The sequence below is a fragment of the Melospiza georgiana genome, chromosome 3 (assembly GCF_028018845.1).
Source record: "Melospiza georgiana isolate bMelGeo1 chromosome 3, bMelGeo1.pri, whole genome shotgun sequence".
NCBI lineage: Eukaryota > Metazoa > Chordata > Aves > Passeriformes > Passerellidae > Melospiza > Melospiza georgiana.
This window is the reverse complement of record NC_080432.1, coordinates 108980171-109124349: the sequence shown is the minus strand read 5'-3', so window position 1 is coordinate 109124349 and position 144179 is coordinate 108980171. Positions and strand designations below refer to the sequence as shown.

The 144179-nt window shown below is 38.7% G+C and overlaps 2 protein-coding genes across 5 annotated transcripts; both read left to right on the top strand.

The window, feature by feature from the left end:
- The first annotated feature begins 37970 nt into the window (after positions 1-37970).
- FAM135A (family with sequence similarity 135 member A) lies at positions 37971-116232 on the top strand. Of its 2 annotated transcripts, XM_058019717.1 has the most exons (22): positions 37971-38100; positions 52707-52786; positions 56392-56512; positions 75095-75174; positions 79322-79464; positions 79580-79650; positions 79965-80138; positions 82426-82552; positions 82909-83062; positions 85846-85923; positions 88085-88134; positions 90282-90437; positions 96055-96128; positions 96419-96573; positions 96817-99121; positions 101536-101696; positions 103340-103431; positions 105463-105560; positions 110761-110912; positions 111830-111940; positions 115111-115224; positions 115974-116232. In XM_058019717.1, exons 3-22 carry the CDS (start codon positions 56436-56438, stop codon positions 116177-116179), a joined length of 4578 nt encoding a protein of 1525 aa, XP_057875700.1. In that variant the 5' UTR covers positions 37971-38100; positions 52707-52786; positions 56392-56435; the 3' UTR covers positions 116180-116232. The 2 variants fall into 2 exon arrangements, with proteins under 2 accessions (XP_057875700.1, XP_057875701.1); XM_058019718.1 differs by lacking the exon at positions 85846-85923.
- Positions 116233-120867: 4635 nt separating this feature from the next.
- On the top strand, positions 120868-130754 carry SDHAF4 (succinate dehydrogenase complex assembly factor 4). 3 transcript variants are annotated; one of them, XM_058020465.1, is made up of 3 exons: positions 120868-120941; positions 123256-123408; positions 130045-130754. In XM_058020465.1, the coding sequence occupies exons 1-3, from the start codon at positions 120902-120904 to the stop codon at positions 130209-130211; spliced, it is 360 nt and encodes a 119-aa protein (XP_057876448.1). In that variant the 5' UTR covers positions 120868-120901; the 3' UTR covers positions 130212-130754. The 3 variants fall into 3 exon arrangements, with proteins under 3 accessions (XP_057876448.1, XP_057876449.1, XP_057876450.1); XM_058020466.1 differs by having other exon boundaries at positions 127030-130754; XM_058020467.1 differs by lacking the exon at positions 130045-130754 and adding an exon at positions 124372-124564.
- The last annotated feature ends 13425 nt before the right edge of the window (positions 130755-144179 follow it).

Below are 144179 nucleotides of genomic sequence, written 5' to 3'. Positions count from 1 at the left end.
AACAAGTAAAAATATGACAGATTTCAGTGCTGAGGTGTTCAGTTAAAACACATACTGATCTTTCTCCTTAAAAATTTTGGTAATCTTGTAATAAAACCTACCTCAAGCAAAACTCGGCCTACAAAATGTTTGTCTCTGAGAAGCAAAACCACTCCTGTCAAGTAGAATAAGGCTGATAAAGTTCAGCTGTGGCTTCTCACAGTGAATAGATGCTGTGGACTGAGACATGAGACAGCAGATTAGATGGATGAAGCAAACACTTTGATTGTTATTGTATGCACAAGGTTTGCCAAAAGACCAGGGCAGCTCCTTTGTAGCAGCTCACAGTTCCTGTAGCCTGTGCACCTGTTAATGAGAAACACTGAGGTGGTAAGAGTAGTCTGTTGCTTCTACAGAAATGATTTCAAACATTTACTGATGTTTCACTTACATCAAAAGCAAGTAAATGGCATACAGAAGAACAGTGAATTATGTCCTCAGAAACTACCTGGGTTTAGATTATCTTTAAACACAGGCTTTTGTTCATGTCCTATTGTCTTGTACTGCAAACTACATTCTCAGCAGCTGTGATGTGTCACAGCCTCACCTGATCATAGATGCTTAAAGAGAAATAGATGTCTCTCAGTTCATATTTTAACTTTAAATTTTTTTCTCTATCTCTTCTACCCAGTCTTACTGCACAGCCTCACTGCCTTGTCCTCATGATTGCCACCTTCCTCCTGTCATGGATTTTGGCCTTCCTGCAGCCTCAATGTTGGACTGACCTGAAAGTCTGGGGACAGCTGGGTGTAGGCAGGAGCAGGCAGTCCCAGCCAGCAGGCACACAGCTCTGGGAGAGGGGGAATGTGCTGCATGGCCATGGGCTTCTACTGCAAAAAAGGCAGTGTCCCCAGACCAGGGAAATTCAACCACGTGTGAGTAAATACAGAGAGCAGCCTCCTTCACAACAGACACTGGGAATGGCATTCAATATTTTTGATTTTTACTGTTTACATTTTAATTTATGCTGGCTGTTAACTATAAAGCTTTCCAGATACTTTATTCACATTTTCCTTAAACCACATCAGTTCAACTATCCTCAGCATTACTTCTTTGTTACCTTCCTCTCCTCTGGCCTATTTACTCTTTTTTTCCCCCTATATTTATCTCTCTGTCCATTAATTTTGTTTTTAAAAAGTCAGCCTCAGGAACCGAAACATCCTTTCATTTACTTCATGGAAAAGGAATTTAAAATTTTGGAACAGCAGGGTATTTTCAGAGTTCCTCTGCTTGTAGGATTTATTCTTTCCTCAAATGATTTCTCTCTCTCTTGACTATTTTGTTTGCAAAAACTTAAGAAAATAGGAGTTTTTCCTAAGGTGTTTTGCATGATGATGGCATTTGGTGATAAAGGCCATTCAGAGTGGCCTATAATGCACTGCAATGTGCTCTTCCCGTTGTTGTTTTTCAACAGTGCAATCCTTAGAATATAAAGATTACATTAGAGATAAATAAAGGTGTGTCATAGGCACCACTCCAGTTAAAAGGTGATGAAGGTGTGAATAGAGTCCAGCTCATTGCTTACCAGAGTGGGATAGAAACTTTTAGGCACCTGATGATCATGGGATGTATTACTCATAAGTACATGGTATGATATAAGGTAATTGTTTAATGCGTGCTGATGGTTGATGCCTTTCATAAAGTGTGATCAAGTAATTTAGAGGAGGAAAGCAGATGTTGAAAAGGGCAAAGAAAATGTGGATACTGACACTGAGCACCTGAACATTTTGTGTTAATTGGTGAAGGTAGAATTTCCAGCAGGTTTCATTAGCAGTGCTGCTCCAAGCATCATTGATGTTTTCCTTTTTATTTCAGTTTCCATGCAGCTTAGAAAGAAAGAATTCTCCATCAATAGCAGCAAATTAAATAAAACAATAAGAGTGGATAAGATCTTTCCTTATGTGAACAGATGACCATCAAATGCTTTAGTGGAAGGGCATCTGATATAAGAATTCTGAATCTGTCCAATTCCTCCAGGGCTGAGCTCGGTGTTGCAAAACAGCCACTTTTTCTCTTCCATCTCCTGCACACTGCCTCACAGATAACACAGCAGCCACGCTCCTGGTGGATTTCAAACTGCTTATTGTGTGCAGATTTATAAGATGAAAAGCAAGAAAAAAAAAAGCACAGTTACCACAGGCTGCAGAATGTGCAGCACAGCTGTAGGTGGGCATTTTAAGGGAAACCATGGAGTAAAAGCCAGCTGCTGCAGGGTGCAGATGGCAAAGCCCAAGCCAGAGTCCAGGTTGCCTTTGTGGCAGCTGTCACACAATACTCTGCAGCTGCTTCCTACTCCAGCTTCTCAGATTACCACTGAACGCATAGCCCAGCTGATAAATATCTTTAGAGGAAAATTAATTATTTGTTTACAAGATAAGACATGCTTGCCAAGTTTGTATTCGGTAAATTATGAAGTCTGTTTTGTCATACTCTGGTTTTGTGGTTACAAAGTAAGTTTTAGTAGCTAAAGAAGAAGTGTTGCAAAACAGTGTCATTAGGCAATCCTGAATTCAGAGCATACAAATACAGACCAATTCCTGTTTAGTTTTAGGTAAGTACATAAAGTGAAGGAATACCATTAGCTGAAGTTTTCATGCTGTTGCAGATGTCATAAGTTCATGGGAAAAATGGGTCACTACTTGTACCATGTCAAGAAAACATGGCAGATAAGGGGTTCAGACAGTGCTCACTCAGTTTATGGAATCATTTCATGCTCAGATCTGCTCTGGAGCCAGAAATCCTGGCCTGTACTGATTGCCGGGCTGGTAGAGCACACAGCCCCAGCACTCTGAGCTGGGATACTCTAACATATTGATGTTCCTTTCAGTACAGGAGCAGCATGTTTCCCCCTCATCTCTTCTTTTGTGCCTGCAGCTCTTGGCGAGGTCATTTTGGGGATCAGGGAGGTAGGAGGTGTACCTCAAGGTGCTGGGTTTTAGTTTGCTCACAACAAGGACTTTATTTGGGAATTCCATTGCTCTCTTCTAGATCTCAGGAAAAACGAGGTTTTCCATGAGTGGAAGAATGGGTGAGAAGAGGGAGATGTGGTGAATAAAGAGATCTCATTCTGACATGGAGGTGACCCATGAGGATCAGATGTGGGTGGAGTTCACGAGGCTGAAAACATCCCCGAGTTCCCCAGGACAGAGAACCCTGACTTGCTCTTAGAGTTTCACTTTATCCCAGGCCTGGGACCATCCTGTTTCCAGAGCTGTAACAGTCCTTTGGATAAAATCCTGGTTTTACTGAAACCTGCTAACTCCTCCAGTCCTCAGCAGGACTAGAGTTTTAACCTTTATTGTTTTTTCTCCTAAATACATATATGTGTGCATACAAAAGAAAGAAATGAGAGATATTGCTGTTCTATGACCATCAAGTCCCTGAACATAAATACAATGAGTTTGCTTTCCTTTACTCAAACCAAGAACTGAGGCCAAGTGTTCTTTTTATGTAAACTGAATACTGCGACTTTCAAAAAAAAAAAAAAGTGGCATTTTTTCATCAATTGGTATTTCATTTTTGAAAAATATATGGTACAATCAAAGTTCTTTATTCAGAGTTACTTACAGCTACTTCTTTCTGAATGTCAGTATTTGTGTCCCAGCTGAGGTAGAGAACCACAGAAGCAAATACAAAATAGAATATGAACAATACATTTGCTGTGCTAGCAATCTTTCAGAGTGAGTAGATGCATAAAAGTGTTTGGAGAAGGATCTCACCACTATATATTGTATATATTCACTAATTATAAATGTCTATTAGCAGATTCCTAAGAATCCATCTGAGATTCACCCCCACACACACTTTTTTCCTACCTCTTCCAGTGTTCTTTGTATTTTACCTGAATGCGAAGGTGAATACATTACCATTTTCACAGATGACAACAGTGAAATATATTTGCTATTCCTCATCTTTTTTCCATAGTCTGCCCCCTTAATTAACCAGATGAATTACACTTAGTTCAAAAATTCTAAAAAGCCCTGATGGTTAGCTTTATTTTCTAAAGTATGAAGCCAAGTCTGTTGTGAAAAATAAATTATGGATCTCTGAAAATAATTTCTTCCCATTTTAAAATAAATATTGAATTAATTTTAAAACCTTGAATATTAAATTATTCTTTAAAATTAAGAAATACGTTGTATTTTAATAGTCCTGATTCTAACTTCTGATTTCCTTCCATTTATTTTAAATCTTATAAAATACATAATTTTTTTCAAAGTCAAATCCTTCATTTACATAGTAAGGAAATAGTGTATCAATATTATAAAATCCATACACTGTATCCTTCTGAAGGCAATATGTCTTTGCAGTGCTGGTTTCACTATGCACACACTTTAATGCCAGAAAATATTAACATGATAATAGCTGCAAGTATGCAATAAAATTTAGGTTATAAAATATGAGTACGTATTACTAAAAAATTAACAAAAAGTATTATACACATATTCCTTGTAAGAAATTAAACAATATTAAGTAACCCTGCAGGTTATTGGGAGACTGCATTTAATGCCTTTGCTGTCTCAAATAGATCTCGATACCTGCTCAATCCAGTCTGCCTTTCAGACATTTCTAGGGATACTTAAAATCTCTGCACATATATAATGCTTTCTGGGTGAAAATGAAACCATTACCATGCTGAGTTTTCAAAACTACTGAAGTTTTAGACATTCATGTGGCCTGCAGTACTTTGAGGAAAAGTCACATTAGTTGTGAAAAGCTCAAGAGGTTTTTTGTGAAATCTGAAATACACAAAATGTACATATCTGCAATACTCAAAGCATGGAAGTACAAGGAAGAAAGACTAGAGTCCATATGCTAGTTCCTCTTTGTTTATATTGCATATAATTGTATTTGTTAGTATTTAGTTATTTGATTATTTGTTAGTAGTTGCTTGTATTTGTTAGTAGCACTGCACTCAATCTATAAAATCTTAAAATCAATGTGATGAGACAGCACAGCTTTATCCTGTGTTGTAACCACACACACACAGACACACTCTGGGCCTCCTAATATCTTCATTTATTGGAGGCATAAAGGAGCTGACCTTTTAAATTCACAATGTAAAAAGATCCTCAGAGTATGTCAGAAATTCTGATTATGTTTTTCTGAAAAACACCCGTCAAACCTTAGAATGTGATGTATATTGCTGTTATAATGTATTCTTTCCATATTACCATAATCATAGTTCTGCTATTAAATTTTTTTTCCTTTAAGTACAATTATTTTTAAAAAACATACCTGAGGGAGTATTAGGTTCAAATCTCCTTTTTACTACTGTTTTTGCACAGTGTAATATTCATACATACAGGATCTGTCCTGAAGGTTGCCAACCAGTCGACTCTTGCTGGATCTTTTTTTTCCTTCTAATTCAGTCACACTCTAAAGCTTTCTTTATTATACCAATATTTGACATGCACAACTCATGGCACTGATATTTTCCTCCTTTCCTTTAAGGTGGGATATCACATGATACTGTTGCTATACCATAGTGGTCATCCATTAGGGCTGTGCTCCTCTTTCCTTTGGTAGAACATTTCTCCCTGTTTCTAGAACTGAGATTTGGTTGGCACTCCAGATCCTACATAATATTTTCCAGGAATGTTTAGAACATTGTGCAACTGGTCAGGGAAAATTCATGCCAAGCACTGCCATGCGTGCTAATTTCTGTCAAACACAACCTTTTATCTGTCAGCTCATTGCAAGCCCTGAGGAGTCACTACAAAGAAGGAGCCCCTGTTGGCTGAAGACTTGAACTTTGGAGCCTGTGCAAAGCGTGAAGGAACATATTTGTTTTCATACTGAGATGGATGCTCATGTAAATCACAAAGCAAACAGGGAAAGACTGAAAAATGGCTGGTTTATTGGAAGAGACTTGGAGTCATTTCCTGCTATTACCAAACTTGTTCTCTGTGAAGCTTGTATTTATAATCTTGATGCTGGCACTCAAAGCAGGCTGTTAAGAGGTTTGAAAGATCTGTTGTCATGTTTGCTCATATTCCATAATATGTTTTGGATGGATGATTCCCACAGGTTTAATACATTTTTCTCACTCAAAGAAAGGATGGGATTACCTGCTTGAGCCAAAAAGGATACTCAGCACAGAGATGTTAGAAAACAAATTATTATTGTGCTGATGATCCTGTTACTGCTGTAATGAAGCTGGCATTACAGTTTTTACCTGAGCCAAGAAGTTGAAATCATTTTCCATAAACTGAGATGAGAAAGTTCACAGCACACTTATGTTCCAAAAAAGATATTTTTTCCCCCCCCAAGTTTGCTTGTTAAGTGTCTAATTTCTAAGTTTACCCATAATAATGAGACATTGATTAATCTCAGTAATAAATTCTGAGACAGTGGGTCTGGGAGATAAGTTTCTTGAAATTGCTGACCAAATTATTACAGAATTTGTAGTTGAAATTTTGAGCATGCCTTATGCAGAGGACAGTTACCATTTTATTTGGCAGTGTATTGAAATAAAACATAGAGAAACTTTTCCTCTCATTTAAATAATTACAGACCTACCTTTTTAATTTTTTAGTGAACCTGATGGCAACAATGCACACTGTCAGTAACACAAGGTTATCTTTCTGCGTAAAGTGATTGGCTGCATTTTAATCAAGAAATTAAAAGAGTTCAGAGGAAATCTGACGAAAAGTTGTGGAAAAGTTACAAAAGTTATTAGACTCAAGAAAATACTTCCATGTGAATAAAAATTGAAAAGTTTGAGTTCTAATGGACATGAATAAGAAGAGACATGAAGTAGACTGTTAAGGATAGGATATTTGCCAACTGCAAGCTGTGGGGATTCTCCCACCCTCCCTGCTCTTGAAGATCTTTGTTAGACCCCAGAAACTGTAAAAAATATTCAGTCAGTTGTCTAACTCTGCTGTGCCACTCCAAAATTTGCCTGAGTCTTTTTAACTTAAAATGCATACACAGTCTGTACCTTTTACCCCACATAATCTGGAAGCACCTTTTTATCCCTTCATAAACACTTTCCATGCTTTAAAAGTTCACAGCTATAGTTAGGGAGAACCACTGAGACCCCTCAGAAGTGTTTGGCAGAGCCTGCAGTTTACATCTAACCTGCCTGAGAAGGGACCACAGCCTTGTAAAAGCTGCTCTCCCCTCCTTCTCCTTTGACTGCACGTGAAAGTGGTGCCATTGAGAAAACAGGAGCAGGAAAGGGAGAAGTGAGTCTCAGCTTACCCAGTGTGGAAGGAGCCCAAGGATCTTTCTTCCTGACACATTGGCATGGGCACTGCTCCCTCTGCCAGGGAAAATCCCCCATTTTAGTCTCCAGTTGCTGCAGAGTTAGTGGCACAGGGCCTGTAGGTATGTGGGTAAGCACATTGACCTTTTTATAGGATTTCATGGTGGATATGGAAAGGGATGACTGATGATGGATGCACCTGAGCTAAGGGTTTCTGCACCACATTTTTCAAGTCTCTTGCTCTCCTTATAATATGGATATAACTATTTTCTATTTTTTACTGTTAGTATAATACTTGCATGCAGTCAGTTGTTATTTTCTGAACTTGCACAAGTCTTCTTTCACTTGGAATATATGAATGACCTTTGAGGAGATATATGCTGTATGAAAAACTGAGGCACTAACACTAGAACACTCTTTTAATGTACTATAAAAGTCAAAAAATAAGCTTTGTTACCCCAAGAGAAAAGACCTTTCTGGCCTGAACTGTTACTGTAGAAACGCCTCAATGTGAATGTTCCACTTCAATCATCATACTGGTGCAAACAAAGTGCAGAAACCTTTTTATATCAGCATTTTTCTTATTTCTTTAAAATACTATGTTCTGTGCAAGACAGTGTTTAAGAAAATACAGCACAGAAAAGCAGGTGTGGAAAGGTACGTGTATGAAGGAGGTGAACGCAGCTCCTCATCCCTACACCACCAGCATTTTTAGTTCTTCCACAATGTCCACACTTCCTCTGTCTCCATCAGGCTACCAAGGAATACCAGGCCACCTCACATCATGCACAAATGCATGCACACAAATAGGTGTGGCTGCATGGGTGAGCGGGAAGCAACCAGGATGAAGTAGTTGTGTTGATAGCAATAGCAGGTTTGTGTGGCTGAAATCAGACACATTTAGAAATCTAGGACAACAAGAAACAATGGCTCATGAAAGCCATAGGTAAGAACAGGCAGCTCATCTATTAAGTCATGATTCATTCATGTGACACAGCCCCATATCAGAACTCAGAGTAATTACTGTTGAGTCATGCAGACAAGGAGACCAGCTTGGAGCTGGCACAGGCATTGCCAAGAAGTGATACAGCAGCAATCACCTGGGTGGGGAGAAGGGAGGTGCCGCTTCAAAATCCTGGGCAAGGCCAAAGGCCACAAAATGAGATCAAACTACCTATGTGTATTTTAAAAGAAAACATTTTAAATTCTGTCTGGATTAAAGAAAACCTCAAAAATATTACAGGCTACCTGCTTTTTGCTGTGCAGCCTGATAGATTAGCTTAATTTGGAATAAGCTGTCCTGCCACATCTCTCTCTGATACTTGCTTCCAGCTAAAGAAGGAACATGTACTGTAGGAATAAGCAGAAGCGAGAAGGTGAGATAGTTTCATGTAAAGTTTGGCCTTTCTCTGGCTCTGGAGAGGCCCTGTCAGTTCTGGGCATGATGATATTCATGCAGAAACCTATCTGCTCACATTTTCTTGCTCTGCTTTGCATGGTAACTTTGCAAAACTATGAGAAGATGATTTATGCATGATGTACAAGAGGGCTGGCTATGAGTCACAGTCAAAATGCACAAGTTCATTCAATGGAATGTTCCACACTACACCAGTTATTATTCACTGCCCTGGTTGAAAACTGCCCCCCCTGCTTTGCACAGCAAACAAATACAGCACAGAGGTAACTAAGCTGCCTAAGTTAGCTGGGAAGGCAGCCACGTGCCTTTGGGAGGCTTGTCCTGACACAGAGAGGGATGAAGTGGAGCTGCTTTGGGGAGCTGGTAGCCCTCAGGAGAGTGCAGGATGTCAAAGTGCTCTGTCAGCACGGATGAATTGAGTGTTTCCAGGCGTGCCCTGCGCAGCAGAGGCTCAAAGCTGATGCAGCCACAAGGCAGGGGAGCCTCATTCCCAGGCTGGAGGGGCTGCCCTTCCTCCTCAGCCTGTTGCTGCTCCTGTGTGCCAGGATGGAGTCTGCCACTGTAGACCAGATTTTTGTGGATTTTCAGCATCTATTCCTTTCTCTATCAGGAGTGAGACATTCCTGTTGGCTATTCAAATCAAGACTGACAGGCAGCCAGGTTCCTCCTATGTATATTTATTGTGAGGGCTCCTCATTTTCCTCTTTAAAATACATGGAATTCATAGAAATGCATATACCTTAACACAATCATTTAAGTAAAAAAAATTAATACTCACTAAATATATAACACATTAGGAATAGAAAAGGTTTAGTAAGATTTTTGTCTTGTTAGTACCTTAATGATTAAATACATTTTTGGGGTAATAGGTTTCCATTATTGTGCTGAAACAAAAATTAGGATTTTCAGTCCTTCGCTAAAATAATACTGGTATTGTTATTTTGCAAGTAACTCTGGCCTCACAATCCTTGCTTAGGGAGTACTGATTCAAGATTTTGAGAATCTGGAAATGAAAAAAATGCAAAATAAAATCATTCATTAAGAAGGCCTTGTGATTAGCTTTCCCTACCCCTCCGTAGAAGGTTCATGCTGCTGCTGGTGGCTTTGCAAATGAGTTTGTTCTTGGAGGAGCCTAAAAAATCTTGATCTCAAATGGAGACAAGGAGTTAAAAGCTATAAAGCTGAGGGTAGGACAGAAATCCATTTATTGGCTACTCTAGACCTCTAATCTATTTTTCCTTTAATAAATAGAAAAGTCTAATTTGAACATATCAGAAATACCTGAAAATATGGTAGAAGGACTGTGGAAAGATAGATTATCTTTGCCATATTACAGACAATTGATGCAGTATATTACCTGTATATTGCTTTTCGTCTGTGCATATTATCTATGAAAGTGGTAGCTAAGAGAAGTTATGAGGATAAATTTTTCAATAAACCCTCTCCATTTAAACTGCATTCAAAACAGTAACTTTTTATATTTTCAGTATTTGAAATGTGTTTCAAATAAACCCGAATAACATTGCTCATGAAAATCTTTCATCTCACTAAATTAATGAAGAGTTTCTGACTTTTAAGTAGCTATTCAAGAATGCATTCTCTTGTTTTCATAATCTTTTTTCTTTTGGAAAAGTGGGTGTCATGTGAGTCATTTCTTTTTGAGTTGCATAAGCCAAAGACTTGTGTATGACAGCTGGCCAAATTTACTTCCCAATTAATATAAATAACACAAATAGCTCCTTTCCTTAGTTAAAAAAACCACCTTGCTACACAGTACACAATATGCACTCAGATAATAAGGGCACCAAAAAATTGCTACCTAGAGTGAGTTAAGATATACAGCATTTCACATGTAATCTGAAAAGAGAAATACTATCTCAAACATTGAAATAAACAAGGTTTTCATCCAAGAAAGAGATGACAAATTATACAAACAACCTTGGCAGAAAATTTAGAGTGGTCAATGCTTGTTTCAAGATGAAAGCCATCAAAATGTTACCAATAGGAAGAAAGTTTCCAGTAAGAAGAAATTTCAACAACCTTTTAAAGAATGGAAAATTCTTGCAATGGAAGAATCATGGTCCTGAGAGGTGCCCACCTCCCTGGATGTCCCTGCCCAGCACCCCCTGTCACCCCCATTCCCCATGCAGTGATGTTGTGGCAGGGCTGCTCTCCAGCCCCCCAGCCCTGCCATGGGCCCTGCTGAGCTGGCTCCTGTTGTATTCTTGTTGCATTCATATTTCTCAAGTCCATTACTGTACCAAGCTGCTCTTCTCAGCAGCACAGCCCTCCCTGGCTTCTCAGGAGCTCCCCGGGGCTCTCGGCCCACCCCTATTTATTCCAGGTACCGTCATGAGCCACAGCTGCTGCCCAACTAAGGACTTTGCAGCTGTAGCTCGTTTGGAGCAACTCGGACCACACAGATCTTACAGGGACTCTCTCCATAAGGACCCACTTATTTAATATATAGATCTTAGAGGGACTCTCTCCATAAGGACCCACTTATTTAATACATAGATCTTAGAGGGACTCTCTCCACAGGGTCCCCCACCCTGCCCTGGGCAAGCCCTTCCCCACGGAGGTGCCCGGGGCTGGGGCTGTCTCACTCCCCGCTGCTCCTGGCTGGGCACTGGGGTGGCCCTGCCTGTCAGACCCTGCCCTGCCACTCCATCCCCAGAGAGCTGCCCCAGCTGCTGGCATAGCATGACAGCACCACAGGGCTGCTTTCAGTCCTGCAAAAACATACACCTACATTCCTCAGCCAGATTTCTTTACAGTGCCTTTGGTTTTTTTTTTTTTAATCAACTAATTTATGTTTAAAACACAAACACATTAGTAAGCCTGCCTTTCTGAGGTGAAGAGCACATACATGCCAGTGCTGGAAAGGCAGAGATTTCCCATCCTTTTTCTCAATCAGAGAGCAGCTGTCAGATTTTTGAGCAGCATCTCAACTGCTGTCAGATTTTGTGGACAATTTCCTGACTATTCCCAATATCAGGCACCTTCACAATCTGTGGTTATTAATGTATTTTTAACTTCCAACAGAAAACTTCCAGTAGGTATGTCAAACGAATCACAATGTTCAAGGCTTGCCTAGTGCTTTTAACAGATTAGAAAGAACTACAGGAAAAAGCTGAAGCAAGTAAAAACTGCAAAACAGAACAACACCTGGTGCCCTTGGGAGTGGAAGGAAGCCCTCCCACATCTGCTCTCCATGCTCTGGCCAGTGTTGCACAGCACATCTTCATCCCATAGGTTAACATTTGACTCCAGCTCAACCTCTTGTCAGTGAGGTTCCCTTCTGCACACCTCTTTTCCACCCAGTCAGCGTCCCAGTTGCAAGACTGTGCAATATTTTCACATCCTGGGTGCAAGACACTGCATTTATTTTTGGTGAGCTCCATGAGGTTTCTCTTGGTGAGGAACATTCCTTTTCAAGGCAACCCTGTACTCCAGCACACAGACTGTTCCTCCCACTTTGGTGCTGTCTGCCAACTTGTTGAGGGTGTGTTCCACCCTATCATCCCAGTCATCAATAGATGTCAAAGTAGAACAATTTTGACCCCAGTATCAGTCCCTGGGAAACACCATTAATAACTAGACACCAACTTGACTACAAACACCATGAGCTCATTTCTGCACCCATGTTACAGTCCACCTGTCTGGAAGAAACCTCCTCAGATTGTCTGTTAAGATGTTATCAGAGAATGTAGCAAAAATCTTGCTCAAGTCAAGGTCAATTACAATCTCCTGCTCTCCAATTGCTCACAAGGCCAGCCATTTCATCACAGAAGATACTCCTGAGTGTCCTGTAGCTGTCCTGTAGGCAGAGCTTCCTTTGTGCACTTCTGAAAGTGCCTTTTCCTTGTCACTGGGAAACTCCCCTAATCATCACTGTTCTCAAAGCTGATGGAGCCTGCTTCTCCAACACAGCTGGCCAGTTCCCTCAGCATGAGACCTGCACCTCTGGATATCTTTACATCCAAAGTGCTTTAGTAGGCCATATTTACATCCTCTTTCAGTATGATAGTGTGCCTCTCCCTCATACTCAGTCAGTCAGCAGAGACCCAGAGATGTCTGGAGAAATACCTTAGTAAAGACTGAGGTGAAGAAGGTTCTTATCTGTGATTTTCATGTTCTTTATCAACCACCACATTCAACAGTCAGTCTTGCTGACAAGATGCCTACAGAAAATGTTTTTTTACATTTCTCACCAGTTTTAAATCCAGCTGAGCTTTGGCTTTTCCCTGCATGCCTGGGCAATGCCTCTGCACTCCTCCCATGTAACCTGGCCCCACTACCACCCTGTGTACACTTTAGCCTCAGTGATGTGCCCTGCTTTCAACCAAGCTGGCTCCTAGTCATGCTGGCTAAATTCCCTGCTTAAATATATTCAGGAGTTTTGGACAAAAACAAACTATTAACTTATTATATACAAGCCTTTTGTTTATAAAACATATAGATATTAGCAGCAGCTATTTGGAATGCTTTGATGTGCACAAGCCAAGAATGTATCTTCTTTGTCTTCCAGATTCATCAATAACAATAATTCTAAAAAAAAAATGAAAATTCCTATCTAGAAATTTTCCTCTTCCTAGATTTCTCATATTTATTTCTTACTGCCAAGTATCTAAGAGTCTTTTCTACTTCCTTTGTGTATAGATGTATAGATAAAGTAACATGCCATCAGCTTGTGTAAGTAAAACACAGTAAATCGTCCAACAAGTAACACACCTCCACAATAGTCATCTCAACTATTTTACTGGCTATTAGAAATTCAAATTGCTTAATTGTTTTATCTTCATCAGTCATCTATTTAATTTTATTTTTGTAAGTCTTTTATTCTAATACATCTTGTATTCTAATACACCTAATGTGTTTTTATATACCTAATATGTTCTAATGCACCATAGTACAGATACAAGAGTTGTGCTCATAAAAGCTATTGAGTCACTGATTGGTAGAATCATGCACACTTTCGTGCTTCATTACAACATCATAAGTCAAACACAAATGACATCCTCTCATTTACTGCTTTGACTGCCATGTAAAATGAAAAAAATCATGAAGAAACTTACCCCAAAAAAAAAATTCCAAAGCATTTTCCTACAAGGATTGGAAAAATCCATAGAAACCAAATCAAATGAGTCATGAGATAGCACATAATTATCTTTCAGCTTTTTTATTGTCTGTATTTATGGCATGAAGGTTTTTCCCCCTATGAACTGTAAATCTCTAACCATGCATTCTGCCTTCCATCACCTCCTCACATCTCACAGACCGAGCAGGAGGAGGATGTGTCCCTGTGAAAGCTACACAGGTAGCATTAAAGTAAGGAAAGCAATTGGGAGAATTAATTTTTCATAAGTGATGTGTGGTGACTCAGTGCTTCTGTTTGGAACTACTCCACCTTTGAGATGGGAGCATGACAGGGAAACTGTCTCTCCCATCCAAGTGCCCATGGCCAGACTTGCATTCTGCTTTTGGCTCTGCTGTGTCACATTGACCCCAACCCCAACAGCCCCAGAGATGTAAAGGAAGCGTTTCAGCCTGACCACCCCACTCCCACGACTGACAGCAATTTATGAATGTGTCAGATGCAATTTCTTTAAAAGATACATAGAATAAGTGGGTTGCAAAATGTTACAAAATGCAGATACTTTCACAATGTAAGCTGTAGTTGCGAGTCAAGTCTGTACCTGAGCTGAAAGACACACGGATGCAGCAGTCCAGGATCCAGTCTCCTCAGTCCCCTGGGCTTGTGTCAAGGCAGGGTCACTGCCAGTCAGCCTGGACCAGTCAGCCTCACTGGGACTCCCATTGCAGGCCTTGAGGCATAAATGTAAACTGTTTAGTAAATTGGTAAATCCAGTCTTTCACCCCTGGATGTGCTTTCATAAAGATCATAAACATGTATAAAATACAGAGGTAGAACTGGATTATCATCAGATGCATTAATGGCTGAGTCTTTGAAATGAAAATCTCAAAAAAGAAAGAAGAAAATGTATATGTTTGTCAGCTGCAGTGGGTATCTGAGACTGACCAACAAGGACAAGATTTTTCCCACGTGCTCTTGAAAAATGTATGGAGCCATTATTTCTGGAGTGTTAGGTACATATTGTATTTATGATTATTGAGGCTACTGAAACTGTAAGGTATGTTCCTCACATCTTCTTCTACTTTCTCACACTGATGCATCCCAGATCTCATCACTCACTACACGCAGAGCTAGGGGACACCAGCCCAAGCTGTGGATTTTCCTGGAGGAGCCAAGGACATGGAGGCTCAATGCTAGCACTATTTTATAGAAATCATGATCCTAAATAACGCCAAAGTCCACATATGCTTTAGGGATCACAGGGTGGACTCATGTTATGAAACTCAGGACAAATGTTCATGTATATATGGTCCAGCAGGAATGTGGATTCCCTGAAAATGCGTGAAGTAGAAGTAAGGTGAATTTCTAGTCTCCTTGTCCTCTTTGCAGGATTCATACTCCACTTCTTCTTCCAGGTGTTGAAGTGGGAGCCCCATATCCATAACTTCCCAGGGCTGGATCAGCAGAGCTTATGCTGGCTGCTCACGGGAGGTTGACAATGGGACATTGGCACCACATGCCTGTCACCTGGTGCAGATGAGAAGCAGATGCCAGGATGTCACACAAAGCCCAGGTGCCTGGACCCTCAACCTGCACCAGCACACGTTGGGTATTTGGTTCTCTCCTGCTACTCCTTGGTTCCTAAAGCCCTCATCTGTTTTTCACCTTGGATTCAGTGTGCTTCACATTGCTCAGAAAGCCAGACATTTCCAGCGAAGGCTGATCCTGCTGTGCCTGTGCAGGACCAAGAACATGCATGAACAGTACAGCTGCTGATCCCAGGAAGTGCCAGAGTGATGATGAGCTCAGTTAGCTCATCCTGCTGAAAGACTGAGGATGGTGTGGAGCATCTTGGCTGGGATGGTGCTGTGCCCTATGAAGGGAGAGCCAAGGGCCAAAATTTACCTTGCAGACTGACTTGCACCCTGACTGAAAGCCCCCAGAGACATAATCTTGATACTCATCAATTATTTATCAGGAAACAAATTTATAAGTTATTCCACAAAATCAATTATTAAACAAAACAAGAAAGTAAGAATAACCCCAGATCTCTGGCTATTGTTGTTAGGGTGCTGCATAGAGCACTTAAAAGTCTGCTGTAGTTTTGGCTCTGGCCATTCACTAACACTGTTGAGGTACAGAGGAGGCAGCAGCCAGTCTGAACCCAATGCTGAGTGTGACTAACAGTATTTTCTATAATTCAGATTTTTAAGCAAGTTATGGACCCAAAACCTGCTCAAAGTCAATTGAAAGGTTTCCTTTGTTAGGATTTTAATTTGCTTTGTTTGGAGAACTAAAATCAAGGTGTAGCTAATCTCCACCAATGCTTTTATTTGTCCTAAAGTCTTTGGGCATGTCTGTTTTTACCAGAACAACTCTTGGGGCACCTAGAATTGTTATTTTTTGTGGACTAAAGTGGGCTTCTCATTACCTAAAACTGTTTGTTTTAGTTAATTGTTGTTGTTGTAAAAGAGTGCTGCTAGTAGTCTTTCCATCCAAGTCCCAGTCCAGTGTGCAGGTACAGAAGATGTTAACTGGAATCATGTATTTATCTTACACCAAATGTTATTAAAAGTTGCACTACAAAGAGTTTTTCTGTGGCTCTGAGCTCTGATTTCTCAGACATCAGTAGTTTTCTTGTCCAGACTATGTTTTTTTAATATTAGAAAAATGTGCTTTTGTCATGTTCTTAGTCTTGATTTTCTTGCATAATTTGGCTTCCAGAGAACAACTGGCAACCAGAAAGCAATGTTTCAAGTATAAACATTTCTCATAAAATGATGTTCTTTCTTCATTGCTTCTTTCTCTTTTACATCCTTCAGATTCATTATTTTCCCCTTTTCTTGATTTTCCTTTAAATACATTTTCCTGAAAACATGGCAGGACTGCCAAGAGAATCTTTGCTTTTCTTGACATTGCATTTTACCTCTGATTTTAGCTATTCTCATAAAAAAGAGAGAATATTTGTGCTGAAGAGCAGAGACCAAAAGAAACATGAATATCAAAACGGGGAATAGAAATATCACCAGAAATCAAATCTTCCTTTAAATGCTCTTGGTATGAGGAACAACACACTGAATGAGGAGAAAAATTCCTATTGTCTAACCATGTATGCAGGCAGAGAAGGTTAAAATCAGATGGGCTGTTTGCTACTTGTCACATGCTGGTTTAGATTGCATCGGCAGCTCCATGCATGCTATGCTATAAAAAGATTAGTCAAAGCCAACGAAAGGAAAACATTGAAATTGTAACACACTGGAAAGGAAAAAGAAAAATAACTGTGTACCATTAACAGTCCAAATATTTACCCTCAAGCATTTTTTTTTAAATCGCTTTATTGGTGTTTTGCCCGCTTTAAAACAATTATGAAGTTACAGTATTTAATCATAGGCCAAAAGAAAAAAAGAAAATAAAATATATTACAGTACAATATATTGTACAATGTATTGAATAATTACAGTACAATGCTTCCACAGAAAGGATAAATAGTTAAAATTAGCATGTGTGATGATCCATGTGATCATCCAAACCTATGTTTGAATCACTGATTCTAGTAAAAGAGCAAGACAAACCACAGTGACACATGGCTACCTTAGACAGACACAGCAAATCTCTCACAGCACCTGTAGTTTATAACTCAGAGAACTGGGAGAGACTGGGGCAGAATCTTAACCTGACAGAATTCCAACTGCTTGATAAGGTTGATTCAGTTAGAAAATAATTCCAAATATTAGGGAGAATATTTCCCATTCCCATTGTATACGTAAAAAATAAAGCAAACAAAAAAGTGTTTTGTGATCATAGCTTTATCTAATTTTCTATCTTCACTGAATTAAAAAGTCTAGCATTACATTGTGAATCTTGCAATACATGGATTTTATTAACATTTGATTAACACATCAAAAAATGAAGAGTAACTTCTTTGATTATTGGATGGTATTTCAGAAATCAAGTCTTAAATTATCTGTGATAGTTACCTATAAGATTTTTAAAATTATTAATTTTCACTTCTGCAGGAAAAAATGGTGGGTCAAATGTTTTAATAAAAAGTTTTTGCCAAAAGAGATGAGTGGTTTTTTGTTGGAAAAAAACCCTAGTAGTTAATTCAGAAATACAGAATCATTTTGCATAAGCATTTTTAAATTATTTAATATCTTGCTAACTCTTAATTTTCAAAACCCTTCTTTCTTTAAGAATGTTTTCTGTATTTTTCTTTCCACAAAGATAAATCAGTTATTTTAAAAAACTATCTTACTACATTTAATAATAAGTTACAAGTAAACTTTATTTATGCATTTAATTCTGCCTTTTTCTAGTAGGTGGAAATAGCCAAATATTTCTATGTAAAGTTCACATTTAATCAAAATCTATAGCCAAAAGAAAGGTCCACTGTACTTAGTGTAGTGAAAATTCAATTTCAAAATTGAATCAGCTCATATTTCAGTAAGTGAGCATAAATAAATTAGTTTCATGTCAAAACAAAACAAAACTAATAAAGCAGGCTGGGAATTCATTACTGGCTGCACCAAATCCCCTTGTAAAGAGTTTTCCATGAATAAAAGTTGTAGGTCTTGTGGACTAAAGTGGGCTTCTCATTACCTAAAACTGTTTGTTTTAGTTAATTGTAAAGAGTTTTCCATGAATAAAAGTTGTAGGTCTTGTCTGAACAGTTAGAAACTTTAAGGACAAGACAGAAAAGGAGTCACAGTGAGAAGAAGAAATTGTAAAAGGTCAGATCAGTATTGTTTTGAATAAAAAGAGTTTAATGAATTTGCATAATTTGACAGAAGAGACATGTTTGTTTTTCTACAATGTTCAGACAGTGCAGGGAAGTGGTAGAGGATATTACAGATTGTTCCCACTACCCTTTTTGGATGCTATGAAGCCAAATCCTTACTCATGGGGACTCTTTGGAGGAGAAAGGTGGGGTCTAAAGATGAATAATATCTAACATAGACTTCAAAGTGAACTTCTTACCTGCTGAGTGGTTACTACTACTTAAATGTACAATGAAAATAGCCTGAAAATATACTTTAAGTCATAAATACATACACCATTTTTTAAATTTGAAAGTAATAAACTGTTAAAGGGATTAGAATAATAAACAGAGGAATAGTTACTCTGTTTACGAGGGTACAGTGTACTCTTTCTAAAACGTCCTGCCTTGAATAGCAAACACTTTCAGAAGCTTCAAAAATATCTAAATAAGAAATGGGAAATCTCCAAGATTTAGAAAGGGGAAATGGTAAGAAATTATTTAAATAGTTATTGACCAACAAACTGATAACACAGTCTTCAAATGCATATATCAGGTTCCCTATTTACAATTCCATTACATAATTTAATCAACAGATCTTAAAATATGTGCATGGTCAAGATTAGCAGATGGCCATCTTTCTCTGCTCAGAAATATCTCCAAAAGCTGGTCTCTGAATAGCAGTTGGCAGGAAAAATATGCAGATGGCTGAAGTAACTTTAATATACATCCATTACTGATACTGAATTAAATAGGTAATTACACATCATAAGCACTGATGATTAATTACAAACAACAGACATAAAATATATATGTTTCATATGTTAGTTCTTCAAGTGGACTGCTGGGCATTGAATGAAAATATTAAAAGCCAAAATAGATATGCTGCTGGCCAAAACAAAACCTAGGAAAAAATCCATAACTAGTCAATACAACAGATATCTCTTGCACTGTAGCCTGAAGGTCAGTCATCTGTGACTCTGATGGCATGTCAAGAAGAGTGATTTGCTTCAGCTGAAAAGAAGTCCGACCATAATTGAAATATAACCAGTCTGCATTAAATTTAGATCCCTTTTTTCCCTCAGAAAACCAGGAGACAATCTGTATTGTGTACCCACAGGCATAATAAAGAACACAAAAATTGAGCATGAATTAGAGAGCTGAAATAGCTTTAGGCTACCTGGTTGGACTACAAAGATATAGCAGTGGTTCCTAAAACCATTCAAAACAGTCATGGACATTATCAAATTACAAGTTGCATTCTGGACTGGTGTATCATCTATAGTACTGCAGAACAAATAGATGTCTATCCTTTACCTTGGCCTACTGGCCTCCACACCAATGCTACTCAGTGCCAACATCACACACGGCTTTTGGGTCCTCTGAATCCTCCTTCAGGCTGCTATTAGTGGTGCCAGAGTTTGTGTGTCCCTTTAATGTAATGGAATTCTTCCCCAAAATTGCTGAATCTACACATAGATCAAACACAGCATCAGCATCGAGATGATGCTTCTGCTAAAATAATTTCCTGTTTTGATGAGAGACTCTTACTGTATTACCTACGTCCTTACTGAAATACATGTTAATAGAGAACAAGGGAAAGCATGGGGATAAAAAACAATGTCTTTCACTCAACTCTTATTAGAGGAAGTTTCAAAAGAATTTGCCATGTTTCCTTTTTCAGTGAAGATGCTCCCCTATCCTTTTAACAAGCAAACATCAATTATGCTCATCAAAAAGGGATCTAATGTGTCTGCACCACCTTGGTTATTGCATCAGTTTGTCTGTGGTGTAGTAATTACTGTAGCATCTGAGCACAGCATCAGCAATGACAGCTTTACCCTAGTGTGATGAACAGCACATTGATCCCTCACATGAACCTCAGCCCAAGTCCATTTCAAATGTTTGCTCACATCTTCCTGGTCACCAGCCTCAATTATTAATTATATTTTTGTGACCTCCTGCAGGCACTGAATATTTTTCAACAAATAACCCTATCCATAGGATTCCTGAGTCTGAGTTTGAGATTCTTTTTTCAGTTAAAACTCTGGAAAGGTAGAGGAGTGGATTAAGATAGTACACACGGGAGCTGCCAGAAGGAAAAGACAGCTGGGTACAAAGAGCCATGGTACTTACCTGTCTACTGACAATATGTTTTTCCTATGGGAAAAATCAAGTTTCAGTAATTGTAACACCATCAAACTGTTCTAAAGAGCATTAAAGATGAAGACTACACCCTGCTTCAGGTTTAATCATGTTTTGGTTTTGTTTAATTGTAGTTTCTAGGCATACCTATTTTGAAATGATGTTTTTAAAGTATTTGGAAAACAGAGAAATATCTTCACTTTCTCAACTTACCATGTTTCACAGCCTTTTTATTTCTATTATTGCTTTCCATTCCCCATCAGTCCACTCAGAATAAAATTTCCTTGGGAAACTTCACTTGTGAAACATCAGGAAGATTGAATGTACCCAGCTACTCAATAGAGTAAGATTAAACCATCTCCACTAAGCTGATACCACTCCAGTTGAGAAGGTCATAATTTTAAAACCAGGTGTCTCATTGAACAATTTTACTCTAAAATGATTGATGAGATTGATATATGATTTCAGTGACTAACTGGACCCATGACTTATACCAATATTGCATAAGAGTACTTGTACACGAATGGCAGATTTTTCTGATGTACTTTTGTAGTGTTCCAATTCAACTGCCAGATGATAGAAAGATAAAACTGGGGGTATGGAGAGAAGAAACTGAAATGGGTATTTAAATCCCTTGGACTGTATTATCATTCTGACATTTTAAGACAATGTATAATTGTGAAATCTTAATTTCATGAATGTTACAAGAGTTTTGCAATTTAATTTAATCTTTACAAGGCATGTTACCAAATATATTTAGTTGTCAGTGATTTATATTATGTGACTTCTCTATATAAAGAAGAGATACAAATTTTGTTTATGGACCTGAAACAAAACTTCCTGTATTTATCTTGAGAACAAAATACACTTGAGGTTATTTAGCATCTATCATTTTTTTAAATGGCTCATTATATTATGTCTTTTGTATTATACCTTTACATAATTTTGCCTCTGAAATTTATAATACATACAAATTTCCATTAAAAATTTTATTAAAAAGATAGGATAACCTTTGTGATGGATAGCCAGTTTCACTAAAAAGTATTAATGATTTTCTGCAGAAACAAAGAGCAGTGATCAAGTGTAATTTAAAAAAATTAATTAATCATTAGGAGTTAGCCTTAGCCGTGCAGAATTTTGAAGCAAGAACTCCATTTGGGAAGTGCATTGATTTAATTGCACTTTTTATACTCTTAGGCAAAATGTCAAAGGTATGCTCTGAATTGTATATTATCTGATGGCTTGATTACTTGCTTGTTAATAATTGCATCACTCATCTGGAAATACTCTTCTGACATTTAGCTTTACTCTGTTTGCTTTTTAAAGTGAGACATGATTCAGCTGAGTCAAGGAAAAGAACATGAAGTAGGGAGCATATGGAATTAATTATTTACTGTGTAAATGTACATTTACATTTGACAGTGTTAGATCAGATCAGCTGGGGTTTTGGAACTCCTACTAGCTATGGATGTGGATGATGCCCTTTTTGGATTCATCTGCCTTCTGCCTGCCCTCTGCACTTGCTCCCACAGCTGCTGATCTACCAAGAGATCTCCTCACATTTAGAAGTTCCAGCTCAGCACTGATGGTTTGGATAGCCAGGCTAACAGTTTTGTCACTGTCATATTTTCTGGAAAAATCCCCTTGCCCAGGATTCTTCTCCTGGGAAGCTGAGAAAGCCTCAGAGAAAAAGGAAAACAACATTATCTCATTTGCTTCTCCTGTGTTTTGCTGCTTTGGAATATGGTTGGAGATTGTTTATGCAACATGTGAATTGTTTTTATGTATTGACCAATGATGGCCAAGCTGTGTCAGACTCTGGAGAGAGAGTCATGAGTTTTTCTTTAGTATCTTTTAGCCTTCTGTCTGTATCCTTTCTCTATTCTTTAGTATGGTTTAGTTTAGTATTTAATTATTATTTAATTAATTGTATTGAATCATTATTTAATTAAATTATAATTTAATATCATATAGATCATAAAATAATAGATTAGCCTTCTAAGAACATGGAGTCAGATTTATCATTCCTCCCAATGACGGGGGATCCAGAAAATACCACACAGTTTTTAGGTCACTGCACTGTCCAGATCAATAAAAAGATGCAGTGCTAATAACATATTACAGAAGCTAGGACATGCCACTGCAGATGAGAAGTCCTCATGGGAGCTATTGCTGCAAAGCATGGCAATGCCTTACACAGAGGCTTTGGAAATGATGCATACCCACAGCTAAACTTTTATGTAGTCTTCAGGATTTAGTGTGGGCAGGTCGTAATCTGGCTGAATTGCACCTTTCAGTGATGATGTTCCCATCCAGACATAAAATGCTTTGGTCATACAAACCCTGACAATGTTGTGCAAGATCTAGGTGGGAGCTAGCTCTCAATAGAAGAGCAGAGCACAAATCCTAACATGCTCTGAGCTCTGCACTGATGGCTAACCATGCTGGATCTAAGCTAGTATCTACTTTGACCTGTCTAGGCTTGGTCAGCAAACAGGAAAACTGGCCTGCAGGCCTGCTGACAGTGCAAAGGAAATTTCAAAGATGGATTTGGTTGCAACAAATACTTTGTTTGGGGTAATATCTTCAACATAATAACCAGTCTGGAGAAGACAAGGTTCTAGGAGATCATATAGAAACCTTCTGGTATCTAAAGAGAGCATAAAAGAGAGCTAGAAAGGGACTTTGCACAAGGACGTGTAATGATAAGACAAGGTGGAATTACTTTAAATTGAAAGACAGTAGGTTTAAATTAGATATTAGGGGGAAATTCTTTACGGCAAGGGTGGTGAGGCACTGGAACATGTTGCCCAGAGAAGTTGTTGATGCTCCTCCCTGGAAGTGTTCACAGCCAGGTCGAATGGGGCTTTGAGCAGCCTGGTCCAGTGGAAGGTATCCCTGCCCATGGTAGGGGGCTTAGAAGTTGATGATCTTTAAGGTCCTTTCCAACCCAAAAAATTCTATGCTTCTATAATAAGGTAGTTTTATTTTGTATTACAGAGTGGACTTTCAGCAGTTATTATTGGGCATGGATAGACCATTTTCCAAAACAATTTCCTATCAGGTTACAAACACACTGCATTCTATTAATTTCACTGTTTAGTGGTTAAGAATAGCAAATAGTTTCTATTTCCAAGGCAACTGGGGGGGGGAAATGATTGTAACATCATATTTCCTGTCACAGCTACTTGTTCCTGCATGGATGGACATGATAGAGGAGAAACATTACACTCATGTCCTTAAAAATATTATGTCTAATATATTATGTCGCAAATTATAAAAATTAATAAATTGTCTCAAGTAAGTGAATTGAGACTCTTCCAACTCTTTAAGTCATACCTCACTTCCCACAAGATCTCAGTGGATCAGGGATTCAAGTTTCACTGTGGTGCATGCCATCCAAGTCCCAGCAGAGAGCTTGGAACTGCCCCTGCAGAGCTCCTCATTACAGCACCATGCCTCAAGATCTGAGAGGTGCAGAGCTAATGAGCTGTTTTCCAGTAATGTTTAGACACATCAGAGCCAATGATTGCAATTTAAATATTTCCTATTGTTATACTGAACAGTATGTAAAGCAGACAACAGATGTGCTGATTCTCCTCCTCCAGCAAGCTGAATTAACATTCATCCATCTCCCGTTGCAAGAGACTGGTGCTGCATTACCGCAGCCTACTCAGATAATTTAAATGCTGTCAGAACCAAGATAAGATAAGAAAATGGGCAGAGTCATGTTTCCAGTTGCTGCTTTACAAATCAGGAAGAAGAATCTCTCATTCAAAAGGAAAAAAAATAGAAAAAAAACCCAAAGTAAAAAACAGCAAAGCAATTAAAATGCAAAGGGATAACTAGAACAGGAACTGGTGCATCCCAGAATTAGTGTGTCTGTCTGAGTTCAAATGTCAAGTTTGCTACTTGAATGGTGTCTCAAAGGTGCTGTATATCACCTAGTAATTTCTGTACTGCTTTCTCCTGCCACCTTCTACCAAGAGGACGTGTCAGAAAATTAGGCACAAGGTTTTATTGAGATAAATACAGGACAATGTATATTAGACCAATGAAAGACATAATTTAATATATTGTTCCATCTTTTCATCTACACTCAATGCACCAAAGTTATTGTTAAAGAACTTGAAATAAACTTATCCAACATGAATAAAATTTGCTGCCAGTACTGTGATGCTTGAGGATTTTAAAATATATTTTAGTTGCTGAAAATGTATGCGCTTTTGGAATGCATAAAATAATTTTTTCCTGTTAATGGACGTTAACCTCCATAGCAGGAATAATTAAAAATACACTGTGATCATGATCCATGAGAAAACAAATACAACAACTAAAATAACCCATGAAAAGTGAGAAATTAAGTGGATATGTTAATTTCTCTATGTTTTATATATGAGTTTAATGTACTGTCCTCCTGTATATCTTTAACATACCCTGTATTTGTAATAATGTAAAACTTTCAGAAGATCTTTATCTATATTTAAAGCAAAAGATATTACTAGAAATGGCATCCTATAAAATATAGAGCCATAGAGTCACAGAATCACATTAGGTTGGAAGAACCTTAAATATTGTCTAGTTCCAACCCCTTGCCTTTCATGATCATTGTAATCAAGTGGTTTGGGCTGGAAGGGACATTTACTTTCTTCTAGTTCCAACTCCCTGCTGAGGACAGGGAAATCTTCCACTGGATCAGGTTGCTCAAAACTCCATCCTACCTGGCCTTGAAGACTTCCAGGGTTGAAGCATCCACAGATGACTGCTGGTTCTTAAGCATGCTAAGAAAAATGTAATTTATAATGGAAAAACCTGTAATTCCCAACAGTTTGTATTTATTATTAGGAGTTGCCAAATGAAAAGTCCAGAAGAGGCAAGGCTGTCTCAGTCCCACATCCATGGGGGCAACAGTGGCACTGAGCACATACACCCACATACTGCTAGGTGTGCATGCACATTTAAATGTAAAAACCAGGCATCAGAGGTGAAGAATTACATATCTGGTACTTGTGTGTGTATTTCACTGACTTGGGTTCACTATGTGAAATGCCAAGGTGCTCTAGCTGGCACTCTAGCCATTTTCACTCTCATCTCTTCTGGTACCTTTTCTGATCCTTTTCTCCTGTCTTACCTGGTGGTTTCACTCATGAAGTCATGACAATGTCACCTTCTACTCGCAGTAGAGTAGGCTGCTTGTGGCTTTGGTGTTACAGATGTAAGCTGGAAGAAGTGACTTCTAAAGATTCCAAACCTGGGGGGAAAGGCTAATATAGCAACAGATTATTTTGGTAAAGCCTCAGCATTTTTTAAAGCTCAGTAATGGTAATTTGGAAAACATGTATTTAAGGAAGAAAACAAAGGGTTTCTGCTTTCCTTCCTCACAATTTCCATATATAACAGGCAGTAAAGAGGCTGAGGTATGGCATATATGAGATATATTTTTCATCGGCATGGAAGAAACCATAGCACTTCGGAGCAGATATCAGAAAATTAATTGAACTGGTGACAGAGGCAGGAGAGAGGGAACACCTTACAGAATAATTAAATCTCTGCTAATGATTGCAGGCCATATATATTTGGGTGTCTGTTCTCCTTTGGTTTGTAAACATTGTGTTCTTGGTCACCTCACTCCAAAGTGAAGAGGACCTTACACAGTAGGACACAGAGAGGGCATCAGCTCTGAAGAGAAAGTAACTGACAATCTTCTCCCATTCCCTCCCTCTCCTTCCCTCCTTTCTCCCTTTCTTCCTCAGAAGACATTTTCATGCTGTCTGAGTGAGGTTCTGATAACAGGCCTCCCCCTCAGAACTTCAATGATAATGCATGCTAAAAGTTTTTTTAATACTAATTGCACATTATTTAAGGCATAGAGGTCTGAACCACTGCAGAAGCATCACATCATTAATGTAAGTGCAGTGATTGATAGCTGCACTCTGTATCTGCATTTGGCTGTAACAAGCAGTTCGGCTAAGAGAATGCCTGTTCTCTAACCCTTGGTGTCATCACTCACTGCTCTGTGGAATGCTCTCAGCCAATGTATAGTGAACATTAAAATATGAAACAGTCTAACACTTAGAAACATTCCCTAGCACAACTCAAGCTGACGTGGCAGAGAAGGCACACAGAAGGTCTGTACTCTTTCCTATTTCACTAATTTCTTTCAGAAATAACACAGTGAAAATGGGATACAAGCAGCAGTGGGGTCATGAAATTTCTGCCATGCTGAGATTTTGGGGGGGGTTTAAACATTGTGTCATCACTGCTCAGAACTGTGCTGCTTTTGCTCTGGAGCTTGGCAAAACAGAATGAAATGAATTGGCCAAGAATTGAGTGTTGGCAATTCAACTGTTGGCCCAGCAGTTACAGATGTTTTCAAGGCAGCTCATGTTGTGCTGTTCACCAGCACAGTAAAAACTAGAAATATTCCCCAAACAGTTGTCTTTAATTGAGTTTAAATGGATGGGTTCTGGACTGAATGCACACGTATCACCAGATATTAAACTAGCAAGCACAATAATAGAAAATCCTTCGGAAACTTGGGGGCTACTGTTCTGTGTGAAGGAATTAATGGAATACATGATGCCTTCAATAGCCAGAGATCTGTTATTAGGTTCATGCCAATACTTTGTTCTCTGCAGCATCATAAATGATGTGTCATGCCAACCCTGCTTTTAGGCAACCCAAAGAACCATCTGCTGCCCTGATTGCAGAAGCCTTGTCCTGACATGTGCCAGCAGGACAAGTGGCAGCATAATGGTGCTCAGAGTACCGTGCTGGAATGTGATCCTGGACAACTGACAACAAACTGGGTCTGTTTGCTTTCTTGTTTGGATACTGAGCATGATTTCCCCTTAACAATACTTTTTTGAACAAAGAAAAAGCTTTGCAGCCACCGAATACTTAAATCTGTCAAAGGTGCATTGTCTGTCTCAGCAAAGATGATAAGGAACACCTGTATTTTAATTCCCCATCTTATAAGTAACATGTTGAAACACATTCAATGATCTTAAAGTTCACTGGTGCACTTGTCTTGTATTTAAATACAGCATTTTTGCAGGCATCCAATGTGAGTGAAATAGCTGTCTGACTGTGGTGAAAAATGAAAACGTTGCATATAACTTTGTCACATCCTGATTTTACATTACTTTGACCTTATTCTTAGAAGAATATCACTAGCATTGAAGGAATAAATCCTGTTGTACATGAACCTGATGGGGGGAAATAGAGTTTTGTAAAGTATAATGTAATTCCCTGCTTGCAGTACACAGCCATAACTGAGAAGTAATGACTTTTATCTAAAAAAGGAATCCATTGTGCTAGCTGAATCTCTGAGACAGTCAACTTCTGCATATAGTAAAATTCTGGAATTGAATTGTTTTCCACTGGAAAGAAACTGGAAAGTTGATTATTAATTATCTGTACATTATCTTTCAAAAATATATACGAATGTAAGGACAGGGTCCCGGCAGGAAGCGCAGTGTTTTAAATCCTTTTCAATAGGCTAAAAATTCATAAATGTGATGAATTTTTGTGATGTTCAGACATAAGCATGGAGAAAAAATCTTCCTGAAGAAAGGAAGCCTTCCACATGTGCAAGCAAAACGTTCCCATCTCTTGTAATATATTGCATTCAACCACTGTCTGCTGCTACGCTGAAAGGCTGAAAGGTTTTCCCATCACTACAAGCAGAATAATAGTATGAGCAAGGAATAAAGGCTGACCAGAATTGGCCTGTAGCATGGGAAAAATATCCTCTGAGCACTGCTGCAGAAGTAAGGAATTGTATGACAAAACTCACCCAGAAATTTTGCATTCTTTGTGCAAAAGAAATACAGGCAAACCAATCATCCTCCATACTAATGATCACTTTCCTCTTCTCTCTCAAACTCAGTTTCATCCTTCCTTGTCCAAAGTGAGGAAAAGGTAATTTGAACTAAGAATGGCCCCCTCAGCCAGTATGGGGGGTTGCACGAAGGGGACTGGCACGTGATGTGCCTTTGCACACAGGCCAGTTTTGAGCAGGTGCCCATCGTTACGTGAGGCTCTTGCTCACAGTGCAGCACAGCCTGTGGCCTGAGCCCCATTGCCAAGGCTCTATGGGTTTCCAAAGGCAGATCTATTGGCAGCAGGTGACACATTCATGTTGACTCAGAGCACTGTGCATTAGTCCCATCAATACTAGCTCACAGCTCACTGCACCACACAGCAGCAAGCAGTACCACTGTACCTTTGATTGTGTCCTACTTTGCATCCTCTTTGCCCAATTCTTGCACTCATATCTAGCTATCTCAACACTGTGATAAGCTCCTCAGTGTGTAGACTGAATACTGGACAATTCAGTGTTGTGCTTTGAAGAATTAAGACGTTTTCTTTCTTGCTGTTGTCCAAAGTTGTATCTCAGGGTCATTTTGCAGCTCAGTAGTTGCATGGTATTGTCCTGGCTCCCCACACCAGCGCATGGGATGGATATACAACAACTTGTGTAAAACATAATTTTGATCTGACTTTAACAACAGTTAATTTGATTTAGCAGCGGCAGGATAAGCTCCTTCAGTGTTTGATTTGTGTACACAATGGTAAAGTATCTTTGCAGGCATTCAGGAAAAGCTCTGTTAAAGCAGACCATTCTCTGAGATGTTAATGGCAGCTTGCTTTGGATTTGTACCAGCTGTAAAGACAGACACCTGCTTCTGCCTCTGTTGCTCTGGACAGGGAGTGGGATGGGAAGAGCCAAGTTATAGTCTGTCACCCTTGAGCCAAGAATGACACAAGAACAGATGAGAGGCCCAATTGCAAGAGGAGAAAAAGAAGCTTTAATGCAAAGGATTTTTTGGGTTATATAGACTGCTACGATACATTCTATTTGATTGGCTAGTTAAGGAAAAACATCTTTCTCACACACTGTCCTTGAGAAGAACAGGAAAACAAAGTGGAAAAACACCACCTGCAGATTGTTTATACCAACAAGTTATCACACACCTACAACTCCCTAAAATTCTCAAGCCACTGTGAGAAATGATTGCTGTTTCTCTCTCCCTGAGCAGGCTGGCATCCACAATTGCCCATTTCAGCTCCACCTGTTATGGTGAAACTATAAAGATTAGCCCCAATGTACAGGCAACCACAAACAGAAAACCAATTACTCTTACTGTCTTGGCCAGATAGTAGTAAAAGCCACTATCTTGACTGGAACTCTTTTGTTTGCCTAAATAAATTTACTGTTTTTCCCATAGCAACACTTCAATAATCCAAAAGATCTGGCAGTTAAAAAAAACTGAATTAATGGATGAATTTCACTGGCTTTGTAACTGGCTCAGCTCCTGGCTCTCCTGTTTTCCAGCCTATTTTATAAGTTCAAGAGCAGCAATGCAGCATTTCAAATCCCAGACAATGTGAGACTTCTGATAAAAAAATATTTTATAGCAGACATGGTAGATGACGAGGATTTTTCTTTCATTTTATTAGTGAGCTGCAAAATTTATTTTGTGCCAGAACTGGCTGAAGTAATACAGTAGCATAAAACTGAACAATAACGTGAAAAACACTTTTTTTTTCTGTAAGTGGCAGTATTTGTATGACTCTTGGTTTTGAGTAGAATGTGTGATGCTTTCGCTCATCCTTCTTCATAAACAGAGTATTACATCTTTCCACTTTGGCAGATACCTGAACCAGCTCATATGTGAGGTGGCTGAAGAGAAAAACAAATAAATGTTCTTCTGTTGGAGATACAAAGTGGCCTGACCTAGACACATCATCTCACTTTTCTCGAGGGCAATCAAAATCTAAAACACTTTCAGATTCAGTGGAGAGGAGATGGCTTTGATGGTTAGTGAAATTTGAAAGCAGACGACTGACCGCAGTAATAATGAAAGTATTTGCCCTCAGATGCAACTTTCTTTTCACCTTGGAATGGCATTTAATACTATGCAAGGGCCAGAAACCTTCAGAATATTATTTCTCATATATTAACTTGGAAACCCATAGTATTTTATTGCAAAAACCCTTTATTTCCACTGACTCTGTACAAGTGCTTGCCTGATATTAGAAAAACAAGATGTCTCTTTGGACTCTGCTGTTTCAGAATGGCATTTCACCTGTATATTTCCATTTTCATACCTTTCAAATTATAATGATCATTAGGATATTAAAATCTCAGCATTTCAGAAGTTCCTATCTAATTAACTTTTTCTATTTCAAGATAGTATTTTTTAATCCAAAATATATGTACAGCTGTGGTATATTTAAACAAATGACCTGACAGTACTGAAATCGTGCAATACCATTTAAATTTAGCAAGGATGCATTGTTTTAACAGTTGAGGTTGTAAACTTAACAGAAGATTTGGTAAGATCAATTAAAAGACCATCAATAAAAGAGCACTCTTAGTGATTTTCATATCCTAACTAAATATTAAATACAATAGTTCAAATAAAAAATAACACACAGTTGTTTGTATTACTACTAACCTCCTACTAATATATTCAAAACCAAAAATATCATAGATTTGAGATTATCTACACTGCATTCTTTTGTACTCCCGTGCTTTAGAAACTTCATTGTTGACTGACACCAAAGATGTACACAAAGCTTTTAAAACATTTCTGCTAACAGATGTGCATTTTCAGGAAATTGAGTAAATAAACGAGACTTATGCTTTAATTCACCTTCAAATCTCAACAAAGTCTTTTTTTTCTCCATTCTTCTTAGGTTTTGCTTGGCTTTTGGGGGGGATATTTCTGCGGGTTTTTGGTTTGTTTTTTTTTTTTTGTTTTTTTTTTTTTTTTTGATTTTGTTTTTTTGGGTTTTTTTCGTGATTGCAATCACAATGGTGGGGATCTCTTGTGGCAGTCCTATAGCAAACCAGTAGAGGACTCACGCTCTTTAAGCTCTGGCCTCGGGGCATACATGACTGTTTATGTCCTTGACAAACACAAAAGAGCAAAGGAGTGAGTAAAACAGGGTTGAATCCCAAAAGGTTTTTCTTGTCTTTCCTTCCATCTTGTCACACCACCCTTCTCTGTCTCTCTCTCTCCTCTTTTCAAGCTTATTATGAGCGCTGAGTGATCATTTGAACCATCAGTCACATGCTGTAGAATAAATCCATATGGATTTATTGTATTGCTGTGCTTCCCAGCTCTCAGAAGGATACGCTCTCATTTTAAAAAGAATGGTAAATCTTATACCACATAATCAAACACAAGGCTGGGAAAGACACTTTACACAAAAGACAATGATAAATAGCAACATAGAAAGTGGAGGGAAAGCATCTAGTTGAATATTTTAACTGTTGTTTTTAGGTTTGGTCTCAAAAAATTTCATTTGTATTTCAGTAGCAAAATCAAACAATACATTAATTAATCTTAGAAATTATATCCAAATTGTGCAAAAAAAAAATCAGCAGAAAGAAAGCATAGCTCCAGAGAAACTCGATAAAATAAACTGCCCCTGACCTCAGAAAAATGCAGCCAAATAACACAAGAGAGAAAATACTCCAAAAGATCAATTGGAGCTGATATTGCATATAAAATTGTTTGCAGAAATATAATTTCATATTGCAAAAACACAAATTAAAAATTTGTGGGGCATTTGACTTGAATATTCAGACTGACCCATCACTACATGCAGTGATCTTGCTCCACCTGGCACCAGCCAGATTATACTTCAAGTACTGTGTTTTCCTCCATATTAATTCTGCAGAATATTAGAATTAATTCAGAAACCAGTTACCAAGTGAAGTTACCTTATGGAAAGAGCTGGTAACCCTAAACTTGTGAAGCTCAACATGCTAAACAGAGATTTCTGGTGGAAACATCAGTGTATGGTGCTGTTCAGGGAAGCAGGTTGCCCTGAGAAGTCATGAAGCCACCATCCCTGGAAGTGTTCAAAAGATGTGTAGATGTGGCACTTGGGGACATGGTTTAGTAGTGAACATGGCAGTCCTGGGTTAACAGATGGACTTGATGATTTTAGAGGCTTTTTCTAACCTTGACAAGTCTATGATTCTATGATCTAGGCTACTCAATGCACAGCATAAGAGAACTGTTTATGTTAAGTGCAACCTAGGATAAAGCAAAATGTGATTTCAGTATAAGAAAACACTTAGCATTAAGGTCTGATCTGCTGGGCTATGGAATATCCTTCCAACAGCCAGGGCAGAAGGCCCCAAGGCAGAAATCCCTTGACACGAGACCAGGCCACTGCTGGGTGTTAGCAGGAGCAACCCTGGGCAGCACTGAGAGGAGGGTGCAACTTCAGTGTGGGTGCAGCTGTGACCAGAGACACAAGGTCCCAGCCCTCCCATGACAGGGCAAGGGAACAACTTGGAGAAAACAGTTTTCAGAGACTCCACAGAAGAGTCCACCCAGTACCCTGCAAACAGGACTATTTCCATCTCTTCCCTGCCTAGGAGAATTGCTCAAACAGTATTGCTGCTGCACGGGGGAAGGTGTAATTACTTTCTATTGCTGCCTTCCCAGAAAGGGTGAGAACTGAAATTGTTAGATGTTGACATGATTATTAAGTATTACTGCATTGAGATATTTAGGTTTGATACATGGGAACTTGCTAAAGAGCAATGACAGTAAATGCAAATTTATTTCCAGTAACTTCTCTTGGCGTTAGAGTTTTTAAACAAACCTTCAAGTAGATTACTTTTTTAAATCCTAGCCAAAGGACTCAGAAATGGTTTTTTTACATCTTCTTCCCTCATTCTCCTTCCCTTCTGCCTTTCATTTGATGAACACTAATATCAAATGAAAGCACATATGCTGTGCCCTTCATGCTTGCAGTTCTTTCTTATGTAAAGAAAAGCAAAACCAAATGCAGTTTTCTCTGCAGAATCTGTCTTTCTCAGCATTTCTGACTGACTATTGGCGCTTTGTTCTAACATCCTATGGACTATATTTCTTCCATATCTTTGTTTCTTCTTTTTTTTTTTTAGAAGGGTAATTAACATGCTGTATTTTAAATCCTGTTTTTTCTGCAAGCCTGCATTGCAGTCTTCTAGTGAGTTCTCCGCTTCCCTTTTTCCTTTTGAATGTGCTTCCACCTTTGGATCATCACCTGTACAACTACAACTTCACAACTGATCAATTGATCTCCTTGCATTAATTCTGTTCCCATCTTTACTTGCACAGTTCCAGCACCTAACCTGTGTCCGTGCATTTCATCCTGCCTCCAGCCACTTTAGAGATCCCTTATTTAAAGTCAGGGCATCTAAACCGAAACTCCTGTGGCTGCGTCTGAAACCACTGACAACAGCAATGGTGAAGGTTTCTCTATATCACTCTTAGCATGCTGTCAAAAAAACCAGTTCCTTATTTTTGCATCAACCTCATAACATGCAAGCTGAAGGTGGCTATAGCACTGAGTTCCCAATCTTGAGCAGCCTTTAGAGAGCCTCTGCAGACAAGAGGAAGCTGACCTTTTAATTTCTATTGCTGTATTTTTATACCTCTTATTTATTCTCCATACACAATTTGTTATTTTTCCCCCATTTGCTTTGAAATTCCCAAACAACCAAAAAATTATCACTATTTGTCATATGAGGAAAAGTAGCTTTTAACCAATCTTCTGTGAATCCTATAAGTATCGCATTTGTTTATTAAGTAATAAAGTTTAAAAGCTACTTTAGATTGTTTTGACCATATTATTCAAAGCAAAAAAAATTGTAAGTAAAATGCTTTCTATTTCAGTAACATGCCAGCTTAATTATGATTTTGTAATTATATATTCTAATTAGAACTTTGCAATCCCTTGCAGTACACAGAAGCATCTTTTCATTCACTGTTTTCAACACACGGTTATCAAAATAGTCTGGAAATGTAATTAGTTTCTATGTTTTCTTATGATTAAAGCCATTGCAGAGAAGTTTCACACAAATCTGTTATCCAAAAATGAACGTGCTTAGTGCTGTGTATCCTATATCTGGATATTTATTTAGGGCACACAGCCAAATCTGGCAGTTGTCTAGAATTGTGTTTTTATTGAGCAATCAGTTGAACGTTCATTCAGCATTTTTCCATATTTTGACAGCTAACAAGCACAATCAACAGCTGCTTCTCTGACAGGAATCATTCCTCCACTCATACTTACCCAGTTTTAAATCCTAGACACAGTAATACATGAACCATCCCTGTGATACAATGTTCACTCCAAATCTGGCAATCTTTATGGTTCTACTCTACACCCTCTATTTTCTCCTCTGACAATTTTTCTGAGATTCAAGCTTTCTCTTTGTCCACCTATATAAACTTCTCAGAAAAACTGTTTATTTACTCCACACTCTTCTTGAATGGCCTCCTGATACACACTTGTGCACAGTTACCAAGCTTTCTTGCCAGAGTATCTATTGTGGTTTTTTTTTTTTCCAGGAATCAGGATTGAGCCTCACAGATTATTCCCAGACTGGTGGTTCCACTTGGCTTCACTAGCCCTTTACCACATTATTTCCACAGTGTGCCTGTCTACACCACACACAGGAGCAGTGCAGGAAGAGCCCCAGGTTATCATGGAGAGGCTGGCTCTGAAACTGGAAGCTGTGCAGTTGATTTCATGTGGCTTTGCATCTGGGTTCCCAATCCTGCTTCTCAGTTCGGCTGCTGGTGGCTCCACAGCTTTGGTTTCTGAGTCTGCATGAATTTGATGCTAGCCAGAGGATACAGACCAGTATTAGTGCTGTATTGAACCTGACAGACAATCCATAAATAAATTATTTATTTTTTAACAAAATCCTGGACTAGAAAAAACGCTCAGCCCAGCCATATGAACTAAGGATTTAAATTCATTTCACATGAAAAAGGCAGCTTCATCAGAACTCAAAATGAAGAAGTGCTTTCTAGTCTCCTACATCATACCTAAGCAAACAATTATTTCCAGGCTTCCCTATGTTAGTTATTAGTGAGAATAATCCATAAATTCATTATATCTCTAATAAGCAATGGTATCTCTAATAAGCAATGCTCATCAGTGCATCCAGGCTGGACAGGATACCCTTTTTGTGGCAGCTCTTATATAAAGCACCCAAACTTTAAAAATGTGCTGAAAACAAAGACAGCTTTGGACTGAGCGAGCTGCTGTTGCCCAAGGTTGTCCTCATTCAGGGCTGTCAGATCATCCCTCTTTACAGGGACAAACAGGGAGGCAGCAGAAAGCACATGGGATATGTGTGGGTTGTCAGTGGTCCCCGTCCCCAGTACTCACTGCCAAAGAGGGACAAGGTTGGCAGCTGGGCTGCTTGATGATACATCTTGGATACAAGTGGATTTTTGTGAAGGATGAAATTAGATTTCTCTAATGGCAGTTCTGCCATTTATAGGAGCAAGCTGCCAGTTTTCTGCTCATATCAGTGGACAATACAGTTACCAAGAAATGCTTCCTCCACCTAACGGGAAAGAAGCCTGCAAGATATATTCTCCTAATAGCAGAAGTCCAGCCAAGGCTAAGGAGAGATAAAATAACAAAAAAATTACGAGCCAGATAAGAATTTATCTGTGCAGGTATATAAAAGCCTATCCAAACTGCCAAGCCAGCTTCTGGCCTATTCAGCAATCAGAACATCTTCAATAACATCTGGCTTTTGAGATCCACAGGCATTATCTGGTGCTGAGCATCTTTTAGTACAAAGCTACTGAATTTCTGAGGCAGGTCTGAGGTGTGTTTAGGCCTGGTGAGAGCTCGTGTCAGCCATGCACAACTACTCCAGTGTTTTTTTGGTTGTTGGAACTGACTCCGTGGGACCACAAAGCAGTTACTAAAGCCTATCCCAAAACAACCAAGGACAAAACCAAAAAATGGCAGCCACTGATAATTTCAAAACTGTCTTTTTTAAAAGCCTTGAGACATTCACATGCTCCTGATAAAACAGATGCAAGTTTCATTTAAATCATTAATCTCCCATGAACTGAAATCTCTTCCACAAAAATTAAATTTCCAAATAGCCATGGGTTCAGCCTGCAGTAAATTTCTGCCAGCAGTACAATCTCAATCATATTTAACAGAAATAAGAGGTGCTGAGAACTCACAAGGATGTCTCACAAAGCTGATTTTGGTACTTCATGACAATCAGCTTCTCATCCCTCTGTCATTTGTCCCAACCCAGCATCAATCTGGCTCCCTGCCTTCACAGTCAATTTCCTGTTTGCATGTCTGCATGCTAAATCAATTGGTGACAAAAATATTAAAAGAATTCTATGCAAACACTAATGTAAAATTTAACATTGCTGCCACCTAACTGGACTGAAAGACCCCTTCAATTAAAAGCAAATTGCCTGCATTCCAATCATTCCAATTCCTCTCTGCAAAACAGCTACAGAGTGAGGTGTTGAGAAAGAAGCACACACTGGAAGTCTGAAAAACTATTTTATATACAAATTCTCTTTACATCCAAGAATTTTTTTTTCAGATAGAAGTGGAAGAAGAATAGGATTTTTCTTCAGACAAACAATCATTCTGTTTGCAATAGGTCTCTGAAACAAACTAATTTTCAAGCTACACGTCGCACTCGTTAATCAGACAGTAGTACCCAGCATCCCTCCTCAACGTTAAAGACTACCAGTTTTATTACTGCCGTTTATAGCCGATTTACTATTTGGGGATCACGTACTGATAAAAAGTCTTACTTCAGAACGAGAACTTTTTCTCAATAAAGGCTCGTTAGCGCCAGTCCAGCACCGGCTGGCAGGTGCCCCACAGCGGGCCCGGCCCGCCGCTGCCCCCAGCACCCGAGGAGCGCTCTCCCCGCGGGCCGCTCTCTGCTCCGTGCCCAGGCCGGGACAGCGGGCACGGGAAGGCAGCGCCGGCGGCAGAGGGCAGGCCTCCCCCGTCACGGCGTGCGCCACGAAGGGCTCTCCGGGGAGCGGGCCGCGGGGGGAAAGCAGCGAGGGCTGAGCCCTGCGTGGGTCGCGCTCCTCCCGCCCCGGGGCTCTCCCGGCCCTTGGGGGCCGCCCCCACCGGCCCCGCGGAGCCGCGGGAGGGGCCCGAGCCGCGGCCCGGCGGCAGGGGGAGCACGAGCGCCAGCCGGGCGCATCGCGGGGACAGCGGGGCTCCCGCTGCCAGCAGCGGCCGCCGCGGGAGCCGCACGGGAGACTCCTCGGAGCCGGAGCGAGGCGGCGCGGAATTCCCGGCGCGGGACCGAGGATGCGGCCGCTACCACCGGCCTCTGCTTAGCCGCCGGCGCAGCCCTCCCAGCGGCGGCTCCGGCACCCGCCGCCCCTCGGCGCCGGGCAGCAGGAAGCGGCGCTCGGCCGGCTCCCAGCGCCCCCCCTCCCTCCCCGCCCAGCGCAGAGCGGGCGCCGGCGGCACGGGCCGTCGCGGGAGCAGCAAGCGCTGGCGTCGGATGCCTGCGTTACGCCATCCCGGTGCTGCCGCGGCCTGGACTCCGCGGGGAGCACGGGCGATCGGCGGGCAGCGGGGGCCGCTCCTTTGTGTCCCAGGTCGGTGCCGGGGAGCGGCGAGGGGGTGCAGGGTGGTCGGGCAGAGCGGCGGGACCGTGTCCGTCCCCTCCCGGAGGGCTGGGGCAGGCGGGCAACCCTCCGTGGCCGGCCTGTCTCCGGGGCCGCGGGCATGGCGGGCAGGGGACTTGTTTGTGTCGGTCTGACCCCCCGCTCCCCGGCAGCAAAACTCGGGGAGCCTTTCCGCAACCCCACCGGGTGGGCGGCGAGGTGGGGCGGGGGCTCGGCCGCCGCCGCCGCGGGCTGGGGACTCTTTCCGAGCCCCCGGTCGGGGGCGGTTCGTGGCCCCCGGGAGCGGCTCGTGGCCGGAGAAGTTTCTGCCCAGGCAGCGTTTGGCCGCCGCTGTTGATTGTTTATCGCTCCGAGGCGGCGCCGAAAATAGGTCAGAAATAATGTCCCGCTCGTCCCCGCCGCGAAGCGTCCGAGGGCCGGCCGTGGTACTACGAACTGCTGGAGGCAATGGTGCTTTCCCCCTCCTTCCTTTCCTGAGACATACGGCACCCTCACAGGGTTTGAAACAGAGCCGAGGGGGCGAGGGAGGGGTGTTAATTTTTTACTTATTTATTTATTTATTTTAAATGTCGGCTTCTGCGTGCGGTGTGGAAAGTTGCTGGCCGAGCGTTAGGAATAACTCCCAGCTATTTCCTGGTGCGCGGAGGGCGGCACTGGCGGCCCCCGCCTCCCGGTGCGAGCGGGAACAGCCCGTGCCCCTCGGAGCGGGCAGGGCTGGGCGGCGGGGCCCTGCCTCCCGCCGGTGCTCCTCACCCCGCTGCCCACCCTGGCATCGCGGCAGCGCTCGGTTAACCTCGGGGCGCGCTCGGCTGGATTTGCACGATCACTAAGCGCTCTGGTGCAAGTAATGTTCGTTTCTTATTTTATTTCACGCAGAAATTCGAACAGAACCAATTTGAAAGCTTTATTTGATATTTATGCGTTGCAAATATACTGCTTGGAAGAGAAGTTGCGCAGTGTAACAGATTTTTCAAAATTGTAATTGGGGGATTTACAGTCATGTTGATACTATACCCAAAGAGATATTTGTGCTGATGTGTTTAAACCCACTTCCCCTTTCTCCTGGTTGCAGAGAATTTTGCTGGCTGAAACATAAATAAGCTACTGTTTGAGATCTTACATTTTATCAAGTAGAGTGGACATAAATGCCTCTTTTGTTTTACTGGGTTTTAATTTATTTTTTTTTAAGTAGTTCTTTCAACTTGCTTAATGTCTTATAAATAGGCAGAGCCTGAGGTAAGTTCCACACACACCACCTTTTGGTTTGCTTGCCTGATAGCAAGTAGCAGATGCTGCAGAATCTGTATTACTCTGGAAGGGAAGGCATTACATTTTCATCCATTAAATAACTCCAACTTAGCAGTTTGACTGTGAAGATAAAATTGCTTGGCCCTTGCTGAAGGATAAATAGCACAGTCCAAACCCAGTTCAATAAATCTCTGGTTTGCTGGAACATTACGGCTTTTTTACAATGAAAGAATTCTGGATTTGTGGAGGAACAAATTAGGTACTCCAGCATAGTTTTTATTATTCTGTTCAACAGTTCATTGCCCATTAGAACTGAATTGTTTTGTAGGAAGTGGACAATAATCTGGGCTCTGGCTGCATCTTTGCAAGTACTTGAAATGAGTGAAGGACAGAGTTGTGATCTTGTTCTGTTTCTTCCATGTGACTGTACCAGTAGTGACAGTCTGAGTACCTGCATTTGGTGTGTCAGAGCACAGCTGTAGATCTTAGTCTGCATTTTCCTTGGATGGACCAATTGTTTTCTTCCCCCCCCTGTAAGTGGCATAAGTAAATTCTTAAATTTTCCTTTGGCAACTGATAAAAGTCAGAGAATACAAATTTGAACTCATTCTTTGGAGTGGTTTAAATATCCCCTGTGTGAAATACAATCCTACACTACTGTTGAGAGTTGACTGATATGTGAAAATACTGGTTTTGGACTTTAATTAGTCCTTTATTAGTAAAACTGATTTGTTACTTTCAATTCAAATTATGGTCAATTTGACTGGCCTGTATAAGGTTTGGCATGAATAGTAATCAGTAATAGTAAAGTGCACACAGCAACCAAATTCTGTCTTCAAAACTGTGATTTTGAAAATGTGCCAGACAAACCAACACAGTTGTTGATTCAATTTGATTCCATTGCGATAGAATTTACTTTTGTTTTGAGCGAAGTAAAACCTCAAAAATAGCACTGGGCTGTGTTCAGATTTCAGAAGAGCTAAGCCCTTGCGTCTCTTCTGAAGCCCCAGTGATGATGTGATGCCGTTACCTGACACTGCAGTATTGTGGTTTTAGCATTTCCCTTGGCAGCCCATGGGGTTCAAAGCTCAGTTCCAGGACTGTCTCTGGTGCTTTTTTCTCACAAATACAGAATTAGTGAATTCAGTTCCTAAGCAGGGGGAGGTGTAAAAACTGAGATCCGTTGTTCACTCCAACATTCCTTGTTGACTTTGCTAGTCGGTTATCTGCTGACAAAGACACTGACAAGTTCTAGTGGACTTGGTTGTGGTTTTGAGATATGATGAGCACTCTTTGACAGGATGTTTCTATCAGTATCTCATTCTCACCAGGTTACAATCTGGCGTTTTGGTGCTCTCTTGCTGGAAGTGATTAGAATGGGATATGAATGCCACAGCCATCTGTTGGCCTGGGGAGGTGCACAGGAAAGCAAATCCTGGCAGAGGAATGAGGCAGATTACTTTGAGTGGCAAGGTTTTGAACTACGGCAGGTAAAGGTAGGGGAGCCCTTCATGAGCTCTGACTCTTGCGCTGTTTTTTCCTTGAAGAGAACCTGGTTGCCTGCACCAGCCTAGGAAGCAGGTACCCAAATGTTAATGTAATGCTGAGAGTGCTGGTGCCTGTGTCTCTCTCTGGGACTGGTTGCTGTCTTGAATAAATTTGAAAGTTAACTCAGTACCAAAGATGGACCTCAGTGTGAGAATCAACAATCAAGGGTTGTGAATTCTTGTTACTGTTGACCTTGTTTCAGTGTTTGAAGTTGTTATTGTGATGAAGACTAATGTTACTCATCCTTGCTTGGTAACTGTTTCATCTTGCACTTTGTGTTTTCTGTCTTGAAGTCTCTTTTGTTCTTTTTCATCTCCCAGTCCCTACACACTATAGGACAGCCTTGGCAGAATATAGTCTCTTGTTAGCCAAGGTGGAAGAGTTGCAGTTTTATTGTGTGGGTTTTCCCCTTCCCCTTTTTCTCTATATGGAAAAATACAGTCTCACTAGTGCTTTGTTTTCATGGCAGGAAAGATGAGTAGCACCTGTGTGCTGACCAGCCTTTGTCCCTGATGGATGTTTGTTTTGACAGCCTGTTGTTGTATGTCAGTTCCCTCTGACAGGCTGTTGCTCAGAGAACCCGTAGCCTAAATGTACTACTGTGTCAAGTACCAGAACATGAATTTATTTTGGTTAACTAAGAGCACAGCTCAGAGTTTCTTGAATTATTAATTATTTAATTTTGCATTCAGTATTCCTCCTAATGAACAAGCATGGAAGGTGTGATTTTTCTTTTTTGTTAATGAAAAGTTTGTTTATTTTGCAATCTTCAAAACTTTTGTAAGTTCCTATATCCTGGTGGTACAGTTCAGTGGTTACAGTGGTAGTGCTGGGTTGCCATTTGGACTTGGTGATCTTTAAAGATCTCTTCGAACTTGGATGATTGTATTCTATGGTTCTAGAAGTCACAATCCTGCTGCTTTAAAACAGGAGTGAGAGATTGGTGAAATCCACTCAAAAGTCACATTTTTGGTCCCTTTGAGCTTGTTACAATTATACAATTATGCATCTGAAAAAATACTAGTTCTATGTTTTTCTGCCACAGCTAGGCAAAGCAGTAAAGTATGTCCTTACATTCTGTTAATATTAGTGTGCCATGTGTTTTCTCCTTGGCAAGACACGTGATTTTATGTTTGCTACACATCTGATGATTTTGGCCTTCTCTAGCATTTTGCTAAGCACCTTTTGAACAAATTAATTTGTTGGATGCGTGTCATTAAGTATTGTGTGTAGAAAAATAAGTTAACTGTTGAAGTAGGAACATAATTAAATATTTATGCTTTCGTTTATAGCAAAAGCAGTTGGTATTTCGTGATGAGGTGTTGCTGATATTTGTAAAAGTCTGTTGTACAAACCGTCTTCCTCGAAGAACAATGTGTGGAACCTTTGTGGTAACAAGAGTATATAACAAAGAGTATACAAGAAAAAAATCTGAAAGGGAGGAAATAAGTTGGCCATAGTTTTGGGTCAGGAAGAAGTCAGGTGAGCAAATTGTGTTTACTTCTAGCAGGAAATTTGTGACAGCATTGTTCTTGGAAAGAACAGACAGAGAAGTAAGAAACAGAATCAAATCTCACAGAGCTCAACTTACAAGTGGAACAAAAGTTGAAAATGCTAATGCAAATTGAAATTGCATCAATTCTGTTTTTTGTTAAATAGTTTCAGTGCTTTTTTTGTAATGCATTTTCTGTAGCGGTTTTGAAATTGGGAACATTTTTGATGCAAAGAATTTTGAACTTTATATTGTGCAAGCAATTTTGTTGGAAACAAGATTAAAAGTTTCACTTACCAGTATTTCTTACCAAAACTAAATAAAACATGTCTGCATTTCTGAATTACAAGTCCTGTATCAGAAAGAAAGGAAAGCATACGTATTTAGCTTTCTAGTGAAAAGTTATATTCTAGTGAAAAGTTATAAATTTGTTAGCTCTAAAACTATAGAATTATACATATATATTCGTACATATGTGTGCATATGGTTTGCTGAATCTTCTTTGTGAAATAAATCACAAACCCATACACATCATACCCCCAAATCAAGAAGAAATCTATAGCATTCAACAGTTAATTTTGCAGGAGGATTTACACTTGACCTCTGACATTTTGAAACAACAAACTGACTTGTTCTCCAGATGCAAGTCTGCTTACTATAATCACAACCTGTTCAGGTGCTGTGACCTCAAGAATTAATCCATGTTACTGACAATGCCATAGGTCACTCATTACCTGTTGCATAAAGGATGTTGAGAGATAATAATGCTTTCTAGTGCTTTCTAGCTATAAAATAAACTGAATTCCCTTTATGCTTTAGATTATTTTTCTGAAGTTAATAAGAAAGGTTTCCCTTTCAATTTTCATATTAGAATGGCCTGCAGTACATTTTCTGTCTTCTTTCCATTGAAATTTACAAGGAAAATGTTGTAGTATTTGTGCTTCTGTAGAAGAAGCTGTACTTTCTCCCCAGGCTGTCAATTCTGTTATCACTTGATTATTTCTCTGCATAATGATTGTGTATTTCCATGTAAAAAATCAGTCCAAACAATGTAATTAATGCTCCTGAGTTTTAGTAGTAGAGGTAGTAGTAGTTGCATATAAGCTTTTAAACTTAATTATGCTTGCTTTTCTGTCTATTTATATGTGGCCCATCTAGCTTTCTATAAATGCTTATATATGTTTTTAAAAGATTTTCTGGGTAAATTCCAAGATTATAGCTATCAGATGATTCTAGAGCTGATGTTTCCTGGTACCTCTGACCTTCAGTCCCTCACTGTGTTGAAAAAATCCAGATTGAAACATGCCAAGGTATTGAAGTTATTTGAAGTACTGAAACAAGAAACCATAGATAGTAGAAGACATGTTTTACTGCTTTACATGTAAAACAGCTTAGAGGAAAAAACCTTTTAATGAGTGAGGTCAATACTTGATCTGAACATGGAAGTCAGGACCTAGATCTCCACATTTGTCGCCATTCTTTCATGCTAGGCTTCTTTTTCTTGTGAAGGCCCTTGTTGCTGGGGCAGAAGCTCTGAGCCATAGGGTTACCTGTTATTAATTTTATTTTGCACGTCCTTAAGAGACAACCTGTGGAAGGTGCATTGTGTACCTGTGAAATTGGTTTGAGTGCCAGCTAATGCTACTAATGTTTGAGCTGAATTTTGAGTCTGTGACTCGAAGCTCTAGCAGATGTTACCCGCCTTTTGATGGAAATGTGTAAAACCTGATGAAGTTTAGCTAGAATTTTCATCGCCAGTCACTTTGCTATTCTCAGGTGGGAAAGGAAGGAACAATAACCTTTTGAAAACCAACTAGCCATGATATCAGCAGGGTAGGGAAAGCCTCTGATGATTTTGTTCCTAGTTGTTTGGCCTTTTTTTCCCTGCATGTTTGTGCTGTATTTAAGGGGTGGTACTTGTTCTAGTTGTAGCAAATTTGAAAGCAGCATGTGAGGGATTTAATGATTACAAAACGTTAGTACGAGAATTTCTAACTAAACATGACAAGTAAATTGTAGGAGAAAATGAGTGAACAAAAACTGTTCCATACAAAACACTGTCAAAAATTGTTTAAGTAGCATTGGTGATGGTTCAAGCTAATTCAGAAAACAGTTTTCTGATTTGTTTTGATGTAACCCTGCAAGTGTACCCATTGAAGTTGCTAAAGGGTGATAATTAGATTTGTTTTGTTTCCAATGTGCTATTTTGGAAACAGAGTCTTGCCATTTTAGGTTTGTGTCAGTGTTTTTAGCAGCTTATAACAAGTCAGCATTGTTCTGTTAGTGAAATGCCATGTGGGGAGCCGAGGTAAGAGGAGCATGAAGCCTTCAAGCTGCAACATAAACAAAAGCAGATCTTGAAACTGAATTTGTTAATGCAGCTCTACTTGCCTGTTTCATAGGGACTCTTCAGTGAGACACTGTGGCAGTGCATTGGGGCAGGAGCAATGCCGGCGCTCTGAGGGAGGGCTGCAGCCTGTGCAGCTCGGGCAGCCCTGTCCCTCTCTTCCTCCGTGACGGGGAGCACAAGAGCCCTTCTTCAGCAAAAATGGTGCCTGTCTCCTGACACCAGATGTGTTGGTTGGTCTCTCTGCAGGCAGAGCATATTTTTGGACCATTTGGGACAAAACTGCTGGAAGCTGCTCAGCTTTCCATCCTTCCGTGCCTCCTTCTGGAAGGAGATGGCCTGGGGTGCCAAGGAGGGTTCCTAGGTGAGACGTTGGGAAACCAGGCCTGTGAGTAGAAAGCAGAACTGCCCTGTGGGGCAGGGGGAGCTTAGACTGAGCTGCTGCTTGGGCTCTGGGGTGGTGTCCATCCATGGAAGAAGTGAGACAGGGGTAGGGCGTTACTGTCCAGCTTTGGGGGTGAATCAAAGAAAGGAATGAAGGGTAAAAATACCACCTCAGGAATGGCTGGGAGAAGGGGCAGTTTCTTTCACCCTGCTACTGAGACCTCTTTGCTTTGCTGTGCCAAGGCTGTGGCTTATGGAGGCTGAGGGACAACTGGCCAGGGAAGCGCTGTGCTGTGCTGCTGCGTGCTTCCCTTCCCCAGGCTCCATGGCACTGCTATTTGTGGAGCTGTGCTTTGAAACCGGATAAGGAAGTGATCTGATCAAGCCTTGCAAAAATAGATTATTCTAAAATGGTAACTAATTAATTTTAAAATGCTGTCCCACGAGCACTGTGTTGGCAGTGTTGAGGGGGCGATTGTATTGCTGCTGTGAAGATGTGAATGAGCACCTGAGGCAGAAACTTCTGAAGCTGTTTCTAGTGTAGGAGACTCAGTGCAGTTTTCTGGACAAAGTTGGCTTAAATTCTTGCTGTGCCCTCACTCACTTCTTCGGGGTTAGATGTTAATATAGCCATACTCTGAGGTAGATCAGTGCAGCTGTTTGTGGAATCATGCTGTATTTAAATGAGTGAAATGTTGCAGTTTAAATTAAAAATGAAAAAAGCTAACCGACTGCCCCCCCCCCCCCCCAACCACCAATATCTTACAGAATAACCTACAAAATATCTGTAAAGGTTTGGTTTGATGCTGTGGGGCTTTTTGCCTCCCACAACTGCTAACACAATTGCAGAGATGGCTGTTTGTGGCGTGGGTGCAAGCAAGTCTGCAAGGGTAGCAAAAGGATTTAATTTAAAGACTTTGCTACTGATATATAATGTGCTGTTTTCTCAGGGTGCTTACTGGCATCCAATCTTCTTATAGTGTGCATGCTAAGATCTGCTCAGTTTGTGCAAGCTTCCATCACAGCTGTCCACCAGTGCTGATCAGTGTTATCTTTACTTGACACTTGTTTCTTTAAAGACTTTTTTGCCTCAGCATTTCTCAGTAAAAAAGCACACACAGTACTCTGCATATTGTTTAGTCCCTTCTCTTCTAAACAGTGGAAAAAAGTAGAAAGTGATTAAATTTTATTGCATTTTTTTTTCTTGGGAGTGGGAAGCGTGGGTTGGTTGGTTTCATTTGTTTGTGGGGGTTTTGTTTGATTTTTGTTGGTTTTGTTTGTTTGCTTGGATGGTTTGTTTGTTTGTTTGTTTTCTGTTAGGTCAGATCTGTTTTGCTCTAGGCTTCAGTGGCAGAAAGAAAGAGTGTGGAACATTAAGCACAGAGCATTAAAATCTTGTGCTTGGCTGGTTTGGGTAATAACTAAGTGAATTTATTAGTTTAGATATGTTTCAGTTTAGTGCTCTTAGATTTGGAAGTGCTCAATTCAACCTGCTGGAAGTGCCACCTGAGGTTGCAGAGAGAAGTATTTCTTCCTTATCTGGTCAGTATGAAGATAAGTGAGCATCAAGAGAGCTTAAAGCCTTGGGCCAAATTGACATATAGGTGTTTGTTTGCCACAATATGTTTTTGAAAAGCTTTGATGCACGCTCTGAAATACTTTTTATGACTTCATTAGGTCATGGCTTGCAGTGACAGTCTGCTAAATTGTCCTTCCACTTTGCACTTGTAGCATTCAACCAGAACTAAATTGCAATTTGTACTAGGATAATATGGATTTGACTGTGAAATTAGTGCATGTTTTGTGTAGCAGAAAGGTTACAGACAGGGTCTTAGAAGAAGGATCAATTGAAGAGAGGGTCTGACACTCTTCATTGTCAGAAAATCATTAACAAAGGAAGAACAAAACAAGAATATATAACTTTTTTCAGGTGAGTATTGAATAAAAACTATGGGCAGATATTATGAGATGTTAAAAACAGTGTTTTATATTTCAAATTTGTAGGTTTGGTTTTTTTGCACTGAAGATCAAAGAGTTAAACTTTTAACCTAAATTTATGTGTTACAATGCTTACCTCAATTTGTTTGTTAAAATGGTAGGAAACTGGAAACCAAACCTGAGGGAAATCAGCAATAGTGTGGCCAGCAGGAGCAGGGCAGTGATTGTGCCTCTGTACTCAGCACTGGTGAGTGCATCTGGAATCCTGTGTCCAGTTCTGGGCCCCTCACTACAAGGCAAACATTGAGGGGCTGGAGCGAGTCCAGAGGAGAGCAGCAGCGCTGGAGCAAAAGTCCTGTGGGGAGCTGGGGGTGTTTATCCTGGAGAAAAGGAGCCTCAGGGAAGACCTTATCACTGTCTACAACTACCTGGAAGGAGGGTGTAGCAAGATGGGAGTTGGTCTCTTTTCCCAAGTAATAAGTGATAGAATGAGAGAAAATGGCTTTAAATTGTGTCAGGGAAAGTTTAGATAGGAAAATTTCTTCATTGAAACAGTTGTCAAACACGGAAAAGAGGTGCCTTAAGGCAGTGGTGAGATCACCATCCCTAAAAGTGTTTAAAGTGTGGAGTTGGCACTTGAGGACATGGTCTTGTGGTGGAGATAGCAGTGTTTGGTTAAAGGTTGAACTTGATGATTTTAGAAGTCTTCTCCAACTTTAATGATTCTGTGAAAAAAGTGAAGTCAAGGATTATGTTTTTAAAGATGTACTAGATATCCCCAAATCAGCTGCCTTTATATTGGGTTATTAACTTTAGGTGTTGAAAAATAAAATAGTTTTTGATACAGTACTCCTGTGTCTTTCTGAAAGCAATTATATTTGTAAGAATGCCCTGTCAGAGTCAGTGTTTTTCTTTGTTGGCTGATCCAGCCTTATCACCCCCAATGCTATTACTGTAGCAACTACCAAGGAAGTGGTTTTGTGACCACTGATCCTGGATCAGATTTACTATCAGATTATCCCCTAATGTAGCTTCGATCAGGCAGCCAAGCTATCACATTTCTTAAGTTAATAAGAGTGTGCAATATATCATTTGTGCTAACTTAATGCCTACTGTGGGAGGAAATACAGTAACTATTTGGCATAAAGCCTTCCAATACAAAATCAACCTGTCAGATCTAAAGTGTATTTACTGTCTTGTCAAAGAATGACCTCAGAGCAGATATTGGAACAATGACTCAACTCTGTAAATTGTGCTGTTTTATTTACAGAGGACAATAATACAGAATTATTACCTATTAAAAATAATTTATTGATCATATAGCATTAGTATTTTTCATTTCTCTTGAAACAAAGGCTTTATTTTTTTGAAAACAAGTTTACTTGTGGTGGGAGAGAAGTTGCAGCTTTCTTTTGGAGACTTTTGATTCATAAAATATGGCAGAGTAATGACGTTAACAGTCATCGGAGACATTTTAATGCCAAATTCATCCATCCATATGAAAGCTATTTTTTATTTAATGACATTGTTGGGACATGGAATTTAAAGAGCTTTCTTCCTTTGTGTAAGTAGGAAAATGAAGTATGTTTTAAGTACACTTAGACCCTTAAGGTTTTATGAAGAACCTATTCCACTGGATGGAATCAAATTATTTCAGTAAGCATCCCTCTCCTGCTTTTTTAATTCTTATCTGATGCATCCTTCATAAACTCAGTAGTTTATAAGATGGTGAATGTATTGGGCTATGCAATTTGGGTATTTTAAAGCCAAAATACTACAGCCTGCAATTTATTGGGTTTTTTTCCCATTTACTGTAAAGTTCTTACATGCTTTTTATGTAAAGTTCCAAAAAACTTTGGTTGATTGTTTAGTATAAGCACTTCATTTTGGTTTTTCCTCTATAATGCTCCTCTGAATAGGTTAGGAAAAGATAGATTGTGAGTTCATTAATGGAAGATGATAAGCAAAGCAAGTAATAAATTTACAGCTGTATTTCTGCATTTGCAGGTGTATTTCTACATAACTACATTACTGCTGCTATAGTCAGAGGTATTTATTTTCACTGCTGTTGTTGAGGTAGCTCAGCTTTACTGCTGATTTTCATGGTCCACTCTCCATGGTTCTTGGCATGAGTATGTGGAAGTTCATTTTTCTCACTCAGCCAATGTGTGGGATCAAAGTGGGACAAGGTGGCTGGCATAATGTAGTAGCACATATCCCGAACTGCTACTGGTTATCATCAAAATGCTCCATTTTAGTTGTTTCCGACTCAAAAGCAGTCACATTTGTGCAAGTTATTTCATACCCCTTTCATAATTTTGAAAATGTGGGTTTTATTTTTATGGGAGGTCTTTGTAAAAGGCGAATAAAGCATTCAGTTTGGTTTGTTCATGTTCTGTTTCCATTTTTCAGTGCAAATTACTGTTGAAAGCATTGCTCAGTTCATTTTAATGAGAAAGAGGAGAAGGCATCTCAGAGATGATGCAGTTTTTGTTCAGCATAAATGGTTGGCTGAAGTGAGAAGAAGTTAGTGTCCATACTGGGAGGAAAAATGCTGACATCTGTAAGCATGGGGTCTGTTTTGCAGCAGGGGTTTTTGTGGTGGAGGGAGAACACATCAATAAGAAAGAGAGCTTTTAACTGTGCTCCCACAGAACTTTTCCTGTTGAAGTTTTTAATGAGGAAGCTTAGAAATAACATGTCATTTGTCAAACAGACAAAGACCAATGCTAGGATAGAAGGGAATAAGCCTAATAAGTGTTCAAGATGAATTATTGTATCACATGTATGATCTATTAATAGGGGAGAAGAAAAGAAATAAATGCAACATCTTAATGACTTCTGTGCTCAGTGGGAATAATCAAGTTGTCAGCTCAAAGTAGTGACTATGTTGTTTTTATCAGTGTGCTGCATAAAGGATGAGATATTGGTGCTAAATTTAAAGCAAAAAGTATGAAAACTTGAATTTTAATGCCTGATTAAGTTGGCTGTTTATCATCTAGCACATTAAAATGTCATCGGTACCTTGCATTATCTTTGTTAGAATCAAACCTTATGGTTGGCTGGGAAGTAGTGTAGTCTTAGAGAACTGGGTGTGAAGAAAATTGTAATAGTTGATTTTTGCCCTGAGCCCATGAAAATCAGGTCGTTGTTTAACTATATGTGTAGTTATTTACTTCACATAATTATGATAGCTGTGAAGCTTTAAAAAAAAAAAAGGTAATTAGGAAATCCTGATGTAAAACAGTCTGTTCTGATGTATTTTTCTAGTGGTGATGACGTTGTCTTTTTAAAATTGGGATAATGAGTTGAATAAGGTATTCTCAATATTTCTGCATAAGGGTTTTGTTTGTTTATTTGCTTGTTTTACGACCTGATGATTATGCAATCCAAAACTCAACTACCATTTCTTTTCTACACCCTCACCTTTTGAATTATGGAGGAGCAGGGTTTATTTCTAGTGCTGGGAAGCTCTAGTCTCAACCAGAACACTGTGATATTGAGTGCTGCACAGCTCTGAAAGGATTTCAAAGGATGCAGGAGTTGTGCTTGCAGTAGTCCAGGCTCTCTGCAGGGAATGCAGAGAGAAAGGTGAAATGATCAAAATAACAGGCTGGTTCTTTGCAGCACCATGCTGAACTGATCCATGCGGGGAATTATGCTTTTTCAGCCTCACAGTAATTAAAATAAAAGGATATTAGCTTGGAAGAGTTTTAGATGTATGGGTAGATGGGACATATTTCTAATTGAATGCAGAAAAACTTGGCACATCTTCTGTATAGTCTTGCCAAAGTCTGTGAGAACCCAGAGAAATTGAAATGAAAAACAGTGTCCAGGTTTGCAGTCAGATTGTGCCAGTGTGCACACTCAGAAAGTAGGCACTGGGAATAGTCTGGTTGGTCAGGTCAAGAACTTGGTTTTCACCACATTGAGTTTCAGCTGAAGGCAGTGTCCAAGAAACAGCTAAAATTGGAATTGAAGGCAGTTCTCAGGTGGGGGGGACAAACCTGTGAGTCATCAGCACAGAGATAGATGGTGGCTGAGTTTGTGGTGGCAGGTGCTGGATCTCTGAGCATGCAGGAAAAGAGGACTGGTAAAAAAGCTCAGGAATGGTGGTGTACAAGGCTTCTACAACAACTTTGAAGAAAAATACTACTTGAATGTTAAATGAACAGACTGGACCAAAATGAATTCTTTGTTCTATTTTAATTAGTAGGTTCTTCAGTTTTACTTTTGATTTCCACTGAATATAAAATACAAAATCCAAGGCTAGAAAAAATTCAGTTCCTCAGAATTTTGCATTTTTTTCTCTCTCTCTTTCAAAAAAAAGAACTCAGTCCTCTTTAAAAGAGAACTGGTATGACACAGGTTGTAATGCATTGGTAAATAAATGTAATATATTTGGTCGGTGCCATATTTATGTGGCATTATGGCTTCAGGATTTTACTAGGTTATTATTGAAAATTTGTGGTATCAAATATGTAATACCAACATGACATGCACAAGTGAAATCTGTTTAGAAAAAAATCCAGATAATGTTTTTTTTTTAATGTTCTACTTTCTCTGTTTTCTTCCCTCTCGAGCTAATGCAAAACCAGTTTAGTTTCACAGCTTGTCTGCACAAGCTGTGATAGATTTTGTCTTTGTAGTTCTCTGAAATATACATACAGAAAGATGCAAAGTTCCTTTAAGAGGGTAGAACTAAGTGTTCTCTTTTCTGTGTCTTTGAAATCTAAAGGTCATCAGATAAAAAAGAGATTTTGCAATTTTTTATTGTATTTTTAAAGTACCCTGATGATTTCAGAGTGCAGGAGAGATGAACTGCTTCTTAATAAATAGTTTAAAGTAGTGGTTTATCAGGAGCTCCAGGGAGAGTTTCAGAATTTTAGGTGGTGTTGACCTACCTGTAGTGTTTGCTCTAAGAAAGTGAGTTCATGGTCTTCTCCTTGTCCCCTGAATTTTGGCTCCTGTGGAGAAGGGACATGAGATTTACCAGGAGAATCTCATCAGACCTGTTCTTGTAAGTTGTCTCCTCCCTGGGGGCTGTGTAAGGCTGTGTGGGGGCTTGAGCTGTATTTGATGACTCAGGCCAGAATATCCTCCTACCTCTTTGGGGCTGTGTTGCTCCTGGAGAGCTGAGAGTCTCTCTGAAGACTGGGGAGGCTGGGGGTGTACCAGAGTCCTCTGGGAGCTTAGGATTCTGTGGTGAAGACAGGGATAGTTTGGCTGGGCATAGCAATGTCAGCTTTGCCATAGTATTGGCTTCATGAGAAGTTATATTTTTTACTTATATATATTATATATATATATATATATATATATAATAAAATATATATATAAAATATAAAATATATATAATAAAATATATATATTTTTTTTACTTTGTAAAAATACGTATCAGGAGATAAGTATTTTTAGGAGAGCTGAAAACTACAGTGCAGGACCCAAGGTCAGACTGGAGAATGCTGGTAGGCAGCTCCTGGGAGATTGTTGGAGAGGACATGACAAAGGTTGTTATTAGAATGCAGGAAAAGAGAACAAAGTGCATAAGTACTGAAACATTCTAGAGATGTTGCTCGTAGTAAAACGTGTTTGTTTGTTTGTTTGTTTGTTTTTCAGTTCAAGCAGTATGTTTTTGACAGCAAAGAACTGGAAGACTGGTTGATTGACATACTAAAATGGAGTATTTACCAGTGCAGGTAAGACATTCTTTGAACATTTTTTTGCAGTTTCATTTCTCATTTTTTTCATTTGCAGAAGTGTTGTTTTGCAGTTCCCAGTGCAAACAGCTAGATTAATGGCAGTGTTACACAATCATTTTTTCTGAAAACAAAGCTGGTTTAGGAGGTTTCTGTGTTTTCAGTTCACTCTCAGGTGCTCTGATGCAACTGCTGTAAAGTAGCACTAAAATGATTGATTAAGGAAAAAAAAAAAACAGAAACAAGAAACAAAAGAAACATCCTTTTTTTCCTTCAGACAAACATTAAAATATGTTATCCTGTGATCCAGTTTGCATTTTGGCCTCAGGAAAGGTTAGTTTGTATAACTAAAGAAAGTGGTGAGATGATGTGGGGACAGCGTGGACCAGCCAGGATATATAGGAGATTTTCCAACTTAGAAAAATAAGTAAACCCTCAGAAGTATGAAGAAAAGGAAAGATTTGGCCCTCAGTTGTAGGATCAAGTAGCTTTAACTGACATTTTAACTATTGGAAATGTGAAATGTCAGTGCTCTGAATACTTTTGAATATAGAAATGCTGTTTGGATTGTAAAAGTTAAGTAGCTACCAAAAGTTTAGAACCCCCCCTTTCTAATTTATGTATTAAGGTACTGTAATTTATTATCAGACCTTCTGGTATGGGTTTATATGCTGCATTAAACTCCATTTCTCATGTAGAGAGCTCCTACTGAAGGATTCTTTTGTTTCTTAATGCAGTTTAATATCTTGGTTTCCAAATGCTAATAATGTGCTTTAAAATACAACAGTAAACTCATGAAATATTAATTTGAAGTTTGTGGAGTGCAGCTGTAAGTTTGACAGGAATCTGTACAAACAAATACCTCTACATGAGTTCAATTTTTTTGTTGGCTTTTGTATGATTAGTGTAGAAGCTTAAGACATTGTCCAAGTTGAGTTTCTCCTTTAAAATATTTATTCACTGCATAACACTTTCTATCACATAGTTCACAGCACTGTAACTGTTTTCCTTTGCACTGGTACGAAAGACTTTGGCAGAAAAGTAGTGACGTGGTTTATGTCAGCCCAGGGCAGTGAATGTTCCCCTTCTTCCAGTTTAAGGTGCACGTGGAACACACGGAAGCTCAACAAAGCAAAAGCTATTCTCAGTGGTCAGCTGGGTACCTGCTTGCTGGATGTGCTGTTCTGTGAACTGTGCCACAGTATTTCTTACTGGTTTTGCAGTTGGTACTGGAGCAAGGCACAGACACTGTTTTTTCCAAATGCAGTTTGTAATTGAGCAAGAGCTGTGTTACTGGATTAAAATGCATGGTCTTGTGTCATGCAGGGCTGTGGTTGCTGGACCCTGTGCTTGGTCTGCAGGGAAAAATTGCATGCCAGGCAGTTTTCAGTGAGCTTACTTAGCTCAATAGAGGAAGAAGGGAGGGAGTGGGCCCAGCTAGAGCCCAATTATAGCCAGTAGGAATACCACAAGTTCACTGGACAGTCCTTTTGGCAGTCGTGCAAGATATGGCTCTCTTAAGTTTTGGGGTTTTGTGTTGAATTAACTCATTCATGAAATGGACCTAATTGGACTGGTTCTGGGTTGTTCTGAGTTTTTCTGCTGGGGACTTCAGGGACCCTGATCAAGGCCCAACAGCAACCTCAGGAACAGTCTTCACTTCATGAAGGCAAACTGCTCAGGGAGTTAGCACCACTCATTGTGCCAGGACACCAGAGCCTTGTCATGTCTTCCTCTCTTTAGAATGTAGTTCCATCAAAATGCAAATTGGATGAGACTGCCCCATGGCATCCTTAAAAAGATAAAGGTTGTTTTACTTTTCCTTGAGTGCTTTGAAGTGGCTTCCTTCTGAGTACTGGACAGTTTCATCCATAGCACACAGGGTCTGTTGCCCAGCAGCCAAAGGTCACAGTGGATCTAGGATCTCTGGATCTCTGCTCTGTGGCAGGTCAGGTTTCATTTGCAGATTATATACTTGCATTTTGGTAGGTGATGCCCATGTGATAATGCAGTGTTGCAGCCCCAGAGAATTGCAGTGCAGAACATTTTGTATCTAGCTTTAAAGACCACAGAGGACATCCCTATACAGTACTACAGACAAAGCAGTGGAAGAGGGAATTGCTGCAAAGCCCTGTAGGCTGTCACTGCCAGTCCTAACACTACAAAACTGTAGCATAACTTATGGCATCATTCAATTAGTCTGTTGAAGGCCTTTGATTGAAATTCAAATGATGACAAGATTATTTTAGACAAGCTGGTTTAATAGCATCATCTAGATGCTGTAATTTTGATCTTGTGGTAAGAGCCCTTGATCCAAGTTCTTCATGTTGTCCTAATGCAGCAAAATTCCTCTTCCCTCATCCCCTGTTACACCAATAATATACTGTTCCTGTGTTTTTGTAAAGTCCATTCAGAGTCCCTGTATTGGCTGTTAAACCAAGATCAGAATTAATGTCTTGTTTAGAGTTTAAAATCTACACTTGTGTTACAGGGCTTGAAGTCTTTCAGCTCCTCTAGAGTGAGTACAGAAAGGGAGGTCTTATCTTGAGTCATATTCTAAGACAATTTAGTTGATAGGCTAGAGATGGTGCCTCTAAAAGTAACTTTGCTTTCAGCTGAGTAATCCCTGCTGCAGTCATGACTTTTTTTGCCACCTGCTCTGTTTAGTCTCAGTACTGCCTGCTACTTCACAAACACCCAAATGCATGTTCAGAATTTTAGAAACAATAAAACCCATAATCCATTCAAGCTCTAGACAATGTTTACTGCTTCTATATCAGAGCCAGAAAAATTGACTAATGTGTATGAAGGACAGCCTGCTCAGTTTTTTTTGTTTGCTTAGTCCTCAAACCAGACAGTGCTTGCAGAAACTAGGAAGTTTAAAGTCAAGTGTTGGTGGAAGGTGTAGTGTGTTTCATTAGTCTAGTGTTGAAGGCAAACCAGCAGAACTTAGTAAAATCTGTAGGATTTAAATGTAGGTATCAGCAGGCAGCTGTAAAGTAGCAGGAACTTGCTACTCTGTGGCTGTGAAGATGACAGTGAGAATTATCACTTTACTATTACACCACAAAAAAAATTACTAAAAATAGGTGTGTTGCCTTGCTTAACTCCTGCCTTCCCCTGGAATCTCTCAGTCTAAAGCCTTACAGGACCTGGTCAGACACTTTCTCTTTACTGTTTGGCTACACTGTAATTGAGCTGTTGCTGTCTTCATGCCAGAGTTGTGGCTCTGCTGCCTGCATGGACATTCTGCACCAGCAAGGGCTGGAAGCAGCCCATGCTCTTTTTCTCCTTGTCAGAGAGTATTTTTCCCTCTCCAGCCAAGAACCTGAGCAGAGCTGCAGTATGCAGGTACCACGAAGTGCCAGGATTGTATTATGCTGACGCTGTGTTGTGATGCTTCTCTGATAACACTTGATTCCTTTGCAAGAAAGGTAGAAGTTACTGTGAGCTGGATTTGGTACATCCTCTATTCTTGTTTACCTCAGGGCCTGCATATTTAGGAAAGCTGTGCAAAACTGTGTGTAAGCATTGTCCTTTTTAGGACCAGATGTTCACTATCCCCAGCTTGTGTTCTAAATAGTTTGTTTTCTCTTTGTTTTCAGTAACTAAGGTGCTGACAAGTTTTGACTTCTTCATCCTCATAAACATGAGTGAAGTTCAGGCTATGGTAGAATTCTCCGTGGAGCTCCACAAATTCTTCAATGTGGATTTGTTTCAAAGAGGGTAGGTAGCATGTTCTTTCACACTTTACTCCGTTGGATGGCTTGTTGGAAAGACCTTAATGGGTACTCTGTCATGCAGTGTTGCTTCATGTGTTACTGACTATTATTATAGGGATTTGATTTTTTAAATTCTGTTTTGGAAAGTCTTATTCTTTCTAGGATTTAATTTTAAATATTAAAATATTTTTTCTTAAAATCTAATTTGTAATACAATATTTTTGTCTAATTGGAGATGAGGGAAAACCTGTAGATATGGAGAGTGCATTATATTCTTACCCAGACCTTTACCCTTGCATATGTTCATTTCTGTAACCCCTTTTGTTTGAAATATGATAGGTGTTTCTCTTCAATATTTAAAAAATGGTCTTGCCCCAATTAACCTACTCGTTTATCAGTTTGGCAGTGGAGAATTTCACCAGCCTCTCTCTTCTCCCTGTGCTGTGCCTCCAGTTACACAGGACTCCAGGCTGCCTCTTTAGACTCCTGACCTCCTCTTACTCCACCTTATCTCTGTAGAAGTCTTTTCCACATTCCTTTCATTTGATATTACGTGATTGTCCTAGATTACTTTCAAAGGTCCTTGTTTCCCATGGCTATGCAGGAAATAATCCTTTGTAGCTTACTTTGGAGCTATTAAAGATTATTGGTCCTTTTGTGTTGTGTTACATTAGCCTTCTGTCAATCCTCAAGTAGACTACAGTAAAAATGCAGGTTAGAGTTTAGGCTGTGTTAGTGTTTGCAGAGATGGAACATGGTGTATCAGTGTTGATTTACGATAGCTGCTTTTTCCAAAACATTGTAGAGTAACTTTCCTCAGAAGTAGTGATAAGAAAATATATTTGTGTTTTTAGCCTTGCCTTAGTTCGAGACTGGGGTGTGGGTGTGTGCATGTGAGTATTGTTTTCAGTACAGTTGGGGGGGTGTTTTGACAGAAGTGATGACCCATTATATTTGGCACTATATGCAGTCAAAGTATATACAACAAACTGACCTCTTTTTAGGGAAAATTGTAATTTCACTCTTCATTGGAAGAGAAGGATTAAGGAAGGCTTAAGAGGTCTGTGAAAACACTGAGAATATTCTAATTACTTCAACAAAAAAGCACAGTCTTTTGAACTGTAGCCTTTTTAAATCTTTGAAATCAGTGAGCAAGGAGAGGGTAGAACATGGCAGCACATTTACTCTAATGGAGAACCTGAAGAGAAGAAAGTGTTTTGGTTGTCTTAAGCTTACAATTCAAATGGTTCCTCAGAAAGGTAGTTGAGAAGCAAAGCACAGCAGTATAATTACCAGTGCCTTACCTGGCGTATTTCTTTTTAGCTTACTCTTGCAGTAAGCTAAAAAGCAGTAAATTCACAGGGCAAGTTCAGAGAGGTGAAATGCTGACAGAAAGAGAAAAGTGACTTGAGGAGATAACTTCTCTGGTTTTGAGCTGAACCTTAAACTGTGGGCACATTCCTGTAGAAATTAATGCCAGGAAGAAGAGAGAACTTCCAGAATAATTTGACAGACCAAGTAATGTGACTATTGCAATTAATTTAATTTGGGTAGGCCCCTGTATTTTTCTAGCAAACTGTTTGAGACCATATGTAATACTTCTGTTGCGGCAGGAGCTTTTGGATAATGGATTGAATGAGCAGAAAAGGAAATCTTTAGTTTCATTGTTAGCCTCCTATTTTTTAGCTATGACTGTGTTTAGCATGGTTTGTCTTGCCAAAATCAAGTACAGAATTGATTGTATTGTGTGCATTTAAGCCTTCTCAGTGTGGCACGCTTGTCTCATGGAGTTAGAAACATCATGACCTTCTAAACTGTATAGAATAAAATGTCACCTATGGCAAGTAATCACATCAAGTTCCTTATTAGAACTTAGAAGATTTTACTCCAAAAGTATTTGTTTGCAGAGTGAGTCCAGATTCTCACTCATTTGATTACTGGAGATGTCATCATTCCCAGCCTAAATTTCCTTCTGATCCATTTTAGCTGTTTTTTTTAACGGCTTTGTCTTGTGAATCACTCTATCAGTCTAAAAGTTCACCCTTATGTATTTTAGATGTCAGTCTTTTGTCCCTTTTATTAAACATGAGCTAACATGAGTTTGGTCATTGGAATTTGTGGCATATTCCCCACCCTCCCCTCCTTTTCTGTAGAGTCCACATACCCTAATATCCAGTCAAACCCATTTTACTGTCTTCCTGCTTTTATAACTATTTGAAGAAATCTGCCAACTCTCGCATCCCAAGTGTCTCATATTTTCTTGCATTTGTATCTGTAGTGGCACTACAGTTGCCAGAAGCACTTGTGACTGTGTTTACACTAACAATTAAGTTTGGTATTTAAGGAACAAATTATGAAAAGCAGTGCTGATGTCCATACATCTGTGTGGTTCCATGGTTACTTCAGACCAGATTTTAACCTCATCTTCTGCTGAGGACCAGACATTTTGTATCATGAGTGTAGTGTGAAGTTGGTTGTATCATAGTTGGTTCAGACTGTTTTGTGCCCCCAGGGGCTGAAGTGCATTTTGTGACAGGTAGATCAGAGTAGTTCAGCTTCCTTTGGAGACATCCGGGTTCTGTGACTGGAAAGCTCTCAGTGAACTGAACCAGCATGCACCAAACTGGGGTTGTTGGGGAAGGCGCCTCAAATCCTCAAAAGATCAAATCTTTTGATCGAAACTCAGTGCAGACTGAGCCCAAATTTCTCATAGTATTTTACTCAAGATCATATTTATATGAAGGGTTATAACTATCTTATCCTCCTAAGTGACCCTCTAAAGCAGACTTTTTTCTTTACTTCAAGATAACCTACTATTCCAAGAAGGGCTAACAGACAGTGCATTGTAATAAAATATTTGTCTTATGTATCCAATACAGCTATTTTGTTATGTTTTCTTATAACTGTGCCATTTGCTTTAGACCCAGCTTGTTACAGATGGCTCCTCTGGTTTATTTTTATCTGTTATTACATTCAAATAAGGCTTCACACAATTTTTGTTTTGAGCTAGTGAGATGTGATGATAGGAGTTGTGTTCAAACAGTGATTGATATGCGAGTATCGTGTAACAAAATGAATTAAAGAAATGGATCTGTTTGGGACCTGTGAGAATGATAGTCTGAGACAGTGAAGTTTCAGGCTGTTTTGTCATCTTAGCTTGTAAAAGTTCACACCAGTAAGGTGGGGGCTTATTACCGCACCTGAGTGGGTGCGGCTGGTGATAGAGAGACGGTGAATCTTGTTTCTTGATCAGAAGGCTTGATTTATTAAGATAATATATATATAATACATTATTACTATACTAAATAGAATATAGAGAGAGGTTTGCAGAGCTGCTAGCTAAGCTAAGAATAGAAAGAAAAAATCCCAAACAAAGTTGTGTCCAGGGACTCAGTCCCCTAGCTTGCACTGGTGATTGGCCCTTAATTATAAACATAGAAAATGAGCCAATCAAGGTGAATCCTATTGCATTCCACAGCAGCTGATAGCAATTGTTTACCTTCCCTTCTGAGGCCTCTGCCTTCCAGAAGACACAGAAATCCGAAAGAAAGGATTTCTGTGGAAAAATGTCTGCGACAGGGGCTCAGTACTGGTCTTCTATAAAGACAAAGGTAGCATAACATAACTTGATTACAGAAGTGGAGAATGAGTTGAGTGGAAAATGGGTTGGATGATTTGGCTAAAAGAGTTGTGATCAGTGGTGCGAAGTCCAACCTAAAGCTGGTGACCAGTGGCCCCTCCCATGGACTCATACTGGGTTGGTAGTCCCAGCAGTCTTTGCACAGAATCATAGAATGACCTGGGTTGGAAGGGGCATTAGAGGTCATCCAGTACCAACCCTCCTGCCATGGGGGAGGCACCTTCCATCAGAACAGTTAGAGCCCCATCCAACCTGGCCTTGAACGCTTCCAGGGATGGGGTGATCACACCTTCTCTGGGCAGCCTGTTGCAGTGCCTCACCACCCTCTGACTGAAAGAATTTCTAATATCTCATCTAACCCTAGCCTCCTTCAGCTTAAAGCTGTTCAATTTCAAAGACTTTGCTGTAAGAACAAGTTGCTTAGCCCCTCATTTACATATGTTTTGTATGTGTCAGGATACATATATATCCTGAACTGAGATATAAATGTGTTCAGAATGTCTCATTCCAAGGAACTGCTTACTGAAAGTGCCTCAGTACTTTGTAGTGCTCAGCTGAAGTTCCCATGTTCCCCATGGGATGATGGGTCCTGATGTCTAACTTGGGACAGTCACACCTTTTCTGTGGGCAGGAAGTTTCCTGGTAACCCTCACTTTTGAGAATGTGAGGTTTGCATTTCCCCAGAGCTGTGTATTGCTTTTTTACCTGTAAATGGCAAATCTAATGAGCTAAAGAGACTTAGCTAGTAGTTTGTAGTTTAGCATAGTGCACACATTGCTGCAAGATCTGCTTGGAAAACAGCTTTCATCTACATTTCCCCCATCTCTGTGCATTTTTATAATCCCAGTGTTAAGTTCTTACTTTCTCACTAATCTTTTGTTACTTTGTCAGTAGTATGCATGCACACACAACTGGCCAAAGCTGGCTTTAGAATCCGTTTTTTTTTTTTTTTGGTACCATTTTAATTTGTAAGGTACAATACTTGCAGTTCCATTGTGGGTTTCAGAAAAAGAACTTCCTAATGGTTTTTTTGACTGTATAAATTTGTTGTTATATAAACTATGAGGAGAGGAGGTAAAATAGAGTAGTAACAGTAGCTCTTTATTGCATATTTACTGTTTAGTGTGTCTTAGTTTTCTTTTATTTGACTTTGTTTTGGGTTAAAAGATTCTTATAAAACCACATAAAGAACTTATATTAGTAATATAAGTCTGCCACACTTTTTTAAAAAAGTCTTTTTGCTTTTAACTGTTGGGTAACAGATGGAAAGAATAATACTAAATACCTTCCACAGGAGAGACTTTGGCAGATTCTAACCTAAAAGGTATTTTTGGAGATGTATCATATCTGAAAGGTTATTGGTAGGATTGCAGCATAAGTTGCTTGTGAACCTAAATCCTATTAAAAGTCAAAGGAATTTAAGCTTCTGAGACTACTGAAAATTTAGCCTTATGATATTCTTCTGTTCCATATATTTATGTTTTTCAATGTGTAGATTCTCACTGATGTGTCTAAGCAGCATTGACATTTTATGCTTTCATGCATGTGGTTGTGTAATGTAGCTTAAAAGAAAATAACACTGAATCAGAGTATGAAATTTAATAAATCTTATTATGATTACTCAGTAATGTCACGAGAAATAATGCAATATATAAAAGGTTGTATTGTTTTCTGGATCCAGTGAGTTGCCTACATTAATTTTAAATTTTTTAGCAAGAAATTAAAATCCAAAATGTACACTTCCAACAGGACCATATTTCTTCCTCCTGTTTATATCAGAAATGAAAAGTCCTTAAATGAAGGACTTTTATCCTTAAATGAAGAAGGAGCCCTTGCTAATGGTTTGTGTTCCTAGCATATGATCAAATAACAAATTCTTGATGGACAAGGAACATTCAGATTCACCTGTTTGGTTTTCTTTTTAATTCATACAGCTCAGACATACTTTTACTTTCAAACTACATTTCTGTATGACATATTTTTCTGGAAATAAGTGTTGTGAACTGCCTTCTGACAGGATAGCTTATCTTTTGAAGTATTGTACTGTGATCTTTACCTAATGTAATGCATTTTTACAAAGAGGGAAGAAAGCTGTCAAATTTGTCCAACAGTTGTAAGATGAGCTCTGTTTTTCAGTTATGGTTTTACAGCAATACTAATAGCAATTATACAGGTTTAAGATTTGGAAGGCTAGGCTGTAAACTCAATGGAATAATCTGTGCATTGTAGCTTGTGCATAGTCTTACAGTTCAGACCTGACACTGTGAGATGGTAGCAAAACCCAGAAAAATCTGTCATTCATGGGTGTTTTGCCTTATTTATGTGTACTTGGTTGATACACATAATAGTTACAGCAGAAATATGATTCCTTAAGTTAGTTTACCATCTATAGCTGAGGAAAGAGAGAGAGAGAGAGAGAGAGAGAAAGATGCTCATCCTGTGTTTCAAAGTCTTGACTGCCTCACAATACAGCAGAAGTTTCTGGTAAGGTATTTTTTTGGGCCTCCTTTGCTGCTCGTACAAACCAATAATATCTTGATGTGTACCTGTATCTGTAATCACAAGCAGCACTTCACTGGATCATCACAAACTGCAGAGAGCATATAGCTTTTTGAAATAGGGAACCAGGCTCAGTCCCACCACCAAACACAGCCTCAGTCAGTGACTCCAGTCAGGTGTTTGCTTCAAAATCTCTTCCTCTTTTACTTTTTATGCCTCCTGCCAATTACTGTACTCCACATAAAGTAACTCATCAGATTTTTGAATATTTTTTACTCTTATTTCACCCCACTCCACTTGTTCAGCCTTTCCCAGATTCTGACTCACATTGGCCATGGGGGAAGAAGCTTTAAATATCTCCAAATACTCAGAGGCCCTCTAAACTGGACCATCATGTTCATGCTTATGTATACATAACTTCCTTTGTTGATCTGCAAAGTTTTAAAATTGCTTTAAAAATTTGTCTCATATTTTCTCAAAAAATATGATGAATACCTTAGATTAAGTGATCAAGACCTGCTGCTAATAATTTTCTGTATTTGTGTATTTTTACTGCAAGAAGTAGCATCCAAGTTATTGGAGGTGATCAGGCTGGGAAGAAAAAAGAGGTGTATTTTTCATTTGTGCATGTTTCTTTGATGTGGATGGTTGTGCCTGAGCTCCAAGGTTTTCTGGTGGAAGGAGAGGGTAAGAGAGTATACCCAGCATGGCCCACTGTTGGTGTCATGAACCCAAATCTGGAGTGAAATAGCATTCTATGGATTTATATTGGGCCTGAGAATGTATCTGCCAAAAGGTGGGATATGCATGGTGTTCTCCTGCTTTGTCTGCTCCTGCAGTCAGGTCAGTCAGATGGGCTTGCTGTTGGCAGCAGTGTAGTCAGAGAGGGGGTTAAGCAGGCAGGAACACAGGGATAATGGTAGAGATCTTACAGGTATGGAGATGGGTTGGATAGCATCTGCCTGAGTAGGGTGATCCTGCTTCTGGTGCTTCCTGTGTGCCTGCAGCCATGCTCTTTCACCTTATGGTTGGTCAGCTCAAAGTGGTAAACCAGCAGGAAAAAACTGGCAAAACCAGAAATATTCTGGGTTATATTTTTTTAAATCTCTCTGGTCCACATCAGCATCAGATATTCTGTCAGTGATGGTGCAGGAGTATAAAGTACCCAGGAGGAATGGGATGCCTACTTCTGTCACCAGCTAGCTTTTGGGTTGGTTTAACTGTAATCCTGGACTACAACTAATCCTGAGAGAAATGTCCATAAAAGTTCCAGCCTGTGTGTTATGAAGACATATCTGGCACAGGAGAGGCCATTATGTCAGTATGATGTGCTCAATGACAGCAGCCCAGAGATCAGTATGTTTTGAAACAAAACCTCTGTTTGAACTTTTGCATTCATCTCAGTTGGCATCCCTGCCCCAAGGATACAGAGTTATGACAGACGTCAGGTATGTCAATTCTAATTTCCCTAAGCCCTCATGTGGAGATACAGAGCTTGCCTGGCAATGCCAGTTTGCAGTTTCCACCTCCCTTGCTGCTGGCAGTTTCGTGCCCCTGCAGTGCCCTGCCCTGTGGGTTGTGCTGGCTGAGCTGCTGGATCTCACCAGTGTCCAGAGCTGCTCTGCAAGTTGTGCATTGGTGTAAGTGAGAAAGGTGGCAAATGTCTTGCAGGGGAAAGAGTTGAGTGCCTGGGAGGACTGGACAGAGGAAAAGGGGTAAACAGAATTCCTTAAACTTAATTTCTTGCAGAAGTCCTTCTATGGTAAAAGCACAGTCTAAATTTCAAGACATTATTCTTGACATTCCCTTGCTATAAGAAAGGATAAGGTTTCCCAGATGCCAGCTTGCTTGACTGGCACAGAGAAGGAATCAGATTATTGCAGAAGTCAGAGAGATCCAGCTCTGGTACTTAGCAGAGAAAGGGCCCCTAATCACGCCCAGAATGCACAGCCCCTTTTCTGTAGGTCAGCTCTGAAAGGGGGAAGGAGGAGGTGATAGAAAGGGATCCAGAGCAGCAGAAACCCTCAGCTTCCAACTCTGCAAGGAGACCTCGGGCTCTTCTTCAGTGGATTTTGCAGATCTCAGCTTACAGGGAGCACTGGGGGAGGTCAGCCTCGTAAGGGGAGCAAAATGAGTTCGACACCCAAATGCATGGAAAGTTAGAGGCCCCTCAGTGTATGTAGAAAGTAAATCATGTAAACCTTGATGACCATCTCTGCACTTCAGTCATATCACTATGATTAGTGCTTCTTCTATGGAGTTTTTCTCTTGTCCTGGTTATTTTCTCAGTTTTCATCTCATAGTACTTTTGCATGCCTTCCTTTCAGCAATTTGTTTCCTACCTTTCCTGAATGCATTCCTACATAAAATTGATTTCAAAATATTTTGGATACCATTTGAGGTTTTCTGTGGTGCTTTTTATGGTTTTCTCAAAACAGAAGCCTTTGAAAAATGTAGACTTTAGAAAAACAAATTGGTTTTTTGCTTGCTTATATAATTTTTTTTAACTTGTTGAACAGGTTCAGCAGGTACTGTGTGTCTTCAGGGTATCCAGCTTATGGAACCTGGCAAGAGAAAAAGGGATTTGAGTACTTAGTGTGTTTGTTCTCCTGTAATTTGTTTCATTTACATAAACTGGCCTCAGAAATTTAGTTCTTGTGAGTATACTGGATAGGGTAGGTCTTAGGAGATGGAAGATACTGTTGCTGTAGGAGGTGGCTCATGTCAAAAAGTCTGTTCAAGAACAGTAACTCTTCTTTTTCATGAAGGGGAAAGAAGTGGAGTTTTTGCTTTCAAATCTTGAATGTTCACTTTACTCTTTGACATTCATAAGCTTTTAGGATCATCGTAATTTAGATAAACAGGTCTTAATTTATGCTACTAACTTTTCATTACTTGCTTGTGACATTGTTCTGGTAATATTCTCTGAGGTTATTTCTTAAGATTTATGATAATAATAAAGCAGTTCTGCCTCTCAGTGCTTTTGGAGTTGAAACTCTTGAAGCTGAGGAAAAAATAATTTACCAGAAGTGGCAGTACAGTTTCATATTATTTCTGAGCGTGGAGCCCCACCACTAGCTCAGCCTTTCTTAAGCCCCTGTCATGTCACACTTTTTCCCCTGGCTGTGTGATCCTGCCTTCTGTTAATAGCCCCTACTGGATTCTTCTTTTCCCTTTTCAGGTGGATGAGCATGTTGGTTTCTTTTCTTTTAGATTGATGTGATGGACCAGCAAAACTTACTTGAGGCAGGACAAAAATACGCAAAAGAGGTTTTGGTCTGCAAAATGCTTCTACCTGGGGCAGTACAGGCTTAAGGTGATTTAAATGAATCATGAAAATGTGCCTTGCTTGAAGGAAAAAAGACACTTCTAAATCTGAGAGATTACTTTTCTTTCTTAGTGTGCTAATAACATCTCAGAGCAGTATGTTATATTTGAAACTACAGTGTTTCAATGTAAAAAATTAAATGACAGGAGCTAATGTCACTTTCATGAATTACACAGCTTACTACAGGGGCAAATATGAAAGGGATGAAAGTGAAAGAGACCTGCCTTTCTTTGATGTATCTTACATAAGATATGGTAGCTCACATGGGCTCTTCTGTCATAATTTTTGCAACAGTTTTCTTTGCGGTACCTGATTTTTCCTCTGGTTAAATGTTTGCTATTTGCAATTAAAACAGAGATTGCCTTTCATTAAAATTAGGTGCAAAGTGAATTGTAAGGCTTGTGTTCTTGTGTACTGACACATGAGAGGAACAGAATTGCACAGCTGCAAAACTTACAATGTTTGAAAGACTAGTGAAGGCCAGAAAATGAGTTGTCTTCTGGTCTCCCATCTGCTGTGTTTGCTAAACTTTGATTTTGAAATTAATATGTTGTGATATGTCTTAGTAAAAACTGATGTCTGTTTGCAAGGGCTGAAGTTATAAAATTGTGACCCTGTATGCTAGGAAAACCTAGCATCCCATACTTTTCTCCCCAGAAAACTGAAAAGTTCCAAGCCACAAAGTGGGTAAACAATGGTGATATATCATTTGCAAGGCTAGTATGAATCAAAAAGTCAAATGAAAAATACTTTCAAGCTAAATAAATATAGTTTAAAAGTTGTTATAAGAGAATGAGAAATCATTATTCTTGAAGAAAAGCTTTATGGGACTGTTGTACTTTAAGATGTAAGGAAATTTAGTATTATTTCTTTCTTTTTCTCTTCAGTAAGAACAGGAAGTAAAAGAGGAACTAAAATTATAAACATAGACTAATATAAGTTAACATGTATTTGATTATATAAGAACTCATCTGGTACTGCGTGTTTATGTGTCTCTTTAAAAAAGCAATAATTATTTGAGACTGTTCCCCTTTCAAGTTTTTTAATAGATGTTCATAAGCATTGCAGGAATTCTGCCTGAGTATGTTTTGTGGAAAGAACATGGTGAAAAGGCTTTTGTAGTAATAAGGCAAAATCTCCAGTTGCATTTACTTTCCTCTCTCCTGTTTTACATATTTAATCCTGTTTTACGTATTTAATCCTGGTTCATGTATTTAACCCTGGTTCATAACAAGCTGCTGTGACTCAGTTGAGGTATTAGTCTATAATAACTCTCATCAAACTTTTGGTCTAGTTACTATTTTGTTTATATGTAAGACTAATTTTCAGAAATGTGTGCTCTAGGCATGTGAGGTACTTCAAAAAAGTAATTAACTTTCAAGGAAACTTACTTTCAAATGTATGAGAACCTCTTACCTGTTTCCTGTAAGTTTGCCCATTCATTGTGTTATTCATCTTAATAAAAGTCAGCTGGGACTTACATGGATTTTTCAATGAAGGGACTGCTAAAAGATTTTAAACATAGGGCATAAAAGTTTTCCTGTTACTCAATTATTTGAATTAGAGTTTCTCAGATAAATCCCACCATTATAGCAGAATGTAAATCTCATATTGGTTCCTACTAGAAGTACTTATTACAAAATGATTGCAAGATCTGAATCTTTCTATGCATTCTATACTTGTATTAAATAATTCCCTGTCTAGATAAGCCCTCTACCTAGTTTGATGTCCATTTGTTATTTTGTGGGCCCCAACTGGGTTTGGTGGGATTAAATTTTTATAGACAACTGCAAGTCTCCTGGTGAGGAACAAGTCTAACCAATACTCGTTTCAATTTTGCACTTCAATAATCAACTTTTTATTGCCTGTGCTTTATTGCGTCTTTCTCTGTTCTCTTATTTCTGTTCCATTGCACCTTATTTTATTTCTGTTGTGATTTTCCTCTTTGCCTGGGTTGCCTTTTTACAGAATGCTTAGGAGGTAACAAAAAAAACCTGGCAAATTTGTGGTAATGTTTAAGATAGAGTATTTGTGTTCCACAATCATATGGAATGCTTTAAATGTTACAGGTGTATTCAGATTGCCTAGAAAACTACATCGGCATTTGTCAGTGTTGGCTTGTAACTGTGGGAAATGCTAAATGTCTTAACTGCTTTTTAGATTAGTTTTATAAATCCATAGAAGAATTAGGGATGTAGGGTCTCTCCAGTAGCAAGGGGCTTGTCTTGTAGAACAGAGGGGTGTTGAACAGAAATAAACTGATATTTTTCTCGCTGTTGGATCCTTTCAGTATTTGCGGACTCAGCCTCTCTGTGCAGTGGGCGTTTCTGTCAGTGCCCGTTTGCTGCCGTGGGAATGTGTAGGTGTGATCTGTGGGACAGAGCTGTGCCAGGGTCAGGCTGATGCTGCCTCCACGAACTGCTGCCCCCAGAGCTGCCTGCTCCTCTGGAGACTTGTTCTTCTCTCTGTTTTCCCTGCAGTTCCTCATTTCACTGCCACAGTCCGTAGCTGCCAAACAGCGCTTCATCTCCAGCTCTGTTTCCTCCTGCACCAAACGAGTCCTGTTGGCCTGAGCCACAGCTTACCTTGGAAAAACTGAGAAATCTTAGTGGTGGTCTGAGTGGAGGGTGTGTTTTTAATAGGGCCCTGCACTCGGTAGATCCCAAGAGCTCTCCTGAGGTTTTGCATATACAGAGTCACAGCTGTTCTTCCATTTGGTTAACTATAAATTTAGAATCTGCCCTGCAGGTGACCCAATGTGCATGTGAATTTTACAGTCCACGACATTCAGTGCTTGCTCTTGTTAATGTGACTGAGCACATTTAAGTGTGCAGTGCGTGCAGTGGGATCTAGGGAAGAGGAAAGCTCAGATTCCAATGCACATGCTTCTATCTTTCCTCTTCTGATGAGAGAAGCAGCAAAAAAAATTTTGTGGGAGAGGAACAGCAAAAAAGTTTTACCTCAATGATGAAGTGTGTTATGAAGCTTTTTCAGAATGTACACTTGCCTTGGAATGTTCTTTAGCTGACAAACTAAGTGGTTTTTCAAGTGAAGTCTTGTGCAGCTATTGCCATAAATACTCATATGCTTTTCTAATGCTGAGATTTTTTATTTATTTTAATAATGGTTGTACTTTATGACTGCATTTGCATGCATTACTCCCTGAAGTTCCATATGGGAGCATTAAAAAGTCAAATCACTATTACTTCATACGTTTCTATTTTTGTCAGTAGCAAGATACATTCCAGTTATTGATAAACCTATTTCCTGCTCAGATTATAAGTTACCATTTTCCACAAATGTGGTAAAAACTCCCTTACTCACGTCTATCTAAATGAAGTTCCCCCATAGTGGGGATAAAAAAAGGAAACATATAAATTTTCCTGTGTGGGAAAGCATTTTCTGGCACATGCCAGATTTTTAAATCTTCAAGATTTTATTACAACTTGATGAACAAAATTTAATCCTTTATACACAGGATGGACAATGGAGATGTCCTATGCCTAAAGGAGAGCAGTAATTCTAGCTGTTTATTTCAGAACACCTTTTTCTACAAGGTCTGTTGTAAGGACACTGAGCTCCAGATATCCTTGAACCTTTTAATATCATGGTTATAGATTTGCATGCAGTGACATTGAGGACCAAATGACATAAACAGACACGAGTGCATATATTTACTGAAGAATGACTGCAGAGGCTGGGTTTGACAGAAATCACTTGGATATTTATAAGCTGTCTACTTCAGCTTTGCTTGTGTGCTGTCTCAGTAGACATCTCAAATGTTTGAACTATCTCCAAATTTGAAGCAAAAGCAAAGGTACCTTTTGGGGGGTGGATATCAAACTGTTTCAGGATAAAGGTTTTAAGTAGTACAACTAGAACAAGAGATCTGGTATTTTTCATCCTAGACCTCATGTCTGTTGCCAAGATGAGTAAAGTAAATTCTGTAAACATTTAGAGAAGGAGAGGTTGGCAAATTTTCAGAGGTGGTGTTGTAGGTCATCTTTTTTTTTTTTTCCTAAGTCAATGACATTTGAAATTTTATAGGAAGTAAAAAATGCTGCCTTTCAGAGGAGCTGTTGAGAGGGATTTTGCCTGTGTAGACTTAAGACCAGGAGCTGAAACACGCTCTGCTGACAGGTGTGTCTGCAACTTGTTCTGTGTACCAATTCCCAACCATATGTGCTTTTTACTGTGTTGCCTTTCAGTCATCAAGTTGGAAATTGCTGAACCCTGTTTTTCAGGTTTCCTATAACTTCTGTGATCATAGACTGATTGAGGCTGAAAGGGATAGTAGCATATCGTACAGTTCTGACTCTCTTCCTGCTGAAAGGAGGGTCAGAACTTGATACAAACCATATTGCTTGGAGCACTGTCCCCTCATGTCTTGAAAGCTTCCATAGGGGGAGATTCCATAGCTTACCTGCTCCAATGCTAAAGTATCCTTAAGACTGTTTCAAGTTCCATTTATTTAGCCTCCCTCTGGAGCCTGTCCTTTAAATCACATCACCACCCATGAACATCAAACTGTAGCAAGCGACTTGTTGTCTTGAAAAAATGGTTCTCAAGACTCATTCAAAATCTGTTCTTGGTGTAGTCAGACCTTCATCCAGCTGTGTTCCCTGCACTGCTTGTACTGCAGTGACTCTTGTTAAGGCTCAACTTCCTTAGCTGCCATTGTAACCCAGCCTTTTAAAGTGACAAATGCTAGCTGTGTCATCTAACATCACAGTATCTTGCTGAATTATCAGGTGCTGATTCTTAACATCATGGCATAATCTCTCAGGGTACTTTGACAGTTAATGCATATCAGGCTCTTGCTCATGATTAATTTTTTAGTGCATTTTCTGTCATACTGTATATTAAAGTTCTTGGTGGTATTTCTGTTGGTTTGTTCTCTGTTTAGTGAAATACAGGGTAATCTTGCTTGAGCTGATGGCACAAATGATAGTGTGAAGGATATGGCTGTTTTTTACAGGTCATTCTTACAGTATACCACCTTTCTGAATGCCACTAATTCTTTTCTTCAAAACAGAGTAACTTCAAAACGTCTTTGTCAAAATACTTCTGACTTGTTATCTTAAAAAATCAATGATGATGTGGCAGTTTCAGTTAATAATCTGAAAACGGTGGGGGTTTTTTTTTCATGTAATGCAGTCAAAACAGAGATTAAGGGAGAGATTGTAACTTTTTTTTTTCAAATTATTATTTTAAAATCTTCACATAGAAACACAGCTGTTCTATGCTTTAAGAACCCTAGCACTTTTCTGGAATCTTAATGCTGTCTGCAAAGCTTGAGCTATTTTGTTTTTTCTAGGATTTCTGCTCTGGCAAACAGTTTTGCATATAGCTTTATATGAACCTGAAGCCCTGTCTCTGTTACTAGTAGAGCATTTGTTTAGGCTGCTCTCAGAATCAGGACTTGAAAAAGTACCAGACTGGTGCAGGATCAGTTTGATAATTCCCCTGTCATGTTCCTGTGACTTAGAGATGCATGTTAGAGAAAATGTGCTGTACTGAGGTTGGGCATGTGAGTCTCACTGGCTTTGCTTCAGCACGGGCCATGCTCTGGGATGTTTGTGCTGAGTTCTGCCTTCCAGTGGCCTTCAGGAAAGCAGTGTAGTACAGACACAGCAATGGACCCGAGCTGTTGTGTCTGAAAAGTTCTAATGGTAAGCCTGCAAGTGTGTGTTTAGGTCTGCCATGTTCCACCATTTGGAAGAAGCTGGAGTGGGGTTTGAAAGCATTGGCAGCCTGGAGTTGACTTCATCAATTTGGGCACGTTTGCTGCACCATGGGTTGTGTGATCTGTAGCACTGTTATCATCTGGAATTTTCCACTAGGCAGGATACCTTCATTCTCTCATTACATTAGATAGTGGGGAGTTGATACGTGAGACAGTGGAGAGCTGATTGTATTCAGATCCTATTTATGGAGTGTTTTAAGGATATTTGGGAGAATTGAATGTGATAGGTGAGTAACAAGTCCTTGATACTGAATTGCTATGTGTAGGCCCAAGCAAATACCATGGATCAGGTTTGTGTCAGCTGTCCTGACGAAAATTAAACAATGTTTATAGTACAGCCAGGAAATAATTGAAAGTGACTTGGTTTTGTTTTGGTTTTTAATAGAAATGGAAGCATTGCAACACAAATTGATTCGTGGGTTGAACAAAAGATGGCAAGATGAGGAAGGCAGGGCTTGGGGAAAAAGAGTGATTAAACTTGTTCCATTTTATTTCATTACTTTTAAAATTTGCTGTCAAATGAGAAACGTATATCATAACTTTAAAAAAGTATTTCCTTATTTACAAATTGCAAATATAATACCTTTGTGAATCAGGTGTCCTGTTTCAGTGTAATAGCTCTTCATTTGCAGACAGATCCTTAATCTATACAGCATTCAAAGATGAATGACAGTGAATAATTCAGGTAAATACTGTATAGGGGGCTGTCTTTCCTATTTAAGTAACTTAGTGCAGTTAAATAATTTTGTCATCTATCTAGGCATAAGATTTTGAATTAGTGCTTGCGTATTTGCCCTTAGCTGAACTCCTACAAGATTTTATTATTCAGCATAACAAGTGAATGTTTTGTGTTCTAAACTGCTTAAAGTATAAATCTGCTGAAAAGCTAACCCATCTGTCTCAAACAAGCAAACAAGACACCTTCATCTCCTTATGAAACCAAATAAAAATATCAGGCAGGTAAAGGGTTTGCTGAAGAAAAAGGATAGAATGGTCTGCTCTTGATTAATTGCAAGCAAACAATAATAAGAAAGAAAGGATGTCCTAACAGCCTTTTGGTTTCACAAATTACATTTTAAGCATGAACAATTCTATTGATCATTTTCTTTGAGGCACAAACTCCAAACAGTCACTTAATAGTATCTCTGGGGTGAATGAGCCTTATTGGATTAAGTAATGGGAATATCCCATTGCACCTTTTTTCTGTTCAATGCTCAGTTTTTATTTTGCTTTGCCTTTCATTTTACCTTGTTACAGTCCTTATTCAGTAATCTATCCACATTTGATAAAGTTGTTAATCCTGAGGTAAATTTATGCTCTGCAGAGCTGTCACATGTTTCTGAACATCAGCTGAGAATTATGCAGATTTTGGATTTTTAAAATTCTAATAGAATGACAATTTGGTATGAATAGTTTGGTAGGCTAAAGCCAAGGTGAATTAAAATATGTGGCATATCTCTGAACTTACTGAGATGTGATGTTTCAATACAAAACTGCAACAAAATATTTCATGTAAACCATAAAAATAATTTTACATTCTTTTAATACATTGAAATAATTTCTTTTAATGAAATAACAAGCAGCATGCTTTACCATGACAAGCTGGTCATCAGGATCATGGGAAGATGCAGCCAGTAGTGGTAAGGCATCAGTCTCTTGATGAATGTTTACTGTGGATCCAAAAATGACACAGTGAAGCTGGGGCTGGTGGAAAGTATCTCCTTGCTGAGGCTATTGTACATTATCATGTATCATGTTTCTTCAGTATAGGTGAAATGAGTCACTAAATGAATGATGGAAGTCTCATCTGACCCAGAAAAAAGGAGAACATCACTGTACTGTGCTGTATCCTCCTGGGTTACTGTTGAGAGGGCACTCTTCATCTTCTCAATTCTGTATACTCTTGGAGAAGATAACAGTGAAAGCTTAATGTTAATTCATATTTCTTTAACCCAATACAAAATGAATTAATTTACTATTTATTAATCACTTAGAGAGTGTATTTGGAATCATGTTTGACCTGTGGGTTTCAAAAAATGAAATGTAACTAGTATCTTGCAATAGGTTAAGTTTTGCTCTACTTTTTAAAAGTAGGAATCACTTAATCTCTTATCTCTAACAATGTTACTGCTTCATTATAAAGCATTCTTTGATATATAAGTTTTGATGAATTTAAAGTTGACTTTTAATTTTGTGAAAGAATTAAATTAAGGGCTTTTTCATTGGCTGATTGTTAGGCTAATTCACATTCAGTCCCAGATGAGGAGCTTCAGTTGAAATGTTGGAAGTCAAAATCAGAAAACAACAAATCCATTAGTTTGGGTTTGGATTTTTGGGGATGGTGAAAACCATGACTGTGATTGGGTGTACACTGAGGGTGAAATATGAGGGGTAAAAATGTACTCCTAAGGGCATTTATGACAATGCTCCTATCCAAAAAGGTGGGGTTTTCTTACCCTCTTTACCTGTGTTTGTGCTGCCTCTTTTACTTGTCCTAGTCTTCGTGGAGCTGTGTGGTAGGTCACATCAGCTCACTGAGGAACTGAAGCTAATTCTTCAAACAAAAATAAATTATCTGAAATGGGATGGGATGGTTAGAAGGTGTCATCTAAGGGTATTTGTGGGTGCTTGTGTTATGTAGAGGCTTCCATAAAATCAGTCTGGTGACAGTTAAGGATTTCTTAGATGAAAATCAAAGTTGGAAATGGTATTGAACTGAATAAGATGAAAAATGGTTTAGAGATGGGGTAGAGACCCCGAAGACTTGTGTTGGGGTTTTTCTCAATTTTAAGTTTGAAGCCTGCAGTTCCTGGCTTTGATAGCATAAAGGTACTGTCATGTTTTGCTTAGTGTGACCTTTTATTTGCACTTTTGCATAGCTGGTGGCCACAAACCGCACAGGGAGTGCCTGGTAATCAGTGTTTTTTCAGAGGATCCTGGAGGGGGGAGTTGTACAAACTGCAGTTTCACCTCCTTCAGTGTCACAACTGATTATAGCAGTCCTGCAGATGTGCAACATGGCAGATCCTTCTGAGATGACTGTAGTGAATGTGATAATCCTGATTTTTCATTCATACCAGTTTCCCAGTGTAGTTTACTGCAGGTCTTTACAGGTATTTCCCCCAACTCTGTGGGGTGTGGAAAAGCTAGTGTTGGGATTTCTTTTTATTCATGTTTGACTATTACTTTGGTTAATAATTAAAAAAAATAAAATATAACAAGGTAAGGGTCAAGTGAGACAGTATTAAGCTTTGTAGACTTCCTTGATCTGTTCCTTATTCCCATTATCCATTCCTGCCTTTGTCAATGTATCTGTATATGGTAAATGAGATGTACTGTAACACATCTTTAGCAAATCACTCTTTTGCTTTAGCTTTTACCAGATTCGTGCATCTATGAAAATTCCTCCAAGAATTCCACACATACTGGAAGCTAGTTTGTTACATGGAACTGGTAAGTGTAAAAACTTTTCAGTAAATTAGGTCATTATCTTGCCTTGCTAATTGAGGAATTACACTTTTTGTTGTATATTTTTATAACTAATACAGAAGTGTTTTTAATTTTGTTACTAACACAATGCAAATATATTTTGTTCTTAACAATAGGACTTAAAAGTTGATTACAGAATTTGTGTTACTGTTTTTCATCTGCTGATTGTCTCTGCTGGTAGCAAAATATGGTGATTCCTTTGTATGAGTTTCTTCTGTTTTTTTTCACTGATTGGCTCAGTCTTCTCCGTGTTTCAGGGTAAGATGACCAAGGGCAGATCTAAGTAGATATCTGGAAGCAATGGAGAATTTCAGATACAGACTCTTACACAGATTGATAAGCCCATTCTTTTTCTGAAAAGAACACTTTGAAAGGATGCAGTTTTCAAACTTACTCTGTTGTTCTCTAATGGAACACTTGAAAATTGATTTAGCCTCCTGAACAGATTTCCCTTATCTTTTTTCTTTTTTAAACCTGTCATTCACTTTTGATTTCTATGTCCATGCAAACTAAATCCAGAGAAACCTCTTGGGGCTCGCCTAATTCTGTGTAGGCCATACCTCAACATGGTGTAAAAAGGTGGAAAGCAAAAAATTAATTAAGTTTTCAAATGTTACATGGAATTATGGGAATTTAAAGGAAGAAAAACCCAATATAGTCTGAGAAAATGTAACTGAATACAGTCTGATAGGATGTAACTGAATTTTTGAGGCTATTTTGAAAGTAGCTCTGAGTACAGCAACAATGTAGATACTGGATTTTGGTCAAGCTTCCTAAATATTTCTTGGATTTGTGTGAAATAAATGAATAGTTCTGATGAGCCAAGATTACTCCACTTCAAAGGCAAAGTTTAATGCAGTTTAGAGAATTTGAGTCTGGTAAACATCCTTTAGTAAAACACACTTTTTTCGAAGTGACACTGAATAATATGATTGATATTGCTGGGAAAAAAAAAGTTTTTCCATTTCATGGTATATTTTTGAATGATCTTAGGTTATTTTTTTGTCAGAAAGCTGTAGTCTTGTTAGCAAATTGTGACATGTGTGTTAGCTCTTGTTTCCTGTTACTAGGCATAAAGGGGTACATACATTAAGACTGCAGTTTGGTGTGAGTTTAGATCAGCAGTTCTGACAAAGAAAAAAAAAAAGAATGCTTGATTCCCCTGGCCACTCTGTCTTACCTTCATATTGCTCTGTGTGCTGTTGACACAAATGTTTGATTTGGTCTGGTAACTCAGCTGGGGAACTCTTTCAGTTGACAAGCAGCTGTTTTACAAGAAACCCAAACCCCTTCAAACCCTTTTTGGGGCCCTTTTTCGATCAGTTTCTCAGTTCTGTTTTCAGGTAGGTACTGATAATGTTTGTCTCACAACAAAGCAGAAGGAAGGGTACAGGCTGCTCAGTGAAAAGGGTTTTTTTGTCCTTCTTGTGGACATGGTAGTGCTAGGTCTTGCTGAGAACCTCTGCTTTCCATTTCCATTTAGCCACCTGCTTGATTTAGCAGAGCTGGATGCTGTAGGCTCACATGCAGCCCTCCTGCTCTAGGAGGAGGAATAGCTGATAGCAATTCTGAGACTGCTGTTATGTGCAGAAAATAGCTGCTATTGGTCTCAGCATAGAGTAGCACAGTGCTGATTCACTGTGTGAAAATGTTGCTTGCTGACCACAGAGGAGGCTGGTCAGGATCCCCACTCTTGGGAATGGTGTCCTGTATTGATCAGGTGCTTCTTTCTGTACTTTCCTCTCTTTTCAGTCTTTCTCATATTTGCCTATTCTAAATTCTGTTCGCTTTGTCATGTCATGATTTTCCCATTCCTCTCCAAGTAATTTTGCCTTCTTCTAGGCACAAGTCATCTGCAGTTTCCTTACTTTGGCTGTGTTGTCCCCTCTCTTACAGATCATTTGTTTGATGTCTCTCCTCCTTTTATTTTCCCAAGTCAAATACACAGTCTTAAGTTTTTCCTCTTTTTCCAGTTCGCTTTTATCTCCTTTCACCCCTTGCCCAGCTCTTCATGCAGTCCTCCATTAATTTAAATAAGTATTTTTTTCCATTTCTATTTTTCACATCTTTTAGTAGCTCACAAGAACTGCTTGGGACACAGCACGAGTGTCATTACAGATATGATAAAGCAATTCACTTGCTATAGCTCCAGTCTTGTGAAGGTCTTTTATTATTCTTGGACTTTGAAGAAAGGTGTAGTTGTGCTGTAGAAAATGAAAAGAAAAACATATTTATTTTTAGCCTTTATGAGGTTGTTTCAGATTTGAAGATGTTCTGAATTCCTCCTTCTCTCAAAAATTCATGGCTGGTTTTCAGAGAAAAATAAAAGGGGGAGGAAAAACCAGCGAAGGCAGACTAGGAAGGAATGAGGTGTCTGGTTTTATGATGCAAGAGTAAATTATCTTCTAAATATAAACATATATATATATAAATATAATAAATTTATATGCAAGAGTAATGAATATGTAAGAGTAAATACGTCATTTATATGCAAGAGTAAAAAAATTCCCACTTTTTTTCTCCTCTATTGTGGAAACAGCTTTTTGTGTGGATAGAAGCTTAGGAATAGTCCTGGCCAGTCAGTGCACCTTTGATTTAAAAGACAGCAGTTTTGCCTTGATGACCCCACATTTGTGAGACCTTGCTCCCCATGTGGAAGTGGCTCAGCCTGTTCCTGACTCAGGTCTTGCTCTGCAGCTCCTCTCTCTCTTCTGGGGGTGCCGGTTTGTGTTCCGCTGAGGTCAGCAGAGCTCAGGGCTGCAGCTCAGGGTTGGACACTGCAGAGCAAGTGGGACCTCAGCCATTTGTCTCCATTACTTCTTTTGTTCCAGACAGGAGTGGGAGATCCCTTTTGCTGATGCTGTGCAGTTATATCAGATTATGTGCCAAGTGAAACCATACCTGCTCTGCCCTTCAGCTGTAACAGATGACACAGATGGATGGAAGCTGAAAGTGGCATTATTCATAGGGGAATTACACAGTAATGATTCAGCCTTTGTAAGCACTTTGTCCAGGATATCTAAACTGATGATATGTATGAAAACACTTCAGCAAAACCCAGTACTTGTACATTTCTGAGGACAAGTTGAATTAAGATGTTACTAAGAGTGGGAATGTTTGCCAAGGGCAGTAATATTCTATCAGAGGCCCCAAAGCTGTAGACTGAAAACTGCAGATTTTTTTTTCCTCTTGTGGATTCCTTTGAAGTAATTTATTAAGAAGAATCAAAAGAATTAAAAAAATCTTTTGCACCCTCATGTACACGATTTCTAAAACATTTTGTCTTGGAAGATGTTGATGTTATTGTGCCATTTTTTAAGAGGAGTTATAAGTGTCAGTATTTCTGTTATTTCTGTTCTTCGAAGTTCCAACTTCTTCTAGGTTTTTTCCAGAGGATAGTAACCATCATGATACTTCCTGTGTGATAATCCTTTGCTATTATGATGTTTCCTCAATTACTGTTTTAAATCATTCCCTTTCTCATTTTTTGTCCAAATCTTTTAAGTCTTTTTTTTTTCAGCAAAAGATTCCCCAACCATTTATCACACTTTTCTGAGCTCTTTGTGATGAGTAGCCTTTGAAGTGTCATATTCCATGCACAGTGCCAGGTTCAGGTGATAAGCTTGGTATTAGTTTGGCCTGAGTAGGATGCAAAGATCTTGAAAGAAAGAACAAACAATCTCTGTTCTTGATTGATTCAGTGGAGTGCTATATGTCATTTAACCTCTTTGCCTCATCTGTAGGTAATTTTGTTTTCAGTGTGGTTAAAACCTGCAAATTAACATGAATGCTAGATGAAAGAAGACAATTCAGGATTTTTATTGCAATTTTTGATGCCTAGAATGTCTTTTGTTTGTAACAAAGCAAAAATTCTTCAGAACTTATATTAAAAGCAAATTATATTAAAAATACTGATAGTGTTTCTTTGAAACAAAATGTACCCCTTCAAACTTCATCAGTCACTGACTGAAAACCACTTACATTACTGATGTTGTTACAATTTTAATATTAATCATGAAACTGATGGAAATTATTAATTTTCTTTTTTAATAGTTAATTAAAATATTAAATTATTAAATAAATAAAAATTAATACTTTTTTCTCTCTTCAGGTGCAACAGATCTTGCCTTTCCCGCTTCAGTCCATGACAATATAGTTTGCAGTAAAACATTTCAGATTCTTTACAAAAATGAGGAAGTTTCTGTGAATGATGTGATGATTTTCAAAATAAAAATGCTGTTAGATGAGAGGAAGGTAATCTGCTGTTCAAATTTACTATATTCAGATAATTTAGGCTTTGTTATATACAATTTGAGTTATTACAAATAAGGGACCTGAAAGATTTCATGCTTCTACAATTTCTTTGTAGATTGAGGAGTCGCTTAATGAAATGAATTTTCTGCTAACATTAGATTTACACTTCACGGATACAGACTACTCGTAAGTTTAAATATAGAAGATTTTGTTAAAGCAAGAATATATGTTAACCCCTTAATCTGTTTAAATCTGTATTATTTATAGATGTAGTTTGTTCATATTAGACATAAATGATGGTAAAAAAGAAATCTAATGCTGAAGTCGCTTAAGATTTCATAACTGGTTTGTCTCATTCTAACTTTTTTTTCTCTGGTGGAAATGCCATTGTGTTCCAAAGTATGGACTTATGATAAATTGCTGTCTGAGTCAGTTAATAATAACTTGCACTTTAAATATGATTGTTCTAATTGTATGTTGTTCTGTTGGTTTCTTTTTAGACCAGATGACCTGAGCACACTGCAACCAATTAGTAGCCGAACTTTAAAGTTGCACTTTAACCTCCACCAGGGCCTTCATCATTACGTCAATGTTATGTTTGATTACTTCCACCTTTCTGTCATATCGGTTGTAGTCCATGCTTCTTTGGTTGCTCTGCATCAGCCATTGATAAGGTAATCTCTCACTAATAAAATGCAAATCAATTCTTGATTGTCCAATTGGAAATGTTATAAAACCGGAATACTTAATAAGGAGTTAAATCTATGGACAGTATTGTTTTCTATCATGATTTTGGAATTCTCATTCATTTGGAATTTCTCATCCAGAGGGATGAGAAACTTTTTGTTTTTTAAATTTTCTGAAACAATTTTTGAGGGCTTTTTAATTAGAAATAAGAATGTGTAGTATAGAAGAGAGAGAATACCCAAGGCCAGAGAAGTGGAGGATTGTATAAATATCTCTATTTGTAAGTGTATGTTTATATGTATAAATATTTATGAATTTTTTTAATCAGGAAGATCTGCTGTACACTATACACACTGACTGAAATAGCTGCTGTTAATACAAATAGGGTGCCTTCTGTTAACTATCTTCACAGTTTTCAGTTACTACTGCAATGTCAGTGATGTCTGCAAATGATACATTTAGCATTTTATTCAGTAAAAGGAACTGGAGAATTAACTTCTTTCTTTAAAAAATACTTTGGCTATTTTTTGCTGGAGCCTTTTAATTTCATCTACTGTGTCAACCTTTGCAATCTCTGTTTACTTTGCATCTCTCTCTGTGTGAAAAAGGGCTGTACAGTCAGTAACTCATATGAAGTATTCTTTGCACACCTTTTTTTTAGCATATCTATCTTTTCCTTCTTTCATGGTCTCCAAATACTCCATGCTACTGCCCTCAAGTTTCCTCATATTCAAGGCTGATCTGTGCCATAAATACCCAGACCTCTAGCTTCAGGTATTCCCACTCCTTGTGCCTGTCTTCACATCATGGAAAGCAGCATCTCTGAGTGTGTTAGACAGCTGTTCTGTGCTGGAGGGCTGGGCTGGTCTGGAGGATTCAGCTGACTTTCATGGGTTTGTGTCGTTTTTCCCCCTGCAAGTTGGTTTGAATTGTTTTGGTGATGTGTTTTAGACATGGTTATATAGTAAATGAACTAACACATCTGAAGAGATGGCACAGCCTTATTTGGGAAAGAATCAAGTACTGAGAAGGTGGGAATTGTTGTTGAAGACATAATCTGATAAATGCACTTTTAAATTTACTTAAAGTAGCATCATGTATGAAAAATGTACATGGTCACACTGTCCCACAAGTGAGATTCAGGCATTTAACTTATATTGATCATTTGTTGTTAGAAAATGAAAAACAGGTTTTGATACTAATTTTTATGCACAAACATACTTTTCCCTACTGACCTTTTTCAAAAGTTGCAGTAAATCTGAGGGGTTTCCTATGCATTTTTCCTCAGTTTCTGGCTTTTCAAGTGATGATATAGTAATGCTATTTAATTTTAAACCTCAGCTTGATACAGTTTATGTAAGGAGGTACTGAAACAAAACAGCATCTTCTGTGCTGCTTTTGTTATCCTGAGAGTAGGGTGTTGCTGTGTCCACAAAATTAAGTATTCAAGTTGTCCTTTATGATGGGGAGAGGAAGAAACTTTTAAATTTACAGTGTTTTATTTCAGCTGAGCTGTCCCATGTAGCAAATGTTTGATGGTTGCTGGATCCATATCTGGCTCACTTTTCTGGAGCACTTCTTTCTGAAAAAGCTGAGAATTGCAGATACCACTCCTTTTTGTCCTTTGGGCTTTCATGGGTGACAATTTGGTCTTCTGTTTGGATCATGCTTACGTTATTGGCACCTCTTCCTTTCCAAGGAGTTGTCACTTTTTGAGTGTTTTCTTCTGAGTAGCATTCAGACTCACCTTGTGTTGGGAACTGTTAACCAGTGTTAACACTGCCCTTGAAAGTGAAGATAATTCTACTTGGGTACAGCCCTGGACTCCTGTATAATCTACGCTTTTCTTTAATCTGTAATTGCTTTTTTCTGCCTGTTATCTAATAGTCTCCACTTTCTGCATTCATTCATTTTTTTCATTCATCTTTCCTAGTTTTTATCACAAGGCTCCTGTTGCAGGATGCTCTGTTCTTCCAGGAGTTCAGGAATCCTTTTCCTGAACTCCTCCTCAGCAGGCAGAGGTCAGGCATCCTTTAGGAAAACAGCAATGTCAGTTTGTGTAACAGCTTTGAACTTCCTGCTACTGCTTCACTTTTAAGAGGTTAAGTCTTCACAGCAAAATCCACAGAAACTGAATCCTTTATACCTGTATAGTTCAAAATTTATCTTTCCGGCTTAAACTTTCAGGAATATTGTTTAAATTAATTGAAGTTTGCATTGGATGTAATGAGGCACAGTATGTTCAGATTATCAGTTCATTTGTGCTTTTTGCAGTTTTCCTCGCCCAGTGAAGAATACGTGGTTGAACAGGAATGCACCAGCACAAAACAGGGACTCTGTGATTCCTTCTCTTGAAAGCGTGGTCTTTGGCAATAACTACACAAAACAATTATCAGCAGACGTAAGATTAAATAGCAGTTTACAATTGCATTTGTATTCTGTGGGGAGGTGTGAATTTTATCTTTTCTGCAGGAATATTATTTGATAAAGAATGAACTTTGTTAAAGTGGTTTTGGGGTGGCATGTGAAAAGGGAAATGAGAAAAATTGTTCCAAGAGACTATGTTACCTGCTTCAGGAATGTACATATGGGAAGCTTACAGTATTAAATGCTTGACCTCCTTTTTTAATGTCTTGCAATCCATTGAAAACAAAAATCAAGTTTGTGAAAAGAGGCAATTGCTTATATCTTTAGTCATTCTGCTAACACTTCATTTATTAAATAAAATTAATATGTGCCTTTTCTTTTTTATTCTAGGGTTGCAGTTTTGTTGTTTCAGAGTCTTTCCTCAGCCATGCTTATAATTTCCACTATACACTTTGTGCCACTTTGCTGCTTGCTTTCAAAGGGTTACATAGATATTTCATTACAATAACCAAGGATCTCCCCTCTTCTCACCGAATTGAACTGGGTATGTTCCATTTCATAAAACTTATCACTTTCTTGTGAATGTTTATAAGACCTCTTCTAGATTAACCTGTCATTGATGGCATATCTCTTACATCTGTTTTTTGCTTAAACTGATCTGAAATTTAATAACTGAAGAAAAACAAAGGAACAAGTACTATCTCATCTCTAATAAAAGGAGGAGATAACAGCCTTAATCTATGGAAATATATATTTTTCTTCTTGGTTTTGATTTGCTCTTTTTTCAAATTACTGTGTTTAGTGGTGAGAAAGTTAGAGAAGCTCCTAATCCAAGTAGCATACTGCACTTTGTTTGTTGTAAGGAAACATTGCATATTTGTACAAAAATCTAAATTCTGTAAGCTTTGAGGAGAATATTTCAATGAAAACTTACATGCAAAAAGACCTACAAGAAAAAACTGCTGCTGGCTTAGTTTGTAGTTTAACTTTTTAAGCAGACTTAGTTGCCATGAAGATTTCTAGCTAACCACATGTGATAAAAGTAACTGCAAATATATTACATGTAATGTATGGAAATGTACATGTACATTTCTTTTCTGTAGAATGAAGATATATTAGAGAGCCTAACCTTGATTTGTGAACTAGAAGAGCAGTGGAAGTAAGAAAGGAAAATCTATTGGCATTGTAAACAACAATTTAGACTTTTTCCTCAGCAACCATATACTTCTTTTACTCATGGTCTACTAAAGAAAAAAAAGATCATTTGGCATTTATATGGATTGTAGACAATACTTATTTATTTTTGTATTGTTTAATTTTATCAGTGTCAAAACTAAGCACAGTGAAACAGTAAGGTTGATGATTGAGATATGAAAGATTTTAAAAACGTGATGTGGTCAGTTAGTGATTCAAAGAATGTTTCATTTCTTTATTTATATATCTTCATTAATACTAAGGCATTTGTCGTGGAAAAAAATTCAGGAAGCATATTACAAAGCTGTCCATAGAAAAATACTAGAAACTGAGGTGTTTTCTTTATTGAAGCAAAAATACTGCTACAGTTACTGCTACACTTTTCTGCCAGTTATCTTAGTTTTGATATGGAGGGAAACACCTTATTAAAGGAGTGACTCAACTCTTAGTTTTCCTTGTAAGGTGAAAATATACTTTTTCTCAAACCATAGAATCAGAGGGTCATTTAGGTTGGAAATAACTTCTAAAAATCATGAAGTCCAACAATTAAGCCAGCAACACCATGTTCACCACTAAACCACATCTCCCAAGTGTCACATCCACATGCCTTTAGAATGCTTCCAGGGATGGTGACTCCCCCACTTCCCTTGGCAGGCTGTTCCAATGCCTGACCACCCTTTCAGTGGAGAAGTTGTTCCTGATATCCAATATAAGCCTCCTCTAGTACAACTTGAGACCATTTCCTCTTGTGCCACTTGTTAGCTGGGAGAAGAGGCTGACCCCTGGCTACTCCTCCTTTCAGGCAGTTATAGAGGAGCAGTAAGGTCTCCCCTGAGCCTCCTCCTTTTCTCCACGTTGAAGAACCCCAGCTCCCTTTGCTGCTCCTCACGGGGCTTGTGCTCCAGACCCTTCACCAGCTATTTGCCCTTCTCTGGATTTGCTTTATCAACTCAATATATTGAGTTTGATGGCACTATTGTTGTTCTAAGGATAGGCTTAGACTAAATCTCAATACTTAAATGTTTTAGATATGATCTTCAGTTTCCCTAAAATATTTCTTCAAAATGTATATGTAATAGAAAAAAGCTGCCATTGAGTTGCATACTGACAATGCAATATTGGGTTGTATCTTACAACCACATTGAAGTCACCAAAACCACTCACAAGCTTCAGTGGAACTTGAATCAGACCTTTTCTCATCTATATGGGTAATTTAGCTTATTTTTAGGAATGTAGTTTTGAACAGAAATGCTCACAATAAATATCTGAAGAGAAAATGACAACTTAGATTTAACATTCATTGTACATAGTCTACTGACAGTTTGTTTCCTGTGGGTTTAATATTTTATTTTCATTTTTTAAGTCTCTGCTAAAATTACTTGGTTTTTTTCATATTTATAAATATCTTTTTCATTTACTTTGGTTATTTTGTTTGTACATTGATTGGGACAATTGATATAACAAGAAGTACTAATAATGTAAGCTTTAATTATTACTCACATTTTGCTTATGAAAAATAATACCTGCCATTAACACTGTTTCCAAAATCCATCAGCAGTTAACAAAAAAAAAAAGAAAGCTATGTTTCTGCTAAGTTTCTGTAAAGAAATTGAGGCTCACTAGACTTCACAAAGTACACAATTGTAATTTGCATTTAAAAATTTTAAAGTAAATTAACTTTTTTATAGTGGATATTTTATCTGTGAAGTTTAAATACGCATTACAGAAGAGAATATGCAGTCCTGTTTAAACTTCAGAATCATCTTTTTTTTAAAGATAAAATTATTCCCTCTTTAATTTTGTTTCTTCTGTTTGCTTTGCTATTTCTCTGTCATAAAATTTTAACACAAGGCACTGATTTTGCAGAAGCATGTGAAGACAGCTGTTGGACTCTAACTGTAATTGAGCATTTAAATATTACTGGTTTCAGGAAATAAAAAACCCTATCTTAATGTGTATCACAAGTGCTAATCTAGAAACTACCCTAAAATGATTTGTTTTCGTGTACTGATCTAACTGCACTAATTGCTAGGCTAGAAATAAGCTCTTTTACTAACTTTAAGGCAAATAATAAATCACAGGTGAAAAAAGGAGTGTAGTAACTAGTCATGTGTGTACAATCCCTGTAACTAGCCAAGGCCAGCATGCAGGTCCTTTATGAACGCCTTCTCAGAAGAAAATATCCACGAACCCAGAGAACCGCCTACCTAGGTATGTTTCCAAAGCAGGTGATATCATCCCTCAGATTTTTATTGATATTATAAAATATATTCTTATTAATGATATAAAATGTTACTCCTTTTGTAGAGAGAAACAATTTCAATATTCTGCCATAGCAAACGTGTTGAACTCTGAAGTCTACAGAATTGAGCTACTAAATTTTAGGCTGATAAATAGATGATAAAATGAGACATCATTGCTGTTTTTTGGTTTAGTGTTGTTCTACTTTACTAAACAAAAATGAGTGAAAGTTCAGTCAGTCGTCAACATTTAAAAAATAGCTTAAAATTATAGCTTCATTTAATGCAACACAGACTCATGATTTTTAGCTATTTAAAGATAGTTAATACCTTTGTTTTCTGAGAAATCTTTCAGATTCCTTCTGGTATCTCAAGACTTAATTCTTCCAAACACTACCAAGACATTGTCAGTGTTTAGGGTGTATTTGTCCATATCTACATGGGCCAGTCTTCCCTCTGGAGCATCAGTGTGGGCTTGATGCTGGACAAAAGATTACAGAGCTCTTTAAGCACAAGGAAGTTTCTGTTGGGAAAAGGACAGAATAGCAGGTCACTACTTTAATCATCTATAAATGTGTTTTGGTTTTAATATAAAAAGGAAACCAAACTGATTTTTAGCAGAGCCAGCAAAATTGCATCAAATGTTTGCTGGTTAACATTACTGCTATAGAATGTAAGTGCTTAAATTCCTTTTGTGTTGTGTTAGCTCTATTCTGTCTTCTCTTTTTAATATTGCATTGGGGTATGAATATAGTTAGGGGTTTTCCATAATGATTTTAGATTTCAGGGTTTTAAATCTTGTTCCACAAGCCTGTTCTCAATTGAAGTGTGACAAGCAAATAATCAGTATGGTTTCATAAGTAAACCATTTAATTTTTTCACTAATGGCAAGATTTGTGTGGCCATACCAAAACTAGTATTATAGCTTAAATTATTTTCACATGTTTTCAGAAAAATTATTATGAAGTGCTGTTTAGCAAAAGGTACATGTAGATACTTTAAACAACTTTTGTCAGCTTGTTTCTGAGAACATCATACATTTCTGCAATTTGTTTTTTTCCTCAGAACTCGTGTTGTGTGAGTTAATTTGTGTGGCATTAAGATCAAACTGAAGCATGGTGAATGCTGTTAGTTCAAAATCAATATATACTTACCAAGTATAGGTGGCATAATTAGAGAGAAGTTGAGTAGACACACTGTTGCTGTTCTGTACACCTTTGTTCATTATCCATACCCTGAAGTTACTGTTGGGGCTTTCAAGGCATATTTTGTTGCTGTCTGTTTTCAAGAAATATTGAACATTTTTGTCCTTAATACTGTGTTTCAAAAATGAAATATAAATTCTTGTTACAGGCAATTTTAGGGTTTATTAATTGTTCCCTTATTACTCATACTTCAGATGCAGAAGGAAATTAAACATAATACCAAATGATTATTTGATTTATCAAATCCTCCAAAGTAAACAGGGCTGTTTAACAGGGAAAAATATCTTTTTGAAGGAATATATCTGTTCTCTTCATAAATGAGTGACTCAAAGTTCAGATCCAGTTTAAGCTGCCATACTGTGTTAGATTGATTTGCTCTTAACATTGAGCTACTGAGAGATCACTTAAAGAACACTTTAATTAACTAAAGAAATTCCTCATACAACTAAAGATTCATATTTATATTCATGTATCTTGTAAATTATATACCTTCAGAAAAATGATATGGGAATAAGGCTTCTCTAGAAAATCTGGTAGGAGAGGAATTGTATTACCTTGATTTGAAATGATGACATTGCTGCTGAATAGCAGTGGATAATCTGAAAACTCTATCATCTAAACTACAGTACTTTCAAATTTAATTTTGAATACAAAATTGTTGTCCTTGACAAGGTGTCATGATAAGCAATCATGATAATTGCAAATTTTTTTTCTTAATTATGTTCTGTCCTCAATCTCAGAAATTACTATGAAGAATTTTAATGGAAGTTTACAGTTTACTTAATAACTGTGGCACTTAATATGGCTTCAAGTTTTATTTGATGAATTCTTTTTCATGTCTTAAAATTGTTTTGTGAGATAATTTGTTGTTTCACTCTGCAACTGAGAAAGTACATTACTCATGGGTATGTCCTCTCATCTTTCCAGAAAACATAGATGTAGAAATTCGTCTTACAGAATTGTGTGAAGAAGTCAAGGTACAGGGCTTTTTTTCATGTATTAAATAAGTGAAATAACTATAAAAGTAGAATGTGCTGATTTTATATGCTACTTGGGAATAAACTCTTTGTTTCAGGGATGACAGCATCTATGTTTTTCCCCAGCACTTATTTAAACTCTTCATCCAAAGAGAAATTGCGCAATTGTCGCCAAAACTGAACTGTTGATCTGGTGGCTTGGTGTGTCAGTGGTAGCTGTGTAACTATTTATGTCATGAAACTGAAAGTTTAGAAAGGTGGATTACTTGTATGGAAATCACACTTTGAATTTTCTGCAGTTAAAATTAGATTTTTTTGGGATTGGATGTTACCAAATAGCAATGATGCAAGATCAAACAGTAATAAGTTTTACAAAAGGAGATTCAGCAAGTCATCCCCTCATCTAAAAGCACTTGTTCTGATGCTGTCTCCTTTTCCTGTTTCCCTACATTCTTAAGGAAACACTGTCTGCTTTAAATGGCTTAGATTTGTCTCCCCATCTCTCTCCATAGTCAGAGCTAGCCCCAGCTGAATAACCAATCTCTTGGTCATGGTGAAGTCTGAAGGACAGGTTTTAGAACTTCTTGAAAGTTTATCCACCCTTTGCTGGCAAGTGGGCCCAGCTTGGAAGCTCACCTTTAGTAGTGCAGTAGTAGTATAACTGCCAGAAAGTGTAATGTGGGCTTTTAAAGGATGTAATTTGTATAACTGGAGACAAATTCAGCCCTGCTAGCTCTCTATGGGCAACGAATAATCTATGTATTAAATAAATAATTTATAATTTATTATAATTTAAATAATTTATGTATTAAAATAGTTTTTGTATTTACATAGCTTCTCTAAATTCGTTAGTTTCTCCCTTAGCTTGATAGTGGAACCCTGGAAAAAGTTAAAGATAGAATCTAAAATGATAGGCTTTGTGCTTTCCCAGATCAACTGCACCTGCGTCAGCAGTATGATAAATTATATAATTGTTAGATGTGATGATTGTTTAGTAACTAAATGTAATTATTATATAACCATAAGAAGAATAGTGAGAAACTATGTTGGAAATTCAGAGAGGGGCTAAATTTATGTATACAATAGAACAATATAAGTTTAATAATTAACATGAAAGTTATGCAACTATAGAGTATAAAACATGATCATTTCGGATGTATGGTCGGAGTCAGATTTGGGTTGAATATACCCCGATTCCCAGAGCTCTTAATAAAAAGCACCGCATATAATCCCCCGTGATTATGTGGTTTTGAACACTAACAAGCTTGCTAAACATTTTCTGTTTTCTTCGTTCTGTTTTGTACAATTCATATCAAAAGTTTCTCTTATTTCTCTTCTTATTGGTTAAGTTGGTGTTTCTATATTCCCAATCCTTTTTTCTACTAACTCTGTAATATTGCTAGAGTTGGTTCTTTACTATCTTTTCATTTTAAACCCTTTGCCTCAGTGCCTTATGGGCCTACAATGAGTTTCTGAAAAACTGTGTTATTTTCTAAAATGGCAGGGAACATAAGCCTAGCTATCTACAATTGCTGTGGAACTGTATCACAGGATTACATTAAATTGTACAAAAAGCAAAACTTGTTTCACACCGAATTTGTCCTGGTGTGATCTGGTTCTTGGAAGGCTGTGCTATAACATTGCTATAATACATAGCATCTTATAAAGGTTATTGTGAGTAATAACTATTCTGAAATGGAGATATCTTTATTAAATTCTTAAGATTTTGTCAAAGTTGGACTAACATAGCAAGTGTCAATTTTTGGTTTCCTGATTCTTCTTCCTTTCAGGCACACTGGACTTTTACATGTTAGAAAATACAACAGTTGAACTCAGTTATCTTTGCCATAAGTGGAATTATTGCTTTAATTTTTGGACAGGAGTCCTAATTCTAAAAAGCAATGGGATAAATATTTAATACGACATAAAATAATCTATTACTGTTTTAACATAGATTTATCCATTGTCTTGTTTTGAGGAAACTCCAGGACATCCAGTTTTGATACTTAGTTTAAATGGTTCTCATTTGAAAGTTGCTTTTTAAATTAAAATTCCCCCTAAGATAAAGTATACATTTTTATTATTATTCCTGTGTGTACATTATGGTTTCATCAGTGAATCACATAAATATTTTTTCCTGACTTCAGAAAATGGAAAATCCTGATGAACTGGCAGAACTTATAAATATGAATCTTGCCCAGCTTTGCTCACTTCTGATGGCTCTCTGGGGGCAGTTTCTGGAGGTCATTACCTTACAAGAGGAGGTCACAGCTTTGCTAGCACAAGAGCATCACACATTAAGAGTAAGTATTGACCCAGAGACCTTCATATGTTTGCTGGGACACATTGTTATGGCAATGTTTATCACAATGAGCCTCCAGATTACCATTTTTCTATTTATATTCTGAAAAGCTGGTTAGAATTGTAAAGGGAGCTGTTCCATTTCATTTGTTACCTTGTATATAATGTATAATGTTGCTGGAATATAATGCATAAAACATACTATTTATGTTTATGAACCAGGTAATTAATTGGTTTTTTTTGAATAAGAAATGCAGTTCAGAAGACAGATGGCAGGATTTGGAATAACATATATTTGTGCAGACTGATGTACTTTTCTGTAGGAGCCATGTCTTGTGCCCACCCTACATTTTACTTCTCTGCATTTAGGCTGCCTGCTTACATCATAAACAAAGTGTATTTCTTTCTGAATTAAGGATTTATGATGTTAATAAGTTTTGAGAAGTCTTTTACATGGGAATTTGTAAAAGAAGGGTATGTAAAATGATCAGGCATGTGTGTGTGTGTACTAACCCATCTGCAGTGCTGTTGGTCTGTCTGTGGGTGTGTGCAATTGCTCTGGGCTCTCTGCAAGCAGAACCACTGCAGTGCTCTTCCCATAGTGAAATATAACCACATATGGACTAAAGCATTGCTTTTCCTTGATAAATCACATTGTTTAGTGAGGAAATGGTGGTTGTGGAAATAGCCTGTTATAGAGAATAAATGGAATCTTTCACAAAGAATGCAAAGGGTTATTAGTTTGATGTGCTAGCCATAAGAAAGGTGTCATTTTATTGTCTCTCTACGAATCTTACCTTTCGGTGGGTTTTGTATAAATACTGGAATCCCTCAAATTAACTGGTGGAAGGTATGAAACAAGAGTACTGTTTCATTTAGCCTGCATTTGCATTCAGCTGCTGGTATGTTAGTGTTTGTAAAAATTTATATTTAGTAAAACCAAAGGAAGAAGTAATATATGAATTTCTACTGCTCCAGAAAAGATTATTATGTATTTATCTTCTTAAATGTGGTTCTTTTAAAATCTGTGATGTAAGTTATCCTCCTTAGGTCATAAATGCCTTAATTATTGAGTTTTCCTGCAATTGTTTTAGGGAGTATAAATCCAAGTATTTCACTGTACTATGGGAATTGAGACATTGCACATATTAAAAGTATTTCTGTGATGCTTTCCAGTTTGACAAAAATTCAAATAGGAGTTCCCTTCCTCCAGATTACACATCTGCATGCCCTGCATCATTATGACTTGCTGTTATACTCACTCCTTTTGTTACCTGTCACTGTACTTTGCAGATACTCTATAATCAGTCAAAGACTCAAGAGGAGATGCAAGGCATGGGTAATCCTAAAATCACATTTTTATTTAGTGCCTGATAGCAGAAAGCAAGCAGGCTGACTGAGCCAACTTAGAACCAACAATGTGATATTACTTCATTTTAAAATGGACACTTGTTTTCTGCACTCCAAGATTATATGAGTTTGAATACTTTGCAAATACATGTAATTAAAATATATGTAAGAAACCATTGCTCCACTGGGCCTCCCATGTGGCAGTAGAGCAGGAACTCATAATCCATAAATTCAGTAAACCTTTAAATGAAAAAGAGCTGCTAAATTTCAGCCTTTTCTAAGAGTGTGTTCAGTTGGTTTTGGACCTTGTTTTGCAATGCTTAGTATAATAAATTGTAACTTTTATTAATAGTATCTTGAGAATTTATATTCAGAGGGATTTTATAAACATACCTCAGGAAATCTATATTGATGAGCATGTTCCACTGGAGCCATTATCTGCACATACCAAGTGATGCAGGTTTTTTGGTTATTGGATTTAATTGACATTTAAAAGATGATCTACTGATTCTCCTATTTGGAGACTATATGTTGACATTTAGAGTCATGGAATTGTTAGGGTGGGAAAAAAAGACCTTTAAGGTCAAGTCAAACTATCAACCCAGCACCACCACATTCAGCACTAAACCAGATCCCCATGTGCCATATCCAAATGTATTTTGAACACTCCCACAGATGGTGGTTCCACCACTTCCCTGGGCAATCTGTTCCAACGCTTTACAACTCCTTCTGTGAAAAAAAAAATCCTAACCTAGACCTACCCAGCACAACTTAAGGCCATTTCCTCTTATCTTTTCACCTGGGACATGGAAGAAGAGACCAATTCCCACCTGGCTACAACTCCTTTCAGGTAGTTGTAGAGAGTAATGAAGTCTCCCCTGAGCCTCCATTTCTCCAGGCTGAAGATGACCCACTAATTCTCCTCTTAAGAGACTTAACCTGTCCTTTCTGGAATAAGAAACCTTTTTATTTTGGGAATGGGTATTTTGATGTGTTCGCAACTGGATGCTAAATCTCATTTTAGCTTTTCTTCTTGCAATATTTCCAGACTATACCTTCCACAGGAAATTTCTCACTGTTCTATTTATTAATGAACCCTTTTAGGGAGTGATTACCTGAGTGGTTAAGATACTTGTGTTGAAATACCCCTAGATAGGCCTGCCACCTTTATTTGGTCAAATGACTTTCACCCTCTTTGCACAGATGATTATAAACCAGGTATAAACTGGTCTATAAACTCTTTCTGCTGAAGAGTTGTTCATGTATTGAAATTATTATTTTAATAATTTTACTTATGTTTACTCTAGTGTTTCACTGTTTAACTGTTTTCAAATACTTGGAAAAGCCCTACATTAAAAAGTGAGGAATACTTTAAAATTGAACATCCACCTACTACATGGATCATACTGATCAACCTGATACGGTTTACAAATGTATTTTATTGAAAACACTGCTCAGAATATGTTAGTTGATATTACAAAACATTTGAACACTAAACTAGTTCATCTCTTTATTCTGTAGTGACATCTTCTGGTAGGCCTGAATATATTCTTCCAAAATTATTTCTTTCAGTTTGATTAGTCCTAAAATAGGAGAGCTGTAAACTAAGGTCTCTGACTGCTATTCGTAAATATGCAGACACATAATATGTATACCACAGCAGTTTTTATACACAATTCTTCTGTTCCCATTGGGAGGACCATAAAAACCATGCCTCTGGGAAGTCTAGAGATTAGGAATAGCAGCTGCAATTTCCTCCTGCAAAGTCCTTGTGGAGTCAGCCCAAGTCAGTGGTTCCTGCATCATTAGCAGAGCTGGCAGTCACTCTGGTTCTGCAGAGCCTGGTTAACAGTGTCCTAGCAAGTGCCTCAGTCCTTCAGTAAGTTAAGCACCTATTAAACATAATAAACTACTGTTGATTGGGGGTCTTTTCTCTCATTAATGAGCTCTTATGTGCTTTAGGAGCTTGCTTTCAACTAACTTTATACTCTTGCTATTCTATGTGGAGCTGTCTGGAGCTGGTATTGAGATTTTTTTCAGAAGCACTGGAATTACTTAACTACAAATGGGATTTATTGCAAAAGAAAAAATGCCTTCATCTTCCATGGGAGAGAGTGTAGTATTCTAAAGATCTACTAGCCATATAACTCCAGTTACCTTATGTGGTGAAGTGCTCTCATGTAAACTCAAAACTGCCTTGCTTGCTTCCTGGGAAACATCTGTGTTCCCATTTCTTGATATATACCACAGACATCTACTAATTTGGCAATGTTCCTGTAACTATATTTACCAGGAAGTGCTTGGTAAATAACCTGGTTGATTAGGATCTTTAATTATTTTTTAGATTGCTTAATTTAAAGTGATTATGTCCACTCTTCATGATGAATTGTTCTAAAATCTAGTTTTTAAGCAGTAAAATTATCTGTTAAGTCTATTGTATAACAGTCCCTCCTTCCTGGATAAGGGGGTGGGGATTATCTGAAAAAAATCATGTATTTGCAAGGTAGATGTCTGTTTAGAAAAGACAGCAGGAAAAATGCAGCAAATTACTTGGGAACATCAATTCTCATTCCACATGTGTCTGTATAAACTCATAACAACAAATTCTGAAAGAAAGCAAATTGAGTTCTGGCAAGAGTGAAGTTGCATTTACAAGTAACTGTTGAATTGTGTGCTTTCTTTTTACTTCAATGCATTTTCCATGACTATTCAGAGATGATGTTATGACTAAGATTAATTTCAGGTAATACAGTACAATAAATTCCGGGAGGTTGGGACAAAACTTTCAGTTTTTATTGCAAGTTAGAGATTGGGGGTAAAAATGTTTGTGATTTGGGATTGGGTTTTTTCTTAAGCACCTTAGAAAAAATTTTCCTCAGTTCTTCTTGTATTAATAAAACAAAAAGGTGTAGAAGCTGCAGAACTTAATCCAAGTGGTTCTCTCTAAAAGTATAGTGGGCAGTGTATCAGGAGGGAAAATCCCATGCAAGTGCTCATCTCTGAACAAAATTAATGTGGTCCTAAAAGTCTCATATTTGCCAGTTCATGGACAAGATTTCCAGAGAGCCATGTTTGTGCTCGGGGTGGGGGCAGATGCTGGGTGAGGCTCTGAATGAGGGAGCTGAGCTCGGTCATCCGCTTGTTGCCAGTTTCACACTGAAAACTCCCAGAGTCTGTTCAGGAAGTTCCGTCATTCAAGGGGAAGACACAGAGTATACTGAAGAAATAAAGGAGTGTAGGAGGTCAGGAAGTGCTTGGTAAATAAGTTATTGATTTGGTAGACTAACATGTAATTCTCCAAGTGGGATAGAAATTCTGTTGAAATTGATACAACCAAATTAATGTTAACGAACAAGCTGTTGCCAACAACCATTGCACAGCACATTCCCTTTGTTTTGCTTTTTTTAGATGCAGGTAATTTGGCAGTTGCAAAAATAAAATGCATATTGATTGAATTAGTATCTATGTAGAATATTGGAAATGTGAGAAATCTTGTACAAAACCTTTGGGGTTTCTAGATACTACATTTTCAGTACACTGATTATGTTTTCAATTGCAGGAAATTGCTGTATAATTCACATTCTCTATTTTAGCAGGTATTTGATGGTAAAATATTGATGGTTTAACATGTTTGATGGTAAAAAGTATACTCCCATGTGTTAATAAATATCACTTCAGTATTGTATTGTTTATTGACCTCAAACATACAATTAAGTCTTTAATACAGTGCTTATGATTAATATACATTCTGTTACTGTCTTCATAATTTCCAGCTGAAATCTTTGCAAACTAAAGATTGTTTTGCAGAGTAGTTTACTGTGGGCTAGAGGATACTTACAGAAAGTTTGAAACACTCCTCTGTATTTTGAGATGGCAGAATATCTAATGGGTTTCTGCTTCTGAAGGTAATACTCAGGCTTATTCAGAAGTGGGAATTGAAGAGTCATTTCCTTTCTTCCAGTTGAAAATTCCAATAGTATTTTTGTGCATTATTGTTTGAACCTGATTTGGATGATTGATTTATTGGAAATAAAATTTTCAGCAGGCAGTTGAGTCTAATATAATTCCCAGTTATCCAGAGCACAAATTAAAATTGTTTCAGTCACTAGTCTTGTCTGTGTCACCCATCCAGAATGAACAACTTAAAAAAAAAAAAGTAACTGTCTGTATTATACATACAAATGATACATTGATGCATAGGAATGCTGGTGGATTTTTGAAAATTATTTGTAAGGTAAAATAAGCTCTACCTTCATTTGTGTCTTGCAGGTGCGCAGATTTGCTGAAGCATTCTTTTGCTTTGAGCATCCTAGGCAAGCTGCTCTTGCCTTTCAAGAACTACAGTGAGTAGCCTTTGAAATTGCACAGTATATAGCATGTAGTACTGTTACTGTATAGTTTGTGTTGTGTAGAAGTAGCATTGCAGAAATACATAAGAAATTAATGAGAAACTTTTGTTCTCAATATAGATTTAAAGTACTGGTAGTTATAGAAGAAGTTATTAAATAATCAATCTATTAATAATTAATTAGTAGAAAAGCTTCTACTAAAATGAATTAAACTGTTGGTAATTTCTGTTAATGTAAAAATAAATAGTTCTGTTGTTTTCATGGAGGACTGCTTCTTTTTTCAGTGCTCAAAGTCATCTACAGGTGTGTGCAGCTATCAAAAACATTTCCTTCTGCAGTTCTCTTCCACCCCTCCCTATTGAATGCAGTGAACTAGATGGAGATATGAACTCCTTGCCTATTATCTTTGAAGATCGGTATTTAGATTCAATTACTGAAGGTAAACACAGCTCACAGTACAATTTCCTTTTGAAGAAATTAGCAAAATTATGTAAAACTTGAGTATTTTATTATAAATTTCTTGGTGGCTTTAAAGAACTACATTTACTTGATAGAATATGGGGTTTTACTTTAAGTGTAGAGGATGTGTAAAATTCTATAATTGCTAGTGTGTTATAGCATTACTTATCTGCATAATTTTAATGTAAACATACTTTCTCTTTTCCCCCTTTTTCTTTGAAAGATTTGGATGTACCCTGGTTGGTAGCTCAGAGTGTTCCAAGGGCAGAGTCCAATAAACTGGATAAATTAGAAGCTGAAGAAGGTTTTGTTGCTGGTTTTAGTAGCCCAGAACTCAAAATGAGACCTGCTGGTGCCTCCGTCTTTTGGCATTCAGAAACTGAAAAGATGCTAACAAAAACCTTCAAAGGGAAAAATGAAGATACAAATAAATCCAAAGCAAAGGTTGCTAAGCTCATAAAAACAATGAAAGCTGAAAACACCAAAAAAGTCGTAAAACAGAACTCAAAGGACTCTGTGGTGTTAGTAGGATACAAATGTTTGATAAGTGCAGCACTGGAAAATGCCTGTAGAAGGTTAGAGGGCGAGCCTTCGTACAGTGCTAACGAGGGGCTGGACCCTGGAGTGGGTGGAATTCCTTGTGATACAAAGGCCTGCATCAGGCAAATAACTCCAAGAGACCTTCCATTGATGCCATATGAGGAAATGGCTGTCAAGACTGAAGGTGACCAACCAGGTCCCAGTAGTCCTGTGCACTGTGAAAATGAGGCTATTTTTGATAGACTGACCATCTCCCAGACAGGTTCTGGAACTGCTCAAGCAGATGGTGCTTTACAACACAGAGGTACACTTGAAGATTGTCATGGAGATCAACCAGCTTCCTCAGGAGTCAGGACAACTGAGGTCAAAGCAAGTGATAAGAATCTTTATGAAGAGGAGAAAGGAGTGGCTCATACTGGATCGTGGGCTAAGTTTCCACAAGATGAAGAGCACAAAGAGAATTTGTTGACACCCAATATTCAGTCTTCAGGATCTGGAAACAAATTGAATTTGGGAGAACAGGACCCCATGCCTGAAAAGGAAGAGGTCCATGAGAGAAACTGTCAGCATACCAGTGACATCTTGACAAAAATGAAAAGCGATCCACCTACTCTTTCAACAAAAGAAAGTCAAATCTCTGCAAGTGGAGACATGACTAAATTACCTGATGTTAGTGTGACATATGCCTCTTCTAGATTTTCAGATTCAGGTGTAGAAAGTGAACCAAGTTCTTTTGCAACTCACCCTAACCCTGATCATGTTTTTGAAAATGTTCATGGACAAAGTGCACACAATGGTGAGAGAGCATTTCCTCAGCCTTTACTAAAACCAGACTGTGCAATAAAAAATACAATCGAAAGCCATTGCACTGAGAGTACAAGCGCTGTAAGTGAAATACAGTCATCCCTGACATCCATAAATTCACTTCCTTCAGATGATGATGAGCTGTCACCTGATGAGAATTCAAAGATATCTGTTGTACCTGAATGCCAGCTAAGTGACAGCAAAACAGTATTGGATCTAGGAGCAATTGACTTGCCAAAATGTGATGACAGTAAAACATCAAACACCAACTTGCAGCAACAGCTTGTTGTGTGTTCAGAGCACTTGGATAACAAAACTCCCTCTATACATTCCTCACTCTCAGGAAAAAAAGATTTGTTACACCCGGTTGTTTCAGATGAGGACACGCCTACTGATGTGGAAAGTTACAGCCCACAAACAGGCCCTGGTGCAACCTGCAAGGACCCTCAGGACCTTGAAAGGCCTCCTAGAGCTGCAGAAGAAACAGTTAACTTGTGTTTGGAAACAACTTGTATGGGTGAGCCATCTGCTGTTTCAGGTTCTTCATCTGTAAATGCAGCAGTTAAAAAAATAAACAAAGGAGAACATAATGAGCCTTTAGAACTAAAGGGCACAACTGAAGAACTGTCAGGAGCTAAAAGTGAAACTGGTACAGATAATCCTTCTCCAACTGGTAGTGCTGACATGGTAAAGCAAGGGCTTGTTGAAAACTATTTTGGCTCTCGGAGCAGCGCAGATATTTCAGATATTTGGCCTATGAACAAGAGCAATCCTGTTAGCCCTCAAAAGGAAGCATATGAAAAACAAATTATTTGTTCTTCCCAACAAGATGAGGAGGAAGAGGAGGATCAAGAAATGATTGAAAATGGGTATTATGAAGAAACCGATTATAGTATATTAGATGGAGCATGCAGTGCTGACCAGGATCATGGCTTAGCTGGAGAGAGAGTCCTGAGATCTGAAATGATTGACAGTGGACACCTGCAAGACATAATGCCTGTGCCTCCTGTCTGTACTCCTGGCTGTTTGTCTTTCCCTTCTTCTCTAAGAGACTCTCCCTGCAATGTTACCTCTTCTTCAAAGAACAAATCTGATGCAATTACACAACAGCCAGGCAGCACATCCTACAGCTCAGCTTCAGCTGTTTCCTGGTATGAAAGCTCCCCAAAACCTCAAATGTTAGCGTAAGTGATTGTTTTAAAACAAGCTTTTTACTTCTAGAAATTATGTTAATATAATAGAGAAGGGGAAAAGAAGCATGGTTGGGCTTCTGGGTAGAATGCCCCAGAACTGTGGCTTGTGGATTCAGCATGCCCAAGTAACAGCATGTTCTAGATGTTCAGATAAAAAGTGTCTTAGCACTACACTTCTATGAGTTATCTTGTAGTTTCATGTGGTTTGAAAAACAAGCAAAACAGGATTTTTCTTTGTTATGTTTAAAAAATAATCATCCAGCTGAAGAATGATGTTGTAAAAAATGTTATGCTATTGAGCATAAAAATGGTGTTTTATGAAATAGGAATTGTTAAAATAGCCAACTTGGCAAAATATGACTTTAAAAACATAAATCCAAAAAACATTGTGTAACTGGTTGTCCATCAGATTAGTTAAGTGAAGCAAATGCATAATGCAAGCTATGGTAATGGCCTTATTTTTAAATCTTAACTCCAAATATCAAAAATGTAACACCTCAGAGACCATAGTGCTCTAAATTACACTGCAGTTTGGAGACCAGGAAAGCCAAATTTAAAGGAATGTCAGGGATCCCAGATTGTACCTCTTCTTGCTGTAAACATAGGAGTTTCCCTGATAAACTCCTGCTGCTAAATAAACATGTGAAGCAGCAGTTTATGTGTTGTATTGGAAGTAAAATGTTGCAATGACAGAAAATTTAAAAGAGAGGTAGAAACAAATGCTGAGCAGGTGGAAGAGATAAAAGACCAGATAGTTCGTGAAAAGCAGCTTGAGAACAGAAAGAAGGAGTAAGCAGTCAGGTGGAGGAAAACAGGTTAGAAGTGGCCAGAAAAGTAGCTTCTGAAATACTGTATGGTGGTACTGGTGTGCAATGGGAAAGATGAAGAGCAGAGACTACTCAGGCTGTTCTGTAACAATAAAACGGAGCTTGGAATAAAATCAAGGACTTGGCTGTAGGAAAAGCAGAGTCTCCTGGAATATGAGATAACTGTGAATCCAGAGGGTATGGTCTGCTCATAAAGAACCACCCTTGCTGTGTTCAGGAAACATGCCTTGAGTACAAACTTGAGTAGCTTCTGTTGCAGAGTGATAAGAGCAGCTGTCAGCAGTGGTTTCTGTTCAGGCTGACTTCATTGAGGCCTGCTCCTGCCAGTTAGTGAGGAAGGAGCTAAAGATAAAGCAGGGAAAACAGAAAACAAAAGGTGGAATGGGAGGGAAACAGTGAGCAGGCAGAAGAGGATGGGGTACAGCGTGACACCGTGAGGGATCATGCAGAACAGATGGATTAAGGAAGCATAAGAAAGGATAAAGCTTTATGTGCTGCAGGGAAACTGATATGCAATTAGGAAGGCCATGCACAAAAACTAAACAAAGTGGAAGAAAGGGAGGAAGAAACCCAAGAAACCCAATAGCATGTGAGGATCTCAGCTATTAAAAACCTTATAGGGTATGCCTTCATAGAATAGGTAAAAGATCAGAAGTCTGGATCTGGCTGTTTGGGAAGCAAGTCAGTTTTTCAGCCTACCACAGGAACCTTATGGGGAGACATTACAGCACTGACTCCAGCTCTCTTCTGACCTAAGAAATAGGCTTGGCAAGAATTATCAAAAGTCAGTGAAAATCTTAATCTTGACTTCCACTTGGTTATAATTTCTATAATTTTTTTATTGTGTGGAAACAAAGCTGTTGTATTACAGCGTCCTGTGTGGGTCGCTGGAGGTGAGAGAGAGACGAGAATCTTGTTTCTTGATCAGAAGGCTGGATTTATTGATATATGATATATAATACATTATAACTGTACTAAATAGAATAAAGAGAGAAGTTGCAGAGGCTGCTAAAGCTAAGCTAAGAAGAAAGAAAGAATCTATAACAAAGTTGTGTCCAGGGACTCTGTCCCCAGCTTGTTCCTGTGATTGGCCCTTAATTATAAACATGGGAACATGAACCAATCACAGGTCAAAATAGGTGCATCCTATTGCACTCCACAGCAGCTGATAACAATTGTTTACATTCTCTTTCTGAGGCCCTTGCTTCCCAGAAAATGCAGAAATCTGAAAGAAAGGATTTCTGTGAAAAAATGTCTGCGACACTGTTGCTTGCTTAAGACCACAATGAATGTGTTATCTTTAGTGGTTTCAGAAATACTTGAGAGTTTGCAAAGATGAGAAGAGAGTAGAACTTGAGATATGGTTTTTGTTACAGAGGAAAAGGGGCTGTAGGAATCTGCAGTAAAAATGTTCTGAGGAAATGGCTTATTTTGTGAAAATAGTAATTTGATAAATATCTTTTCCTTCATATTAATTACATAGAATACAAAGCAAAATGACAGTAGAAAACTGTATCTTGGAAGACCCCACATTTATCTAGCAATAGTAAATGTATAATAAGTATTTTTTTGTTCCAGTTTCCTACAGGCTAAAGAAGAATTGAGGCAACTTAAACTTCCTGGATTTATGTATAGTGATGTTTTCCAACTGGCTTCTTCGATACCTTATTTCAGTATGGAAGATGATGAGTGTTCAGAAGAAGGAGTACATCTTATAGTTTGTGTCCATGGCCTAGATGGTATGCTGGGAAATGTGATATTGTACAAGAAAGCAGTTCAGATTACCAGTGAGATTTTGCTTTGGGCATTCAGACTCTGAACTGAACACCTGAAATAGGCTCAGTGAAGGGAAAGGGAATCTGACATTGTACTGCTACATTTGACAATGTGTTTTCTGTCTTTAATAAAACTTCCCTGCACATAAATCTGTTTAATGCCACAGTTCACATCAAGTGCATCTTTCAGTTTTTTATGTCATAAAGGAATTTGTCCATGTTGTGGTAATAGAATGGAGTTACTGACAAAACTGTTTTCTTTATAATTGCCGTCTTGTCAAAAAAAAATGAAATATGTGCATCTTGTTAGGAAAAAGAAATAGTACATGTAAAAAGCACAGTCAAGTGTTTATGAAGTTTTAAAAGGTTAAGTCACTGAATCACAGTGTGGTTGAGGGTGAAGGGGATCACTGAAAATTGTCTCGTTCAACTTCCTTGCTCAGAGCAGAGTCTACAGCAGATTGCCCAGGATGCAACCCAGCTGGGTTTTTGAATATTTCCAAGGACAAAGATTCTACTTTGGTAGAAGTGAGAAAAACCTCTTTTTAATTGAAAGAGTTATAAAAGTTTAAGTAGCTTGAATATATTAATCTGCTTTTAGTTCAAAGCATAAATGTATATTAAGAAACAATAGCCCCTCTAGCTTTTGTGCATTTTTGAGACACTTCTTAAATTAACAATATAAGGAATCACAAGAGGGCAGTAGAATAGAGTATTGGACTGCACCGACACTGCACAGGCACCTTCTTCATTTTTCAAATTCCTAAGTTAAAAAAATAAAATAACGGCATAGTTTTTCTTTCCTCATTTGGGCAGAAAATAGCCTTTGTTAAGTACTTTTAAAAACAGGATTCAGAGGTATTCCCTCTTACTAGTGTAGATATTCTCATGCTATTGCATGTAGAAGCAGCACAAAAGTTAATTTGACCAAGAAGCCGGTTGTTAAAAAAACATGTGTTTGAAGCCTTAGGAAAGTCCACATAATTAGAATTTTCTTATGAAATGGCAAACTTATACAAGCTATTTCCTATAAATGACAGATGTAAATAAAAATCCTGAAGGCAAAAAAGGCTACCTTTTCTTCAAAAACATCCATGACTACTGTCGTGGGTTGACTGATGTGGAAAAATCTTCAGGATACTAGTTAAACTAGCACTTGTTGTTTTGGGTACCACAGTATCTAAAGTATCTTTATCTGCTGATAGTTCACTCTGCCTTTTCATTTTATGAAATACTCCTTCACTGAATTCTTTAAGCTCACTTTGAGTTCTTTAAATTGCTTTATCAAAATTACTTAGGTTTCCAAGAATGTGATGTTCACAGTGCTATGTATCAGTTGGAGGCTAAGACAGAATCAAACAAGACTTCCTACATCCTTGCTTTTTTAAAAGTGTTTGCATCAAATGTCATTTTCATAAACCATTTTGTCACTTAATTTGACATTGTAGTTTATCTTTCAAAGTCTCACTGAATTTTAATTAGGGCTCAGGCTATAATTAGCTGTGTTTAAATATAAAGCTGTGCCAGAGATGCATTTCAGTATTCTGAGTGCTTTTATTGCAAGTTAACTTTGCAGAATCCAACCTTTGATTGTTTTTCTTTTGAAGGTAACAGCGCAGATCTAAGATTAGTGAAGACTTACATTGAGCTAGGGCTGCCTGGAGGAAGAATTGAATTTCTTATGTCTGAAAGGAATCAGGTATTTGCCAACTAAAAAAGAATTTTTGTAAAACTATGAACAGTGTAAACCTTCAGAGACATTTATTTAATTGCACTACTGTGATTACCACATTTTGTGTATTTTTATTGTATTCTCACGGAATCCATGATTTGATCTGTGCCTTGTGTCAAAGTAATTACAAAATCTTGTATGGTATTGAAGGTAAATATTTTAAGGGGTAACATTTGTTACTACCAATATGTTGTGTGTACTGCGCCTCCTAAGTTCTCAGCATAAGCAGTTTGGATTGGGGATAAAATATGCTCAGTACTAGTGGTAAAAATGGTAATAGTGAAAACTCTTGGTGTGGCAAGAGGGGAGATATGTTATTTCAGAGGATCTGAGAAATACAAAATTCCTGCTGCTTTTTCTTTTGTCAGCATTCTGCAAGATCTACATCATAACACTGAACAAATATCAAATTACCTCTTGTGTTAAACTTCTGTGAATTTTATTATTTTCTTATGAATTAAACTTGCCTAAGCACAAAAGACCAATTTTTACTTTTTGTCTATGTGTATGTGTGTATTACATATTGTATCAGACATACTTCAGAGATGAACTAGAACAAAATCTTGTCAGTGGCTCAAACAAAAGCTTCATTACGTGCACAAGCATTTTTCTGGCAGTAGCTGCTGGGATGCTTTGTGAAACAGGCTGGACAGGCACCAAGCCAGGCTTTCTCTTCTCTAGCCCTATGGTTTGTGTCAGTCAGCAGCTGTGAGACTTTCTGATTTGTGGATTCCACTGAGCCTAATAGCTGCTGACAGACCTTTTCTCCTTAATGTTGGCTGATTCTTTTTGAATCTTTTTACTTCTGTATCCATAGCATACAGTTGAGATTAATTCTATTAATAATTCACTTACAAACAAGGAAATGGAAGTAATTTACCTTACAGGTTTTTTTGGAAAAAATACTTGATAATCATTCCTCATTCACTGCTTCAGTTTTTATAATTTTTTTTATCACATATTTTATAAGCAAGTACAATTTCTCCCTCAAGAGGCAACTGAAGAGACTTAGTCCATTTATTATTTCTTACAATTAGACGTGAAAAGTTTCTGTTCTTCCATGGTGCCCTTCCTGGCCCGCTTGAAACTTCTTGTCATTTAAACTGAATGATCAGAACTAGACAGGGCATTTAAGATGACAAAATGCTATATTGCTATTTTCTTTCCTTGCTTTCCTAACATGCTGATTATATGCAACACAGACATGTAGATTATTGTTTGCTTATACAGTTAGGGCTGGTTTTCTCTGTGTAACATGTGTTAGCATTTCTTGCCATTTTATCACCCAGGCATGCAGTAGTATAAGATTCTTGTGAAATTCTGGTTGGTTCTAGATTTGACTACTCTGGATATTTAGATTTGTCTACAAAGTCGTTTTTCATCTCTTTCTTTCCTTTCCCAGATCATTTACCAAAATGTTGAACACTACAGATTTTAGCACAGACCCTTTGGAACTTGTGTTGAAAAGTTCTAGGCAGGCTTTGCCTATCTCTTGTAATTTCTTAACTGCTGATCATTGGAGAGAATCAGCTATGAACTGAGGATAAGGCCTTAAGGATTTTGTTTGTTTGTTTGTTTCATTTTGATTAACTGGTATTACTGTAGGCTGCTGTTGCAGTAATTAACTCATCTCTATTTCATGGGCAGTGTGATATAATTCTGAATATGCAGCTTGGTTCTGTTTCACTACAGCTAATCTTAAGTGTAGAGAACAGCTTAGAAGTAAGGCTGGGTGTATAATGTTAAGATTTGTTTTGGTGTTTTAGAAGAAAGTAGTCTTACAGTAAAATGTGTATCACTTTATTCTGTGTTACAAGAAAATGACATGAAAAGTTTATAATAACTAGCTGTAGTGTTTGTATTCAGAGTTAATATCAATGCTTTTATTTGTGTGCTGTTGATCAAAACACTGGGGAGTAAGAATTCAGACTGAATGCAGAATGCATATTGCTGCATTGGAAAATACAGTTATTATTTTTTATTTCTTTTATTTTACAGAATGATACCTTTGCTGATTTTGATTCCATGACAGATCGCCTTTTAGATGAAATTATACAGTATATACAAATTTATAATCTACCCCTTTCAAAAATCAGGTAATATCTGTTCTATACTATTTACAGAAATAAACTTAAAACTAGAGCCCTGGGTTGTTTTAAACTGTGATGCTCAGGAGCAGGTCGAAAGAGAGATGAGAAAAAGCAATTTGGGATGGGGGAGGAGTAGGGGAAAGGAGGACAGTGGAGAGAGAGGGAATTGCCAGATGAAGGAAGACTGAACAATGTTGTAAGCTCATCTGCTGGTGATTTTAGGGCAGAGGTTAAGCATTACATGTAAGGAATTGCTGCCTTGTGCTTCCACAAATTCTTCATAATAGAGTTCTGCAGAAAAACAGATGGTATTTTGAGAAAGTCAAAGGAACCTGTAATAGCACTATGCCAGGATGAAGTTAGCTTCCTTCTGATTCTACAGTCCCTTCACCCAGTATGACATGGCAGACTGTCTTGTCACTCCTACAGGGCACTTTCATCTTACCTGTGACATTGAAGGGCAGCTGCATGAAAATATATTTCATTATTTTTTATGTTTTCTGATTGCTTCATCTGCTAAAGAACATGTTTTACATCTTATTAGAGGGCTGACCACAGTCCATGCACTCCTGTTTTCTTTTACATTTACCTCCAGGGAATGCTGGTTGCATTTATTTTTTCAAACTAGGGTGCACCATTTGGGCAGACTACCTTACAAACTCAGCAGTGTTGCTGGAGTTAGCTCATCAATAGATGAAAGGACCTAATTCAAGCCTGACTTTATCAATTTGTTTAGGCACCTTCAAATTATACATCCAGAAGGTTTTTTGACTTGCTGGTCACATGTGTTTCTGAGAAGTGTGTGCATTCACATGTGTTTGGTAGGCCTTGTTCAGCTGGAGGAAACATCTAAAACATTTAAACATAATCTCACTATTTAAACAACTGTTTCTGTTTTGAGACAGGCAAGATCTGACATGCTTAATTTTGTCTAAACTGTTGATTTAAAAATTTAAAAAGCGCTGTGTGATCATACTTTTGTTTGATAGGCTACATGGTGTAGCATACCCCTTGTAACACCCTTGGTCTGGGAGAGATCTGTAACCCACCAGCATACACCAGGATCTTCTCTCCCATGCTGCTGTCTGAAGGCTCTAATGAGCTAACCCACCCACTTATCTTCTCATTGTTTATACCTGAGAACTGAACTCTTGTTTGCTTTTGGTTTGCTTCTCTTATAAGACCTTGGATTTGTAAATATTCTTCAATTTTATTTGTTACTTGTCATTTGAAAGAAAAAAACAAACTTAGGAATTTTTATTTTAGTTTCCTTTTTAAGGTGTGTACTTGTTTTGGGCCCTACTGAAGCTGAAGTTTTCATTTCCCAACTTAAGCTTTTCTTATGAGAAAGTTTACATGAGAGAGCTGTTAGAAGGACATGTGCCTCTATGCAAGGCCTTGAAGGGCCGACCCAGAAAGCCTGGGAAAGTATTGATGAGAAATCCTCTGCTCAAGAAGCCAATGCTTTCCTGCCTCATTTTGGTTATGCCACTGTAAAAAACAGCCCTTGTAGTAGTTATCTGTGGTGTCCTGAATGATGCTGGTTTCTTTCCAAAAAATCTCCCCATCTCCTAAAGGAAGTGTTCTCTCTATGAGTGTTGCTCCATAACCAGTCAAAATAGACATCAGTCTCCAAATTTGTGGTTATGTATGGCAAAAAAAGCCAGCATCCTAAGATGGTCAGATTCTGTTTTGCTTAAGCAGTTAGACATCAGCATCCCAGGCTTCAGTATAAGGACAGTAATGTTCATGGTGAGAGTTCCAGCTTTCTTGGCCTTGGGTCTGGATAGATTAATTTTGTATTTCTATATGTCCAGTTGGCACGTATGCTCTTTTGTTTGTTTCCCATTTACTCTTTTTTCCCTCCCATTATCTCTGTTATCCCTAATACTGACTTTTTCTCCAAAGTTACACAGCTGTGCTCCTGCAGTGACCATTAATAGACCATTGGGGACCTCTGCCATATGATACCTGTGCCTACAGTCATACACACCACACCTCATTCTGCTGATACACTGCTCAGGCCACAAAGAATAACTACTTGTTATTAATAGAAACTGTAGTGGAACTAGTACAACTTTAGACCTGACTTGGTAGTTCACTGGCAGATGATTGTTGTCACAGCTTAAATAAATCAAAATCAGCTCAGGTCAAGATAGGTCCAGAGATGTTCTGAGATTCTGCCCTGTATTTCGATAAATGCAGAGTCTCATGCTCTCAGGTAATGTTGAAATTCTACTTACTGTGCTGCATTCCTGTACTGAGAAAAGACACTCCCTGTACCACTGGCATAGTGTCAGCTTCAGTAAATGTTTTTGGTACCTGCAGAGCTAATACCAGCTATTGCAGCAATTCACTAACACGTTCCTTCATCTCTCAACAAAATCTCTGTGCTCACAACAAGCATGGAGGAAGAATGAGCTGGAAGCTTGATTCAAAACAAATGCAATTTGCTTTATAAAAGAACTGTTTAATAAAGAACCACAGGAGGCTTTAGGTTGAGGGGACATCTGGAGGTCGTTTGGACCAGTCAAGCTAATGCCACCATCAAAGTTAATGCAACTTTGAAGCATGTCAAACTGCTCAGTCATACCCATTCCAGTTTTAAGTATCTTTGAGGATGGAAGTCCTGAGGTAACCAGGCAGCTGGGGAATAAAGCACCTGCTCTCATATGGTAGTTTCAGAAACCATTTTGCACATGTAAGGTCTTAGGTAAATTTCTGATGACTTGTATTGGACTCTGACCTCAGGCAGATTAATCAGCTTGTCATCCTCTTCCCTAAGTAACATTGGCTCATAAAAAAAACAACGAAAGTTTTTAATGCTATGCATATATTAAATCATCTGTTTGTTGTTTCAGCACCTCATTGATTATGAATCTTAATTGATTTTCTTCCTTCCATGAATTTTTATAGTTGGACAGGATTTTTTGTTTATTGACACAGAATAATGAGGTTTTCCTGTGTCTGATGTTCTAGTATGATCTGAATTGGTAGACTTGTATCATAAAGCATGTATAAAAACTGTCATTCTGTTAATTGCAGTGTGTTAATGATATATTTAGAAGATAGTAATATTGCCACCTAGTGTTCATTGCTTTTGCAGAGCATCCCACGAGTAAAATGGATTACATTCCTGTTTTACACTTTCAAGACCCTATTTGAAGGATTTTCCTTTTCCTCCCCTTTTTGATTTCAGCAATTTTTAAAACCTTTCTCTATTAAAAAACAAATTTAAGACTTATTGTGGGTTCGCCTAAGCATCTGAATTGGATCACAATATATTACTGTAACCTTTATTATATTTCTAAGGCTTTTCAAATTAACTACAAGTGTTTAGTCTTTGAGGTACATTCACACAGCTAATTGTGAGCTCCCATTTTTCCTCAAAATGGATCTTCCATGTTTCTGAAGTTTTGGTTAAGTATGCCTGTGCTCTTAGGGATGGTAGAATTGATAGATGGATTGCTCCTTTTTCACAGAAAATGCCCTGTGTTATGGTACAGTATAAGAGTTTCTTATCCCCTTATGACTTTTAGTAAATACTGTCTGAACTGTAGGAAAAGTGTCAAGAGAGTATCTCTGCTAATATTCAGATCTTCTTTAGAAAACAATCTGTTTTACTCAAAAGCAGTTACATCACACAGATCATCTTTGGGATCAACTCAATTTCTGCGCGCATTTGCTAATTCTTAAAGAAATCTGTGTTTTTATTGTTCTTGTGTGGATTTTTATGATGTCCTCCAGTGGAATAGTTTTAAATTTTAGTATTCAAGAGAGCAGCTCAGTGTTTTGTTTTGCAAATGCACTGCTGTTGTGCTGACACCACAGAGGATACATAATCTTTCATTTCAGAATTAGTTAGGCAAATATAGCAAGCTCAAGAAAAGGATTTCTCATACAAATAATATTGGAAATCTAGTAGTAAAAGCAACTGAGAAGAATATACATGCATGCTTAAACACTGTATTGATAATGTACAAAACCCCCTTTTCTGTTACAGAAATGCATAATTATTTCCAAGTTTAGGAGTTCCGGGTGGTTCTGCCATTCTATAACCAATTGTTTGAACTTTTTTAGTTACCTTTAAATTGGTATTTTCCAATTTTTAAACAGTCAAGTAATCTTTTAGCACTGTATTTTACACAGATGTTGCAGGAAGCTTTGTTTTGGCCACTTTTGTTGATGAATGTAGTGATACAGAGCAAACAGGAAGGATGATCCTAGAGGTATAATACCGCAGCACGTATGTGATCCAGCAGTGATAGTTCTACTGTACATAATTTTGGATGGTTTTCTGTTTTCACCATATCCTGGGGTTGCATCTGTAATGCAGGAAGGTACTTTTTCCTTCTAACTTTGTGAGTCCGGTCTTCTTTAAGTCAGCGCCTAGTCTGGTGTGGGCCTGATCTCAGCAGGGATCTGTAAGCATAATAACTAGAATTGCTTGATTTTGTGGTGTCCATTTAAAAGAAATGCTTAATATAGGCTTGCATATATGACAGTAAGCACCTCACATTAAGTAATATTTATCTTTAGATACAAGAAAGTAAAGAGTTCCATCCGTCTTTCCCTTAAATTGTTTAACCAGGGAAACACCTAAAAGTATGATTGTCCTGACAGAGACATATTCTTCAATTGCTTGCTCAAACTGATAATCACTTCTTTTGGTCAGTCTGCTAAGCAGATCTGAGGTGGTGCTTCTGTTTTTAAATAATCAGGTTCATTTAAGCCCTATTAGGACTACCTTTGGAATCTGTCTCCACTAGATTGTTTCAGGAATGCTGATACATTTATCATATTGAGTGCCATCACATGCCAAAGTAATGATGATTTCAGTCATGCATGGCTCATAAAATATTTTCTTAATAGTTGGTGCTAAGGGAAATGAACCCAGAAATAATCTTGGATTTGGGTGGTAGATGCTGGGGGGAAGGATAGTTTGGTTTTGTTAGCTTTTCAAAAATGCTGTATTAAATATTTCTGGAGGAGTTCAAAACATGTTTCTAATGAGTTTGTGGAGCTTGAGAGACATGGACAAGCTATGCCTCCTGAATGACATAAAATACAGGTCTGAATGGAAACTTTTCATTAATTTTTCCTATGCCCTTTTAGCATTTCATGACACCAGTTTTCTTTTTCTCTGTGAAAAGAAAAAAAATCCTGTTATAAAATTCCATGTTCTATTGCTTTTTCTCTTTGACAGCTTTATTGGACACTCACTGGGTAATTTAATAATCCGTTCAGTGCTCACAAGACATCGATTTAAGTATTACCTCAACAAACTTCATACCTTCCTGTCTCTGTCTGGACCACATCTTGGCACCCTCTACAACAGCAGTGCTCTTGTTAATACAGGTGAATATTATTTTCAGTAGCTTTAGTTTAGGGGAAATCTTGTCTTTGAAATGAACTTAGCGATTTCATGTGGGGTGCACATTTCTGCATTACTGTGATTGTGACAAACTGCATATTTCACTGTCGTAAGCAGAGAGAAGGGTTATAAAAATAAAGTATCAATAAAAGTAGGTGCAAAAGGAGATTGGCTTAAGTGTTTTCCAGTATGTTTGGGTTAGATTTTCTGTTGCAGCATAAATAAATTCCAGTTTTAATCTGTTGAGCTGAATTTATAATAAATTGAATTTGAATATACTTAATCTGCCAAACAATTATATAAGATACATTAAAATAATTCTAAACTATTGTGTCTTTTCTCTCTCAAAAATGCCTTACAACCTGCAGTGTGTTTCTGCAGATGTGCATGGTGAGGGAGGCAAGATTTCCTGAAAAGTCAGTTAGCCACCTATTATTACTATTGACTCATAAAGAGAAATAGTACCAAACAAAACTTTCTACTGTGGCATTCCTGTGAGAAGATTCTGCTTCCTTTTTCCAAGTTACATTTATTGAGTTCCGTTTAGAAATTGGAGAAGTAATGCCTGTTGTTTTTTGAACATCAAAATGTTCTAATATTATACAAATTATTGAAATAGAATGTGTATATTCTGGCTAACAATACTGTATTTAGACTTTCTGGAAGTTATTTTTTGTGGGCAGGCATGTACATTAGTTGAAATAAAGGCCTTCATGTTTCATTGTGTAGATAGACAGGAAAGAAAATGAAAATTTAAATTTTTTCTGAGCTTGACAATGCTTACATAAAAAGTAAAATTAACATCTGAGAGACTGTTATGAACTCTACATACTATACTTGTGTTTAATTAGTTTTCATATTTTATTGTGGATCCATACTCATGTTGTACCTAACAATGCAGGACTGTGGTTTATGCAGAAATGGAAGAAGTCTGGTTCTTTATTGCAACTGACATGTCGAGACCATTCAGATCCACGACAGACATTCTTATACAAACTTAGTAAAAAAGCAGGTAAGCTTTGTTAATGCTTCCTATCTCTTAAAGGCAACTGTGTATAAATGTAAATATAAACTCCCAAAAAAACCCTTTATTTTCAAAAAGCTCCTGTTTCAGTTTTAATATTTAAGAGTTACTTAAGTCCTGTATTCTTCAAATAAAGTAAACAGTGAACCATTTCTGTTGCAGAGGTGGGATATTACTTTGAGACTTTCCTTCCTAATTAATGAGCAGAACTTGAGTGCAGCCACTATACCAATACATAAATAGGGCATTTTTAAAATATCTATGAGCCACTGGGTGACGAGTCAAGTACATTCCTACACATTTAGGATTATCTGTTCCTGTATATGCCTTTCTTATTTATACTATAAATCTTTTATTACCTCATTAAGATGGTCAGGGAAAACAAAACCTTATTTTCATAAAGGAAGGAGAAGTCGTACTTAGCATAATAGCTAAATCCCCAATTAGATTATTCATACCATATCATTCATACAGTTTTCTCTGGGTTGAATATCCTTATTTCAACTGTTGGCCAAGAATGTGTTTTGCCAGTGGGTAACGTGCCAGCAGGGGGGTAGTTTCTGACAGATGTATGTGAATGTGTGTCAGTCAAGCAGTTGTGGAGCCCAAGATGCTTGTGCTGTTTTGTGAAAAATCCAGGCACACTCCTGGATCAAAGTATTTCTAGGCTGTCACAGCTGGAATTTTGTCAAAAGCAACCAAGTACAAATATATGGGCAGGAAAAGACTGAGATATAGCTCTTGAGGTGCTTGGAAGAAGGACCTGGAAGAAGCAGAAAATAATAAGGAAGGAGCAAAAAGAAAAATTGTAAGATAGGAATATTGATCAAGAATTTATTTTAGAAAAACTTGGGGGTTTTTTTCCCTTCAGAATCTACCACAAAGTGATTTTGTTGATGATACAGTAATATTTAAAGCTGAATTGTTATTTAAAGGTGAAATCAATCTAGTTTTGCTGTCTTTCTTTGAAAAGAAATGTTTGAATATAAATAGACATTATGTGAGAAGTTACACACTGGATGCTGAGTAAGACTGTGGGACCCCTGCTAAGACATAACCAGATTAATTAATCAGTTGGCTTTAAAAAAATTCATATTCCATGGGTTTTGTGTGTATGTATCTCAACACGGCTAGAGACAGTGTCATTGGAGTACTATTGTCTGTTGTAGAAATGGGACACATTTTCTGATGGCAGACCTTTATTTGACAGGATTTTTGAAAGACCTGCATAGCATTGTCACCATCCCTCAAAGAGTTTAAAAAAAGACTGGATGTGGCACTTGGTGCCATGATCTAGTTGAGGTGTTAGAACATGGGTTGGGCTCGATGATCTTAAAGGTCTCTTCCAACGTAGAATTTCTGTGATTCTGTGATTGTCTCAAGAGTCATAATGTGCATTTCAGACTTTGTTCCCCATAAATGGTAGAAGGAATATAAAAGTCTTCGGGCTCAGTTTTTTCTTGCTTGCCAAAGAGATGGAAAGAGCTGTATTTTGGGCCACAGACTCAGCTACTCTATCTTGTTTCCTGGTCCTTCAGTGAGGTCAGTGTAAGGGAGAAGGAAAGGCTGAGGGAAACAGGAGAAAGAGATGTTAAAAATTAGTGATTTGAAATAAAGAGAAAAGAAATTAAGTTTTATGCTTCCCTCATAGAGAAGGAAGAAAGTTTTCCTTTGAGGGGTGAGTTAATATACTGTATGTACAATGTAGGTGTTGATGCCTTTAACTCTTGATATCTGTACAAGGCTTGCTTCTGTCCTGCCATCTCTCTCTTCTCTCAGTGGGTATACAGTACTGGCTGATCTTGACTCTCAGACACAAGGTGAGAGGCATTTTGGGATTCCCCAACTTGCACAATTCCTCTTTTCAGAATCTCAATACAGGGAACTTTTGTGCTGGTCTCAACAGTGATTCTAAACATAAGTCTTTCCAGAAGTCACTTAACCCCAGGGTACATGGAAGAGATTGACAACACTTTTGAGAAGTGCAGCCCTGAATTTGCAACTTCTGTTGATTTTTGTATCATAGAGTTAAATAGGGGTCTAAAATGAAGAAACTGTTGCTGCTTCATGTGGTGTCTTCTTTGGACATTGGCTTTGCCTCTTGGAAAATCCCAAAGGCAGCAAAACCTAAAACTTGCTGCTCAAAAGCAGGTGGTGCTTTTGAGGGTCAAGGTCTCAGCTACATAGTTGTATGGTGGCTTGTGACTCCAGATTTTAAATTTGCTGGAGAACACACATGTTAAACACATCATGTTGCTTAACCCCAAAATGGATAAAGAATAGGTAAACAGTAAAATTCACTTATGAAATACCCTATATACTTTCTTTGCTTCTGCTGAAGGTTTTGATCAAACACTTATTCATAATGAAAGATTGATGATACTTATGTCTAAAATATGATGTTCAGAAGGGGCTGTTCTAAGGCAAACTGTTTTCCTAAAGTGCTCCATTGTGTTTGGTCTAAAGCAGATGGGCAGCGCCAGAAATCTGCTGCAGCTTTCTACAGAAAATGTAACAATTCAGTGTCTTTAAGGGCTGTAACTCTGTCATTACTGGGGGTTCCTGCATTTGCATTGTTCTACTATGAGCACGCTTGTTCAGGAATTAGGAAGTCTGGATTTAGTTATAAAGGTTTAATTATACTTCAAGGTTGTTTTGGGTGAATTCTGCACCTGTGCTTGAGCTGGTTAAGCCTTACAGTGAGGCAGTGCCTTAGAGAGGCACCTGCACTGGGTGGGCTGTATCATGTGTGTGTTGGTCTAGGCACGAGTTGTAATGCAGCTGTTGTCTGAAACATCAGTGAAGACAAGGCACCATCCATCTTTAGGTGTCTTAAGCCATGTGGAGGCTTTGCTCTCTTCTGTATCGCCAGGAACCAACCACTGTATTCCCAAGAAACAAGATGAAGGTTTGAACCATGCTCAGTTTAATGGAAACTCTAAAACTGAGCCATGGCCGTGTCTGTTAAATATGTACAGAGGAAAGGCTGGTACCAAACAACTCATTATTTTGTAGCTCTACCTGTCAAAATTGGTTTTTCTCCCTTTTTGTGCAAGATGCTGTAATAAATTAGTGCCAAACATCAATTGTAAAATGTTTAATTATTCAGTAACAATAGATGAGAGGATTTGCTATAAGTGATACCTTTTTTCTTGTAGGTCTTCATTACTTCAAAAACATTGTGTTAGTAGGATCTCTGCAGGATCGTTACGTTCCTTATCACTCTGCTCGCATTGAGATGTGTAAAACAGCTTTAAAGGATAAACAATCAGGTAATAAATATCCACAAAATAAACAAACCACTCAGCTTAAAACCTCACACATATCAGTTTCCTCCCATTTAATTCTGGCTGCTTAACTGAGGCATCTCTATGATGTGTTAGAAACTTTGGGCTTACTTTGTAGTAGCAGTAGAGGGAGAAAATCCACCTGGAGGCTGACTTGCTTTCTGTCTCTGTCCTGTTCTGTTACATGCAGATGGAGATGAGACTGAACAGGTTTCTAGCTCACTGACTTCACTAATAGTTAGGTGAGATAGACACAGCTCTTGATGTACCATTTCATGAACAGGGAGGACAAATAATTTTGATTCTTGAGGATATCAAATTGTAGCATCAAGCCCTGGGCTGTATTTAGCTGTGGCTTAATAATAGCACTGGAAAAAGGTAATTTTTCCATAATCAGTTAGGGTCAGTTGCTGTACTTACTGTTTAGATATCCCAGCACAATTGCATTCTAGTATTATATATTGACAAATAACTTTTATGTAATATAATAAATTAATACTGATAAGTACATTCTCACTATAAATGTACAAATACTAAAATGCATAGCTTCAAATTATTTTTCCAACATTTCTAGAGGAAATTAAATTTTCTTTATATTCTATCTTAACAGAACCACAGCCTAACACATTTCATTACTTCTCTTACTCTGAAACGTGTTCATTCTGAGTTCAAGGTCAAAGAATTGTGTTAGTTTCTGGCAATTCGCACAGTACAACTTTTCTTTTCCTCTACAGGACCAATTTATGCTGAAATGATCCAGAACCTGCTTCTGCCAGTTCTTCAAAACAAGGAATGTAATTTGGTTCGTTATAATGTAATTAATGCATTACCCAATACAGCAGATTCTCTCATAGGGAGAGCTGCACACATTGCTGTTCTTGATTCAGAAATATTTTTAGAAAAATTCTTTCTTGTTGCTGCCCTAAAATATTTTCAGTAGAGAAAAGCATTGTCAGAGACTTGGTTATTACCTCATTAAAAGATGAATTCAAATAATGTGTGGTGTTTAAGTATAGCTGCAGCTGTATTTTAAGAGATATTTATACTTTTTATATGGAAGATAATTTATATCATCCACACTTAGGGCTTTTTAACATCAACTTTACTTTCTAGGTAATGTGACTGTGCAATATTTTTTTATTTTGTTCTTTTTACTTTTCTATTACTTTTTCTTAATTTTGGGTACCTAATTATTTGGAGATTAAAGCACAGTGTGTACTTTTGTTTGGTTGGTTATTGGCTTTCAGACAACAGAAGTCGATATTACTTGGCTACATTTTACAAGAGGCTTTAGATGCCAAAAATAAATTGGATTTTAAAATTCTAACAATGTCTTATGTGTTCACTTGTTGTATTTTAGCACTGTAGGAAGTTTAACTGGAAACACAATGAGCTGCTAAAATACCGGATATTTGAAAATTACAGTATTTGAAAATTATTTGAAAATATCTGCTACAGCTTAACAGTTTTCTAAAAAAACATTACTGTCATTGTTAAATATGTTATGCCTGTGGGAATACATTTTCTGCTGATCTCAAAAACATGTTAGTTTACATACTCAAATTTTAAGACTGGAACTTTTGTTTTCAGAATTAAATGGCAACTAAGGATATTAAATGTTCAATGATAGCTGCCTTCAAATAATTGGGATTTTGCAAACTGTATTAAGATGGTTCCTTACTCTGTCTGTTCTTCAGATGAACATGGACTATTTTACGCGGACTTCCTTGTATATACTTAAAATAAGTAAATGTTATAAATTTCTGCAATACTTTTATGAATTTAAACAATTTTTAAATATTGTTAAAATGTTTTATTGACTATAAAGTATTGTAAATATAAATCAATACATCTTCAAATGAGACTATTGTAAACTTTACCTGTTTAGTGACACAGATAAAATGTTTTTGATATACAGGAATGTTAAAGATCCGACTTTCTACTGGTGCTGAATAGCATTGTTTGGTTTCTTCTTCCTTCCCTTTTCTCTGTTTCAAACAATAGCTCACTAAAGGTGGGGGAAAAGAGTTATATGTGCATTCACTAATTGTACACTAATTGTAATGAACATTTTTTGAAAAATATAAATTTGTTGTATAATGCATGTTTATTTTTAGCATTGTGTTATTGCATCTGGTGTTAATAAAATGAAAAAATTACTCTAATGAAAGCAATTAAAGAAACTGAAATGTTCTGCTAATTACCAAAATTCTGGGGAGGCTTTTTGTATATAATTAATAATTTTGTACTTTTGAAATTAATATAGCAATAATAGTTGGAAGTGATTCTATATATATGAAATTTCTTTAATAATAGATGAAATGATATTGCATTGGATATGGAATGTTGTATAATTGTCTTTGTAATATATAGGAGGAGTTCCCTATAACTTAAAAGATGCTGAAATGAGTATCTGAGCATCTGCAGTTCAGCACTGTATATACTGCAGAGTATTTTATTAGTGTTGTGTTAGGCAAGTCCTTATGAAACAAAGATATCTTTAATACATTCGCACTATAAAAATGCCTATTTTTGTTTTTAATTTTGTATTATGATGTTGCTGTTAAGCTCTAAATGTTTAAATTATGTTCTTGTATCTCAACTGTCTTTTATTTAACATTATTATTGGATTTGGCTACTGGCTCAACTTTGAATAGCTGTTGAAGGGAGCTGAAGTTACAAAATGTTCCTTGATTCACAATTCAGACTTTAAACTGTTCTGTTTAAGAAACAAGTATTTAAATGGTTCTGTCACTATTGAAAAATGTCTGTCTTGCTTTCTGTCTCTGGAAACCAGAACATGTAAAGCATGCTTTTGTGATCAGGAAAGCAAAAGTATCATGACAGAAATATCCACTTTTTTTCTTTTTTTTTTCTTTTTGGGGGGGAGGGCAGTGGGGTGGTAACGTAACAGTAGGTCCTGTCTATTTAAAGCAGTCTGAATTAGGTTTGTTCTTTGAGGAAAATGGATGGTGCAGGACATTGTGTGATATTTTTGTGTAAGTATCACAAGGAACAGGGCATTCATTCTCTCTTCCTTAATTTTTATTGCCTACTCCATATGTGGTGTGGTAGCCCTCTCAGTACTGTAGCTTGTGTGAGGGCTGTTTGACACCCCAAAGTCCCCAAGGATGTGCCATCTGACCACAGTGAGAGGCGTGGTGACCCCAACATGTCCTTGAAGCTGAGGAGGTTCCCATGCACTCACAGAATGTGTGGTCACTTGCAGTTGCTCCCTGAACAACACATGCAGGCTGGGATACTGTGGACAACTGTGCATGTGTTGCCTGGCATTTCCCCCTGCTCCTGCAGTGTTCCTAGACCTAAATACAGACCAGTGTATTCATAAGTCAGTGTCATCTGATGCAGCAGAAGCTCCAAAGTGCTGCTACTCACCATCTCACCACTCTTCTGTTTGAATGAGGGCTTCATCTTCCTTTAGAGATAGTGACCTCTCCTTCATGGAGGCATCCTGCAGCTGCTTCAAAGAGAATTGTGCTGCTTACAGAATGAGAGGTAAGAACTGAGGTCTTAACATTCCTTTAACTGTCAGCCTCTTGTTCCCTGAAGGCAGTAGGCTGGTGCTGTTACTTCAGAAAGCTCTCAGTGATGTAATGAGGAGATCACTGCATAAAATGACATAGTGTCTGAACCTCTGTTTCCATGTTCTGCATATAAATTAATTCCTTGGGTTGTGTTTGAATCCTTGATACAAACTCAACTTTCTCTCACTGTAAATCTAGGCATTGCAACAACTTTGGAAAAAGAGTTCATATTATACTGGAAATCACCAGGATTTGCAACAGAGTCAAGAGATTTGACATTGATGGAAAACTTACTCTGTAACCACGAAACAACCTTGATTCCAAGCTGGTTTTATTTGCTTAGCCCTGACCAGGTGTGGTGTTCAGATAACCAAGGTTCTTGACATGGTCTCAGAGGCAGAGGGGGCATTCAGGCAGTATCAGTGCTGCCCAGGACAGTGCTGCTTGTGGTGCTTTCCAGGTAGTCTCCAAGACCAGTACATCTGGCTCATCTGAACTGACCTGCTGCAAGCTTTGTGCTAGCTGTAAGTCTTTTATTTCTTTTATTCCCCACTTTTTAGAACAGCAAAGCTAAATACAATATTGTTTCTGTCATCTTGCAAAGGAAGCTGCAGTGCAAGAGATAAATGATCAGTAAACAGAGGAAGGAAAACAAGAAAACAGTCCATTTAATCACAAAGTAGAAAACTCCTGTGGTGTATGCTGCAGTTGTTTTTACCAATGTTAAGATGTATTACCTCCTTAGCCAAAAGATCTAGGAATGAATAATTCAGGAGTTACAAGTGAATTTTTACAGCAATACAATAAAGATGAGAAATATGTTTTGATAACAGTTAATTTTTAGGTGGATAAACAGTACCTCAGTAGTCTTTCACTGCTTTCATTCTTATCATTTGAAATTCAACATGCTTGTACATATGATGTATGCACACATGTATGATTTCTCATGGCATGTGTTAAGCAGTTTAGGAGCACAGCTTACTTGGTGTCTGCAGACAGCTTGGTAAGTTCTTTTAAGGGAAGCATTTCATGTTTTTATTGTACTGAAGACATAAATAATAAGTTCTCTTGAACTTCAATAAGATCTGTTTAGGTTTGCTCCTTGCTGCTTTCAGGCAGAGCATTTTTTTTCTGCATTTGTCTTTATTTTCTCTGATCTAGAGGCCCAGCATCTTGCTGTTAGAATAAAGGAAAGGTTTTCCATTATTTTCAGTCTCTAATGTCTAATTAACCATGTTATAAAAGGCTGATAGGGAAAATGTCACTCGTAAGGCAGTCAGTTAAATTTAATTACTTTCAGTGTGTAGGCATTGCCAGATGTAGCTCCAATAAACTCCAGGAAGTGCTGCTGCTCTTTAATTTACCAAGATTTACTTACTTAAAGCTTTCAGATGTGAACAAAAAATGCTATTTTAGATTCAGATTTCCAAGTTATCATCTTCAGGTTAGTATTTGTGGATAGTGAATTCTGTTTTATCTAAGAACACTGTCAGCTGGAGAGGTTTAAAAAGTGACAAAAACATTAACTGTACTTAATTATGTACTTATTCATGGAGCTCCACTCCATGAACTCAGGTGTTACTTATCCCAGGGCTGGGTTTATACTGAGCCTTAAAAGCAACTTCACTGCCTGAACTCGGAAACTGCAACGATGCTGTCTGAAAGCATGAACACTGTCTGTACATCACTATGGTGTCAGCCAAAGTGTGTTATTTGAACAATGTACAATTTTTTATTATTTTAAAAACCAACAAAACGAACAAAACAATAAAAAAACCCCTAGCTGGACTACACTACAGATTGAGGGGAACACGGGTTCCTGCAGCGCTGAACTCTTCACTGCATTGAAGAAAGAAGACGTCTTTTCTCTCCACGCCTAGACAAACGTAGAGCAGAGTTACAGCGCATTTCTCGAGCATCTCCGTGAGCCCGTAGCTGCCTTCACCGGGACCGTGGCTCCCCGGGCGCCGTTCGCCGCTGTTTGCCGGAGCCGGGGAGCAGCGCGGGGCACGGGGGGATCGTGAGGCCGCTGAGGCAGCGCTGCCCCGGCTGGAGCCGCCGCCGCCTTGGGCGCCTGCGCGGCAGCGCTGCCCGCCCCGCACGGCTCCGTCCCGGCCATGGCTCTGCGGCTGCTGCGCGGCGCGCCCGGGGCAGCGAGTAAGAGGCGGGCGGAGGGCGGGAGGGCCCGGGTTGTGCCGCGGAGGGGCCCCCGGCTCCCCTGCCCTTCCTCCCGCAGGAACTGACGAGCGAGGGGACGGGGCGGGCGCCGCCCGGGGCTGCCGGCGCTGGGGGGGCTGGAGAGCGCCCAAGATGGCGGCGGGTGAGGAGTGTGGCGCGGCCCGCCTCCTCAACCTGGGGCCGGGGCTGTCGCAGCTTTCCCTGCGCCTTCCGTGGCCCCACAGTTTCCCTGCTCTTAACTCCTTCCCTGCCTTCCCCCTCGCCCTTTCGATATTAATATTCTCGCCTGTCCTGTAAACCTGCTGCTGTCGGGCAGCTCTGTTATTACGGAGGTTTTCTTGCCCTGTCGTTGCTTCGTTCTTATCGGCAGTAAAATGTTAAAAAGCAGTGTAAGGTTTGGAGAATAGCTGGAGGAAACGTGCTGTGGACCTGGAGGTTATTGCTCCGTTCCCTTCACCTGAGGAGATTCGGGGGGTTTGTTTATGGAGAAGTCAGACTGGGTAACAGAGCCTGTCCCACAGGCCTCAGCTTGGGCTCTTGTTGGGTGTTTCCCTGTCGCCAAAAGCTGAGGTTCTGTGCTGCCATTGATACAACACACTAAAACAAACCAGTGCACTGTATGTTCATGGAATTTTTGTTAGATGTTTGTGCTCTATTTGGCTGTCAGGTTCCTGGCAAGATGTGGCTAACGCTGTAATCCTCTGAGCATCCCGATGTGTTCCCAAATCCCACTGCATGGATGGCTTTGTCAGGATAAATCACATGCTGTGGGCCACTTCAAAAGATGGAATATTGCAGCGCAGCAACTTTAAAGAATTGGGATTTTCAGGTTCAGTTATATAATTAACAAATGGTAGGGCATTGTGACACTGTGTAAAAGAGGAGGGAATCAAAGATCAGTTTGTACAATGTGTGTAGTATTGATAGTTTATCTCATCTTTTTCAGAGATGTTTAATGTTGAACTTTTGTCACCTCTCTGTCAAGAAGAGTTTATTTTGGTCAAGAGCATCAAGTAAATCTATCAAGGAAAATGGGTTTTGCCTCTTCTCTAGTGACCGAGATAATAAATTTCATACCAGTACCTTAATCTGTTTTTCATTTTAATTTGGACTACAATACCAGCTATAATTGAATTTTCTTGCTAGCTTTTCTTTCTAGCTTACTGAAGAATGACAAGAAGCTTGGCAGGAGTAGAAAGACCCAATATTTGCAACAGATTGGATCCTTTACTGTTGATAATTTGTTACACCATGCTTTTCTCCTTTGGGGCATTGGCAGCAGTTGGCAGACATAATACAGTTTGTGTGGTTGTAGGGTTTGCTATTAAAGATGTGGTATTTTAAAATGAATGAGTATGCTGATTCTGGGAATACAAGTGAGTTGTTAGCTGCTGTATATTTAGGTGAGTCAAGTTGCCAGTGCTTGAGAAGACTTCTGATTCAATCTCCTTAGGACAGTAGAATAATAGTTCTTTCAGGTACTTTGCACCCAGCTGGTACAGGGAGGATTTGGGTTTGAATCTTGCTTCTTAAGAAATGTCAGAACTGCTTTAGGCAGCTGTCCGCAGCCAAAATATTTTTAGTGGATAGTTAATGCTCACTGTGGACATTTACATTTGGTTTTTTAAACCAAACTGTTAGTAGGAGTTTAAGGAAAAAAGTGAATGCTTTTAATGCAAGCATTTGCATACAGTTACATAATTGAACTTAAACATGCTCAAAGTTTTTCCTGCCTTTGACTACCAGCTGAATTATTTTACCATCCTAAGGGAAACCCAGCTATCTTCTGCTGACATTCTGGAAAACCTGTTACTAAGGGAACGTTTTATTTTTTTAAACTTTCCTTTGGGAAAGCAGAAGCTTTTCCTAACTAAAAAGCTGCTGGAAATGAACCAAGATATGGAAATCAGGAGGTTTCTTGGGGGAAGTTAGGATTTCTCCTGGAAAACAGACTGTACTGGTCTATGCTAGCATAATTACTGTTTAAGAGTCTAAAATACAAGAAAGTAACAGCAAAGATAAGTTCAAGCAGTTTAAAATACACTGTTAATGTGAACTGAGTTATACAACTAACACAATTTTGCCTACATCTGTTTCTAGGGCCAAAAATAATTATCTGTGCTGATTTCTTAGGTGTTCATGAGTTGAATGTTAAATAATTTTTAGAGTTTGTTTTCCTGCCTTCCTCTCCCTCATCCCTGAAGTAGTTTTTTTTCAGAGGTGTTCTGGACACTCACAGCATTGCTCAGTGTTAAACTCCCACATTTATGCTGCATGTCCATTTGCTTGATAGAGTCTTCACTTCTTTGGCACTCACGAAGCAGCTCCAGCTCTAAGCCAGGAGGAAGAGCTCAACCTGCTAAGCAGCCACTAAAGAAACCAAAGTTACCAGTGGGGAGGTTTGATGAACCAGAAGAGTCCAGTATGGAGAAGGAACCTCTGGAAAGTAAGTAATGTTTTCCAGAATTGGAAGCTGTGTGTTAAAGGCAAGATGTGAGATGTTGTGTTGATGTCAGTTTAAGTAGGTGACAGACATTCAGCACTCTTTAGAATCATTTTCTAAGCTTACTGCCTGCTGCTCTGAAAAACAAACCAGGGAGGCAGGGCAGTGGGCACAGCTGCAGCAAATGGTGCCCCAGGGGAGAAGAACCTTCAGAACAACCATGGTCAAACATTGTAGCAAATCACACAGAGAACCTGGGCTTCCTCTGCTCTTGAAGAGAAGCAAATTTGCCTGGGTGTCCTGACTTAGTGCCAGCCCTGCCTTTAGCAGGGGTACTTTCCATTGGAACAGGCTGCTCAAAGCCCAGTCCAGCCTGGCCTTGCACATTTCCAGGGATGGAGCATCCACAGCCTCTCTGAACAGCTTGTTGCAGTGCCTCACCATCCTCACAATAAAGAGTTTCTTCCTAATAGGTAATCTAAACCTACCCTCTTTTATTTTAAAGCCAATCTCCCTTGTTCTGTCACTACATCACCTTGTTAAAAGTCCCTCTCCAGCTTTTTCACAGGCCCTCTTCAGGTACTGGAAGGCTTCTACAAGGTGTTCCCAGAGCCTCCTCTTCTGCAGGCTGAAGAGCCCCAGTTCTCTCAGTCTGTCTTAACAGGAGAGGTGCACCAGTCCTGTGTTTGTCTCAGTGGCTTTCTCTGGACTTGTTCCAAGAGGTCCACCCCTGTTTTGTGTTGGGAACTCCACAACTGAACACAGTACTCTGGGTGGGGTTTTGGTTTGTTTTTTTGTTTTTTTTTAACAAGTATTTATGATACAAAAATTTTCAAAAAGGCAATGCAAAGAAGAACTTTTAACTATTTGCAGCAAATGAAACCCAAGTTTCTTCTGCCCAACATCTTCATGAATTAAGCATTAACAATTTGATGAAATATTTTCTTCTCATTCTTCTATGTACAGAATATATTCTGCCTTACCATCTAAACAGGAAGCCAAGTCTGAAAGCACTAACATCCTGAGGAAAAGAAATACAGACTGATATAAAGTCTCCAAAAGGAAGGCAGCAGAGTGCCCACTGGAAGCAGAATTTCCTTCATCTGTAGACAGTACTTCATGAAATCCTTCAAACCCATTAATGTGCCCTTCTGTACAGTGCTGGTAATTGCTTCAATTCTTGGGATGTAGCCTTGGATAAAGTAATTTTCCAGAACTGGATGTAATACTGTCTCATGAGAGCATTGCCACTCACCTCCAGAAAATGAAAAGGTGGTGTAGCTGTCACATCTGTCAGGGACTCTACATCCAACATCCAGGCAAGCCAGTGCCGTGCATAATTCAGTCCCTGAGGATGTGCCCCTTCTTTAATTCCATAGGGCCACTAGAGTTGAATGATAGCAGCATAAAGACTAATTAATCCTTACATTCATTTAAGAAACTGATTGTGTTCTTCCACCTTAGAATCCTTCATTTCATGAACAAAATCCTCAGATACTCTTTCACAGAAGTCCCCTCTTTCATACAGGCCCATGTAGTGCCATTTTAGTTTGTGCAGCAGAGCTAAAAACTGGGCTCCAACTCCAGAGTGTATTACCCTGAGCTTTGCATCATGGTGCAAAGCTACTTCTGCTTCTCCTTTCACAAATTTCTCCACAGTTTGTTGTTGTATTGCTGTATTATTCTCATATTATAAAATCATTTCCATGCAATTTCAGGTTGTGGCTCACTTGAGAACTAACTCACAGTTGGAGTTACTGTGTAAGCAGCTGTTCAATCCTTGTCTTTTTATTCCCAGGCAAATCAGTGCCATCACTGCTACATTTAAAACATGCATAGTCCTTATCTTTTGTTATTTGCTTAGGTATTCTGGGTTTGGAGCAAGACTCAAGGTCTCTTTAGTTGCACCTGTATTTTTTACATGAAACACTAGCAATAGTTTGCAAAGTGCCTGTTGTATTATTAGGAAAAAAACTAAGAATTGAAGCTGGATTTAGAATTCCTACTGCTGTAGCTATCAGTGGAGAAATCTTTTGAGCATCAGCATCCACTGCCAGCACGAGCAGTGCTTTGATAATGGGATGATGACATGTACAAAGTAATATCAGGTGCCTTTGCACCCCTTGTACTGCCAGAGGTGCTCAGATACTGATGTTTCTTTTCCTGGTTGGCATCAGTTATGAAACAGGTATCCTGGTATGTATCCTCCTGTGTAGCCTGTAGCTGTATGAGTTTCCTCCATCATTTATTTTTGTCTGATGTCCAGAATTTCTGTTCTAGTCCTCCTGTTGTATTTTCAGCCCTGCACCTCATGACTGTGTTGCCCACCTGGGCTGAGTTAGGGATATGACTGAGGGATCCCAAGTTAGGTGTGTGTGGGAAGCTCTGGAGAATCAGCATGGCCAGGGGCACGTGGGGTACTGGGAGTTTCTGGGAGCCCCACAGTGCAGGATGAGACTCAGCCTAGGGGGTGCTGTGCCACAAGTGCTTCGTGGCTTCGTGGCCTGAGTTAACTATTCTTAGGAGATGGCCCTGAGCAGTGTAAGAATGCTGGCTGAGGTACAGAAGGCTCTGTGGTGTTTAAGAAGGTAGCATGAGCTGGCTGTGTGCTTCTCTTTTGTAGCAGGGCAGGGGGTTGGATGAAATCTGGACATGATCTGGCAGTGTGTCATTGCAGGCCAGAAAAACAAATCCTGGACTGCATCAAAAGCAGTGGGGCCAGCAAGTCAAGGGGGGTGATTGTCCTCTGTTCTCATGAGACCCTGCCTGAATGCTGCATCCAGCTGTGGAGTGCTCAGCACAAGAAAGGCATGGACCTGTTTGAAGGGTCCAGAGAAGATGATCTAAGGGCTAGAGCACCTCTCCTGCCAGGACAGACTGACAGAGCTGGGCTTGCTCAGCCTGAAGAAGAGAAGGCTTTGGGAAGACCTGACTGTGGGCTTCTGATGTCTGAAGGGGGCTCAGTACCTTAAGGGGGTTTATAAAATGCAGGGAAGGAGTTTTCATACAAGCAGATAGTGACAGGGCAAGGGGCAATGGTTCTAAACTGAGGGAAGGCAGGCTTGGAATAAATGTTAGGAAGAAACATTTATTTAACATTTACTCCGAGGGTGGTGAAGCATTAGAACAGGTGAAGCATTACATGGCTCAGCCATCCAACCTGGATGTTTTAAGTACAAGACTAACAGAATCTTGAATAAATTCAAGCTAAAATTAAAACAGAGTACTTAAAATTAGAGAGGTAAACAGCAAATAATACCTGGGGTTTTAGATTTCATGAACATAAGTACAGCAAATGATGCAAGTTCTGACTTGAGAAGCTGTGGTCCTTTAATGCCTCTGGACATTCAGTTGCTTCTTTATTTGCACAATAAATAATATTATATCTGTATTTGTATATATTTGTATATATATAATTAATATATATGATCATATAGCAGTAAAAAAACCTGAAATTCATTTTCTAGGGCTCTGGGAAATATTTAGTTCAAGGTTGCCTTTCAAAACAAAAAAGAATTGATTTTGTCTTTGAAAATGAAACTAAAAGGAAAACATCATTAATGATAGCATCTTTATATTTGTCAATATTGTAGAAATTTTAATGGACTTTCCCTGTCATTTTAGAATTCCCTGATGGAATCAATCCTACTACAAAAGAGAGGGGTGGACCCAGAGGCCCTGAACCTACACGTTTTGGAGACTGGGAAAGAAAAGGACGTTGTATAGATTTCTAATATTGAAATGTCTGTATTGCTAATAAAATATTTCTAGTTGCTAAAATATATAATGTACAGAAAGAAATCACACCTGGATTTGTCATGGAGCTTATTGTTTCTGTCGTGCCACCACATTGTCATGTGATGAATTTTTTTACTAATGCAATGTAATTAAACACAGTGCTGCAGCTCAGATTATGGAGCTGTTAGTGGCTCAATGTCTGCCTGATCTTTGATACTATTTACACTGTGCAAGTATAAATGCAGGTACAGTGGTGTGAAATTGGTAGTCAGGAGCTTATTGAGATGTATAAGGGCTTGTATTTCTTCATGAATATAAAGATTTATGTGGTGGTGTAAAAGTGTTGAAAGAACTTTGCATTTCAGGAACCTGAACACCATTCATCAAAGGTAGAACCAACTCTGAGGTCAGTAGGTCAGTGATTTCACACAGTGGTTCCCTGGTGAAAGCCCCTTTACTCAAGAACCTTCCCTCTGTCCCTGTTGCAGTGGGTTGGGTGTTTTTTCCTGTTTGGAGGGAAGGGACAGTCTTGTCTCTGATTGAGGACTGTAAGTGGCCTAATGGAAATGGAGACTTAAATTTTGGAGAGGGTCAGCTCTTGATTGCAAGTAGTGTAGAGGTGCTCTGTTTGGAATTCTAGAACACTGTCCTTTATCACCTGTCTTCTTCATGCTACTTACATTATCTTTTCTTTTGTAAGTGGAGTTGTCCTTTTGCACATGGGCTAACTGCTGCTTTGGAAAAATACAGCATTGTTGTCTGAAACCTTATGGTTAAAGGGGACAAATTCATTAGGTGAAGTAATATTGCAGGTCTTTAAGTTATCTGGCATCACAGTAAATATCTTTCAGTCACACTGAGCTCAGTTCTTGATTCAAGAATTTGCCTAGTTGTAAGTGCTGTAGTAGAGTAATAGTAGCATGCAAATCTACCACTTGTGTGGGTACTTACTAATGAGAATAAGTTGTCATTATTGAAATGTGAACATTTCTGTGCAAGTTCTTTGTGATAGCCTGAACAAATGGATCTTCTCTAGTCAGAATGAGAGAAGGGTGTGGGCTTTGCCCAGCTTTGCCTTTGCTTGGTTTAACTTTACTCGAGCATTAAAGTGTGAGGGTCTTGTCACAAATCTGAGCAGCCTCCCCTCAAGCTCACTTGACTGGCAGCCAGTGGGGGAGCTCCTTGCTGAAATCTTGCAGTTTGTGTGTCCAGTGAGTGTGTTAGAGACACAGTCTTGCTCTAGTTGTGAGTTTGGATGTTTGTCTCACTGTGGTGTTTCTCTACAAAAATACTGAACTGAACTATTCAGTTACAGGTTTGTCAACCAAATACCTCACTGACAAGAAAAATGAGATTAATGAAAGCCTGTTTCTCATAAAAGGTGTTAATTAGTGGTAATTAGATTTTGAACCTTTAAATTCTGCAACATGGCTTGGATATTGGAAAATTGGTTTGTATTTGTATCTGATTCATTCTGTTTTCCCTCTGTGTAGTGACAGATTATTTTAAAATCTGTTGACATTTTCAGTTACCTAAAGATAGGCTGGGTCAGCTGTCTTCAATTTCTTAATTATTTCTAGTAATGTTTTGACTTTTCAGTTGCTGGTGTGTTGGACACAATACACCACCTTTTCAAATAGGAAGTGGAAATTTTAGTTGGAAGCTTCTGCCTTTTCTGCATCGTTATTTATAGGCTTAACTTCTAAATTCACAAAGAAGAGGTGAAATACAGCAGTTATTTTATTTTTTAATTCTAAATCTTCTCCATGGATTGTTGCATTACTTCATTATCTTCTCAAACCAGGTTTTACCCTTTCCAGCACACACTCCATGAATGTTTACCTAATTGCACTTCTTGGCATTCCTGATTTTCAAATCTAATTGCTTTACTCACTGCTGACTGCAGGTGCATTCCTCCCTGGATGCAGACTTACAGTTTTGAGTTAGCATATGAAGAACTGCTCTCACTTTTCCATCATTTTGCTTACATTTCACTTGCTTATCTTTGGTCTCCCTCAGTGTTAAGGGCTGACCCAGGTGCTGTCCAGACCCCTGCTTGTCTTCCTTCATGCAGGTGATGACTGCTGCTGTCAGAGGCACAGGCAGGCAGCCCTTCTTGTCAGAGCACAGGAAGGTCAAATTCTCCATGCCAGTATCCATGGCATACCTGGATTTTGAAGATAATTTTGAGAGTGCTAACATCTGTAGCTATAGGACAGAGTGTTCATAAAGGCAGGGGATTTGCTTTCCCTCAAAAAACAGAATCACAGAATAATTTAGGTTGAAATAGACCTGGAAGATCATCAAGTCCAACCAACCGCTGCCAAGTCTGCCACTAAATCACGTTCTCGAGTGCCACATCTACACATCTTTTAAATACCTCCAGGGATGGTGACTCAGTCACTTCCCTGGGCAGTCTGTTTTAAGCTTGACAGCCTTTTCATTGAAGATTTTTTTTTCCTAAAATAAAAAGGCTGTTTTTAACCCATTTCTTGCACAGAAATGTTATAAATAGCTGAAAAGGAGTTGGTGCATGGGAAATAGTGGATACCCCTTCAGTCTTGAGCAACTTCAAGCCTTTTTTACCACCTCCCAGGCTGGTGCTGTTAACTAAATATTTGCTTAACTTGTTTATGGAAGGTGTCAATGAGACATAGGAAACTGAACATAGAAGCAAAATAATATGTAAGAGTCAAAGAATGCCAAGGGGCCCTCTTACATTGGTGATCTGGCATTTACCAAACAGAGGAGCCCTGGGCTCCAGTAACAGTTAAGCACAAAATCCTGTGGTGCTGCAAAATCTCTTGTGGTACCTGTCAAAAGTGATCAGGGATTGAGTGTAATAAATGATACAATGATAGTGTAGGGTATAAACAATAATTTCTCTTTGTTTTCTTGCAGTGCCAGCAGTTAGGAAAGCAGCACTTCAGCATTTTTCGGAGCTGTCTTCCTGCCCTTCCCAGATAATCACTATTAGCAATTCACTGGAATTTAGCATTAGGGTAAGAAAATGGCTTGGGGCATTAGCTATTAGATCAGCCATAGATAGGTTTTATCATAAATACTGATTGATTTTTTTTTTTTAGCTCTTTTGTTAGTATAAACAGTGAAGAGCAGCAGGGGCTGTATCCTAACATTTTCTGTTAACTTTCTGTGAGACAAAGGAAAATTGTTCTGTGTGTGTAAGCAAATTCTTGCAGGACTGCAGGATGCTTGCTGCTCTGTTTCATTTTCTTTAATAAAAATCTGCATGTTGTGTTTCTGCAGTAGGTTTTCTCTTTTAAACCTGTTTCTGTTACTTGGCATAGATACATTTGGTACATTATTAAAATTATGAAGCCTTTATTGTTTGAAGGAATTGCACCATAATTACTTTATTTCAAAATACATGAAGTTTCAATTTACAGTTAAAGAAAATATTTGCTATATATTGCCTTGTTTAGAAAGCATGTATTTCAGTGCTGATTTTATTAAATTGAAACACAGGATACATAATAGAATCACAGTAAAATTACCTGTGATGGTAGCATATGTTTGTAAAGCACCATAGAATGCTGTTATAGATCTTTACTGCATTTTTAGTTGACTGCAATAAATGGTGACAAATTCCAGTGGTCTGTAGTGACAGATAAATTAAATGCCTCTTTATGACCCTTATTTTGGTATTCTTATTGAAAAAGCACTACAGCATCTTGTTCTGAAATGTCAGGAAGAGGAGGAATACTGCATTCATTTCTAAGAGAAGCAGTTTTGGTAGTTCTGTGTTTTTGTAATTGTTCATGAGTATCAAGGTATAATATGGTATCAAATATATCAGAACACAAGGAAATGGTTTGAAATGTGTTTCCATGTGCTGATGGAGATCAGAACCATGCTCTTTAGTGGTCACTTCCTTGCTTTTGTAAAATGCAGTATAAAATACCTTTGCTTAGCTGGTGGTCAGTGTTTTATATCAGACCAGCTGAGATGTGCAGGCTACATTCTAATGTGGGTATGGCTGTGCTCCCTCTTCCAGCTCCAAACCTGCTGCTTGTTTAGGAGTTGTGACCTGTAACCTTCTAAAACACTTTCCTTGCAGAAAGGGTGTCCCAGTAGAAGTTGAATCTTAGTTACAAAATGGCAAACCCTGAGAAAAGAGCTCTATTTCAAATGGCTGCTCTGAGGTCAGTCAGTGACACCCCCTGCAGACTGAGCATCTTTCTCAATGTTCCTGTGTTGACTGACATTATCTCCACTGGGCCAGGGGCATCTTTCTGACCATCTTTTCCCCCTGAGAGGAATTATTTGGACCTCTTTTGCAGCCACTTAAATTAAGTCTTTCCTTGACACCTTTTCAGAATAGGTTGGAGTTACTGACTTTTGAAGTGTGGGGGCAGTGCAGATATTGGCCTCCCATCCTTTGGAAACCAAGCTGCTGAATGACTTTGACCATATGCATTTTCTTCAGAAATACTCAGCATCTCTCTGCATTTTTTTTGCTGTGAGAATGGAATTTTTTTCCCTCAAATAGCATCAGAAGTGCCAATTACAGCTTGCAGCAGGAAAGTCTTTGACATGCATTCTCTAGGCATTAAATCTCCCAGTCAGCTACAGCCTCGTGCCTTTAAAAAATCACATATCTTAATGTTGCCATTTTTAGGGCCATTTTAGAGAGTGTTCAAAGAAGCTTTTTAAGGTCCTTACTTAATACATTCATTTATATTAAAATTGACACCCATGGCCTGTCAAAACACAGCTGTAATTCTCAAATGTTAGCCCCTGACAAAAGTCAGGTGAGCTATGCAGTGGTGATCAGGTTAATTCTAGAAGCCAGATATTGAACTATAACTTACACTCTTCTAACTGATGGTTTTAAACTTGAGTGACTTCTGTAGCCATCTGTGCTTCCTTCCTAGCTGTAGTTCAGGGAGATGCCTCTCACAGGCAGTCTTGTCTCAGTGTGGGGGGTTTGTCATTACAGGTGCTGAATGGGGGTGTTTTAAGGGCATGCTCCCTACTGGCTTTAAAGGCTGCCTGAACAGCTGTCCTAAGCAAGGTGTACGAGGTGTCAGTGCCCTGCTGGTGACAAGGGAAGCCAGGGTGTCCCTGAACATGAGTGTGAGCTGCTCATTTCCTCAGAGGGGGAGGGCTGCAGTGAGGCAATGGGACCTGCAATGCTTTTGCTGCCTGCACCATTCCCAAAGAGGGTGGCAGGGAAGGGGATGTCCAGGGCCAGCTCTTAGACACCTTGTAAAAGGGAGTTACATTGTCTTCAAATGAGAGGGAAAAGGCTGAAGCTAGTTCTTTAAATTCCTTCTGCCTATCCTCCTCCCAAGCAAATGCCTTCAGCATGATACAGCCAGGAGGGTAACACTCCATAAACTTACACTCAGGTGACAACAAGTGTCTCAAACCTACAAATCAGTGGGATGTTTGCCCTAATAAGGGTGAAGCGTGTCACACTAACAACTCAGCAATTTTATGTGCTGAGAGGGACTTAGCATCAAAATAAAACTGGCAGACTAGGAAAAAGTCATATATTTGCTCAGCAAACCTTTAGTCTGTGTGACTTCCTTGTGAGAGGCTAAAGAACAAAGGATGATGTGTTTCCAGCTACCGTTTGAAAGCTGGGGAAAATTTCATCATGACTTAAAAGACAGACAAGCAAGTGTTGCTTAGCTCAGGGAGTATCCTGCTTTTGGTTTCCATTTTACCCCAGAGTTTTCACTTACGAGTTCTGCAGTGTGTATGTGTGATCTTGAGACAGATTTTTCCCCAGATGATTTTCTTGAGACAAGTCTGCAGTAGCTGTTTGGTCTAGCAGACATATTGTTTCATTCTCCTGGCTTTTTTTTTTTTTTTTTTCAACCTGATAATGACAGCTACAGCTCTCTTATTTTTAAATTGCATATTATTTAATTTCACTTGTACTTTTTGCCATCCTTGAAGTGTTTTTTTTTTTTTTTATAGCTTGTACCCTTTCTTTCTCTGTTGTAATAACAGGGCACATCATAACATTAATCACAAATTACAGGTTTCTCCTTCTGTTTCCTTTCTTTGAAGGAAATCTTTTGCTAATATGGGGGATTTTTGTATGTGAAGATCTTAGCTACAGTCAAGAAAAATAACTGGAATTTCTCCAGGGGCATTTGACTCTAGTTTCAAATTTAAGCTCATTATTCTGTCAAAATCTAGCTTTTGTAGGAAGTCAAAGATGCAAAGAGGGTGAAGGATGGCTGTAAGAAGTAGCATCAGTCTTCCTGAAAGCTTTATACTTTCAGGAGTTTAAACCCAAACTCGTTTTAAGGTCTCCTCTGTGAAGGTCACTGAGCTGTCAGGTTATGTTATTCAGCTTCTTCCAGAGCACATGGCTGTGGTCCAGTCTGTCCAGTCAGGACATTCTGGTGTGTCAGGACAGTCCCTAAAGAAGCTTTTATGGTTTCAAGTCTTTGTGTGCACAGAGATATACCATGCTACAGTAGTACACATCTGACTGGTGGGTACATTGTAAGCTCACTTGTGAATGACTGCAGGCATCACAACCATCTCTGAAATGGCAGGGAGATTTGAGTAAAAGGGCTCACATAGCCAATGGTTACCTTCTGGTCCTATTGTCATCTCCATTTTGAAGATAAAATTGGATGTATTCCTCCTTAAGAACAGAAATCTCAAGCACCTGCTGCTATTTCAGGAGACGTGCTGCATCCTCTCATCCCCTCGCTGAGGAAGACCTCTGATGGGAGAGCAGCTGTCAGAGAGAGGCTGAATGACACTGAGCAGGTGCAGGAGGCAGCAATTGTGCATTTGGGCAGCTGACCACCAGATGGTCCTTCCTATAAAACTGTGGACAACTGTGGATAATACTGGGTGTATCACAAAGGCCTGCTGGGCTCCACAAACCCTGTGTGAGGGGAAAAAACAGAATGCTCAATGTAGGATTTCTGCAGCTACTGTGGTTCTTCAAAGGAAGCCAGAAAGCAAAACAGCCCAGGTATGCAAGGAAAGAAGTATTTTCATTTTGCCATATTATTGAAATAAGGATGGCTGGAGAATGAGGTGACAGTAGTGTGCTGTGTTGAGGAAAGAAGGGGAGGAGAGGAGAGGCAGGAGTAGACTTCTCCACATGAACTGCACCAGGCCTGGGCTGAACCTGGATCCTGGTCTCTGTTTCTGGAATCTTTCCTTCCATCCTTGTGTGTCAAGGTCACTGTAACACCCAACTGATCGTTTATTACAGCCTTTTCCTTGGTGCAGCAAGTCCTGCAGTGCTGGTCTGGCAGCATTCCTGCATTTCAGAAAACCCCAGCTGACCAAGGAAGCCCCTCACATGCCCATCAGCAGGTTCCTCCTTATGTACCTCCTTTAGCCCAAAATGTTTTGGACCCTTGAATTGGCAGCTTGTGGAGGTAGGCCAATACTTGTCCCTCACTAAGAAGAATGTCCCTGACCTGCAGTGCTGCTGCATACCTTTCATGTCTGGTCATCAGCAGAAAATGGAAAACTTACTCATTTATTTTATACCATGATAGAAAATTCAGTTCTTAGCTCTTTTTTTTGTGTTCTTCCATCACTGCTCTGACATGATTCCAAGATTTTTTTTCCTGTCATAGAAGTATGTTTTTTCTTTCAGTTTGTGGTAACAAAAAAATGGTTCTGTCCTTTCAGATTTTGTTGAAACAGGACTGATGGCAGGGCAGGATTTATGATGGTGCTGGCATTAGTTTAGACCACAGTGACACTGGGAAACATGGTGTTGGTTTGTTATCTCTGGGCAAAGGAAAGAACAATTCCTTCTGGCCTTTAGGAGAAAACTAATGTATTATGAAGCTTGCTTCATCATCTTGTGATTGCTGGGAGAAAAATTTTAAGGTGGGGATCAGAAATTTGGCAAGGAATCTCTCTAACATTTTGAGCTGCCTCATGTGTAGGAAATTCTCAACCAGCCTAATTTGGGAATAGCAGTCCAAATTTCACTTTGTAGTCTGCAGAACCCTTTCTGCATTACTTCAACAGCCAGACACTAATTTATAAAACTTCAGGAGTGGATTGGATGTCATAGTGTTCTGGACACACAACAAACATTTCCTTAAGCCTGTGTCTTGCCCATTTTTAGTTTTGTTTTCTAAAAGTTAGGCTGTCTCCAAGGAAGTTGCCTCCTCAGAGGCAGTTTTAGCATGAATATGCTGCTTTTCTAAACTCAAGGACAAGAGACCTGGATTTACTGTAGATTCTGGGAAGGGTTCAGCGTGCTGGAGACTGACCACTGATTCCTTGGTCATTTGTTGGCACTGACTGGCATGCAGGGCTTTTCCCTGGTCTGACAGTAGAACACTCTGCAGTGCTTCCCTGGGGGCACACAGCAAGGGCAGGTTCTGTGGGAAGGCAGGCAGCTGAGTTCCCTGAGGACAGTAAGGCATGCACAGGGTCACCCAGCATGTGGCTGTCACAGACCCCTCTCACACACCCTCTGTGCTGCATCCAATCACAAATTCATCCTTTCCCATCACCTCACTCCAGTACTTTCAGTTTTTTTCCCTAATTTCCTTGGCTGCAGGCTGGGCCAAGCACAGCAGCTGCAGAGTGTGTGGGTGACCCTGCTTTGCTGCTGCCCATGCAGATGCAGGATAACCCACAGGCCTGCTTGTTGTGGTGTGCTGTAATGTCCCATTTTGGCCTTCCAGGTCATTCCCCCAGGTGTGCCTATGCCTCTCTCCCTTCCCCCTTGCCCCCATGCTGAGTGAGTCCTGTCAATCAGGTTTAACATTCCAGCAAGGCGTCGTGTGGTTGGTCAAGTTCAAAGGATGCCCCTGTGCCCAGAGGTCATTGGCCTGTCTGGGTGTCATCTTCCCCTGAGACCCTGCCCCTCTCACCTGGTTGGTGGCTCACCTGTACCTCCCCTCCCCTGTCCCTGAGCTTAAAAAGGTGATCAGACCACGCTGTCTGGGTTCTGTTGGAGCAGGTCCTCACATTCAGACCTCTGTAACCATGGAATAAACCTCTGGACATTAAACCCTCCAGCAGAATCCTCTCCTTTTTCTCTTCACCATCACCTGAAGCCATTCCTCCTGAGGTAAACGAGTTCCTAACAAGCCTGGACTTGTTCAGTGCCCAGCTGCAATCTCCAGCAAGCCAAGGTATCTCTGGGGTGACACACCGCAGCTGCTGCCTTTGGCCCAGCAGCGATGGTCAGACTGGCCCAGGCACAATCTAACTGGGAATATTGGGAGCCTTTTTCCAATACCTGCTGAACAGCATCCCAGCTTTGTCCTCTCAGGGCACATGGGCTCTGCAGGCTGCTGAGCTCCCATTGTCCTGGCAGACACCACAGAGGCAGCAGGCTGGACTCTGAGCATTCCCTGCTGAGTGCTAATCACAGGGTTCTCCTCTCTGCTCAATAGATGTGTGGTGTTCCTCTCCATGGAAGGAAACTGCCTCCCACGCAGGGCTGAAAATGAAAATTGTAACTGTTTCTAGAACATGAATATCTACATACATTTGCATATCTTTATTCACACAGATATTTATATGTACACACACACCCTTAACACAGAATCATTTGCCAATTTCATCCGTGTGTGGGAGGTTGGCACTTTATGAAACTGTTTCACAATGCACCATAACTTCATAAATAACAATGATAATAAAGTGGTTTATGTAGTAAAAGCACAGTTGATGCAGCTCCAGTTTCTTCTGGAGTTTATAAATATCCTAAAGAATTTTGATAACTGAAAAAATTACAAGCAGCTCAAGACTGGTTTAAAAGGTAAATACTAATGTCTCTTCTCCACTTCTGAAAAGTTGTTTAGCAAAAGCCTATTTTTGTTACTAACAAAGAGGAATAATACACTGAACTGTAGAAGAACTGATTGTGTCTGCTAGAACTGGCCAAAATCCAGCTAGGCCAGCATCCTTCATTTGACAAAGGTATCACCAAGTGCTTTGGCAGAAGTCCTCTCATAAAAGACTTTGTGGAAAATCAGTGGGACAATTTTTTATTTCAATTTACTGTTATCTCTTACCATGGTCTGACAGTTAAGCTTTTAAGTCTATGTAGATTTTCAATACAATTCTCTTTCAGACCCTGTGGTTTTGAGCAGTCCCACATCTTGTACACAAAATAAATTGTCCAGAGACAAGACTAGACAATAGGCATAAATTAACTTTGGAAATCATTTAGGGATCATTTGATCAGCTGCTCCTTTGAAACTCTTTCTAGTGGTTATTTTAATGCTGTAATTAGTCAAGAGGACCTATAGAGTTTCTGAGTGGGAAAAGAGAGTCAATAAAAAATAAAAATAATTAATGAAAGTCATTTAGAGAGGAAATTTAAGATAGTAGAGACCTGTACAGACCTGTACTTTTCTAGTGATTTTATTGTATGTGAGACTGAATCCAGTGTGAATAAAGATGTATTTTTTCCTCATTTCAGATATTCAGTTGAAGCCACAAGAAGGCATGTTGGGTATTTCTCATTTGTAATAACAACATCTTTATGCTCTTAGAGTAGTGGGAGAAGAAAACTTGAAATAGTGCCAGATGCAGTTATATTTCTCAGTGGAGAAATCTCTCTGAGTATATCAGTCTTTTGCTTAGTTCTGTTTTCAAAATTTACACTCAGAAGTGAATCCTTGCCTTTGCCTATTCAATTTTATTACTCTTATTTTCACCTGAAATTCTAATATGATCAGTATCTCATTTCTGTGATCGGTATCCTGCCTTCTAATTGCATGTGCCAAAACAAGAGGATGGAGGACTGTGTCATTCTTGGTTTCTCCTCAGGTATGCACAATTTGCTGTATCCCTGTCATTAAAAACCAATTCCTGGCCAACTATAGCCCATATTTCTTACTCTACTTAACCAGTTCTGGCTTGTGCAGCTTCTTCTTATGGTGTTTGCTCTACTACTTGTGTTGCTGTTCTGCAATGGCCACAGAGCTGACACAGAATACTTCCTTTGCATCATCAGTAAACTATGGGAAGAATTTGGAAAATACATGGAGCCTAGTACTAGGTAATCAATGCTCTCTGTGGTCAACAGTGCTTAGAGTTTGAGTCATATGAACTAAACCACATCAGTTGTGGCTGAAGTGTTTTTAAGAACTGGAAAAACAAGACTTCAGTGAAGTTTGTGTATGTGAATCAATTTACTGTAGTTGGCTGATGGTGAGGAATGCCAGCTACTGCACGGCGTAAGGAATTAGGGTCTGCAGAGGACAATAGTAATTTAAAACTTCTTTGGAAATATTCTTGTGCACATACCCCTTACTTCTTGAGTAAGAATCAGCTCAAATATGATACATTTGCATATGTTACCCCTAAGTGTACAGATATTAATACTCTTGGATGCTAATCTGAGATACTTTTAAAGGCAGAGAACTATGGACACTGTATGTAGCCTGAGAAAGCACCAGAGCAAAGACAGAGAGCTGAAGGCCCAGTCTGCTCTCCAGGCTGCTGACATTCTTTGTGTGTATTATTGTTACATCAACATGTCCCTCAAAGATGAAATAGATATAGGAGAATTTTAGAGAAATTATTCACCTAAACCCTGACAGTAAGAAGAAAGGATTATTTTCATTGCACATACAAGACAATGCAGGCTGCAATAGCTGAAGAGAATCACTGATGAACACAAGCACCCCAGCACACCTAACATCAACAACAATTTGCTGAACTAGACACATCTAAAGAAAAGTTGAGATAATGCTCTCCAGCCAGGTGAAGGTCAGTCTGTTTGTGAAAGGAGTCTGCTTCTCAGACTCCCTGCCAGTCAACATCTGCAGGCTATTTCATCCAGCTTAGGGGCTTATGTCAGAAAAAGGTACATAACTGGGCTCCACTAAAGGCCACAGAGGGTGAGAGAAACAGGGGAGGAGACCAAGAAGCTGCATCTCTTGGTTAGACTGAGGTGAACAACAAACATGTGCTGTCCTTGGGCAAGTGACCTCCTGAAAAAATCAGCTAACCCCCAGACTTTAACACATTAAACCATGTCTGTCACATTTGGGCTGCCTACAGCCTATGCACACTTTGTCAGATCCTACACACCTTGCCCAGAGCAAGTACATCTGTGTGTGACCAGAATAAAACTCAGAAGGAGCAATGCTGTCAGTGCTTGTGTGTCACCTTAAGCTCTTTGTGGCCACTTTCAAGTGGTTCTTTTCTGTAATACTCAATAGCCTTTACCCTTCCAGGAGATTTTTTTTGGTCAAGGTTTCATTGACATTAAAATCAGGTTATTTGAAGGAGGAGAAATCCCATTTCTTCTTCATTTAAATTTACTAATAAATTATTTGCTTTTGCAATAACAATATTTTTTTCATAGCATTTATGCTACAAGTACAATTTCAACAAATTTCATGTGTGGATGTGGTTTATCTTTGAAAATTTAAAGGCAAAGAGTAGGACTCTTCACAGCAATTATTCAATAATCATTCAAAGCTTCAAATTTTGCCAACTGTGTAGATTTCATCCAATATATTTTTAAATGCTTTCCTTCACCCACATTTGTAATAACAAAATACTTTAAAAATATTTACACTCTATTTTTAGTTTACTAGAAAAGAGCTTTTCCATAGCAGAAAATATTACTCTGTTGTTTTGACCACAGATAAAAAATGGCAGCTTTAGGACTAAAGCAGAAGGCTGTACCTGTATAAGCAGCACAGCTAAAGCAAAGCACACAGAGCACCCAATACATGCAATTGCAAGCCCAACTGGTACCCACCCACTGGGCACCTCTCAGCTCACACCAGGTCTGCAGGCTCTTCAGCCTTCACCCTGGTTTTCTCAGGCACAAGAATTTCTAAGAAGAGCCTTCAGCTTCAGAGATATGGAATCTAAGACACATGGGGTATTCAACCTCAGCCAGAAATAGAGTCAGAGGTGGGAAAACCTGCTTACTTTCCAATTCTGCTCTGCTGATGTATATTCCTGGGAGCTTCGATTCCAGGGTGAGTTGTGCCAGAAATTCTCCTGTAGCTAAGACAACTTAAAGCTGTAAAGGGTCAACAAAGTGAGGCAGCTGCTTCCAAGTGCAGGAAGCATTTCCTTGAACCTCAAAATCCATGCCATCTTCTAAAAATAAATGCAAAGCAGATAGATATTACAGAAAGAACAAATGAACACCAAGAAAACATCTTCACATTAATCCAAGCTCCAGGGATGCAGGATTTGATGATAAAATGTTATTTAGCAGCACTTCACCTCTATAAATCTGGTATCACATTGAAAGGAGACCAGTACATTAAGTCCATCATATTAATGGAGAAACAAAGCCATGGGAGGTGGAAAGACTTAATCAAAACCAGATCTGGGTCTACCTGCATTGGATTAGACCCATTTTATCCAGAAAATGCTGTCACTGACTACAGACACATCACAGGAAAGTATAAGAAAACCCACTTACATGTGTTGACAAATCTACCTGGTTACATTATTGTGAGGTGCAGAAGGGAGGCTGATGCAATTGGTGAGTTAAATCTTCAGTAAAAAAAAAAAAGCACAGGAAATTATTATTCTTTCCTTTCATATCATACAAGTAGCTTATGGAAATGTGTGCTAGAAAAGAAAATATGAAAAAGCTCAGATTTGTAGTTTTAATTACACTGTCAATATCATGCAACTCACGCTGAAATTAGAGAGCCACCTAAAGAGCTTACTTAATCTGTCATGTCTCTGAAGGCTGCAGCTCAAAGGACATGAAGTCTTGTCTTTAACTGTTGAAATGCAAAGTGAAAAAGTCACCAAAAATATAAGAAACTTGTATAATACTGACATGGATAAATTTCAGTATTGGAGTGACACCCAGGGAAATTTGCTGCTTGGTTATCTGAGGCTCAGGTAGTGAAATTCAGCTAAAACCACAGGAAGTTGTGAATTCCTTGCAGTTGTTTGACTGTCAGGATTTCAGAATCATCAGGACACAGAAAAACCATACTTACTGCTGGTCTTGAGAGATTTCATGGAAAGCAGCCCCAAACTAGAAACAAAATTAAATGTTTATTAACATTCAAGTGTAATCAAACTAAAAACCACCTCCCATGGAAATAGCAGAGGAAGACACCTGTCCAACAATACCTTTCCATCAGAGGCAATTTAAACAAATATTTGGTTTGCATTTTTCCATTGGTTAAAAGTCATACTATCATCATAGTCTCCCCTGAGGGAGTTGAAAGGGTTCAGCTGTCTATTTCAGCATTCTGATTAGGAATTCTATGGAATAGTATGTCAAAAGGATGACATAGCTGCATGATTACCAGAATTTACGAACTTTTGTCGCTTAGAAAGATCTAGTGTTTGTTAGAACTATAAATTTATAAATTTAAATGAATTGACATTACTTAAAATATGCTACCATTTTATTTTAACCTTAATTGTTGTTCACTTATGAAGGGCCTCCTGCTAAGGCTAAGCCCTTTACTGCCTAGTAAAGACAATACCAAAAGTCTTGTTGGGCATTAAAGAGCAGCCATGGCCATGAATGCTCTATGCATGAATATTAAAGCCAATTCCTATCAGACTGTGATAGTAAGAACACATAGAGATAATGGCTGACCTCGGGTGTGTCCCTTCAACTGAAGATTCAGAGATGATCTCAGTCATCAGAGTTGTAAGGACCACATTGGTTATTACAAATTGTGCTTTAGAGAGCAAGTAATTATGTTCTGGCTAGCACTAGACTGTTATTAAGTGTGCAATGTTACAACATTTAGACAGAGTCTAAATTACTCTGACACACAAAGTATTCCTGTGTTATGTAGAATACCTTCTTTCAATACTTTGCATGTTCCAGGTCATTCCTGCAGCTGATCTGATGACCAAAGAGCCCTTGTGCATAACATCCAAGCAATGAGCCAGGTGTAGCAATGTACTAAAGCCACTGGGATGAAGCAGCAGTTGCTACCACACAGCATAGCTTTTCCTTGCCTGTCCTGCAATGGGAAAGTGTTGAAGTGAGGGGAGAACGACCATCCTGTGATGCATCGAACTCGATTTATTGATCGATGAGCCAGCTTAAATAATAGTGCTAACGAACTTCATGCATATTCCAAAATCCAGCTTTATGATAGGCTAACAGAGAAAACTCTAACCACACCTTTTGTTTTACTGCACCATTGATTGTTTACACAAAATAAAACCAGTGTTCCCACTGTGATACGAACGGTTCCCAAAACTTCCACATCTGTTCTCAGGGTGCCATCTTTTCCCAGAGAGAGTGTTACATTTGTTATGGGAAGACTGCCTGAGAACTTTATTGTTTATACAATGATGCCTGAAAGAGTCTAATTGTTTATAGAAGTCAGGCTGGGAACTGCTTCACAGCTACCTGTTACTTTTCTCTCAATTGCATGGCTTCATGGCCTTTTTCTTCAAGCCATGCCTGAACTAAACTCTCCACAGAAAGGTACACCCCAGTCTGTACCACAGGCTCTGTTCTGCACTTCTGAGGAATAGAAATGCTCAGTTCTGCTGCTCCATGCCCTGACACCTGCCTTCAAAGAAGCAGGTACTGGAATTTAAATTAAAATAAAAAAAGCAGTGCTTGCTTGTTAAATGATCCTCTCTAGTAGTCTCAACATTACATATATGATGCATTATTTATTTTTTTAGTCTTGAATATCTCTGCTATTTTATTCATTATTTTATAGTACTCTGTTACAAGCTCCATATTTTTAGGAGATAAATACCACTCCTAAAGGCTTGCAGTGCATGCTGGAACTATGCATGGGAGTAAAGCCTGAAAATAGACCATCTTCTTGCACTTCAAAGGCCCTAGAATAATCTGGCAGACAAGCGACATTAAAGAACACAAAATGAAGATGCAGAAGAAAGAAATGAGTTGTGGAAAGTAGATCTTGATATTGCTTTAATACAAGTGTTCATTTTGTAGAAAATTTTTAGAAATGAGGCATAAGACTTGTCTTGGAATCTCTAGCAGTCTTTTTTTGTTACTACAAACTGTCTTTAAATCTGCCCTGTGATTCTTACAAGATCAATCTTTTCCCTTTTCTGTCTGTGACTTTTGCACCCATTATCTTACTAGACTTTTTGTTCCATAACCTTCTTCTTTGACTTCCTAAATAAAAAGATCATTTCATATTCAGTAAATTAAACACATGGCTTTCAATGTGTGTCTCTGAACAGTACACTTCAAGAAAAAGAAATATGTTTTCCAGATCAAACATCAGAATGATATAAACACAGAAACAATGTGCCTTTGGGGAGTAAGAAAACACTCCAGGGCTGATTATATTTGCCAGAACACTGAACAAGGACTCATCAGATTGATTAAGTCTGTCATAACAACGAATCACAAAGTTATAAAAGACAAAATTCAATATTCTTTCTAAAGATAGAAACCTATTTTTAAACCATCAAAATAGTACTGCATTTAGAAAATCCCTGTTGCTTTTCTATACAAGTATTTTGGACAGCACTTTGGTATCAAAGATGCTGTAGTAATAAAAGCACAGGCACTGCAATGGTAATTTTTCTTTTTTACACGATGTGTGTATGTGTGGGCCTGTGTCAGTAAAGACAAACATGGGGGGAAGGGAAGGGAAGGGAAGGGAAGGGAAGGGAAGGGAAGGGAAGGGAAGGGAAGGGAAGGGAAGGGAAGGGAAGGGAAGGGAAGGGAAGGGAAGGGAAGGGAAGGGAAGGGAAGGGAAGGGAAGGGAAGGGAAGGGAAGGGAAGGGAAGGGAAGGGAAGGGAAGGGAAGGGAAGGGAAGGGAAGGGAAGGGAAGGGAAGGGAAGGGAAGGGAAGGGAAGGGAAGGGAAGGGGCAAAGGACTAGATGGATTTAGTATGGACAGAAAACTGTTTCTGAAAAGCAATGCAGTTAAGAGGGACTTTCCACAAAATATTTCCTATTCTGTGAAAACTTGATCTGATCTGGAGAGAATTCCAGAGTCAGCCTAAGGCCAGGAGTAAAAAGTTGAAGCAAACTGGTCAGCTGGGGGAGGTCCCAGTCAGATCTCTCTCCTGTCCAGAGATCTCTGTTCTCCTGCACATGCTGGGCAGGGCCGTGCAACTCTTGGAGAGCTGCAAATTCTTGG

Bases quoted from the DNA above. Each gene is read 5' to 3' on its own strand.
- FAM135A (XM_058019717.1), top strand. From the start codon at position 56,436: ATGAGTGAAGTTCAGGCTATGGTAGAATTCTCCGTGGAGCTCCACAAA. The intron at 75,175-79,321 runs GTAAGTGTAAAA...TTCTCTCTTCAG, and splicing joins TAGTTTGTTACATGGAACTG to GTGCAACAGATCTTGCCTTT. The intron at 115,225-115,973 runs GTAATAAATATC...TTTCCTCTACAG, and splicing joins TTTAAAGGATAAACAATCAG to GACCAATTTATGCTGAAATG.
- SDHAF4 (XM_058020465.1), top strand. From the start codon at position 120,902: ATGGCTCTGCGGCTGCTGCGCGGCGCGCCCGGGGCAGCGA. The intron at 120,942-123,255 runs GTAAGAGGCGGG...TTTGCTTGATAG, and splicing joins CGGCGCGCCCGGGGCAGCGA to AGTCTTCACTTCTTTGGCAC. The intron at 123,409-130,044 runs GTAAGTAATGTT...GTTTTCTTGCAG, and splicing joins GGAGAAGGAACCTCTGGAAA to TGCCAGCAGTTAGGAAAGCA.